The 136144-nt window shown below is 39.9% G+C and overlaps 12 protein-coding genes across 17 annotated transcripts; 6 read left to right on the top strand and 6 right to left on the bottom strand.

Annotated features, from left to right (window-relative positions):
• The first annotated feature begins 2363 nt into the window (after nucleotides 1–2363).
• fhl5 (four and a half LIM domains 5) lies at nucleotides 2364–4508 on the top strand. Its single transcript, XM_085390830.1, has 6 exons — nucleotides 2364–2437; nucleotides 2634–2813; nucleotides 2986–3160; nucleotides 3574–3743; nucleotides 3918–4104; nucleotides 4222–4508. The coding sequence occupies exons 2-6, from the start codon at nucleotides 2652–2654 to the stop codon at nucleotides 4371–4373; spliced, it is 846 nt and encodes a 281-aa protein (XP_085246956.1). The 5' UTR covers nucleotides 2364–2437; nucleotides 2634–2651; the 3' UTR covers nucleotides 4374–4508.
• An 828-nt stretch (nucleotides 4509–5336) lies between these two features.
• LOC146646847 (transforming growth factor-beta receptor-associated protein 1) lies at nucleotides 5337–12189 on the top strand. Its single transcript, XM_085392342.1, has 11 exons — nucleotides 5337–6161; nucleotides 6319–6513; nucleotides 6684–6838; nucleotides 7401–7483; nucleotides 8541–8882; nucleotides 9052–9109; nucleotides 9207–9350; nucleotides 10176–10310; nucleotides 10387–10528; nucleotides 10617–11038; nucleotides 11138–12189. The coding sequence occupies exons 1-11, from the start codon at nucleotides 5477–5479 to the stop codon at nucleotides 11279–11281; spliced, it is 2505 nt and encodes an 834-aa protein (XP_085248468.1). The 5' UTR covers nucleotides 5337–5476; the 3' UTR covers nucleotides 11282–12189.
• An 18079-nt stretch (nucleotides 12190–30268) lies between these two features.
• On the top strand, nucleotides 30269–34705 carry col10a1a (collagen, type X, alpha 1a). The gene is made up of 3 exons (XM_085391233.1): nucleotides 30269–30334; nucleotides 30686–30803; nucleotides 32584–34705. Exons 2-3 carry the CDS (start codon nucleotides 30701–30703, stop codon nucleotides 34422–34424), a joined length of 1944 nt encoding a protein of 647 aa, XP_085247359.1. The 5' UTR covers nucleotides 30269–30334; nucleotides 30686–30700; the 3' UTR covers nucleotides 34425–34705.
• Nucleotides 34706–38098: 3393 nt separating this feature from the next.
• Nucleotides 38099–41013, bottom strand: marcksb (myristoylated alanine-rich protein kinase C substrate b). The gene is made up of 2 exons (XM_085391941.1): nucleotides 40651–41013; nucleotides 38099–39609 (listed from the first exon to the last, which is right to left on the bottom strand). Exons 1-2 carry the CDS (start codon nucleotides 40744–40746, stop codon nucleotides 39049–39051), a joined length of 657 nt encoding a protein of 218 aa, XP_085248067.1. The 5' UTR covers nucleotides 40747–41013; the 3' UTR covers nucleotides 38099–39048.
• Nucleotides 41014–44866: 3853 nt separating this feature from the next.
• On the top strand, nucleotides 44867–65152 carry fyna (FYN proto-oncogene, Src family tyrosine kinase a). The gene is made up of 12 exons (XM_085390831.1): nucleotides 44867–45026; nucleotides 54027–54283; nucleotides 56614–56710; nucleotides 58602–58700; nucleotides 58924–59027; nucleotides 59220–59369; nucleotides 59494–59658; nucleotides 60228–60407; nucleotides 60843–60919; nucleotides 61303–61456; nucleotides 62856–62987; nucleotides 63569–65152. The coding sequence occupies exons 2-12, from the start codon at nucleotides 54037–54039 to the stop codon at nucleotides 63775–63777; spliced, it is 1614 nt and encodes a 537-aa protein (XP_085246957.1). The 5' UTR covers nucleotides 44867–45026; nucleotides 54027–54036; the 3' UTR covers nucleotides 63778–65152.
• A 488-nt stretch (nucleotides 65153–65640) lies between these two features.
• LOC146646843 (uncharacterized) lies at nucleotides 65641–70102 on the top strand. The gene is made up of 9 exons (XM_085390832.1): nucleotides 65641–66211; nucleotides 66282–66418; nucleotides 67048–67144; nucleotides 67269–67459; nucleotides 68102–68190; nucleotides 68271–68339; nucleotides 68762–68866; nucleotides 69584–69658; nucleotides 69750–70102. The coding sequence occupies exons 1-9, from the start codon at nucleotides 65832–65834 to the stop codon at nucleotides 69918–69920; spliced, it is 1314 nt and encodes a 437-aa protein (XP_085246958.1). The 5' UTR covers nucleotides 65641–65831; the 3' UTR covers nucleotides 69921–70102.
• A 1376-nt stretch (nucleotides 70103–71478) lies between these two features.
• On the top strand, nucleotides 71479–101880 carry LOC146646841 (uncharacterized). Of its 3 annotated transcripts, XM_085391473.1 has the most exons (50): nucleotides 71479–71944; nucleotides 73834–74040; nucleotides 74132–74215; nucleotides 74291–74395; nucleotides 74483–74638; nucleotides 74838–74981; nucleotides 75111–75254; nucleotides 75582–75725; nucleotides 75832–75951; nucleotides 76075–76194; nucleotides 76278–76322; nucleotides 76406–76453; nucleotides 76557–76583; nucleotides 77651–77758; nucleotides 77851–79580; nucleotides 79986–81081; nucleotides 84366–84425; nucleotides 84550–84702; nucleotides 84882–89678; nucleotides 90021–90110; nucleotides 90405–90470; nucleotides 90727–90774; nucleotides 91012–91053; nucleotides 91150–91197; nucleotides 91293–91361; nucleotides 91463–91510; nucleotides 91614–91658; nucleotides 91950–91988; nucleotides 92071–92139; nucleotides 92305–92352; nucleotides 92602–92652; nucleotides 92791–92835; nucleotides 93192–93230; nucleotides 93313–93375; nucleotides 93485–93532; nucleotides 94396–94485; nucleotides 94771–94836; nucleotides 95216–95260; nucleotides 95443–95493; nucleotides 95632–95676; nucleotides 96054–96086; nucleotides 96164–96211; nucleotides 96341–96400; nucleotides 96538–96582; nucleotides 97066–97113; nucleotides 98975–99022; nucleotides 99345–99386; nucleotides 99474–99518; nucleotides 99598–99633; nucleotides 99754–101880. In XM_085391473.1, the coding sequence occupies exons 1-50, from the start codon at nucleotides 71935–71937 to the stop codon at nucleotides 99837–99839; spliced, it is 10944 nt and encodes a 3647-aa protein (XP_085247599.1). In that variant the 5' UTR covers nucleotides 71479–71934; the 3' UTR covers nucleotides 99840–101880. The 3 variants fall into 3 exon arrangements, with proteins under 3 accessions (XP_085247599.1, XP_085247598.1, XP_085247597.1); XM_085391471.1 differs by lacking the exons at nucleotides 77651–77758; nucleotides 77851–79580; nucleotides 79986–81081 and adding an exon at nucleotides 97285–97326 and having other exon boundaries at nucleotides 71483–71944; XM_085391472.1 differs by lacking the exons at nucleotides 74838–74981; nucleotides 77651–77758; nucleotides 77851–79580; nucleotides 79986–81081 and adding an exon at nucleotides 97285–97326 and having other exon boundaries at nucleotides 71482–71944.
• Nucleotides 81900–83800, bottom strand: LOC146646842 (E3 SUMO-protein ligase ZBED1-like). The gene is made up of 2 exons (XM_085391474.1): nucleotides 82737–83800; nucleotides 81900–82572 (listed from the first exon to the last, which is right to left on the bottom strand). The coding sequence occupies exons 1-2, from the start codon at nucleotides 83798–83800 to the stop codon at nucleotides 81900–81902; spliced, it is 1737 nt and encodes a 578-aa protein (XP_085247600.1).
• Nucleotides 101881–103787: 1907 nt separating the features above from the next.
• Nucleotides 103788–104902, bottom strand: fabp7a (fatty acid binding protein 7, brain, a). Its single transcript, XM_085391475.1, has 4 exons — nucleotides 104769–104902; nucleotides 104479–104651; nucleotides 104274–104375; nucleotides 103788–104042 (listed from the first exon to the last, which is right to left on the bottom strand). Exons 1-4 carry the CDS (start codon nucleotides 104839–104841, stop codon nucleotides 103992–103994), a joined length of 399 nt encoding a protein of 132 aa, XP_085247601.1. The 5' UTR covers nucleotides 104842–104902; the 3' UTR covers nucleotides 103788–103991.
• Nucleotides 104903–106713: 1811 nt separating this feature from the next.
• usp40 (ubiquitin specific peptidase 40) lies at nucleotides 106714–121693 on the bottom strand. Of its 3 annotated transcripts, none has more exons than XM_085391511.1 (31): nucleotides 120963–121693; nucleotides 120795–120862; nucleotides 120585–120698; nucleotides 116938–117102; nucleotides 116681–116827; nucleotides 116378–116521; nucleotides 116162–116290; nucleotides 115002–115118; nucleotides 114788–114895; nucleotides 114485–114685; nucleotides 114185–114323; nucleotides 113888–113969; nucleotides 113531–113702; nucleotides 113369–113453; nucleotides 113213–113283; nucleotides 112727–113136; nucleotides 112491–112644; nucleotides 112341–112401; nucleotides 111575–111628; nucleotides 111250–111338; nucleotides 110996–111082; nucleotides 110883–110919; nucleotides 110695–110759; nucleotides 110101–110175; nucleotides 109792–110007; nucleotides 109589–109707; nucleotides 109405–109470; nucleotides 109043–109253; nucleotides 108807–108902; nucleotides 108637–108731; nucleotides 106714–108466 (listed from the first exon to the last, which is right to left on the bottom strand). In XM_085391511.1, exons 1-31 carry the CDS (start codon nucleotides 121156–121158, stop codon nucleotides 108364–108366), a joined length of 3876 nt encoding a protein of 1291 aa, XP_085247637.1. In that variant the 5' UTR covers nucleotides 121159–121693; the 3' UTR covers nucleotides 106714–108363. The 3 variants fall into 3 exon arrangements, with proteins under 3 accessions (XP_085247637.1, XP_085247639.1, XP_085247638.1); XM_085391513.1 differs by having other exon boundaries at nucleotides 109589–109683; XM_085391512.1 differs by having other exon boundaries at nucleotides 114185–114320.
• Nucleotides 121694–122157: 464 nt separating this feature from the next.
• Nucleotides 122158–129519, bottom strand: LOC146646838 (thrombospondin-type laminin G domain and EAR repeat-containing protein-like). The gene is made up of 13 exons (XM_085391378.1): nucleotides 129188–129519; nucleotides 127983–128206; nucleotides 127143–127489; nucleotides 126642–126732; nucleotides 126389–126545; nucleotides 126163–126294; nucleotides 126012–126082; nucleotides 125718–125876; nucleotides 125429–125630; nucleotides 125117–125349; nucleotides 123186–123364; nucleotides 122960–123061; nucleotides 122158–122773 (listed from the first exon to the last, which is right to left on the bottom strand). Exons 1-13 carry the CDS (start codon nucleotides 129270–129272, stop codon nucleotides 122620–122622), a joined length of 2136 nt encoding a protein of 711 aa, XP_085247504.1. The 5' UTR covers nucleotides 129273–129519; the 3' UTR covers nucleotides 122158–122619.
• A 1541-nt stretch (nucleotides 129520–131060) lies between these two features.
• Nucleotides 131061–134783, bottom strand: sumo3a (small ubiquitin like modifier 3a). 2 transcript variants are annotated; one of them, XM_085391374.1, is made up of 4 exons: nucleotides 134626–134783; nucleotides 133619–133747; nucleotides 133457–133528; nucleotides 131061–133318 (listed from the first exon to the last, which is right to left on the bottom strand). In XM_085391374.1, exons 1-4 carry the CDS (start codon nucleotides 134644–134646, stop codon nucleotides 133256–133258), a joined length of 285 nt encoding a protein of 94 aa, XP_085247500.1. In that variant the 5' UTR covers nucleotides 134647–134783; the 3' UTR covers nucleotides 131061–133255. The 2 variants fall into 2 exon arrangements, with proteins under 2 accessions (XP_085247500.1, XP_085247499.1); XM_085391373.1 differs by having other exon boundaries at nucleotides 133457–133747.
• Between the last annotated feature and the right edge of the window lie 1361 nt (nucleotides 134784–136144).

Genomic DNA, 136144 nt, shown 5'->3' with positions numbered 1-136144 from the left:
ATTGTGTTGAAAGCAGACTCTCCACATGGCAGAAAAGCACAGAGGCCTGCTCAAAGGGCAGCTTTCTGTGAGTCCACTTATTAACTACTGGGGCAGCTCCTCATCTCAATCTAATGGATCCCACTTATGCTGTCATCACCATGCCAACCAGCTGTCAGCTTTGGTGCAGTGAGGCTTTTGTGCTTCAGAGAGATGCAACTGTGTCGTGTTGATCTGTCTCAGTCTACAACAAGTCACCACCTCAAAGGAGCCACCAAAGTAAATGCTTCTCTTCTTCTCTGCGATCATTTGATTATTGTAAAGCCTGAATACATTAAGATAAGAGGACACCTGAGTCCAGGTCAAATAAAGGCCTATTTATTGGGGCTTGACAGGCCACATAAGAAATCTGTTGGCAGTTGCCCACTTGCTGACTTCAGAGGATTATGCGGGCAAAAAGGAATATGCAAGATCAGCAAGCTCTTTGCTTGGCAGAGTTGGCGCTGTCTGCTCTAGAAGTTAATAATCCAAGAGACAACAACCAGCACCTGCTTCCCATCAGATACAAATCAAAGCCACGATAATAAAATCACAACCATGCCTGCACAGATTATCAGATAGAGCTGCAATAAACAATAATCTCCGCTTTAATATCCAATGAATAACACTGGCGGTTGACATGCAATTTATTTCTCATGGTTTTCGTATTATGGCAACACACTCAGGGAGAGGAGTAAGAGTTTTTGTTTGGTGGAGAATATAGGTCACCTCCTCCCTGCCTGCGTGTCACATGACGACAGACATACAGAGAAGCAATGCAACAAAGATTAGAAGCTTTCGCAAGGCAGTGGCCGCACTGGTCCTACAGTTGGGTTGCTTGGTTTGTTTACATTTTGTGTGGCTTTTTGATTTGCAGCCACTGCTACTGTATGAAGAGCAGCGGGAGACAAGGATTCAATACAGTGATAACTTAATCCAGAGCACCAGACAATTTGGTGTAATCCAGTGGATCTGCTTAGAATTAAGAAGAACCTGAAGGATGCTATGACTTGAAATCAGAAATATATATACATATTTAAATGTATTACAAAAAACCTGCCTGAATTACTGACATGAAATTGTTATTTTGTGCTTAAAGCCTAACATAACACATATAGCGTAGGTAAAAAAAAAAAAATAGCATGGTGTTACATTATCCCTCAGAGGTTTGTAGATACCGCCTACATACACTGCAAAACCATGTACCAGCATCATCTGCTGATCCCAAAATGGATTTAGTACCAGAGTGTAATTCTAGATGAATTTCTTCACAAGGAGTGCTACTGGAGTTAATGTAGGGAGAAGACAAAGGGGAATAGAGTTCATCTACACAAAACTGCATTCCTGTCAGCCTCATCACTGTCACTGACCTTCCTGTGTGTGTGTGTGTGTGTGTGTGTGTGTGTGTGTGTGTGTGTGTGTGTGTGTGTGTGTGTGTGTGTGTGTGTGTGTGTGTGTGTGTGTGGGATTAAACCAGTGGGTCGGGCTGGTGGTCTTCCCAGGCTATTTTTATGAAGATGTCTGCTCCCCTGATCCTTTGGAAAACTGATCGGAGCATATGTTCCATGATTCAAATACAATTAGTCAACCGTCAATCAAAGACGTAGGTGAATTTAAATGTTTAAACGGGTAGGAAAGAACGAGAGGAGTAACAAGAGTATCGCTATTAGCAGGATGGTCACCATTTAAACTGTCATTACTGCTCCTCCTCTCTTATTTTGCTGGGGATGGATTGAAGGCCCACAAGCACGCAGCTTCACCCTTCTGAAGTGCTGCCAAGGTGCTCTCAATAGCCACTGAGAGGTCCTGGCAATATAGTTCAGTACCTGGCAGTCACAAAGCTGCTGGCACCTACTTCTCATAAGCCATCTGCAACTGCTTGTGTGTGTAGGAGGCACTGACAAAGGCCACAAGTGTGTCCAGACATGTTACAGCATCCAAATGACTAACTATCTCTGCTGTGGTACCACTGTCCAAGCTGATAATAGTGTGTAGAAAAGATTTAACATTTTCAAGCTCAAATCTTCTCTTTTAATGTACTGTCTGTATACATGTGAAACTGATTTGGAAGCCTTACATTATTTATATGGTGGTCAGTCATGTTTCCCAACAGTAATCTTCTTGTGCTAAAGTTGCAAATCTCTGCTTTTTTGCATTCGGGGGATGAGACAACAAAGAATAAATCAGTCCAAAGGCTTAGAGATCAGCACACCATCAACTCCCTTAAAAGGTGCAGAACGATGCAGTGAAATATGCCCATTCTCCCCGGAGATCACTGCTAATAAGAGGGCCTGTATTTATAGAAGAGCCCCCCTAGTGGATACCCCATAATCCTGCCTGACCCCTTTTCATCCCTGCCCCATCCCTGTGCCTCTGCAGTCTCTGGCTTCAGTCTCATCCTCACCCTGAATCAACTGAGGTAGAGAACTCTTTAATACAACACTGTTGTTTTTTTCCCCTTTAAATTATTTTTGAAAGAAGGGGAAATTGCTTGTCCTCTTTACTTGCTTGATGAGAAAGAGGATAAATTGCCTGGACTATTATTACTTTTCCCTATCTCTCCTGTTCTTCCTTATTGTTCATTTTTTTATCCTTCTGCTCTCTTTGACCTGCAGCTAAGAAAAGCAAATAAGATGCCCACCAGCGAGCGTTTAGACTGCCATTACTGCAAAGACTCCCTGCTGGGGAAGAAGTACATAATGAAAGATGACACGCAGTACTGCACTAAGTGCTACGAGAACTTGTTCGCTAACAACTGCGAGGCATGCTCCTTACCAATCGGCTGTAACTGCAAGGTAAGGAAGCAACAGTGTAGACAGTGAGAATAGTGTAGTGCGAGATGAGAATGTGAGGTTAGTGGTTTAAGTCTGTAGATGAGAAATGTGGAAGGATTTCAGTTTTAGAGCTGTTAAATGAACCATTAGCCTTACAGAACATCAATAATAATCACATGCAAAATATTTGCAGGATCTCTCCTATAAGGATCGTCACTGGCACGAGCAGTGCTTCAAGTGTGGCAAGTGCAGCCGCTCTCTAGTGGAAAAGGCCTTTGCCGCCAAGGATGATTTGTTGCTCTGCACTGAGTGCCATGCACAGGATTACTCCTCCAAGTGTACCACCTGCAAGAAAACCATCATGCCAGGTACATGCAGTGATGATGGTACTGGATAATGTCACCTGAAAGCTAGATCATAATATAGTGTTAAATATATATTCAGAGGTTATGGCTAAAATTTAAGGATAAGGCAGCAATGAATTGGTGAAACCTCTTAAAGTATCGACTTTGAAGCTACAATGAACAAAAAGATATGCCTGGGAAAATCTAAATTCAACAAGTTTTTATTACACACATTTATTACACACATGTATTTCTTATTGGGGAAAAAAAAGAGTTCAAAAGACTAGAATTTCTTCCTTTGCCTAAAATTCTTTCCAAGATTATTTCAGTTGCATCATCCCCTCCCTGCAGACAAAGCAGGCCAGCTTTGGGCCGCGGTGTGTTTCTGTCATAGAGGGACCATATGCTGACTAAGCTGCTCTCGTCCCGTGTGCCAGGTTCCCGCAAAATGGAATACAAGGGGAACAGCTGGCATGAGACCTGCTTCCTGTGTCACCGCTGCCAGCAGCCAATAGGAACCAAGTCCTTCATCCCTAAAGACACCGGTTACTTCTGTGTGGCCTGCTTCGAGAAGCAGTTTGCATACCAGTGCTCCGCTTGTAAGAAGGTAGGGTTACAGCTGAGTGGATTACGTGTATTGAGTGCTACAGTAAATCCCCCTGACTCTGGCATTTTTGTGTTAGTCACACTGCAGGGAGGAGAATAAAGAGAAGAAATGGGAATAGCACTGTATGTCTCTTTTTGCTAAGCGCTCTATTTCTCTTGCTTGTGCTTCTTCTAGGCCATCACAACAGGTGGGGTGACCTACCAAGAGAAGCCCTGGCACCGCGAGTGTTTTCTGTGCATTGGATGCAGAAAGCAGCTGTCAGGCCAGCGCTTCACCACCAGAGAAAATTACCCCTACTGCCTGGAGTGCTTCAGCAACCTATACGCAAAGAAGTGTGTGGGCTGCACCAAGCCCATTACTAGTGAGTTTTCATTCTACTCACATTTAAGCTTTTAAGTTTGTGTTGTCGAGGGAGTGTTAGCAACACAAGGTGATGATTTTACATTGACATAAATGCATGGCTCTCTGATGCATGCAGGTCTGGCAGGAGCCAAGTACATCTCCTTTGAGGAACGCCAGTGGCACAGTGAGTGTTTCACCTGCATGCAGTGCTCTGTGTCACTGGTGGGGCGTGGCTTCCTCACCCAGCGTGACAACATTTTGTGCACTGACTGCGGGAGGGACAAATGACCTTTACATGCCAGGATCACAGCTCTACCCAAATGACAACAACGCCTGCTGTCTGATAGAAATACTGTGGATCTACGAAAGTCTCGCACAAGAATGCCTTGCACATAAAAAGCCTTCAAGTGTCATTATTTTAGTGTGTTTGTTTTTTTTTTAAAAAGAAGACATTATCTCTTGTATGTCACTCACACACACCCACACACAGATTTTAAAGTTAATCTGGCATGTATGTTTTTCTTGATGACAAAGCAATCATTAGCTGTCTGATGCAGTTTATTGTACATCTGTTGTGCCTAGATATAAACGTATCCACACTAAAGAAACAATAAATGATGCATGATTTTTGGATTTGCCTCAGGTGAAATATGTCTTGCCATATAGATCTTTTTTAGTACTGCTTTTGTTCATCTCATCATAACTTAATCTGCTCCGGGCCTTTTGTATATTTAACTCAAATTCCATAGTGAGGACAGAGGGCACAAAGTTCACTGTAACAGATATAGCTGCGGTGGTAGGTTTTTTTTCCTGTTTTTATGACCACAGTGTCTTCTCTTAGTCATCCTTGGGGCAATCATCGCTATAAAACAATCGCCCTTGCTGTGTTTCTGTTGCCTCTTGACCTCATCACACCCATCTCACGGACATTGTAAACAAACTCAAACAAACCACGATCAGCAGATCGCTTCTGCTTGTCCATTATCCACTGACCAAAGTGACCGCTTCAGCCCTACGCGCATACCAAGAACACAAGAAGCCGTAACTGTGGCCACCTCAAAAATATCCATCTTCTTCACCATGAACTTGTAAAAGTTGGTTTTCTTGGTGAGGCTGTTGGATGAGTTGTGTAAGTGTCCTCACATGGCAGGATGAGCGGTAAAAAATGCTGACATAGATTTCCTGTCAGGATATAGTCACATGGGGGGAGTTGTAACTTTTTTACACTTCATAAACTTGTAGAGGAATTAGAGGAAGGTTGGACAACAGAGAGGTAGGAACATCTTACTGTGTTTAGCTTTGATTTAAGCATATATCAGTGACTTTTGAAAGAACTCCTTTTTCTTCTGCTTGAACTGCATCCCATTATTCAACATTAATACTTTTTTGCAATGGCTTTTAGTGCCTTCAGACAAGCTCACATATATGAAAAACGAGCAGTCTCGAAAGAGGACAAATCCTGCATCCAGTGCCTTGAGTGCTATGACCAAAATTTTTACATAGGGACTAAAGATGCAACAGTCCAACACCTCATTCTGACAAGCAGCACAAATGGAGACAAGAGCCCTGGCCTGACCAAAATCAGAGAAGGTAGGGCAAGAAAACTAGGCTCAAGCAACTCTGTAAATCAACTGAGGGCAGTCCCACTTTTCAACCATCTGCTGGTCCTGTGGGACCGGAGCGTTACTGCCCTCAACATGTTTTCCTTAGAGCCTGTTCCTGCTCTGAAGAAGATCCAGCATGTGTCTTTGTTTGAGGTGTGCGACTCATTGGTCGCATCGGAGGGGACGTGTGTGCAGATGGTGACGTCTTCCAGCCGCAGGAAAGTGCTCCGGATCCATGTGGTGGGAGTGGACAGGTGGGAGGTTGTAAAGGAAGTCTCTGTGCTCCAAGACCCTGTGGCCTTGGCGGTGGATGGTGCAACTCTGTGTCTTGCCACCAGTGACAGGTACCTCCTCTGTGATATTCAGACTGGCAGCTGTGAGGAGCTCTTTCCTCATAATCACAGCAGGCAGCATGTTATCGTTACCTCACTGGGAGAAGGAGAATTCCTCTTGAATGGGCCCGAATTTTTAGGTAAGAGCTGCCAAAATATCCAACAGGCTTTACATTCATGTGCCATTATGCTTAGCTTCTAAAACAGCTCATTTCATATCACTCATAAGTCATTAATCCATCTAGCCAGAGGATATTTATTTTGCCAAGATATCATTTCTCCATTCTCATCCCTCAGGCATGTTTGTGATGAAGACAGGGATATGCCAGCGCCCTCCCCTTCAGTGGCCTCAGGAGGTGCTGGCAGCCGGGGCATGTTTCCCTTACGTCCTAAGCCTGCAGCCCGAACTGTTGTCTGTTTACAGCATGTTGGATCAGCAACGCAAACAGACTGTGAGTCTCACTGGAGCAAGGGGTCTACTTTCCACTTCAGGTAAATCCAGCGACATCAGTTTCTCATCTGATCCAGGTCAGATTAATCGCAAAGAGCCTGCTTTTGTTTTTAAAAGACGTAGTCATGTTTGTCTCAGTTTGCTCAGATATAGTCAGTCGTTCTTGCGCCTTCTGAGAGTTTCTAAAAACCAAAAGCAAATGTCCCCTCAGATGGTGTGTTAGTGTTCACAGAGAGAGACATTTTCAGCCTGAGCCTGGTGCCATTCGAAGAGCAGATCCAGGCACTTGTAAGGCACCAAAGGGTTGAGGAGGCCTTATTGCTGCTGGAAGGGGCTCAAAGCCGTCATCCACTTGACTCATACAAGGTGAAACAGAATTTATAGGCACACTGAAGGATGCAAACTCACATCACACTGATTTTAAAATATAGCTTTGGCGTTATCAGGTAGCCTCCAAATCTTTTACTTTTGCTGCCTGCTTGTGTGCTGCTGTAGCTCCGGCTGCTTTGTACAATCATATTGACTTTCAGACTCATGCATTACAAACCCAACTAGCAATGCATAATATGGTTTGAATTTACCATTGATCAGACTGTCAAAGCATACACTTGTTACCTTACAGAGAGTATACGCAGGTATATTCGATATCGATGAATGCAACTGAAGGCAGCAGATGGCGTTTGACTTTTAGCGTAATCTGTGCCACATCTCAGCTTACAGGTTAAAGATGAAGAGGCTAATTAACACAATCATGAATCATAGACATTTCCCATTTTTCTGCTACTTGTTTTTCTTGAAGTGTAACATTTTAGCCTCAAGAGAGTCACAGTGTCTTCTGCCTCAGTTATTTCAGTTCACATATTGGTGCGTTAAATATGCTCATACAATATGTGCCTGGTTTAAAAATAAGACTATTTTCCCCTCGCAGGAGCTACAGAAGGCCATCACTTGCCTGGCTGGATTTGCTCATTTTTACCAGGAGGGTTTTTCCCAAGCCAAAGATCTATTCATGTGAGACCAAACTCCCTCTCCCATAACAAAACACTCCAAAATACATGCTAAATAAATCTCAGAACACTGCTTTAACCCTTTAAGACCTACCATAGAACCAAGTTCGCCAGAGCTTATATTATATTTTTACATGCTGTGGAGCCATTTTTGGGAGCATTTCAAGTTGCTATACATCAATACAACCATTATAGCCCAAACTTTAATAATATGTCTGCATTAGGTGCATAGTAATTACATAAATTGCAAAAAAGTGCAATAAACTACAAAAAAATTGAAAATCGTTTTTGTTTTTTTAACATATATTTCTAGTTAGAGAAATTTAAGAGGCTTATCCCTCAAAACTGTAAATACAAAAAAGTTACACAAACTAGTTTCCCACCACAGGAAATTTATTTTGAGTGTCTTCATAGTTTTATTTTTGAAATACACCAATTTTTATATACTGCAGGAAAAACGAAAATAAATATTATAGTGCAAATTTGCAAAATAACAGCATATGCATCAAAATAAACTATTTCCAGCAGTGCAATATGAGTCTTAAGCATCCCAGAAACGACACAGAAAGTCATAAAGTCAAACATAACTTTTTAAAACACATAACAAGTAAAACACAAGCTCATAAGGCCCCGATCGTAAAAAACTACATTTCCGCAAAATGACGTCACTTCCGGTTTCGGGCAGGTCATGCGGTCATGTGATAGTTCGCGCTGATGGACGTAGGAAGTGTTACAAACAGCTGATGGATCAGCGAAGCGTGTTTCTGGAATATCATGTTTTTGTTGCTGCAAGTGATTTTTATGCAGTTTTTGCAAAGCTATATGTGGAAGGAAACTGTGACCTAGGACAAGCTGATGGCATAAGATGTAAGTACAACTCCTCCAGTTTCATATGCAAAAAAAATTATTGCGCTAGCTTACTTGGTTGCAGAGCTACCGGGATTTAAAAATAGTTACGCAAAACAGAGCGTGCCCGCTCCGATCGGCTGTAAAGGGTTAAAGATGTGTACTTTCTGCTTCTTCCATATGTAAAAATGTATACTTATTACCCACTTGAACAGTAAAGGTGAGCTGGACCCGAGAGAAATCATCCGCCTCTACCCGGATATGTGTCTCAGCGAGGACTTTCAATCTCATCTTGATCAAATAAACAAGGGCAGAGATCTCCAGGTGCTCAAGAAGGAGGACAGAAACAAATTTCATCATTACCTGGCCTTCCTGGGAGATTTTCTCAGAGCAGTAAGGGGGACAGAGAGAGGCCTGAAGTGCAGTAAGGAAGTGGACAGCACCCTCCTGAGGCTGTATGTAGAAATGAACGATGATGAAAAACTCCAACAGCTTGTTGCTTTTCCCAGTAAGTGCAGTCTGGACCTCTGTGTCCCTGTTCTGGAGCAACACCACAGGTGAAAATGAATCATTATTAGTTATACAAATGATCTGAAATCACACCTATAAATCTGAATATTTTGCTTAGGACACAACCATGCTTTTGATTTTAGATTATTTATTTCAGATAATTTACTTTTTGAGAATCGTTTTGACTTCTTTTCTTTTTTTCTTTGTCTTTTACAGATTTTTTGCTTTAGGTTCCCTCTACGAAAGCCACGGGCTGCACACTGATGCAGTAAAGGTACACCCCCCCCCCCCCAATCCAAAAAAACATCACATATGTTCACACAAACTTGATGTATGAAAGCAGTGTATTTTAACTGGTTGTATTCTTCCAGACTTGGGTGAAGATTACAGATGGCTTGTGTAAAGATTCTTCCTGCTCAGATGTATATGGACACATCGTGGCGACTCTCAGTCAGCTCAGAGACAAAGACACCGTGTGGGCATTTGCAGATTGGACTTTACAAAGAAACCAAGAGGTGCCTTTTTCATTTTTCACACTCACTACCAAACTGCAGAGGGCAGAGTTGTACAATACAACTATGTATTGCAGACATAGAAAAGTGACAAATTAAAGGAAAATCTGAATTGCTTTGTCTGATTGGTGGAATGGCTTCTTCCAGGACGTTGATACCCTCATCTGCAGTAGAGTCACTCAATGGTTAAATACATATGAAACTGTCTGAATCACCTGCAGTGACCTTTAAGGTTTGGTAGTGCACTATCATCAAAACACCAAATGAGGGGTTATCTTTAGAAAGAATCATATTCCATCCCTCCATCAGAGTCTGAGAAATGCTAAATAAATAAATGGTAAAGTGCATTAAAGCTGCTAAAGTGATTCATGGTCCCACTCCCATGCTTTACTAAGAAACAGTGAGGTGTTTTTTTTTTCCTTTAATCTGTCTCTGGTCTACATAAACCATATACTGTATATGTGGACATCAACCAGTGATTTATGTACTCCTGTTTTGAAGCCTTGAGCTGATCATTTTGGCTGTCATCGTCTTGTTTTAAAGAAACTGAAGTTGATGACGGGTGTGGCAGATATGATTGAAAAACCAAGGGCCACTTTGTGCTCATATGGTAGCAATTTGTCAAACATAAAGTCAGTGGCAGAGCCAGAGGTTTTTTTATGTTTAAATTCTTGTTTTAAATGCCGATAAATCCCATAAGATTATTGGAATATAAATGTATCTGTGACTGTATACGTCAACAGCTCTAAATGGCACCACCTTTTTTGTAGAAATTGCCTTATAAACCAATTTGTAGTGATTAAATACATTTTACTTTATTTGATAAAGACAGGTGTGCAGATTTTCATCAAGCGCCCACCAGATGGTCAATTTGAAACACAAGATGTCCTCACATTCTTGGAGACGTTTCCACTGGCATTGATTTTCTATCTTGAGTACTTAATCCATGATTTAAATAGCGAGGTGGGTACACCAACAGCTCCTTAATCTAATAACCTAAATTAAATGCGCAGACATGATTGATGTAATCTGCCCCCAGGAAGAGAGCCATCACAACCGTCTGGCCCTGGCATATGTTACTCAGATGCTGCAAAAGGAAGATGAAAGAGTGAGGGTGACCAGAGGGAAGCTGCAGCAGCTGCTATGGGAGTCCAAATTCTATAACATCTCCACAGTGTATGGTGTGTGAATTAGTTTGCGTATTAAAATAAATCATTGTGGAATTAGCAGCAAGTTAAAGTAAACGTCATGATTTTTAACTCATTGCAGACAGAGTAAAGTCAACAACCCTACACCCAGAAAAGGCCATTCTCCTTGGTAGGTCTGGTGAACACTACCAAGCACTGCAGATGCTTGTACATGAGGAGAAAGACCTCCAGGCTGCGGAGGCCTACTGCTGCAGGGCAGCCCAGGACCAGGACTCACAATTCAGGGAGGTCCTCCTGCTCACTCTTCTCCAAATCTACCTGAGCTCCAAGGATCTCACAGGCGCAGCTGTGGATCTTCTTAACAGCCAACCTCATGTTTTTGCACTGGAGAAGGTACTCCAGCTCCTTCCTGAGTCCTGGTCTGTTCAACTGGTCTCTCAGTTTTTAGTCGTATCCCTCAGGGAAACCTTCCACCAGAGGCAGATGGTGAGATTGCAACAGGCTTTGGCCCAGGCGGAACTCCTGAGGCACAAGGTCACTTGGGTGAGTTTAATGATACAGTTCACATTTTTACTGCAGTGAACACTGAATTTCTCCTTTTTCTTTATGAGCCCTGTTGCACTTTTACTCTCTCGTCTGCAGATGCAGGTCTCAAAAACAAAGTTCAGAGTGGACAAGGAGCAGAAATGTAGAGTTTGCCAGAGAGAACTTACAGAACCACACTTTGTCCGTAACCTGCGAGGTGAGGTGGTGCACATAAGCTGCATGGGCTACTCTGCATTATAACAACAGACTTTTTTTTTCTCACTGGACTTTTAAGAATCTCATTCATTTTTTACATTTCTGCTTCCAACCTGATGATTGGTCTGATCATAGAGCCAGACTCTACCAGAATCAAAGTCAAGGACAACTTTGCTACTAAGATTTAAAAAAAAAATGTTTAAACAAAGGGATTCAAACTGGAAAAGAACAAGCAATGCAGTTTTTGCAGGCAACCATTTTTAGACAGATTGTAGACATCAAGAGCAATAAAGTCATTTGAGAAAAACCCTCAGGGGTGTATATTCACTGATCAGACAGTGGTATTTTACATGGAAACCACCTGTGGTCACCCTGATGACCAGAAGGAATATGGCCGTCCTCCACTGCTGTATATATACATCCCTGCCATCATGGTTTCCACTGTGTATATTTGTGTACACAGAGCTGGAAATAGACAGTCAACAACCGAGAGGCTGCACGTGAGAGACTTTTTTTATTCAGCACAAGCATTAATAAACGTTTATTACACCCTGAAATAGAAATCACAATTGCAGGTTTAAAACTGGAACGTAAACACTGTGGTCAAAGTTTTGAGTCACTTTAATTTAATAAACTAATTTTACGAGCAAGCAAATGACATGTCTGCACCATCTATAGAATATTTTTTCCCCAGCATCATTCCTGTATCATTAGAGAGCTTCCAAAAACTATCACACAAACTCCAGTGCGTCCACATGTACAGCATGGAAATCATCTGAACACTTAAACATATATCATTAAAGTCATAAAGTATTTGTCTGTTTGTGCTGTAATTTTGTCATTAAGGCTAACCATAGCAATTTCTTTATTCTGATGCATTTTGAGATAAGCGCTCAGGAGACGCCTAAAGCAGCAGCACTAACTCGGGCATGTGGTTGGACTGCTTAAGGTTTCAGCTGGAGCTGAGTGACTAATTGTAGTACAGATAAATGGGGAGGGGGGGGGGGGGGGGATTTCGTTGTTCTCACTGCAGGTCTTAAAGTTCATTTGATGTTCCACAATGTTGGTCTTAAGAAGCGTTTTGGGAGCGTAGCTAGGATTAAAGGCTACACGAATAATACACTTGACTTAAGCTTTAACTTGAAAAGTGTCACCCTGGATGGATATATTTAACTTCAGGCTCTTATAAAAATGACGTGACTCACAAGACCCCAAAAAACTGTATTTTTAACTTCTTGCTTTCATGTGGATGCAGGAAAATTGCCACATCTCCTCTATCGGCTCCTTATAATTTTAACAATCTACGCATTTAGTTTTATATCATAAGCAATCTTGGATGGACAGCTGAAAGATATGAGTGCTTGTTCCTCTCAGCTTATATAGACAGACAGGGAGGGCTGCTTCCATGTCATTGGCTGATCTTTGGGTTGTGCTGATGACCAGTAACCACTGGGTGGATCTGGGCCCGTGATTACGTCCACTTCTTTCCTTCTCACGGATATCCTCAGGGACCGTTAATGCTGTTTTGAGCACTTGTGGTGATGCTGTACCTCAAAAAATGTTTTTCCCACTTTGATTGTGTTGACCAATAGCCATAAGTAACCACAAGGTAAAAATACACAGGTACAAGTATGAATACGTCTTCTTCCACATAAACTAAGGCTGCAGAAAGAACATTTTGTGCATTAAAATGAGTTAAATTATTGTAATATTTCCAATTTGGTGCAAGCCTGGATCGTCCAGGATGGCACTGATGATCATTTTACATAAAAGAGGAATGGATTGGATGCAAACATCAGCAGTTATGGAGGAAAGAGTGGTAGGCATCCAGACGTTGGTCTCCCATTATAAATATCCATGTCACCACAAAGTCAGCACGAGAGAGGAAAACAGGAACATTTTCTGCTTTTGCTTTTCTAAATTTAAGGAGGAAAAGAACTGTCTGATGTCTGGATTTTTGCATGTAGCTGTGTACATTGTTTTGGACTTTTTCTCTCCAACACTGTTTTTAGCAAATTAAAAATATACTTGACATTGTTTTGCCCCCTTGCTATATGAGAATCCTATGTTAAGGTGACAAAAAAAACCCTTTAAAAAATGTCTGTCCTCACACACGAAGTTTGAGGTCACGCAAAAAATGTAGCATATGACATAAATATTAATCAGAAATGTTGAAACTGACAGTAATTAAAGAGATCGTTCTTCATAAACCATTTAAGAATTTGCGCAGACATACACAGGCCCATTTTCAGAAGTCGTCACGCCAAAAACTGCTGATTAAAGACGCAATAAATTCTGCTAGCGGAGCATCTGGTGCACCATTCTGTTTGAGTTTAATCATAGTCTCAATGTATCTCAAAAGAAGGGGAAACTGCCAAAGGTTTTCACACAACAATATCAACCACTCTGCACACCAACACAATTGTGCCTTAATGGGTACCATTTAATGAAACTGCCAGTTAAGGACCTGTGAGGCATCTCTGTCTCGACCTAGAGACTGATTTACTTACCCTCTGTCTCATTTGTGCAGCGGGGCCTCCCACTTTGTTCTTTTTTGGTAGGAGCCAAACTTTGCTGCTGTGTAACCTTGTAGGAGTATGAAATCCATCGTTTCAGAATAAAGTACTTTTTGGGGGGCGTTTTGATTATCCACTAGGCTGATGCTCCAGACACTCAACTAGCCAAACACATGATCAGTTTTAAGCTCTGCTAACATGACTAGAAAAGAGTTTAGCCTTTTATCGTGCTGAACTGCATTGCAGTTTGGCATTGGAACATAGGAGCATTACTTCTGCATTTATCTCTGTATGCCGTGATAAATGCTGATCTATTTATTTGATAAGTTCTGTATTTGCTTCCTAAGACTAATAATTTCTTTGAGTGATCTCGGTAGAAACTTACATAAATGACAATAAAAAGATTAAGCTGTTGTCTTAATACTAAATTAGTTACTTGTCCGCCCCTCACCCCAAACCAGTCATGGCAGTTGGCTGCCCTACGCTGAGCCTGGTTCTGCTGGGGGTCTCTTACTTTTAAGGGGTTTTTCCTTCCTACTGTTGCCAAGTGCTTGCTCATAGGGGGGTCTTCTGATTGCCGGGGATTTCTCTGTATTATAGTAGGGTTATACATTTACCTTACACTTTAAAGCGCCTTGAGGCAACTGAGCCCTTTGTCAGATTGGCCTCCTGTCTAGGGTGCACCCTGTCTCACACCCTATGAACCAAAATCAGAATACTTTATTAATCCCTGAGGAAATTATGTGGCCACAGTTGCTCCAAGACAGTAAGAACAGTAACTAAACTAAATTAAATAATACAATAAATAATACAACTAAATATATATGATTGAAATGGCAGCTGACAGGTTGATCCCTGAAGGATAAGTGGAATAAAATGGATGGATTGATGGAAACAACTGTTGTTGTAATATGTTGCTATATAATAAAAAGCTGAAATGAAGTGAATTGTTTATCCAGCTATCTATTTTCTTAATTACTTCAGTATTTAAGAAACTTAGTTGTTAATTACCTTAAAAGTTATGACGATATCTCTGTGTACTCCTCATTTTGGCAACACCTCTAAAAAGAGACTCTGTGGAACATTATATATTTAAAGTTATGAAAATTGCAGCAGGTACCTCACTTAACAAAGCCTCTGGGGAAAATGAATATACTGTGTTTCTCTATGTATCATGCATCATATTTATAGCCAAAACCACAAATTACTGTATCATGTCCCTTATGACGTATTTTTCAGGCTTGGTGGTTGACAAGAGACAAGGAGAATCTCAATTTGCAACCTTTTTGGTAGCAATAATGGTAAGGTAGCAGAAAACCTAAACGATTGCACTTAAAGTCCCATTTTAACCAGCAATACTAATTCTGTAGATATAGCTGAACAAGCATGGGAATAAACAGCCAAAGAGGATGATCAAAGCATAACTTTTTTTAACTCCTAAGGCAACACTCTCATTTTCATTGCGTGCTACCTTGGGGGTTTGGCAGAAAGCCACTGGGTTAAATGTGCAGGGGGGCCCACTGGAGACACTGAGAGCAGAGACAGTGACCACAAGCACCCACCCTGCCCTGCTGCTCCAAGGCATGGGTTATATGCATCATACTGTGTCATATAGAGAGTTTACAAGGTCCATGCTGTTTCTCTTTACCTCACTCAGCATTTAAGTATTTTTATAAGGGAGCTATGATATATCTCAATTTTGTTAATAACTTTCATAATAATCATGTTTGCTGCTAAACTCTGAGCTATTTGCCTCAAGATAATTAGTTTATCTAAGAACTAAATAAAAATATAAGCAACTGGTAAAGGGACTGCACCAATATTTTGCAGGGGTACAAAAATTGAGAGGGAACAGTGAGTTTATTATCATCATTATAATTATTATTTTAGGGAAAATGGGGAAGAACTGAATGTGTTTTATATATCAAACACCTGCATTCTGCATGCATACTTTTGAGTCCATAAGCAATTTAAGCTCACCCACTTTTATACGCCCACCATTAACTAAAGCAAACCACCATGTAAAATGTAAACAAATATTTTGTTCTTTATACAACCAGGTGATACAGAGCAAATATGCAGTACTATGTCTTGAACCATTCCTCATTTCTTCTTATTTTGTTTCCAATGACCATTTTCAGATGAATGTTTTTATTTTTTTTATTTGTTTCTTTTGTTGTTGTTGTTGTTTTCTTTTGTTTTTATTCCCATTTCTCTAGTTGAGTCTGAAAAATCCCAATGATGATATAGTTTGATAGACATAAAACAGTTTTTGCAGCAACAAGGTGATTCCAAAAGAGCTATTAGCCGAAAACTTATCTCAGCATTGAATGCAGTGTGACCTTAAAAAAATCTCAAGACACTGAACAGTGTCTGAAAGTCATCACTTAGAAATAGGCCTTTTCTTGACACGGGATGTGAGAGATACATCTGGCTTTTCAATTGATCCACCTACTGAAGCTTCATCAGAAATGGTCTGGAGAGTGGCTGTCAAGAAGCCATTTTTAATGAATGGAAAGAGGGTGAAAAGGCCGAGGTATTACAAATTTAATAAGAACTGGACTGAAAATCAGGGCGAAACAAGTCTTATGCAGTGACGAATTGAAATTTGACATTTTTGTTTCAAATTGTCATCGACATCTACGGATGAGGTCAGACACGTGCAATAGTGAGCGTCACAGCCATCTGTAAAACACAGTGGAGACTCTGTCATGGTTTAGCTCTGCATTCAGCCAGTTTCTTGACAGATAGATGGGAAAATTAATGCAGAAAAGGAGCATCAGGCTTTCTTCCACAATGTAAAACCGTGTGGAAAGCGTCTGATTGGCAACAGCTTCTACAGACAACGCTCCCAAGCACACTGCCAATGCAGTACAAACATACTTGGACAGAAAACACGCAGTGGAACATTATCAGTCAGGACTGGCCTCCCCAGGGCCTGGACCTCAATAATATGGAAGCACCGTGGGATTATCCTGACAGAAAACTGATAAGATCAAAAGAAGAGCTTGGAGATAAGTAATTCTCCAGAATTTCTTTAAGCTCTCGTTTTGGTCTCCACCAGCTGCTGAGGGGATGGTCTGGCTCTCATGGTGCAAACTGTCATTTCATGCATCAAAACTATTAATAATACTTTGAAGCCTTGCTTGTGGATATTGCTGCAAATAAAAATTAACATATAAACGAGTAAAACATTTGGTTAAACACTTCAGCAAATCAGTTTCATGGTCTGCTTTAAACTGCTTTGCCCCTATAACATAAATGTAAATCAACAAAGACAAGATAAAAACATAAAGATATCTTTCAATCCACCTTCCCACCCCACTTTCAAATAAACAGAAAGCCTTTTCAAACACTTCTTTCATTAACCTGAAGTCAGCCATAAATAGATCAATTCCGAAACAACTTAATTGGCATTAACTTAATGATGTGCACTTTGCGAGCCTAATGGCTCAATTTTGGATGAAGAATGAGAGTTGGGTTTGGAAAGTGTAAGCTGTTTGGCAGCTGCATGTGTTTACACTGCTCTTTTCTAATGAGAGAACTTCAGGTGGAGAGTTAAGTACTCAGCTCATGGGGTCAAGCTGTGCCCTTCCACCTGGTTTGTGGAATTTAGAAGCTCGTGTCTCACATCCAGGTCTATCAACTTTCATGTGTGGCCAGTTTGGCGCTCTGGGAACAGAGGCAAAAGGATCTGCTGAGTACTCTAAAAGCTGGCGAGAAACTGCAGTTTGGGCCAACTGCTTTATTGTTAAAAACTGAGTCATATAAATTAACTTTATCACATATAAGCTGAACAAGCTGGAGGTGATCAATTTAGTCCCACAAAAATGGCCTTTACTGTGTGAAAGAAACATAATTAAAGCCCTCAACAAAAGAGGGGACGTGCATACTGCACCAAATTAAAGATTTATCTGTGAGAGTGTGCCTTATGTGGTCTTTGACATTACTGATTACAGAGCACGTGCTACATCAAGTTACTGTTACTGTACCCTGGGAACGCTGAAACGTAAGGCCATACATAATTAGACAGTTAGCACCAATCCTCCCCTACATATAAACACTCCCTTCACCACAACAGATAGGCCAAGCAGTTAAAATTGTCCCAACAGCCCCAATATCGTCTCTTGGAGTCTGAAACACTCTGCCTGTGCTATCAAGGACTGAACTTACTGTAACCCACACAATAAAATCCCAAGGGGAGAATGAAATACAATACTCACCTCAAAAGAGCTCATTTAATCGACTGAAAAGTCTCCACAGCGCTACAGCAGAAAAAAAATCCAGTGACCTATCATAAACTTATATTTAGCAATCAAAGCTCCAATCAGAGCACTGACAAATTAGGGGTATATTGTACTTAAGCATAGAATTACAATTCTATTTCTACAGATCGAACATCTCCGCAGGCATCGAGAGAAGGTTATTTCAAAGCTTTCATTAAGTCTTTCACGACCCAATTCTCTGCTGATGTGAAACAGCACAAAATCTCTGCAGTTTGTGGTCGCATGCACCAACACATACCCATACTTGAGAGTATTTCAAGAGTGACCAAGCATCACTTTGCATCTAAAAAAACGCAAAGAATTCTCAAAGAGTACAACATGTACTCAGACAAAAAATAAATAAATAAATAAACGCACACATAAAAAGTGTTTTTTTAAATCATTAATTTGGGTTGTAGTGTCCAATTTTCCTTTTCATTTAGTTGTTAACGTGACGTTTTCAGCAAACAGTAGCTTCTATTGTGTTATCAAAGTCTGCTTATTGGTCTTGGAAAGCAATATGCTTTTTAAAATGTGGTATAAATCAGATAAATTTCAAATTTCACTTGAGCAGTTTTATTTCAGTCTAAAGCCAATGTGTTAAATAAAGATATTTTAAAAAAAAATATTACAGAAGTGCCAACTTTTCTACATAATAACTTCACCTTACACAGTCTGAAATTGAGACGAACGTTCTGGGATGTTTATTTGCCTAATTTTAAAACTCAGTAAAGACCAGGTGATTTTTTAAAAATAACGTACTATACTGACAAGTAAAACCTTTCTTTTTGCCATGATTTTATCTATTACTCCACATAATGCAAAAACTAACTGGAACACTATTAATTTGAATACCAGAAATGTATTTATCCCTAATTTTTTTAGATTAGGGATTTGATTTTCTCAAAAAAGCAAAGACGCTAAATTATCTTAACTAATGCCTTATTTCATCACTACATTTTTAGGTGAACTTTTTAAAAGGTTTGTAGATTTAGTTACTTGAGTATAACACTACTTAATTACTTCCTTCAGCTTTTTCTGGTCTATCGTCTGGTCATCGATGTCCTCTGTCAGTGATGGATTATTTGGTGAATGATGTATCCACTATAGCTTTCGGCATCTGCTCAAACTCCGTGGGTCCAGATGTAAATCAAAGAGCGGCCGTCATTGCGGGAAAAGCACAGTGAATCACAGCATCCTAAATAAAGCTCTCTAGCTTTCCTTTGTCTAAACACCAAAACCAACTTTCAGCTCTATAACATAACATTGTGTATGCTTAACATGTTGCTTAACGAAGCAACAAAACCATGGCAACAGCCACTATTATATGTATGAGTAAACCAGAGCGGGCTTGTTGTTAAAGCCCATAAAATCTAGGGTAGTGCATTTGCACGCTGTGTTTATAACCTGTGGCATAAACTGCTTTATATATTTTCAACCCTTTGTCTTGAAACTTTAGTGAATGTTAGATTAGACGAGAAAAAAGCCAAACTGGTCTGTGTTGTATCGTCTAAGCTTCCTTCTTATGGCTTATGTTGAGTCGCCTAATCTTACATAGAGCACATGCACAGAGTGCCAACTCTGATTAATAATTGAATTATGAATTAAAGACACTGCTTACATTATTACAAAGTAATAGATACATCTTTTTTTAAATCTCAAATCATGAATAAAACCAGAAACCGCCAACTTTTAAAAAGAATACTTTGTGTGAATGATGAACAAACTGAGTTTTCTGTAGTGGCTGTGATTTGAAAAAGCTGAGCACACCTTCCAGCTAGGACCTGATTTGAAAATATTTTTGACAAATAGTCTGTGCACCTCTGTATGACTACACATAACAGTCTCTTTTCTTTATCCCCAGGTGATTACTGACATTTAGAGTCTATCGCTGCATTTCATCACAGGGCAGAAATCCCAAAATGTCTGTGGAAGCACATTTCAGCTCTCCCGCTCTATCTGCACAAGCAGAAGGGAAAAAACAGATTTTCATAGTCTGCAGCTTAAGCTAAGCTCTCAGTTGGCGGCTGATGTCAAACTGGTGCAGACTGACAGACTGGAGCGACTGGGCAGCTTTTAATTCTCAAAAAAAACCCTGCTTATAATGTAAGGTTCTGGCACATTTCCGACCTTTAATTTGGAAGAGGGTGTTTCACAGTCATGAAACACTAAAGAGATAATGGCTAGTGAAAGTACAGCTTAGAGTAAATGCGTGTGTTGAGGTGTGGAATATAATTAGTCTAATTTCAATGAAGCAAACCGCTTGTCTGTGAGGTTACAGAGGGGATCAAACTCAACAGACGGGTTTCGCACTGTGATAAAGTGAAAGTGAAGGGCTTTGAAATAAGAACACAAACATGAAACCTATCTCATTTAGGCTTTTAATCTGTCATTTCAGCAAGGAAAAGAGCAAATGTATGCAATTTTTGCATGACAAGGCGACAAAAGAGGCCAATCCAGTCATGAGAAATGCAATGTAATCACCGATAACAGACGTTTTCCAGTCACTCATAAATCACCCCTCACTTTTATGTCAAACATATAATGTATTTAGGCATACTGAAGTTCAAACTGAGCATCAGGACGGGGAGGAAAGGTGATTTAAGTGACTTTGAATGCTGGATGGTTGGTGGTGCTAGACAGGCTGGTTTCTAGCAACTAATCTACTGGGATTTGACCATGCAACTATCTTAAGGGTTTACAGAGAATGGTCCACAGAAAGGAAAATATCCAGTGAGCTGCAGTTCTCAGGAAAAATGTTGATGGGAGAGATAAAAGGAGGGCGGCCACACTGCTTCAAGCTGACAGGAAGGCAGTAACTCAAATAACGACTTGTTACAACCAAGGTATGCAGAAGAGCATCTCTGAATGCAAAACAAAAGCATAATGGAGTTTCAGTGGTGTGAGTGGGGGATATATTGTTGGCAAACGATGAGCATTTAAACACCATGGTCTACCTGAGCATTGTTGCTGACCATGCCCATTCCTTTGTGACCAGTGTGGCATCTTCTGATGGCTGCTGGAGCCTGCCACAAAGCTCAAATCATCTCAGAGTGGGTTCTTGAATTTAACAATGAGCTCAGTGTGTTTAAATGGCCTCCACAGTCACAAGTTCTCAATTCAATAGAGCACCTTTGGGATGTGGTAGAATGTTCTCATTATGGTTGAGTAGCTGACAAATCGGCAACAACAGTGTGTGATACTATCATCATGAACCGAATGGCCAGCAGGGATTGACCTCAGTTGTTAAAAAGAATTCTGATTGTATAGAAGTCTACAGGAAAGTAACTGCATGGTCCCAGCTGTTAGTTTTAAGACTCCTTCAATACAGCATCATACGTAAATTATTGTGCCACTGAGAGCAAACCAGACAATAAAGCAGGACAGGCTTTATGGTGTGGCTCCTCGATGACTGACAAATCACTACCAAATGAGCGTGCAGTGGTCTCAGGTTGTCAGTCAAATCCACCACCCACCACCTACTCATGGCATCGAGTTGCAAAACATCAAAACGGTGAAGGCCAAAATGCCAAATTAAAGGCTTCAAAACAACAAGCCCAAGAAACAGATGATCTCATGATGCCTTTGTTCATCTTTTATGACGACATCACTCTTATCGACTTGTTTCCAGTTTCAACAAACGCTGTAAAAACTTGGAAAAAGCTGTTCACACTGTTGTTCTGCATCAGACAGACAACGACATCTAATAACTCCTGAGCACAGGAAAGTATTGAGCAGAAATACTGTTAGTTTTTAGGAGTTAGCAGTAAGGCCAGAAACACTGCACTAAATAAAATGCTAATATTACACTGTATATTATGCAAAAATGCAAAAGTTTACTAATCATTACTGGCATTAATTTATTTAGGATATGTTTAAAGTCTGTGCTTGAGCACAGCACAGATGCACACTGCGACTAGCTTTCTTTGGTGATCCTGTGAAATTAAGTACAGTATATACCAATATACCCCAAATTATTAGAAAGTAATCTGTGTTTATATAAATGCACAAATTGACCTTATAAAAACCAGTCAGATGGCTGAAAATAAAATAAACATTCACTGCCCGAGTACTTACCACCTAAAAATGGCCAGTTTTGGCACACTGAGTGACATGCACGTGGCAGCACAATCTGCTAGTGAGGGGGTTTTCCATTTACGGGAAAACATGTCTGATCAAATGTTCTATCCCTTTATTAGAAAGCCACTTGAGAAAGCTGTTGCCATCTAAATGCGACTGCAAGAGTTTCCAGACAGAGTCCACCTGTCTGTCTGGAATAAGATGGGTTTCAAACAGCAGCGGCAGCAACAACCACAGTTTTACTCAACCACATGCTGTTGCAAACCAGAAAGTGACTAGACCAATGTAAACACTGTAGCAGAAAAAGCGCAGCAGTATTAAGACTGTAATTCTCTCTTCCTTCACCACAGGACCTCAGACTTCCACATTTGGAGATTTTGTTTGAAATACAGAACCGTAAATAGCTGAGAAAAAGACAAATTGGAAAGTCTTTTAAGTCTTATGTGTCCCATTCAGCCGAGTTAGCAGTTCACCTTGTGCCACTTGACTGTCCAGCTCCAACTCACTGCCATAGAGGAAGACATATATTTACAGGGTTTAAGAGAAAAGCCCATAACCTTGGAAAATAGTATTTACAGTAGATGCATTATCCAGAAAAAAGATTATAGAAGAGATTAACAGAGGCTCTTTGTCGGGAAAGAAGGTCAGAAACCCAAAATAGTCATCAGGCCTGTCCTAGAAAGATTCTGCAGCAAGCTGTCATTGCAGTTAAAGCTATACATGCTGCAATTGAGGGAGAGAGCTGGAAGTGACATTATAATTATTACGTTAACAGGAAAGGAAAGTCTTACATGTGGATCGGGCCGGTTAACAGGTCTCCAGTCGTGGTCACTTAAGACAGCTGCAGTGTGCCTAAATTACAGAGCACAATGACTCACACTCTTTCTGTGTTTAAGACCACTTGGCTCTGCTCGCGAGGGGACAAGCCCTCACAGTGAACTCGACTCTCCAAAGCGAAACTGATGGTTCAACAAAATGACAAACTCCTTGTTCTGCTTTGCAATGCTGGATGTATTACTGGCTGTAGGAAAAATAAATCATCTAGACCCTCCAAGAAGATTATAAAATCCTGTTTCCTTAGCTTCAATCCGCTGGATGTCACAGAAGCTCGGCTACAAGTCCTCCCAGCAGGCACCTAAGGTTTAGTCACGCAAGTAAGAATTTTATGTACAAGCGCACAAAAAATGTTATATGCCTCTAAGTTCTAAGCGTGCATATTCCTTGTACAGCATCTTGAACTCCAAGTTACCTGCAAAGCATTTGGTGTTTCAACAGCTCATTTCATGTAAATTTGGGTCTAATAGCTCCTTTAAAGATGTACTAAACCATGTTTTTTGTCAGGAAAAAAAGTTTAAATTGCTTGTAATTTCACAGCATCATGCAGAACTGCAGACACGGGCACTACATCATACAATTCTGACTAAATGTGGACATTTAGTCAGAATTGTCTATTTTAGGCTACAAGTTCTCTTACAGTTTCACTACAGATTTGTTTTGTCTAAATGTCAGGGACGGTCTCACATGACCTGTGGTTAGGCAAGTTTAATGCACTATATTTTCCTTTATAGTAGGCGATCAAACGATACACTGAAGAAGAAATACCTCGGACCCTTGCTGTGTCAGACAGCTTTCCATTTCCACAGTCCCGGCCCATGTAAAGCTCTGGACAAACTCACTCAATACAAATGTTTTTGGATCCACCTTTGGCCCGTCTCTTCGAAATATTCTGCAAATATAAAGTCTGGTCCCAAAACCCCCTTAAACAAACACAATGAGACGCCAACTGCCAGCTTGTGTGTTCTCCTCCTGACTTATTCTGGGATATTCTTGTGTTTGTGGATTACCAACAACAAACTCCAAAACATCTGCAGCGAGCCATTCGTCTGAATAACTGTTTTTCAAATAGCCAGCCAACTGAATACTTTCACATTGGTTTTTTATGGCAACGCTTCAGATTTTTGGTCACGTCTGAGTTCAGTTTACAAACCAGCTGCATATTTGTCGTTTTTATAATATTTTGCAGAGGTTAGTGTGTGTCTTTCATTACTGGTTTTTATGATGTGTCAGTTTCCGTTTGGTGATTGGACTTTATTTTTTTCTTTTCCAATTACAAACAATAAAACTCAATAAAATAAACAAAGCACAATGACATAACTCGGATCCAATGCTGCACTGACTCAGAGCAACTAAGGGGGTGAAGCCGTTACAAAAGACTGTGTATAAAAAAACTGGAATAACCAGTTTAATAAGTTTGAGCCTACAGTACAAAACAATATAAAACTCATTTGCAAATCACTATCCAGTGTGCCCCCAGTCCTGGTCTCAAGCAAGGATAAATGGTGCTGCTGGCCAAGACGGTGATGGTGGAAACTATGCTACTGTTGGCCGAATACAGAGGAGGAGAAGAAGGGAAGGTATGTTGTAAGGCAGCATGAGGGAAGGAAAGGTAGGAGTATGTTAGTGAGAATAGAAACTTTAAATGTTGGGACGATAGAGCTGCCGGACAGAAGGAAAAGAGGAAGAACAGAAAACATTCAAGGATGTAGTGAAGGAACAGGAGAAGCTTGTGTGACAGAGGAGGATGCTGGGATAGGGTGAGATGGAAGCAGATGACCCGCTGTGGCGACCTCTAAAGGGAACAGTCGAATCCATCCATACATCACTCAGGTTCACCATGAGGCTGAAACCTATCCCTGCAGACACTGTGTCAGGTCAATACTTCATCACGAATCAACCAAACCAAATAACAAACTTAAACCTTATAAGGAGAAAACTCTGTGTGCACTATTATTTTTACTGCAACTATATTTTATAGAAAGTAGACAGCACACTATTGTTTGTTAGTGTTTTATAATGTGGACTCGTTCCCATTTAGACACAGTTAGGGTTACTGTTTCAGGCCCAGTCAAAGTATCAACCCACACAGGGTTCATCAGCCAGCAAAACAAACCTCAAAACCACAGCGATGGAGCCACGGCCCCGGCATTGTTCTGGACACGCTGTACATTAAACTCTAGCTAACTTCCTGTGGCTGTGTCTTTATATAAGGTTTGTGAATTGTGTGGGTGCTAACTCACAGGTTAGCCCCAACACTTATTTTGAGACAGACATGGCTCTTCCCAAATATAGTGTACAGAAACAACACGTGTCTTGTCTCTCCAGCGGTCATTATGGCGCAGTGCTAACAATCTGCTCCAGCAAGTGAGGTGACATTGTGTTGTGTAAACATGGTTCTTGGTTGTCACTCTGGATTTGAAGCACACAAAGTGTCATTCCCCCACCACACGTTCAACTCAGATGTGATTATGAACAGACAAGACAAATAAATAATAAATCCACCTCTGCTCCTCCTGCCTTTCACAAGCACTTTCCTACACACACACACATACACACACTCTAACAGATTCTCTTGCATTCACTGATACAGACGGTGAAACCCTAAATTTTCACAGGCACGATGTAGCGGATTAGTCATTATCCTTAAATACAGGACTCTGCCACCTATGCTTAAGCGCTGAAAATCCCATTAAGGTCGTTTTATTTCGCTTTGATATCTTTAAATGATCCCACAGTAAACAGATAGTCTCAGCAGTCTGTCCTCTGTTTCACCGTTTGTTTGTTTCAATCCCCCAAAAAACAACCTCATGATAAAAACGATAACGAGCAAAGATCGCCTCCTCGCTTGAGGACACAACAAGCATGTGAAAAATATCTGTATGTTCTTATGACCTTTTTACCTTTGAAGTAAATTGGGTGCCCTGTAGCACCCCATAAACTGTCTGGCTGAGTACTCATTCAATTAGTTTCTGGCTGCTGCACTTCTGAAGGCCTGATTTCCTCTGCAAAACTAAAGAAAGCTGCCCGAAAATGACAGCTGAGTCAGACCTTTCTATAAGTAAACATACAGCATACTGAACTATGGAAACAGAAGCAATCAAATCAAGTAGCATTCGACTCGCTTCACTGGCAATAAGCAAGTCCTCATTTTCAGAAGTGCGTCTAGCACCAGCTTCAACAGCCAGAACGGCGATACCTTCACAAGCAGGCAGTGAGCACAAATTTCAAACTATTTCCAACTTATCGGCTTAATTACACAGCAAATGTAGTGTGTTTACGGGGGTAAAACACCCTAAAGTCAAAAGAATTTACGTTAGATTACCATGCGGTGTCTGGCTGAGGAAAGCTTTCATGTTAACACGCAGCTACATGCGTTTACACCTGGCATCTGTCAAAGAACACCCAACAGGCGCTTTCTCATTCATCCCCCCAGTTTTTCTGCCTTTCTGGATTTCAAACTGGTGACCTCCCAGACACCAGCTCTCGTCTCTAAAGCTACCGCTGCCATTTTTCAGTTACTTTTACGCTTCCGGCACCATTTGGGTCCCTGTTTGTTTTCAGGACCCTATAATTTCCCCACCAATCACTCACATAGGCCCCTGTCAAGGCTGCCATTCATAAAGTTTAAAGTAGTTTTTAGTGGTCCGTGGAGTTTATTGAAACATTAAATTTGTATCCCAGCAGTGATGGTGTATCTTTAGCCTTTAACTCACGTGCTCGGCCCGGGCCCCCTTACATCAACCACCAATTATGTGCCTCTGCTGGGTGTGGGTTGAGCCTCGGCCAGAATGTCGAAGAAACCAAAAACATCGATTCCTAGGCAGTGGAGCGCACAGAAAGAGAAACAAAATGCGAAAAGCTTTCCCTCAAATACTGTTATCATTGCAGAGTACAGGCACAAACATCACCAGCATTGCCAGTAATGCTGTCCAGCTACTCTCTGAGGATTTTAGTGAAATCCACAGGCTGTTGTTAGATACGGATGAAGGCCTGAAGAACATGCAAGGCCTCAAAATGCCAGTTCATGTCCTCTGCAGAAGGGTCAGGCAAGAAACTTTGCCCTGTCATGGCTTCCCATGCTTGTTTTTATCCTTATTTCAGCCCATGTTTGTTTTGTGGGGCATATGAAGAATCTACAAAGAGTTATGCTCCAAAATAAGAGTTTCTGATTGGACACTAGCAGCAATAAAAAAAAAGTATATATGAATCCCTGTGTTATGCAATAAAAAAGCATTGACATATGACTCCATTAATAATCTGAAACTGCAAAGCTACTAACAAGAGTTGTGAGACAAATATAGTGAAATAAATACTGCAATAATTATTGGATAGTGAAGTACCAAAAAAGCAAATACTCAAGAAGTACCTCAAATGACTCCTTAAATGACTGCTGTCACTAAACTACATGAAAAACAGCCATAAAATCTGTGCGATCTTAAAACAAGGAGCGATTCAGCTTTCACTTGCTCCCAGTGACTTTGGGCGTGTGCATAATTAGCTGTTTTCTCTGTTTTCTAAATTCAGTAAAAAAAATATTTGATGTCACATATCAAGGGTACAAAGTGACACAAAACTGAAAGCATGTGTGTGTTTTACAGTGGGGGGCTCACAAGGAATATAAGCACGAAGCGACGTCACTACCTCAAGTTTGAAGGCCGTTAACCTAATTCCTAATGGTTATTACAATGAGGCTTGCCAGCCACATCAAGCTGCTGCGGCGAAGTAATGAGAAGAGCAGATAGAGCTCTGCCATGTACTTTTCACTGCCTTCAATTCAGCTGCTAGAAGGCACAAGGACACTGCGTCCTTCTCGAATAAGTGCAGTGGCGTGTTAAGAAAAGCAAAAAAAATATATGCTGCAAGGTTATAAACAACATCAAAATTGCACTGTCAATTCAAGTCTTCCTCAAGCCAAAATGAGCTCTGGTTCCAAAGCGCAGCATGAGCCTTCCTGTCGCTTCACATGCAAATGCATGATGGGAGTTTTTTTTCATGCATAAAGAGATGAATCATTGTTTTCAGAACAACAGACTAAAAACAGAGAGCCTCTTTCGCATTGGCTTTGCCTTGTTTGAAAAAACATAAACTGAAATGATCTGAACCTAAACATACAAAATCCTAACTCCACCCTCCTTTGCTCTGTTCTTTCATCTAAATCTGACTAAAGCCGGAAAGCCTCGGCCTCCTCCTAGGGCACAAGCATAAAGAGATTTTAAAATAATAGAGCATAACTTAAAAAAAAATACATAGAACAAAACTGGTGGCACACTGATGTGGCGTTGGTGTGGCATTCACCAGTAATTTCATCAAAATAGAAACCTTCTGCTGTATATTTGCAGGAGAAACCTGATTTTCCAAAGCTGATGAAGCAAGACTAAACATGCACATTCAAAAGGAAAACTTCCAGTAGTGATAACTGGCTTAAGTGCTCTGCTCCTTCCAACTGAGACACACTTCAAGTAAATGCAATGTAACTTCTCTCTATCATTTTACTGCCTCTGGTAGTCAGTCTACACCTTTGCCGCGAGCTATCACTCCCAACTCTTTCATGAGCAAAATTTCAAATATTTGAAAATGAAGATCGCAAATTATATTACGTTTTATTTGACAGCAAGAGTGAACTTAAACAATACTTGCCAAACGTGATTAAGTGATATGAGCCGGGTGAAGGTAGCACTTTGGAAAATTGCAGATAATTTGGTCTAATTTACTAAAAAGGGGGTTCCAACAACCCATGTTGTAGAATCTTTAATTATATATGTGGTGGAAGATGCCAGTCACGGTCACATGTAGTATAGACGCCTTATGTAGAAACATTTTGAAGCCCTCAATCACGCAGTTCATCATCATTTCTGCAAATATACACATGTTGTCAGCAGTATGTATATACATTATAAGAACACAGGAAGAACATGTGCCATAACTGGCTGCGCCATTCACCAAGGAGATTTTGGGATGGGCCGTGGACTACCCTACACATCGTTTATGGCTACTTGTGTGTTTGAGAACATGTGATTATTTGGGTGTATGCATTTCCTATGTGGCTGGGGTGAAACTGAGAAATTACAGTTGGAACATCTCAAAGTAAGCAACACAAGGTGGAGGGTGAGGGCGAGGGAGGATAATACTGGAGGACAGGAGTGAGGAAATACAACATTTTGACAGGAACTAGCTTTTATTGTAGGGATAGGACTGAAACCTCTGATGATGCACTGAGGCGGCCAAAAATAACAAGTGACCACAGGAGCATGGCCCCTTCTCTACAGCAGCGGTACCTCACTCCAGGGATAGGTGCTGTACCTCAGTAAAACCTGCCCTCTGGTGTTTAAACAGGAGTAGTGAACTCTAGTGTAGCAAACACTACTACACTAGAGTGCATTTACAAGACTGCACAGAAACAAGCCCAAATGCCTTTCCCAGTGGCTCTTTATATAGATTTATTAGCTGTTTTGAGGGTGAAACACATACAAAAATATCCAAGTTAAGAAAAAGTGTTCATCTTGAAATAGAGGCTGAAATGAAATCTACTTTGTCCTCTATTAGTCACATAACAAGCTGACCAAATAATAATACCCAGGAAATGTACTGAACTAAATATACGAATCTCTTAAATGACGCCTTCACATCAGTGAAAAAAATATTTTTAGTTCATTTCAGTCAAACTCCACAAAAGCTACTGTACCTTTCATGAAGGCAAGCTTTCCCCACCACTTCCCTTGTTTATGTTATCATGCAGGCATAGAGGTGTCCAGACAGACGGCACAGGTAAAGACAAGTTTCACCAGTCGGCTGGACAAGATGTAAATTTGGAGATGAGACATATAGTGCACTATACATCCTCAAAGCACGCTTTGTGAAGCTATACAGGTGCCGTTACAGACCTACAGTAGCTGTCTGTTTTGACTACCTTAAGATATTTTCATATTTAGAAAGAGGAATTTTAACATAAACATGTCCAGAGCAGATTTTTAAATGCCTCCTGTAAAATGCCATATGCATGTAACCAAGATGAAAATGAAAGGTGTCCTTGTTGCTCTCGTTGAGATTGTTTTTGTCCATTGCAAAAGTATACTTTTTTATTGTTTTATAGTTCAGGAGAAGACAGAAATAAGTGATAATCATGTGTCTGGATATTCAAGACATGGAGGAACCCTGATGTAACATGCCCGCTTTGGGCAGATCTTTCTGCTAATTACAGCCTAGCTGGAGGAGGGAGGTACTTGAGTGGTGGGGGCTTTTTTTTTTTTTTTTTAATGATGCGCAGGGTAGATATGGTATAAATACCCACATCATTGTACTGGAGGGCAGCATATCCTCAGTTGTGCTCCTACCCTAAGGATATACAGCAGCACCGGGAGCTCACTGGTGCTGAGGAGTTTGGTTCTTCTCGTTGGATGCTGGTATGTGAAATTTCCTCTCTATCTCTAGGGGAGTGCTGTCAACATCTAGGCTTTGTGTGGGCCTTCAGTCATTCCTGTGACTGGTTGGAGAAAAATAGAGCAACTTCTGCTGCCTTTTACCTTCATTTGTAATACATGAGCCTGAAGTGTGGAAATAGAAAATTGTGCTTTCTGTTCTTATTTGTTGTCTAGTATTGTTTCTGTAAGAAAGATTAAAGCATGTTCTTGTACCAGAAAAGTTTTCAGGCTCTCTAAAATTCACACTAATACAAACACTAAAGCTTGATGGCACTTTTTATACCTTGAAAACAGATGTACTGACTTTCTTCTTCTTCTCCTCCTCCATTGCAGGTTTGACCTTGCAAGATGGACATACGTGTAGCGACCATCCTCCTCCTTGTGGTGGCCTCTGCAGCAGCCCACGGAAAGGGTTACGTAGTGAGGAAGGTGATGCCTGTGAAGAGCCATGGTAAGAATACGCATCATTTCGCCCTGTGTTCAATCAGTTTGTGAGCTTCACGAACAGCCTATCAACTTTATGGGAGATCTTCTTCCATAAAGTTGGTCTTATTTGAGCAACACTGTATGGCAGGATTTCCTTACCTTCAGTGAGGGGGATAGCTATTTTGACCAATAGAGGTACCGTAAGCAGCCTGACAGATGATAGGCACAGCTGCACTTTACTTTGAAAGCTGAACTCCACCTTGCTCTGGGCCAGTGTTGCTCTCTGATTGGCTACAACAGGTTGCATGCCTCTCCAATGAGGCCGGAAATTGCAGGTTATTTGCACGAAGCAGAGCTTGCAGGTTTTTGTTTTCCTCTAAATCACCAGATTAAATCTCCCTCTGTAGTTTTTGTAGCATTTCCTGTATATTTGTATCCTTATATTCACCCAAAGCGCTAGCTCCGTAGTGCAGTGGTTTAAACATTCCCCAAACAAGCAAAAGATCCCTGGAGGAGATAAAAAAAATCCTGTTAAGAAGGGAATCGAACAGGCGGAGCTTTTCTCTGTGGCGACCCCTTATGACTAAGTGAGCCGAGTTATTCACATTAGCAACAGTTTTATTACTTTATTTTATTCTATTTTGCGCACGTTTCACAGGAAGGCACTTTAATTCTGTTTACAATCTGGCAGAGTTATTCGCTCTATTTGTTAAGCAAGCGATTTATTTAATTGTTAACATGAGTTACGTTTGATTTTCTTTTCTTTTTATTATTTTGCCAAACACAAAAAGAGAGGTTGTGTGTTTCCCAAACGCAGTGCAAAATGTGAAGTGTCGCTTTTGTGTCATCAGCTCATTGCTGTTTCTATTTGAGAAAGTAGCTGTTATGGGGTTATTTTTAGTTTCACACTGACAATTAAAGTCCAGTCACCCAGCAGTGTGGTTTGTTTGGGTGCGCCTGTTTAACGCAAAAGTAGAAACATCTGTTTGGCTTTATCCAAACTAAATCAGAATAAGCCAAGGAGTGAGCCTTTTACACTCAAACCCATGTGACCACATTAAGGCAGCAAATAAAAAAGAGCTCCCTCTTATTTTGCTTGAGTAGCTCCTAAACAAATCATAAGGCTCTCATTAAAATCTGAAACCTGTACTTTGTATTAAAAATAGTCATTCAGCAGGTTACATGCAGCCATATTTCTTTACGTTATGCTTTTTCTGTATTAAAATTAATTATTAGAATAATACTAAACATGCATCTGTTTATAAGGGGTTGCTTCAAAATAAAATATGCATGTAACATCTTATAATATCTGTACATCAATAGGTGAGTTGTATGTGGGCGTATCTCACAAGTTAGACCATTGCTTCATTAGAGTTAAACATGCCCCGCCTTCTGGATCAATTAGTCGATCATGTTTCAGCCATTTTAAAAAATGAAGAACATTATGTAGAGAGGTTTTCTTAAAAGCTAAAATTCAGCTCATATTTGATTGCTGAAAGTCATATTGCTTGTGAACGCTGCAAAACTGATGCACACTCAAACACACTAAGCACTGAGAGCTGGCCAGAACATCCATGACCCAGCACTTGTCCCTTGAATGGGATGCAGTCAGAGTTACTGAACATCCTAAACAGACCCTAATTTGAAATAAGTGGTTGAATTTTATGCACAGACTTAAGGTATCCTGAACATACACACAGAGATTTCTTTCACTTTGTTACTTTGTGTCCATTTTTGTTTTTTGTTTTTGTTTTTTTGTTGTTTGCTAATGGAACTAATGATGGTTTCTCTTTAACTCTTCACAGTGGTGTCAGTGGCAGGTGAGCCTGGTCCTCCAGGTGAGCCAGGCCCCGAGGGACCTTCTGGCCCTCCTGGCCCACCAGGTGAAAATGGTGTAGGCTATGCTGGACCTCAAGGACCTCCCGGATCCCCTGGATCTCCTGGCCGCTCCATTGCTGGTAAACCTGGATCTCCAGGTGGTCCTGGCAAACCTGGCAGGCCTGGAGACTCTGGTGAGAAGGGAGATACTGGAGCCACTGGCCCTCAAGGACCTAGGGGAGTCCCTGGATCACCAGGAAGCCCTGGACCTGCTGGCCTCTCTGCTACTGGCAAGCCTGGACCATCAGGTCTTCCTGGAGCAATGGGACCTAGAGGAGAGCCTGGTCTGAAAGGACATCCAGGTATCCCTGGACTGCCAGGTTCTAAGGGTGATAGAGGGGTGGGAGCACCTGGACCTCAGGGTGAGACAGGACCTGAAGGGCCTATGGGTCCACCTGGAGCTACAGGTTCATCTGGAGTTGGAAAGCCAGGAAAACCAGGTTCCCCAGGTGAGCCAGGAAAATCAGGTAGCCCAGGTAGCGATGGTGCCCCTGGTCCCATGGGACCTCAGGGACCTAAAGGACACACCGGTGCCCCAGGTGTTGGTATTCCAGGTAAACCAGGTGAGAATGGTGCCCCCGGTCTGCCTGGTCCAAGTGGCCCTAAAGGCAACCAGGGACCTACTGGATCCACTGGTGCCCCTGGAGTGCCTGGATATGGAAAGCCAGGTGCAAATGGAGAGAAAGGAGAAAGGGGAGCTACAGGTAGCACTGGTGCTACAGGCCCAAAGGGTGAGCAAGGTCCAACTGGATATACTGGTGCTACTGGTGCAACTGGCCCAACTGGTCCTACTGGACCTCAGGGTGAAAGAGGTTTCACAGGTGCACCTGGTGCTGTTGGCCCTAAAGGTGACACAGGAGCAACTGGTCCTCAGGGACCTAAGGGAAACAAGGGAGATCAGGGAGCACAGGGTTTCCAAGGTAAGCAGGGTTACCCAGGACCAGCTGGTCCTGCTGGGGCCAGAGGGGAAACTGGACCCACAGGTGAAAAAGGAAATGGAGGTGCCCCAGGTACCCCAGGAGCCCCAGGTATCCCAGGCCCTGCTGGACCCAAAGGTCATCCTGGTCGCCCAGGTGAGCAAGGTCCCTCTGGATCAGATGGTGCACCAGGTTCAAGAGGACCTACTGGGCCTCAAGGTCCCGCTGGTGCTCCAGGCCTCAAGGGACACCCAGGTCTCCCTGGTGCCCCTGGCCCCGCTGGTTTGGCTGCTAAGGGTCTCACTGGACCTGAGGGTCCTCCTGGTCAACCTGGTGAGCCCGGCTCTGATGGAGAACCTGGCCCAGCTGGCCCTCCTGGTCCCCCTGGCCCTCCAGGTGAGGTTGTATTTGAGAAGGGCAAGGGCATGGGTGTGAGCGAGATTATGGTGAAGTCCCCCATGTCTGCTTTCACTGCAGCTCTGACCACCCCCTACCCTCCTGCTGGCAGCCCCATTAAATTTGACCACATAGTGTATAATGCTGAGAATCACTATGACCCTGAGTCAGGCATTTTCACTTGCCAGGTTCCTGGAGTGTACTTCTTCTCTTATAGCATCCATGTCAATGGAGCTCATGCCCTGGTGGCTCTGTACAAGAATGGCCAGCCTGTTATGTTCACTTATGATGAGTACAACAAGGGTTTCCTTGACCAGATGTCTGGTAGTGCTGTCCTCTTGCTCGATGAGCAGGATACAGTTTACGTCCAGATCCCTGACGATGAGGCCAATGGCGTCTTTGCTGCAGAGAATGTCCACTGCTCTTTCTCTGGGTTCCTCATCGCTTCAACGTGATACGTTGATTCAGTAGTTTCCGAAAGCCAACCAACTAAATTTGCCATTTCTCAAACTAAACTCCCTGTTCGTTTTTCCTCAACCTAACAGACAGGCAGTTCACCATTTTTGAGAAATAGTTGCATCTCGACTTGAAAACTACAAGAAATAGGTGCTTAGAAGAAGGAAAACTAATTTATGAACACAGGTGATCAGGGGTGGGGTAAGCAATCCACAATGTTACCAGTGAGATTTTAATGGAGACAGCATGTGAAATTGAGATGTTAAACTGTGTTATGTCCTGACTTTTTCTTTTCCATTCTGTTCCTTTTACTGACTTCAACTGGTGACTCTTAATTTAGTGTTTGTCTGCTTTTGTTTGTTTTTATACAACCTTGTTTTTTTTTTCTTTCAGTTTTTTTGTTTGGGTTACCAATAATCTTATTAAAAGTACCCTAATACTTTTTTCTGTGCAACCTGTTGTACTAAATGTGACTTGAATATATTGTGAAATGGTAATGGTCAAATTGACCGTTATGACGAAATAAGTCACCAAAATGCTGTCATGGAAACACAAACTGTTTTAACAGCAACATCGTTGTATCCCTGGACATACATTGTGTCATGTAAACCATAATGACCAAAATAAATGATGTCTTAATGAATGTTCTGTATCAGAAGTTTTTTTTTTATTTAGCAGCTCATTTAATTTGAAAACTAAAAAAGAACTCAGTTAGAGGCACATAAAACAACACAAAAACTGCTTAAGAAGACACACAGTCATAAGAGTCAACTCACTTTGAGTATTTTGTGAGCACTGGTTGAGTTCTGTAAAAAAATAAAACCCTAATCCAATTTAGTTTTCCTGCAGATTCATAAATTAAAACAAGAAATCAAGTTATAATTGTGATCTGTGACAGGTTCAACACAAGATTAAGTTATTGTGAAAAAATACAAAAGTAATTTAATATAAATATTATTAATACTAAAGTTACCTAAGATGAAGCATCTTAAGTCAGCAACATGCATTCATCTACTTAATGGAAGCTTATTCCAGCTGACTACCACAGAAAGGCGGGGCGTACCATGGACAGGTATGCCCACAGAGACACAGGGATAAGATGAACAATCCACAGCGAGGCTCTAATCACCCAGCAGGTTCAAACCAAGCACTGGACTACCATGCCATTATTTGTTAGTAACAAGACGTTTTAATTTTAAGCACTCATATGGGTTTTGTAAGCAAAATTTTGGCTGACAAATGTGAAGTGGAAGTATCAGGTACTATAAAATGGATCTTCCTACCAACATTACTGTTGGACTTACTGTCCTCAGTGTAATGTAACTTATATAATTATATATAATGTACATAATGATGTATTTCTATTCATTTGTGGTCATTTTGTTAAATGTATCACCATAAATTGGTATCCTGTGCACAGTATTAACTACATGCAGCACTGTGCAAAAGCCGCCCCTCATTTCTCTATATTTTGCTGAGAAAATGGGAAATAGGTGCAGCAGACATGTGCAAACATACATGGATATACAGTTTATAAGGGGAAAACAGAGTTTGAACATTTCTAACAAGCTTAAAAGTCAATATATGGTATGACCACCTTTATTCTTCAACACAGTCTTAACTCTTAGGCAATAATAGTAATTATTATTATGTAAGACCAACCATTGCTAATTTAGTCTACCCTTGAAGTTGAGATTCTCTCACAAATTTGCCATTGATCATATCAATTTAACCAGCTTGTAGTCAGTATATGTGTTTAAAAAGTGCTTAAAATTCACACATACTTCAGTGCAGTACATGGTCCTAAACAGAGGCTAAAATAGATTAAATAAAAAATCTCTCTCCACATGATGGCTACCAGTTGCCTGCTTGGCAGCCAAAGTTTACAAAGGCTACTCTACCATGCAAGCCTCAATATGAGAGTGCTGAATATAGTTTGGGTGTGGAATGAGGGACAGGGATGGTCCTTTGGCAGGGAGGCAGCTGTTTGATCTCGCTTGGGGGAAAGAGCGTGACAGTGGTTAGGTGAGGGGCCCAAGGGAAAGAAAAGAGAGGAAGCTGGCTGAAGTAAACTGCTGGGGATTGCCATCTGAGGGTACTTCCATTTGGAGATGGCCTGTGGTTGTTGCAATGAGGTGGGACAGCGCAGATGGAGAGCTGCCTCTGGCTGACTCCACAAGCCGCACTCTAAAATTATCTGCTGAGACTACGAAGAATAATTTACTTTGATATATTTTTGTTAGTAGGTTCACCTTGTATGTCTATCTATACAGTTGTGCATCTGTTTGGAAAGAAAGAAGCAACGCAAAGAGGAACCAGATGTTCTTGAGTAGGATGCAGAGAGATGTGTGTATGGCAGCATGTGAGGAACACTGGGTGTTACAAGAAGCAGCACGTCTCTCAACAACCTGACCAAAATGGACAAGCAGTTTAAGAAGCAGAAATAGAAGTATTATGTGTAAAACACACTCTTTTTGCGGTGGCCAGAGCTACGGTGTCCAAGGTTAGAGTGGGTGCAAAGGAAATAGAGGGTTTGAAATGTGCACGGGTAGAGCTGTGTGCTGCCAAAAAAAACACCCTGCAGGAGTGTTTTGCTTTCTCCTCCACTCTTAAAAACATTCTGGTGTTTATGGGGTTTCATGGAAGGAATCTCGCACAGGCATCAATTCAGTCTATGCTGTTTGCGAAAGACACTAAACCTCCAGACGTCGTAAAAATGTTTGTTTCAAACACTATCATTTATGGTCCAAAACCAGAAACTGAGTTCGGATGTAACGCCACTGACCCTGAATCATGTGGCACAATTATGTTGTGTAGTTCCTTCATTGGTAAATCACTAAAAATACTATTGGGCAGCAATCATATCTCACTTTAGGTTCACTCCAGATTAAGTTTGTTTTAGGGAAAGAAATGTGCCTGTCTTAAACGCAACAAGGTCCTCAAAGGCCAACTTCACCAGCTAATTTATCATTACTTTTGCTCTAATTTAGTAAATGAGGTGACTATTTAAATAAGTGACCGTCGCCTCTTCATTACAAGGACTGCAGTTTTCTTCTAACATCTTGGAGTATTACCTCAAAGACTTTTGTCAAATTTAGTTTATGTTGATGTTGTGTAATGTATGTATGGTCGGAAGGGTAAGATGGCACTGGCAAAAGGTCAGCAGCCTTAACCTAATTTCCTTCGGGTCAACCTTCAGGATCAATAAAGTTTTATTGAACTGAGTTGAATTGAAAATCATTCCCCTCAAGGCTTCTAAAAGTAGGATAGGGGGCAGATCTAGACCCCTCTCCTGAGGAACTAGCTTACAGTTTGGATTTAGCAGACAAATACTTAGAATCCTAAATACAACTCATTGCATTAACAAAAAAGAAAAAAAAAAAAGCCTTCTGTATGTGTGAAATCTTTCAGTGCACCACACGATGGTGCTGTGAAACAAAGAATCTGTATATCTGTGGCTACAGCAGCCGACCTCAGCTCTGAATACCAGTCTAAACTCTCCCACTCCCTCTCCAGATTTATGATGGGTATTATAAAAGGGCAGCAGTGGTGTTTTTATGCTTTTTAAACATAAATAAAGGAGCTCAAGAGTGCCAATCCACATTTTGTTGCTTTATTCTTCAGCAGTACTCACATATAATAAACTGAACACCTTAATACCAGTTTGCAGATATTGTTACATTTCATGTTGAATAAGGTGAGTTTCATATACAAAACAAAAAGAGAAAAAAAACAAAAAAAAAACCCCAATGCTGTTTAAAGACAGTACCCCCAACCACAGATTTATGTGCTTTCTTGTGTAGATTTTTAGGTATTGTAGGCATTGTAGTCATCACAGCTTGATGCGAAACTTGCTTAAAACATCTCCCAATTTTATTCAATCTTACAAATGGTGAAAAAACAAGAAAACTTCATTTACAATGGGTAATCTGTTAAAAACTTCAGTCATTTAGGTACATCTCAGTCATAAAACCAGTAATATCAAAGTCTATACAACGTGCATTACTACAGAGTTTGGAAACAGTGGAATCTAATGGAAAGTGATGAGCACCTACTGTTTTAACAGTTGACTAAATCTAGTTCATTCAGGAATGGTTTGTGTTCACAGGAGTGTTGAGCTTCAAGAGTTGTAAACAACTGTGCACTGCAATGACAACATTTAAGACTTGGACTTTCCCTTTAAATACCACAATGTGTCAGATCTTGCAGACACAGCTTTAGCTGCTACATCCAATTGCCCAGCACCAAACACTTTTGATTAAATATGTGTCAAATTCAGCAACGTGTTGACAGTCACGGTTTCATGTAGAAAAAAAAAAAAAGAAAAAAAATAGGGGGAAAAAAAAAGTAAAAAATTCCCACTCACATTTGCACTCTCACACTCACCCATATCACAAATGCAAGCACCAATAAGCAGTGAGGAAGCAGCACACTCTCCATTACACCTCCTGTCCATCACTGCCAGGGACATTGCAGTTATGGATGAGATGGTTGCAGAGTAGTAAACAAACACTAAAGCAAAAAAAACAAAAACAAAAAAAATCCCTGGTTTTAGACAAAGTCCTCGCATTCCTTCAGATGGGCTACATTGTCTCCTTCATTCTGTTGTCTGGTTCAGCAGGATTACTCGGCGGCAGCAGCGGCTTCTGGACTGGCTGCCGTTTCTGGCTCAGTAGGTGAAGCTTCAGCTGGCTTTTCCTCTCCTGCGGTTTCCTCTGCCTTCCCCTCCTCGGCCTTTGGCTCCTCAGCTGCAGCTTCCTTGGCTTCCTCGCCGGCCTCATCTGGCTTGGCCTCTTCAGTAGGTGCCTCAGATGTCGCCTTCTCCCCTTCGGCTGGTTCTGCTGCTGCTCCCGCACCGTCCTCTGTCGCCTCTTCGGACTCTTTCTTGGTCTTCTTGAAAGAGAAGCCACTGAGCTTGAAGGACGGTTTCTTGAAAGAGAAACGCTTTTTCTTCTGCTTGCCATCCTCGCTAGTAGACGGAGTGCCTTCCTCAGGTTTGGCAGAAGCTTCTCCATTTGTGGCGGCAGGCTCCTTCTCTCCACTGGCTTCGGCACCCTCTACCTTTTCACCTTCTTCTTTTGGTGCCTCCTCAGTAGGAGTGCTTCCATTGGCCTGCACTTCGGCTTTGTTGACTTCCTCTGTAGCAGGAGAGGTATCCCCATTGGTCTTGGCATGGCCATTTTCCTGGAAGAAAACAGAATAAAAATGAAATTACTGAACATGCACTTATTTAAGTTCATTAGGTCAAACACATAAGTGTGTGCAGGGCTATCCCCTGCAAAGCCTGGTGTCCTGTGATATTTAATTATACTCACAGACTAGCAGTAACCAATAAGAAAAAGCTCCTTAAACTGCAACAACATCTGTTACCAGGAGAGTGACGACAGATCTGTGGCTTACAGCAGTAGGCTAGTTGCTTAGACGGTAGTACAACCGGGATCCACGAGGTGGCGTTCAGATTGAAGCCAGTGGAAACAACATAGGAATTCGCACCCCCCCCCCCCCCCACATCATCTCATCCCTTCCTTTAAATGCCCCGTGTAGTCCACCAATGTGCACCATTTTTAAAATTTTCATGCACTTAGCTCATCCTACTCTTTTCTGCTTTTTATAGTTTGCGGATTCTGCGGCCCGTGTCTGCAACAAAAAGAAGAAAGAAAAAAAAAACCGTGGCTCATTTCGTCAATCTGGCAACAAAGGCGTGGTACCGTTTTTTAAAATGGCCATGCCACATTGAGAGCGGCCACAAACCCCTGCTGCACACATTTCAACCAAATGAATAAGCACAGGCGCAATGTTTAGACACAGGAGCCGCAGAACAGCTGCGATTATTTTACAAACAATTTAAAAAGAAAACGATTTTTAAATAATTCTGCGATCATCACTCACTGGAATAGTTGTGCAGCAACATTCAGGCATTTTTTTTTGTAGGATGAATTAAAAAAAAATACATTTGTGTATCAATTTAAATGATTTCACTTAAAAGTTTTAATATATAGTTTAAATGCGTTAGAGAAAATAACCTGAAACTGTGCATTTGCCGGTGAAAAACGTGCAGGCCTACATGTGGCCACTTTCCCTGAAAGCCGGTGAGCGTGGAGATGCGCTACAGGGAACATTGAGCACACCATTGACGCAACACATTGCTAAATTGAGGCAAAATTCCGCGTGCGCAATTAAGATCTGAATCATTCTTTTCAACAACAAAAAAGCCCACAAAACTACCTGTCCGTTCGTTTTTGCTGCAACGGCTGCACCTTCTGCTGGCTGTTCCACGGCGGCTTCCTCTTTTCCAGCGGTTTTGGAGATTTGTGCTCCCATGCTTTTGTTCCAACAAAGGGACCCAACCGATGAAATGAATGAACAAAGACCGCAAGCTTCCTCCCCAGAAAAATCAAGTCAAAAGCCGACTCCCCCTTCTGCAACCGAGGAATCAGCACGGAATCACGATGACCACAAAGGGACGTGCGAGCGCTTGCACAAGGAAAAAGTAGCTAAGGTGCGAAAGACGCGAATTCTTTCGATTTTTTTTCCCCGAACGGAGTTCCTTAATGGAGAAATTGGCCCCGCCGCAAATGAGATGCGGAGTACAACGCCCAAGTCCGCTGATGAATGGGCAATGGGGCTATGACGACAAAGCCATCCGGTCTCCACCAATCAAAAGTCCGAAATCCCAAAGAGTGGGGAGGTCATGGAGTGGGGGGAGGGGGGGCACGGACAATAGGAGAGACACAACAACATGGCTTACAACTTGTTTTTTCTTTTCTTTTCTTTTCCCAGAAACTTGATGTTCCATGTTTTGCTTTATATTGAGCACAAGGTTTAGATTAGACATATCTGATGATTCTCCCCTGGAAAAGTGCAAAATATTTGCTTGCACATAAACATGGCCACTGATTTGCACTGAAAAACGTCTGTTCTCTGTACCGGTAAATATTTTGTTTTGTCTAATTTCTAAGTGCATGATAACGGCGATTGTGTGCAACACAGCAATCATGTATATTTTTTACATATGTGTAATATTTTATAGAAAACACGGCTTACACTTTAGCCTAATTTGGCTGCAACAAAGAGCCCTAAAACTGTTCATCACAGCTTGTAAATGAATGCAAGCCCTCCAAACAACAGTATGTTCTGAAGGCTGGGTTGACTAAGCATCACTCAGCTGGTCTCACCTTATGTCATCATGGCACCCTACTGACATACGCCCCACTCAGTAAACAGACATCCCCTGTTACTATAAGACCATGTGCCCAAAACTTCTCTTATCCCTCTTCTTGCATAATAGTGTCTTGTCTGCTCCTTGCAGCGGGAGCATCCCAGTGACCCAGATATAATGAGAGTTTATGGCTCTCTGCTGCTGTCTGCTCCAGCAGCCTGCAGTGCTCTAACTCCACCAGCAGCCACAAGTCTCCTCTCTCTGCTAGAGCTGCATGACCCACATCTCCATGGTTACTGTTAGTCCAAAATGGCTGCAAGGAAGAGGCAGTGCATTTGCTGAATAGGGCTTTAGAGATGGTGACTCTGGGAGGTGGAGAAGCAGGGTGAGAGTGGAGTGAAGACAGCCCGGCAAAGCACTCAGCAGTTTGTGGATTAGGGTGCCTTCTTTAACCCACCCTCAGCAGCCTAACTAGGCCACACTCATTGTTGTTATATTTTGATTAAATGCAAAGCTGTAGCATAATTATGATGAGCTGCCATAAATATGATAACATGGGGAGAAAGCATAAAGATGTTTGTTTAACTTTCATTCTTTTTAACAGGCCACATTTTTAAGTCAACATCTACATTTATCAGTATCACAGTTTATTGTGATCATTTGTTTGCTTTTGTCAAATTCATAGAGTAGTTACACTATCCTAGTTAAATAAAAATAAATACAAAATATAGAGTTTTAGTATAAAAGCACTTATTTCTTTTTATTGTTAATAGCCATGCTAAAACCCAAGGGAGTATACAGCTCACATACAGAACCATGAAGCATTTTAAGCTCATTTCCAGTAACAACTATTGCTATCCTGAGTTTTTTTTTTAATGAATATTTCTGGTCAGACACATATAACAGACAAAATGTGAGTTTCTTCATATCCTATTAAAGCTGAAGAGCTGAACCAATTAGCCAGCTGCCACAAAATATGGATGAAATTTGAAGTCTGTATAATTACGGCGAGCTGTTCTTTTGTTTTTTCTTTATTTTCTTAATTTTATTGTCTTTTATTTTTATTCATTTGGCAGTGGCAGGTTTGGTTTTTAGCTCCTGTCTTTATGTCAGAGTGTATATGAGCAAGTCATTATTTGTGACTACTGTGAATAAAAATGTTATCATTTTTTATAGATAGCTGATAAATACTAACAGCTGAAAAACTGAATGAATGTTAAGTGAATGGAGGAAATTTATGAAATTTATTTATGAAAATATCCAAATCATTTGTCATTAGTAAGAGTGACATGAGGGTGCTTATACATTGCTTACCTGGGCAAACGATGGTAACAGGATGAGGAGAAGGCAAGCAAATGGAGGCAGTTTTGTGCTCCTGCCAATGTTGTACTGGGAAATCCTGCGATCTGACTTTCATGTGGACGTTGCTTTGACATGTACTGCCCACCTTCTCTTCACAGCAGCAGCATTTCTTGATAGCAGTGCACCCACACAGTGGTTTGAAGGCTATGGAAAAGAGTTCAAAGTGTTGATTTGGCCTCCAAAATCCCCAGAAGTCCAGTCTGTAGTCAAGTTCACAGACCACAGGACAACTTCAGAGCTCTTGTGGATTCTGTACCTCAGCGGGTCAGGGCTTGAAAGCACAAGGGGACTTACACAGATGATTGATGGATGCACACTGAAACACTCTTACTTTAGTGCAGTACGCATGGAAACAAAAGTACTGTAACTTTATTGGACTTCCCTTCAAGTGCAATATTCAGTGTAACATTGTCACTGTGATCATTTTAAAACCTTTTATAGAAGTCATGTGATTGATTTAGACTATAGGTGTCAAACATAGGACCTGTTGGCCAGACCTGCCTTGGCAAAGGGCTGAACAGCACTTGTACTTAAAGAAAAGGGAGCATGGTGTATGTGTAGATAAAATTATTTAGGGGAATCGTTTTTCTGTTATCATCCACTTGGATTGTACAGATTGGATTGTATTTGGACAAGGAACTAAAAGGAATTTCACACATCTTGATTAGATTGTATATAAGGGTAAAACTTACGGCAGAGGTAGCCTGAAGATAGCCTGAAGTTTCACAACCCAGTGGATGAATATCTGATTTCCCAAAAAGCTCATTCTGTTCATCTGGACATACAGTTGTTTGTATGTGTGTGTTTTGGATGAATAAGTGTTTTAATCTGTCTTTTGTCTAGACCTAATTTCCATTTTTAGGTAGCGTACAGAATGTTTTTTCTTTCTGTTAAAAGGGAGTTTTCCTTCCCACTCTCGCCAAGTGCTTCCTCATAGAGTGTTGGGACTGAATGGGTTAACAAGTCTGAAACTGAAGGAATGCAAAGTAAATGGAGGTTAGAGGTCAGCATTGGGATTCATTACTAAAGCATAAGTGGTCAATTCTGAATGACTACTGTCTTCATTGCATGTTTAATTTTCACAAAACATTCCCAATCAATGCTGAAATTTTGCTGGTGTGTCATTATCGCAACAGAAGAGAAACACATTTTCATGTGTGTACTGTATACTCTCTGTCTGATATTCAGCAAAATAATAATAAAAAAATATCAACAATTATTTAAAATATTTTTAAGTCTTTCAAACAAAAAACTCATGCAAACTATATATAATTGTATTTATATAATATAATTGCACTGATCCCTTTAATTATTTCAATAAATAAAAACGCTACAGATGTGTTGAATTTCATTTTGCATCATATCTGTGCATCTGTGTTTTACTCGCACTAAAAGGCGAAAGAAGCTACTAAATAGAGCTCTACGTTACTTGAACAAAAACAGAGAATTTGCCAACCTTGCCCCGTTTTTCAGTCATACTCCAAAGAGGAGGAGGTGCCCGGCCACACATTGTAATCTCTCATTGGAGGAAAGCGGTGTCAGTCGAAGCTACTGGTCGGTGTGGATCCGCATCAAGCGTACGCAATAACATCTGCGTCAAGACAACCAGAGACAGACCCAACAATAAAACACCATATGCTGCCCAAAATAAAACCACCCTAGCAGTTTACTTTTCTAAATAAGTATTTTAGTGGCTTATTATTGTTTGAAAGCGATAAGAAGTAGTGGAACTACTAAATCTTGAAATACCTTGAATTAATTTTGGTTCCACAAACATGCCTTTTAGCGTTGCTTTCGTGCAATATCGATTTTTACAAAAAGCTTTGCCAACCAGGAGATTTATTTTGATAGTACTTGGCGGAAGCTGCAGTTTTACTGTGGTGAACTTGACCCCCTGCGCCTTCGTCATCATCCGTACACACGGCGGCGACAGGAGCTCCTGTATCGGCAGGGACGGGTCTCCCACCGCTATTCTCTGTCTGTGCGGAGGAAAAACACTGACAGAGAAGAAAGACGACCGCGAATTTCCTCCACGAAGCTCCCTCTGGAAACTCCGATGGATTAATTTGATTTTTCTGCGGTGAGCGCGCTTTTCTTTTTCTTCTGTTGAATTTCAATTGGTGCGCCAGCCTTGTCCCCTATTTTGCGCTGTGGAAAGCGAGTTGAATTCATCTCGAGAGGGAGAGAGGCAGAGAGAGCAGATGAGATAAATAACACATTTTGAGTGGCTGCAGTCACGCCAATCTTTACTCCGAGTCTTCCTCGGAGGGCTGGCTTTGTGTGGTTTGCGTAAACATTGCCCTCGTTGAGGAAAAGACTGGGAGAGCGGTGATGGTGACTGTGGATGATGTTTTGCAGTGATTCTGGAGAGGGGGCTCTTGTGTTGCAGCAGGGATGGATGCGCTGCAGAACAGAGCTGACCACTGAGGCCATGCACACACACACACCTAATAAACGCCAGGCTGGCCTTCGGACAGCCTCTTAATTGTTTAACTCCACAGGAATTATCATATGCTTTGAGTTAATTGCATTGCCACGCTGCTAAACATCCAATTAAAGCTGTTCCAGTCGGGTTATCTCATGTGTCTGGAGGTGCAGCCATCCATCTTGTGAGCAAACACTGGGGATGATATGTGTGAGCTAACCCCACTGTTACCCATGTGCAATAAGTTAGTCAGCAGTTATTGTTTTGGTTGTTAAATTGTTCAGTCAGCTCCCTGAAGGCCTGAGTTCAGCCTGCCTATGAATGAGTGCACAATTGGTGTGCATGGTATGTATTAAATTTGAATGAAAGGAGTTGGATGTTGTGCTTCGTGGACCGTGCACTTTTCCCCCTTCAGGCTCGCTCTCCCTTATACAGTTCAACCTGCTGGCGCATAATCTGCCAAACCTGAAATAAGTTATAAAGAAATGCAGATGCTTTTCAAAATAAGGCTCAGTTGATAACTTTAGTTTAAGACCATTTTGTTGGTTTTTAAGATTTTTGGAAGGTGTTGGTTTGTTTTGACATCTACTGTGATGATTATCATTGTAAAATTAATCTGTCAAGCAGCAGAAAATAAATTAGCACTTAACTGTAAAATCATCATTAAGCCACATTTGAAGATATTTTTCTAGTTTCTAAAATGTGAGCATTTTCCATTATTCTAAATATTTAGGAAGACTTTGTTGTTTGGGGGTCTGAAAAAAATCAGGTTTCATTGATGGAAATTGCAGTGGGTATATTTTTTTGTAGTCTGATGTTTTGGGCACTAAACTAATGAGAAGTGTAAAACAGCCACACATTTTTAGCATTTTTTTTTATTAATAATATAAATAAATCAAACAAGTTGCAATTTATTTCTTTTTTTTTGGGGGGGGGGGTTGCATCTGCTAATTGGCTTATCGTTGTAGATCTGCGTCCAGCACTTGTGCGCCATGTGGCTCGTGCCAGTGTTTTACACTTTCCATCAACTCAAGTGCGATTTTTAGTTCTGCCAGAAACCTTCCATCCTCCGTTCCTGTAAACCCACCTCATCATGATTTCCACTGGATTCTTGCATCGACCATTACCCTCCACTGGCACAAGATTTGGAAAGAATCATTTAAACCCTCAGTTCAGACTGTCAGGCAGAAGCAGCAAGAATCTGCTCTGGTATCTGGATAACACTTTTTTCCTGTTTGGAAAGTGTTCACCTAGTCTGCACTGGTCTCGCTGACTGAATAGACATACACAATGGGATCGGTGATTTAACAACATGACTCAAGAAGCTCAAGTATAGACACTGTGACACTAAAACACAGCTAGGCTTAAACCCACACGCACGTACTGTATGAATCTCAGCTGTGTGTTTTATAACTAGCTCTGTTCATTCAGCACACGAAGAATGCTTTGAAAGCTTTAACAGTGTTTCATTGTGCTCATAATCTTGTAGCAGAGTGAAAAGTGGCCATTGTCTCGTTGTTGATACACTGAATGAACTCGGTTGTCTGACACAAGCAAATGTTGTAACTATTCAGAGAATGGCAGCCATAAGGAGGAGATTGTCAGCGTTGTACCAAATCCAGCAAACATAACAGTGGGTTTCACGTGCATTCAAATGTCACACAGTTTTTCTTAAAAAGGAAAAAAAAGATCCTCTGTTGGTTCGTTGGTCTCGTCTTTGTTCCATGATCAGAACGTTGAATTATGGAGTTGAATAAGGTCACAGTGAGTGCGATGCCAGTGGGAGGCATGTGGGAAGTTTGACCTTGTTTTGTGCCTTGTCAGTGATCTGAGTGTAAAAGGACCCCCACACTTCAACTTAAACAGGATACCTTTTAAGAAGATGTGTTGAATTGCAAAATAGACTGAGGAAAGACTGTATTCTGGAGGGATTTGTTAGTTCGTAGAGGTTAAATTATCACAACATTGCCAGATGTAATGCTCAATTGACCATAATTTCCACAGTTTATTAGTCAAAGCCACGTTTCAATTTGTTTTTCTAAGCTGAAATAATATCTTGTAAACTTGTTACCATTAGGTTCACATGTAGCAATTACTCTGCAGACTTGTATGATTATTTTATATTGTAGCATTAAGACTTTATTGATCTCCAGAGAGTGAGAGATTAATAAGGTTACAGCATTTTAAGGAAAATCTAAAAACATAAAAATTACTTAAAATGATGAAATGATTGAAGGACTTGCTGAAGTCAGTCAGTTGCACGTAATGTTACATACTTTCCCTGAGCTCAAAGTTATGCACAGATAGATACATATTTCATAATCTTGTAACACTTAGGAAATCGTCAGATGTTCCCTTTTTAGAAGCTGCAGATGTTACACTCATTCTTACGTAATTCTTAATAAAATAATTGTTGCTGTTTAGGGAATTTCAGTCTTTTTCTTTTTTTTTTAGTCTTACACATCCAATTATCTTTTTTGTTCTTGCTCGTAACACAAATCAGACTGCAGATATATTTGTTTTTCAGGCCTGACTGAGTCTCTCCTGGTAAATCCATCAGTTAGTCTGTGCGACCCTGACATGTCTGTCCTTTTAATATAGTATATTGATTGCAGCTTTACTCCAAATGACCCACTATCTCATTATGGCCTCCAGCGCTATGACTGTTGTTATGGATGATTAACACTCGAGCTTGTGCGGCATCAAAATAAAGGCTTTCATTTGGGTAAATTAATTTCCAGTTGAGCCGAGTGGTTGTGACAGATAAAGTAAAGCTGACCCCGTTGCTGTGTGTTCGGTACCCATTCAAAAAAAAACTGCTTGTTCAGTGGTGCATTTGATAAAATAGTGTGAAAGCCGATAGTTACTAAAAACAGGTTGTGGATTTACCTGTGGTGGTAGGCGTGATGGAAGTCACTGCAGAGGGTGTCCTGCAGCGATATTCACAGATATTCCTAAATTTCCTCACATTTTTTGATGTTTCAGTTTACATATGTTCCATGAACACCTCATTTATGGTCAGCTTCTTTAAAAAAAAAAAAAAAAACCTCAACATTTTAACACAGATTTTGTGAAAATTAAACCAAAAACACCAACAGCAGAAAACTGCAATTTATTGTCCACTTGAGGCTTGCTCTAAAAGGAGTTGGTTTCAGTCCAATTTACAGCTGATGGTAAATGGTAAGTAGCAAAAACGTTTTAACACGTTTTTGGTGAAAAACTTGAGGCCTCTCACCTTTTCCTTCTCTTTGGCTTTTGAATTAACTCTTACAGCACATTGCAATCTTGTCCCCGAAGGACCCTCCTGATCACGCCATTGTCACTCTCTCTACAGCAAGCTGCTCATTTGGGTCTGAAAATAGCGTGATGATTGCTATTGCAGAGGCTGAGGTGGTCATGCAATACCCAGGCTGTGCCATGAAAGGGAACAAGCCCCGAGGCTTTGACGCCATCATCTGCTGGTTTGGTGTGGGGGGTTTGAGTAGACTTGCGTGTGTCTGTGTCCATCTCCACCATGATGAAATGCAGCGAGAGCACCAATCTAAAACTTATGTTGTGATCTCATACGTAGTGTTGACTCATGTGTAACCGGAGAGCAGAAATGTATCTATGATGAACGCTCGTGAAACTCTTATTAAATTACCGTGTAAATGTGAAAAGCTGCTGATTCACCGACTCATCTAAAGGATTCTTTATCTTGTAAATATGAGATTATTAATTGGAATCGCAACACAGACATGATTTAATGTTTACAAATACACACTGTGCAATAAAAAGACCACACAGGGAACATGTATGAATACTATATTAAGGCAAAATGTTATAGATTCTGTGCAGCTGAATGGTAAATGTATGCTAAAGCTACAGTAGTCCCTAGTCTTTTTAACTTGAAGAGCAAGATTTTCATAATCCCCACAGGCAGCACAACGACATGAGATTTCCCCTCATTTACTCTGATCCCTGCAGGAGTGGAGGCAGTGCTATTTCAATCACTTGAGTTGAAGAGAAAATCCACCAGAAATCAGACTTTACCTGCTCAGTTAATATATTCTGGTGCTACGTTAGTCTTATTAACGCCACGTTTAGAGGTTTTTGTATCGACGGGGAAGGTGAGTAAAGAAATGCAGTAACTATGGGAAGTTAACATTCGTGGCCTTGATATTGTTTTTCTCTCTGTTGTGTATTCATAAGAATTTATTTTTATTTTCAATGCCTGACTACCTCAGGTCACCTCTGTCATTCGCGTGGACTTCGGGCACGGTCTTGTTAAATACAGTCATGTGATAGTTCCAAGTTCTAAAACGAAGTACCCTCATGATTCAGTAGTTTGTAGTAGAACAACCTTTAGAAGTTATAACTTGAAGCAGACGTTTTCTGTATGACTCACTTTCTTACATCATTGCGGTGGAATTTTTGCTCAATTTTCTTTTCAAAGATGGTTCAGTTCATTGAGGTTTTTAGACATTTGTTTATGCTCTGCTGCCTTAAGGTCCCACCACGGCATTTCAGTCAGACTGAGGTCTGGACTTCGACTGGGCCGTTACAACACTTTAACCCAAATGGCCAAGCTTTAGCTGTCAGACAGATGGCCTCACATTTAACTTTAGAATACTTTCATATGCAGAGAAGTTCATGGTCGAGTCAGTGACTGCAAGGTGCCCAGGTCCTCTGGCTGCAAAACAAGCCCAAATCACTCCCCCTCCCCCACCGTGCTTGACAGTTGGTGTTTGTGCTGGTACGCCTCGTATCTCCAAACATGGCTCTGTGTGTTATAGCCAAACATCTCTACTGTCCTTTAGACAGATGAGGCCACTTCTGTTTTAGACATTTTGTAGTTTGTTCAGATTCAACTTTGCAAACGTAAGCTGTGCTGTCATGTCCTTTTTAGAGAGAAGAGGCTTTTTCCTGGCAACCCTTCCAAACAAGCCATACTCATTCAGTCTTTTTCTAACTTTACAGTCATGAACTTTAATATTTAATAGCTAACTGAGGCCTGCAGAGTTTTTTGGGGTTTTTTTGCAGTTTCTCCGACCATTGAAGAGTCTGACCTTGGGCTGAATTTACTGGGACGTCCACTGTGGCATTGCATTACCCACACACCTGAATGCTTCAGTTATATGGACAAAACGTTTTCACATAACTGTACATTCATAGCTTTCCTGGCCAAATAAATACTGTAATGTCCCAAGCCGAGTGACAGTACTGGATATGTGGTTTTCTTTGTTTTTGTTTTTTTATTTTAAATTATTTGAATTGGACTGAAATCACGACGTGTCCCAGTCCTCCTTTTTTCTTTCTCCATACAATTTTGAGCCCTGATGAATTCACACTCATCGCCACCCAGTGTTAACTTGGTTTGGAGGCCGTCTTTGGTTACTGTCAGCTGTCCCGATACTAATGAAATCACTGCAACATGTTGAAAAGACACGTTTTGAACTCAACTGTGGAAAATCAATTCATTCTGCTGTGTTTGTAGTACTGCTGCTTCTTCTCCTCAGTGAATTGTTAGAGCGGATCCCCTTTTTGTTTTATATCAGTTCTCAGATGTCGATTAAAAAGTCAGAAAATACCCATCACAACATCCTGAAGTCTTCATTTACTTGCTTTGTCCAGCAAAAAAAGATAAAACAAACAACAAAATAGGGCTGCCACGATTAGTCGACTAGTCACGATTATGTCGACTATTAAAATCGTCGACGACTAATTTAATAGTCGACGCATCGTTTGAAGCTTTGTAAGATCACAAAGGACGCAGGAATGAGTAGTAGGATTTAAGAGTGTAATAACGGACTGAAACAGAAGATGGCAGCACTGCATGTACAAGGATGCCAGCTGCCGTTAAACCCCGAAGAAGAAGAAGCTGTGTCCCAGAATTCATAGCGCAGCCCAGCGCAGTTGTCAACAATGGCGGCAGCTAGTTAGTTTTAACTTTACTCTTATTATTCTTTCTTGGTCACAAAATAAACGTTTAACATATTTTCAGGCGAGAATGTAGCTGTGTAAACCTCAAATATCTGCTCAGTTTATCAAGACACCACATATTTTCAAAAGCGCTCCGACGTTTTCGGAGACGTCTGTTACCCACTAGCTCGTTAGCTAGGCGGGGGCAAGGCTAACTAGAGCCGTGAGAACACCGGACTCCCGGCAAATCGTTTTCAAACCCACCGCCGTCTTTCGCTAGTCAGGTTAAACATATATAAGTCACTTAGATAACTTAAAAATGTTATTGTTTGGCTTTCTTTAGTATTTTATTTGTTCCTGAGTAAATCGGTTTGGCTGAGATTAAAGTTATAGTTTTTGCACAGCTAAAACTGTCAAGCAGACAGCTGATTATCAGAAGTGTGAGACGCTGGAGAATATACTCCGGTGTCCTGTTATATTTTAGAAAGCAAGGAGTTTATTAAACTTCACCGAAACAATCTGCAAATTTCATTAAAAATTAATAAACTACCATATTGTCTTTATTTTTAGTTAGCACAAACACTTCAAGCTGTAAGCTAATGATAGTTATATAAGACCAGATGCTGCTGGTGCAATAAGCTGTACGCTGTACGTCCAATGGATGATGATCTGATTAGTCGACTAATCGCAAAAATAATCGGTGACTAGTCGACTATCAAAATAATCGTTTGTGGCAGCCCTACAGCAAAACCAAGTGTGGAAGCACTGAAAAGTCCACGTATTCGCTTTGAATATTGCTTCATTGCCATATTGCCATTCATATATAGGATTTTTACATTTAAATATATCAGCTGTACTTTAGAGCAACGTGCTGTAAATACCAGAAGATTGGAGATATAAATATAGATGTCAAAACAGATTATTTTATATCTGAAGGATTATTGGAGACGCAACAGCAGCCGTGCTTCTTGTATTTCTGTCTGCGGTCTCTGCTTCGGTCAGAGCTTATACTGTAATGCTGCTGGGCTCGTTTCTTCTTCTGCGTATTTTATGGGGTTTTATTGGCAGTAATGAATCACAGTGATGTCGGTCTCTCTGCAGCAGTTACGTCCTTTTGTTACTTAAGCAAACTGGAGCTAAGCTGTATAGTGTGGCAATAATGAAATCCTGTATACAGAAGGAAAACTCAGTTTTTGGTGTCAGAGTCCCTCTTGGTACTTTTTCCATGCAGGCAACACAGCAAGGATTTTTCTTGTCGAATGAATGAATGAATGAATACAATTTTATGCAGCAGAATTCGTTTTTCTAGCTGGTTAATCATCAGATGTAACGTGATCTTTCAGAGAAATCTGACCTCAGACTTAGCTTCTTCTGGACAAAACTGCTCTCTCTGAAGTATAATAGATAAGCATTGATGGGTTTACAACAACTTGCACTTGAAAACCACTTTTGGTGTTTTGCAACTTTGCAACAACAATAATCATTTCAAGATTTTGACACTGCACCATCATGTGACCTCTTCTCAAAGAGGGCATTATTTCCCGTTCATCTGATACGTTCATGCATTTTCTCCTCATCTACATATAGTGCTTGACTTGTTACATTCTGCAGCATTTTCTCCCACTGTGCAGCAAGTGACACATCTGTTTGCACTTTTTGCCTGTGCAGGCATTAAAGTTTCTTGCTAGTAAATGTAAAACAGGCCTGAAGGGTTTGATCTTATACTGTGTAGCTTTGCTTGTAAGCATTAAGCACCAGTCCTTCAAAAACAAGCCTGTGGTTCCTGCTTGTTTTCTGCTTGGAAAATAGTTTCCTTAGAAAGACGTGCTTATTTTCCAATATTAGCAACATTACCTGCTGTATAAAGGCAGATTGTGCTTTTTGGGGGGTTATACAGCTGGGGTAAAGAGCACTGGGATGATTTCCCTTGTCCTCGATCTGTTGCAGTGTTGACTTTTGTTCCGAACACCACCTCTCTCCATTCACCGACACTGTAAACAAGTATGTTTCCAATTAGCTGCCTCTGAAGTCAGCTGCCTGCTTATGCCATTGAAAGACAGCGCTGCTGCCGGGGCCCTCTTCTTAGACATGCTGAACCGGTTTCACGAGCTTCCAGGGCTTAAAGGGGGGGTTGGGGAGTGGGACACGGCGAGCCAAAATGTTCATTAACTTAACTGGGTCTGCAAAGACGGTAAGGCTCTTTTTAATTGACAAAGCAGAAAGCAGGCTGTGTCCCTCATTTCAAAAACTGGTTTATCTTTGCTTTAGTGAGGACAAATGTTCCATCAGCGCGCGTGTGCGTGGCTCCTTGTAAAGCAAACAAAAATAAAGTAAATGCTCTCTTGTGAAGTCAGTGGCTCGGTGTAGACTCTTCTCCTCAGTGTGGTCATGCAATCAGATGGAAAAGTAAACTGTGATAAGTAGGGCCATTAAATTGTTTTACGGCCAGTTTAACTGGATATTCTCAGCATAAAGCATTAATGCGAGCGTACATATGCAGCGGTCATATTTACCGAGCACATACAGCTGTGGTGCATTGTGTTCCTCCATTTAATTAGTAATGCATCTTTTAAAGCGTCGTGTTTAATTTCAGCCTAATTGAAAGATTTTTCAGAAGACTCTGTGGAGCTCTCAAAGGAAGCTCTGAAATAATGGGAATATTGAATCATAATTTCCCCAGTGGAGATGGCTTTTGAGCTATTATTTTACCTAAGTGCTAATTCCATCTCGCTCTCTTTCTCTCTCCACCCACAGACAGTAGAGAATGGGCTGTGTCCAATGTAAGGATAAAGAAGCAGCAAAACTCACTGATGACCGGGAGACCAGCCTTTCGCACAACTCGGGCTACCGCTATGGGTCCGACCCCACTCCGCAGCACTACCCCAGCTTTGGGGTCACCACCATTCCCAACTACAACAACTTCCACAGCGCAGCCTCGCAGGGAGTCACTGTGTTCGGAGGAGTCCACACGTCCTCGCAGTCTGGGACCCTGCGATCTCGGGGAGGCACAGGTAATATTAGACTGTGAATGAATGTGAGCTACTTTACATGTCTTAAAAATATTTGTCACCTTTTAAAGGGCTAATGTGCATAAAAACTGCAAATAAACGGAACATTTGCATAATTTGAACCTGAAAAATACATCCATCCATCCATCCATTCGCGTCCGCTTATCCTGGAGGAAGCCGGAGTACCCGGAGAGAACCCACGCAAACACGGGGAGAACATGCAAACTCCTCACAGAAAGACCCCGGCCTGATGGTGGAATTGAACTCAGGACCTTCTTGCTGTGCGGCAACAGTGCTAACCACCGTGCCACCGTGCTGCCCTGAAAAATACATGAATAGAAAATATCACATTTTAAAAATGATATGAATTTGGTTGCCCGGAATAAATTCACTGAGTACCCTGTTGGAAGATAAACTTACACGCTGTTAAGTAATGGGTCAAATTACAAATAAAATGTCTAATTTAAACTGTCTAAAAATGTCTCTGAAGGCTGCTAGCTGCCGGGTAGGATGGATCCATTCTTTCATGTTGTTGTGTGCTTACAGAGCCAGGTGGCTTTATGAGTTAGTGTTGTTTTCTCGTCAGCTCAAAGCAGTCTGGCTATTCTCCTCTGACCTCTGGCATCATCAAGACATTTTCACCCCGAGAACTGACACTCACTGTATATTTTCTCTTTTCCGGGCCATTCTCTGCAAACCCTAGAGATGGTTGTGTGGGGAAAATCCCATCAGGTCAGCTGTTTCTGAAACACTGTGACCAGCCCATCTGGCGCCAACCACCTTTAAGTATTCAAAGTCACTTAAAGTCAAAGTCACTTAAATGACCCTTCAGTTTGAACTTCAGCAGGTCATCTTGACCATGCGTACAGGCCTAAATGCACAGACTTACTGCCAAGTGACTGGCTGATTATAGATTTGCATTAACAAGTGTATGGCCTGTGAATATAGATGTTTAACAAAAAAAACAGCTTATGTTGGCTTGTCAGCTTTCTGTTCTCAGAATTACAGGCTCAACTTAAATAACGGGTGAAGTTCGTGGCTTGTGTGCCATTTACTAAATGAATAAGTGAGCCTTCTCTTGTGTGTAGTAGAGCCTCAAAATGAATAGAAATGCCCTAAATTATGACCAGTTCTCTGTGAAGAACAATGACAGAGAGCAGACTTTTTGCTGAAGAGCGCTTCAAATGGGGAGAAATAAGCTTTACACTCTTTTGCTCGAAATTTGAAAGCTTCGTATCATCAGATTTATAAATCGCCACCATCCTTGCTTTGATGTCTGTGACGTACTTTGAACCCTTTTTGCGGTTGAATAAAACCAACATCTTTGAAATTGCCGTCGCCAGCTCGCATGAACAAGAAACTACTCTAAGAGGGGGAATGAGAAATAAAATGCATGTCTAATTTGTACAGTGAAGACTTGAGGCGTAAGAAACTGAAACTATAACAGATGTAGAGCCGAAACTTGATCTGATCTGCAATGACCTCAACGGACAGTGTGCAGATTTGGTCGACATTAGGATTGCAGCTTGGAGGATTTAGATCAAATCAGAAAATGAACACTTACAGTTTTAGGCTTATTAACAGATACTGGCAGATTTTTGATTGGCTTCCCTCATCTAGACCATGATAGCACCAAGTAGTATCTATATTTGCTCGTTAGGTCTGCAGTTTTATGTTAGTTAAGTAGGCATCACAAGTCAGTTAATAACAAAAGTTGTTTTTGTGAAATCTTTTTTACCCCATCAACTTTTTTTTATTATATTTTTTGCCTTTTTAGAGTCTAAGTGCTCCTTTCTTGTTAAACTGAGATCATACAGCTGTCATTAAGGTATCAGGACATAAATCCAAATCAGTTAGTGGCAAAGAGTTTGCTTCTGTAAGCTAAGCTTTGTGTCACACCTGTAGCAATTAGCTTTTTAATATGAATGTTTTACTTTATTTGAAAAAATAAAATGTCCCACACAAGTCCTTAAAAGTAAAACATCACCATAAATCACAAACTGCGCTGAAACATCTCAAGAGTCTCCAAATTGTTGCTTTTATTTAAAATTTCTATAAGCGAAAAACTCCCACAATTCTTTTTAAGTTAGCGCTGCTAGTGAGATGTTTGGAAAGATAAAAGAGTAGAAATTTGTTTTGTTTCTAAGGTGAAAATAATGCAGCAGATGGGGTGTAAAGAATAAACAAAGAAGGCAGTAATATTTATTGCCGTTACATAAGCCCCATGTGTTAGACAGATGAACGAACCCTACAGTAAAAATGGAATGAAAAACCCACCGCCATAATATTTCAGCCACATAACCGCCACATGCAACATTTTTGTTTTGCGGCAGGGGTGACTCTCTTTGTGGCCCTTTATGATTATGAAGCCAGGACCGAGGATGACCTCAGCTTCAGAAAAGGGGAGAGGTTCCAGATCCTCAACAGCACGTAAGTGTGAAAACATCTGCATGACAGCACCAAAAGGGTGGTGGTTGTGTTTTCCTTCTCTGGTCCGGCTGTAACAAACGTTACACCGGCACCAATCTGACAGACTTAACCGGGTCTGTGAGGTTCTTGGATTCTCCTCACTTTTTGTGTAACTACAGTGATTTGTGTTGCTTTATCGCATCTTTATAGGAGAATTAAACAGTCAGACCATACTTGCGGGCTGTGCGTGGGCGTTTCCCATGGTAAATGCTGACTGACATCTGAGAGCCTCTGTTCTGTCTCCCTGTCATTTTGTGTTTTCTCTTTCGCTGAATCCAAACCAAGCATTTCCCCTAAATCCAACCAGTTATCTCAGCTACTCATGACAGTCAAACTTCAGTCCCTAACTCCAAACGGAATGGGAGGTCCTGCTGGAAACATACACTCACCAGCCACTTCATTAGGTGCACCTTCAGAACTGCCTTAATTCATTGTGACATAGATTCATCAAAGTGCTGCAGAGACTTTGGTCCATATTGACATGACAGCACGACACAGTTCTTGCAGATTTGTTGGCTGCACATCCATGATGTGAATTTCCTGTTATACCACATCCCAAAGGTGCTATATTGGACTGAGATGTGGTGACCGTGGAGGCCATTTGAGTACAGTGAACTCGTGTTCGAGAGCCAGTTTGAGGTAATATGAGCTTTGTGACACCAGACATTATCCTGCTAAAAGCAGCATGTCAAATATGGCGCTTAAACAATGCGCATTTAGTGTTTAGGAGCCCACCACTAACCTAAAGTAGATCCGCGTTGTTTACACCAGATGTCTGTCCCTTCTCTTCTGACCTCTGGCATCAACAAGGCATTTTCCCGTTCAAACCATTCTCTGTAAATCCTGGTTGTGCGGGAAACTGACACCAACAACCATGCCTCGTTCAGCGTCACTTAAATCCCCTTTCCTCCCCATTCTGATGCTCAGTTTGAGCATCAACAGGTCGTCAAGACCACGTCTACATGCCTAAATGCACCGAGTTGCTGCAACGTGATTCGCTGATTAAATATGTGTGATAGAAAGCAGTTGAAAGGTGTATCTAATAAAGTGGCAACGAGTGTAATTCTTTTTTTAAACCAGGAAATGGTCTATAACAAAGGGGAACCAACAAGCTATTGCTAGAACATTTACATATAAATAATATATATTTGCACAAGGTTGGAGGTGATTCCCACTGGATATTATTTGGGATATAAGAAGCGCATTTGTAAATGGCCTGTATTTATATAGCGCTTTACTAGTCCTTAAGGACCCCAAAGCGCTTTACATATCCAGTCATCTACCCATTCACACACAGGTGATGGCAAGCTACAGTGTAGCCACAGCCACCCTGGGGCGCACTGACAGAGGCGAGGCTGCCGGACACTGGCGCCACCGGGCCCTCTGACCACCATCAGTAGGCAACGGGTGAAGTGTCTTGCCCAAGGACACAACGACCGAGACTGTCCAAGCCGGGGCTCGAACCGGCAACCTTCCGATTACAAGGCGAACTCCCAACTCTTGAGCCACGATCGCCCCGTGGCGACAAATGAGCAGACTGTCCGAACGTTGTCCTGAAAATTATAAAGCACTCAAATCATAGTTGCGAATGAAGAGCTTCAGCTGTAGTCAAATTTATGAATTCAAAAACTGAGTTTATAATTTTAATTTCAGAATGGTTAAATCACATAAGGGTGGTCATGCACGGGGGTCTCTACATTACAACTGCTTTGTCTTAGATTTGCACTAAAACAACAGCATTCAGAGTATTAAGAAGAGTGCGTTTATTTCCTTAAATGTAGTGCATCCACTCTGTTTACACGATGAGTAAATGGTGATCTAGCTCTGTTAAATCCACCCTCTCATTTTTCAGCGAGGGAGACTGGTGGGAGGCTCGTTCTCTCACTACAGGTGGAACTGGATACATTCCCAGCAATTACGTAGCTCCTGTGGACTCCATCCAAGCCGAGGAGTGAGTGAAACTTTTTCATTTGAGCACACGCTCTCACACACAGCCTCCACGGGTCTCCGAGGCACGGCAGCTTCATCACCAGAGAGCATAAATATTTCAGAAGTCAGCTCATTGCCTTTGTTAGATGTGACATGGTTGCACGCACAGTACAAATAGAATATTTAGGAAAGCACTGAAAACAAATTTCCCACATCTTTTTTTCCATTTCTCCTCCTTCCTTCAGCTGGTATTTTGGTAAATTGGGTCGAAAGGACGCAGAGAGGCAACTGCTCTCCAACAGCAACGCCAGAGGCACTTTCCTGATCCGTGAGAGCGAAACAACTAAAGGTACTCAAAACGAGATGGTGACTGTTTGAACGCTTTTAAACTTTAGGAAAACTGACAGGTGTTTGTACATAAGTAAAGGAGCACATTAAAGTGAAAGTAAGTAGAAGCAAATTATTTATGGATAAACCTAGAATAAGCCGTCAGACTAAAGATTGAATAACTTAAAATAACATCACAACCAATCTGTTCTAGGAGCCTACTCTCTCTCCATCCAGGACTGGGATGACGTGAAGGGAGATCACGTTAAACACTATAAAATCCGCAAACTGGATAATGGAGGCTACTACATCACCACCAGAGCCCAGTTTGAGACACTCCAGCAGCTAGTGCAGCACTACTCGGGTGAGACTCTGCTGCTCAGTGTGTACAAAAACATCTTAATGGTATATTGTGTGTGGGATTTTTTTTCTTCTTCTTTTACACTTCCACATTTCTCATGTGACCCCAAATTGCACGGTCATTTCAGCCAGGGCTGCAGGCCTGTGCTGCAGACTGATCGTGCCGTGCCACAAAGGCATGCCTCGTCTGACCGACCTGTCTGTCAAAACCAAAGACGTGTGGGAGATCCCGCGGGAGTCGCTGCAGCTTATTAAACGCCTCGGCAATGGCCAGTTCGGAGAAGTCTGGATGGGTGTGTATCTTATTCCTCAAATTCCAAAAATTCCATTTTGACTAGAATGCCATTTTTGAACTTGTTGTGATTTCTGAGTGGATTTAAGATTTTGGGGAGGGCTTGGGTTGTTGAACCCTGGGAAAAACAAAAGCAAGTTATTAGAATATTTCTAGCTTTATCTAATTCATCAGCATTAAAATAACATTTTGATTCATTTCTCCCATTAAAAAAAAAAATGTATCCATCTGTGCACGCTCTTAACCGCTTAACCAAATCAGGTTAACGGGGAAGCTTGGAGTCTGTCCCAGCTGTGACTGGGTGATAGGCAGTGTGCACTCTTGGTACAGAGAGAGACAGCCAATGCATGTATTTGGACTGTTGGAGCTCCTGAAGCAAACCCAGAAAATACATGCAAACCTCAGTTTTAATTACAATCTGTTATGTCATACTCTGATACACTTAATGCAACTTTCAGGGAGTATTTGTTTCTAGTTATGTGTTCTACAGATTAAGTTAAAAGAAGCATGGCCTGTTCGTTTTTTCTTTTAATTAGACTGAATGTCACATTTTGGGGTTTTTCTTCTCAGGTACGTGGAATGGCACCACCAAGGTGGCAGTGAAGACTCTTAAGCCCGGCACGATGTCACCTGAGTCCTTCCTGGAGGAAGCTCAGATAATGAAGAAGCTCCGACACGATAAGCTGGTGCAGCTCTATGCTGTGGTGTCCGAGGAACCCATCTATATAGTCACAGAGTACATGAGCAAAGGTAGAGGCTGTTTTAACAGTGTCATCATTGCATACATGCATTCATGCATGCACCTAAATAATGTTGCATTATATATATATATATATATATATATATATATATATATATATATATATATATATATATATATATATATATATATATAAAAAAACGATCTATCTGCATAGGATGTAGAGTATGTCTCCCAGTTTGCTGTATAGCAAATGAAGTTTATTTCACATTGTGACTGTTGGGCAGGATGCATTTGCGATGGAAAAACATATTTTCAGTTACCACAGCAATACCTAACAAACATCTCACTAAGATGTAACATTCTAGGCAGAAATCCCAGAACTGATGCAACATTAGCACAACGTGATGCTTGTAATGATGTGGCAGCCGAAGAAAACAAAAGCCTGATATCCTGACTGTATTTTTTTTTTCTTATCTTTTCAGGGAGTTTGCTTGATTTCCTGAAGGACGGCGAAGGTCGAGGCCTCAAACTGCCAAATCTAGTGGACATGGCGGCTCAGGTGTGAAAATCTTGATGCTCAGAAAACATGTTCCCAGGGAAGGATGTTTCCTTTAAGAGCTTAACTGACTTTAATCATCTCCAACTGTTCCCAGTTTAGTCATTTAATCTCAGCACTGCTCATTTAAAGTCTTTTGTTTTGGTGATTTCCCAATTTTTCACACACTTTGCACAAATTCCACGTGATTCATGTTGTTTACTGAGAAAGTAAATGTATATAAAGCAAATCTGTGGGCTTTCAGTTTAGAGAGATGCTTCACTTTTGCTGTCCCACTTTTTTAGGGTGATAACATTTGTGTAAATCTTGCTTAGCACAGATTTAATGACCTTGAAGCTATACATTGAGATGATGTTCAGTAGGAAAAAAACCCCTCAATTTCCCAGGTGGCGGCGGGCATGGCTTATATCGAGAGGATGAACTACATCCACAGAGACCTAAGATCTGCCAACATCCTAGTCGGAGACAGCCTGGTGTGCAAGATTGCAGACTTTGGTCTGGCTAGACTCATCGAGGACAACGAATACACAGCAAGACAAGGTAGGCTTCACTCCAACACATTTTCATGAATCCATTGCTAATGCCTTCCTGCTTGTTTAAACCACAAATGAATTAAAATGACGTTGCAACAACACACAGTACAGAAACTGCAACATAGGTTCCAAACTTCAAAACTGAAAAAACTTCCTGTCCCTGTAAATGTAGAATTTATTGTATTTGTGCGTACTTTCAAAGATGAGCAGCAGATTTTGTGTCAGAATTGAGTAATAATTCAGTCACTTTTGAAAATGCTGACATAGTACACACACCTGTGATCTATGTGCTGATGAACTAAGATGAGATCTATGGATCACCTGGTGTGAGTACACACTTAAACTTTCTTTGTGTTTATGTTGCTTAGACATTGTAATAAAGACAATATATGACTACAGACCGTGCTTGAGAAATGTCTGTTCAGTAGCAAAGTTGTCCAGTGGTGGTTTTCTACTAGATTTCTTATGTTTCAGTGAGTCAGGTCAATTATTGACTACTACTGGGAAAAAGATTAGAAGCTTGCACATGTTTTGTCTAACTCTGTTTCTGTAGGATTCATTAAGTTCCCTGTAAACTGCCATCAGAGGAAAAATGTTGGTGGCTTGGCAAAAGGGCTTATTCCATCCAGTTTCACACACGAACACACACACATTTGTGTTTCTGTAACTTCAGAGGACATTGCTTTAACCAAAATGAATTTCATGGATACAAAACTTAAACTTTCCTGATGTTGACCCCTGACCTCTTCACCTTAAAATGCTGTTACTGACAGACTCATGTCACAACATGAGCACTTAGAGCATGCTGCTTTTCTTTTTGAGCAAGAATTTGTCTTGATGGAACCACTGGAAAGCGGATGCACGTGTGGTTAGCGCAAAGACAACCAAAGATGTGTTTATACAGGGGTACGGTGCTGGACTTGAGACCTCTTAAAAGGGCACTTGTTTTACACGAAAATATGCCGCTGCGATTATTGTTTGAAGGATGACGAGGAAGCAGCCAAAACCTGATTCACTCCAGTGTTGTTTCCCCCCTGAGTCAGACGTGAACCACACCAGGAGGACTTCAAGCTCTGTTAGTCACTCTGTCAACATGTTCAGTCACTCATTTGGTAGAAATGAAATGTTTACTTGCTCGACTCGGGCCAAGTGCAAACTGACACGGAGATGGATAATGGAATGGTTCTGTTATTTCCCTGGTGGGATGTAATGATGTCCTTATGTGCCTGCACTAATCAAATCAGTGAAGGGAAAAAAATCAGTACAGTGAAGACTGACCTACTTTAGTCTAGGTTTTGGTGGAAGCCGCTGCTGTGTATCTTTGTGTATATCTGGAGGGATGCAGAAGCAAAATAATAAAAGTTTGAGACTGTTTGTGAAATTAATATCACCTGAATTTATTTTAGGTGCGAAGTTTCCCATAAAGTGGACCGCTCCTGAGGCTGCCCTCTACGGGAAATTCACCATCAAGTCAGACGTGTGGTCATTTGGTATCCTGCTGACAGAGCTGGTGACCAAGGGCAGAGTGCCCTATCCAGGTGAGAGTGCTGAGCTTGAGGGTTATGTAATCACCTCTCAAAACCAATCAAACGGCTGCATTCAGTTAATGCAGGCTGTGACACGAGACTTTGCATGATTTAAAAGGAAAAAAAGCAGTAGTTAGTTGCATAATGCATTATACATAGAAATGTTCCAAGCTAATGAATGTGAATTGTTCCAGTTTCACTGACATTATAATTCCATTTTAACCTTTATATAAGCTGTCTAGTGTCTATGCGATGATTGCTGCGATGTTTTCAGTTTCCAGTGTAAGGCTTAAGGCGACACCACTTCTATGCAAAGCACTATTTCTTCAGTTCAGATCAAAACGGAAGGCTCTTTCCCGCCTTGACTGTTCACATTTTTATGCTAATCGACTATTACCCCCATCTTAATGTCACATTGCAACCAATAGTAGGTGCAGGAAGTCATCTACTAATCTGTTCCACGATACTGAAACTCAAAAGCAAAGTCTAGAGTAATGCAACTTATGGAAACGGCACAGAAAGACTGCTTACAAACTTGGTGATTTGATGGCAGCACAGCCCTAAACTCTCACTCTATGTGCACCTTTGTTCAGGCATGAACAACCGTGAGGTGCTGGAGCAAGTGGAGCGAGGCTACCGGATGCCGTGCCCCCAGGACTGCCCCTCGTCCCTGCATGAGCTAATGCTACAGTGCTGGAAGAAAGACCCAGAGGAGAGGCCCACCTTTGAGTACTTGCAAGCCTTTTTGGAGGACTACTTCACTGCCACTGAGCCTCAGTATCAGCCAGGGGATAACCTCTGAGCGCCGCGGCCCTCGTCTCATGTCGTTTCACCAAAATTCCACCAGAGGGAGCCAGACACCACGCGTTCTTTCTCATTCTGCGGCTCTAATGGTTTTAAAAGCTGGCAGACTCGCTTTCCAACCTTCAGACGTCATACAAACAGGACAGAGGGGTGCAAACACAGCAACGTGACTATCAGAATTAGAAGTGACTGTCATGGATGAACGACATGAGTTCTGTTGCGTAACGTGTATGTAATGTAAATACAAATTGCTTGTTTACTTATTATCTTTTTTCTGTTTTGTATTCCTTTTGATAATTTGGAAATGTGTGATTTTTTTTTTTTCTTCTTTTTTTCCATTTTTAAATGTAAGGTTACATTTGTTATGGCTCATAGAGAAGTGTGTGAGGCTCACAAGCTGGTTACAGATGTAGGAATAATAATTGTTGGGAATAGTTAGACACTGTGGACCAAAGTGTATCTGAAAATTAGTTTTTTTCCTTTTTCTGGGAGTCCACTGACTTTTTTCTTCTTTTTTCTTTTTTTATAAGGTTACTGTAACAATACTTTTCTCCTCTTCTCAAGGACTTTAGATGTACTATAACACCTGTTCTTGCCTTTTCTTGTTTAGTAATATTCTTATAATGTAAGGGAATGCCTTCATGCTTTACACACACTAACTCAGTGCATCATGGGCTCTTCCTCCCAAAACTGTATGCCATCTGCACTAATATTGTGCATTCATTGCATTCCAGCTTCTGCCAGTGATCTTTTTTTTAGGACTGGCTTAAAGTGACTTTTAAGTTGAGCTTTACGTAATTCAAATGAGGACGGAACTCCTCTCTAACTGCAATCTTCGTTCAGCTGACTGCTTAGTATACTGACAGTATTTTTAAATGTATGTTGCAGATGGCAGCAGGCTGTGTAAGACTTCCACACTGTCTTTATGCTTCAACAGCCAAACAAACTGCCACTTACATGATATGAATGAAGGATGTGTACCTGTGTTTGTCCCTCCATAATGTGTATTTGAATATAACAGTTTGTGAGACCAAATACCTTTTAATTTCATTTTAAGAACATTTCAGCCAGTTAAGAGACGCGAATAATTGATTATTTCCAGGCATTAGGCTTTGGATAGCATTTCATCTTCCTTTACTATCAATCTCCTCTCACTCTTGGTGTGTAATCACATGACAATGTGCCATTTATGTGTATTTATGTTGCTCTCCACGGGTGTAAAAGTCAGCAGAAACTTTTGTATCACTCCGTTTGCCCTGAGTTTAGTAGGTATTCAAAACTTTTGGTCTCTATTTATTGTCTCTGTCTGTTCTGCGTGCACAGCTGTTTTTGAAATAAAGAATCCTGCCATTACGACGCACTATTTAACACTGTTTGTGAAGCTCGTCTGACTGCTCCCATTCTCAAGAAATTTCAGGTTCTCAGCAACAGGCGTGGTGAATAAGCAGACATGACTATTGAAAATGACAGAGTACAAATGAGCCTGTGGTTTTGTTTTTTTTCCCTCGGGGTGAATTTCACGCAGATGACAAGGCTGAATATGCAAATCATCGGATACATGTATGCCCTGAAGCCAAATATCAATCAGATGCATAACCTAAGCCTGTTTTATCCCACGCTTTGTTTTTTTGTTTTTTTTAAAGTTCTAATGTGGACTGCTTATAAAAAAACAGTTTCACAATTTTAAAAAAGAGTTTAAAAACAACTAAATTCCTTACTCATGCAGGCTTTCCTGTCCAATCTGGCACAGGCATACAGACTGCATTCTTGGCTCTGATTGGACGCGCAAAGGCGTGAGATATTTGCATATAGTAGGTTCCAGTGCAAGTCTGTGCATCCACAGGAGTCCTGAAACCAGACTTTTAACAGGAGGGTGATGCCTCTCTCTGGTACTTAACCATAGACATGTTTATGAGCATGAACTTTCGTGTTGTTGTTTTTAATACCTGCAAGTAAATTAAGCTCGATCTATTGATTTTAACACAAGGAAATGTTTGTTTTACACATCATCTAATTTGATGTGGTACAGGATGTGTCTCAAGCTGAGATAAAATGGAGAAATCTGGAAAGGAGCCAAAGCTAGAAAATAGCTTTCAACTTATGAACGCTGGAGTAAGAGAAAATGAAATGGATCGACCGAGATGCTGCATGAATGCAGATTATTTCTACCGAAGCCCAAACAGATGCAGAGAAATGAATCAAGAGTTTTGCGAGCAGAAACTTCATTTTATGCAGCATGTGGAGATGATCCAACCCAGAGTACCAGAAGATGGAAGAGAAATATCTTCCAGGATGAATCTACATCATCAGTCTTCTGATGACTGCTTTTCTCAAGGAGCGATGCCGAATGGCACAAAAAGAGAGTGCGGCTGCTGGGAATGTGGAGCAAAGCGTTGTGGAACAACTGAGCCTGCAAATGGAAACACAGCGAGGTAACCATGTTACACTTTTAGGGAGTAAAATACCAGCACACATTTGATTAGTTAAAGCATTCATTTTCAGAGGGGAGGATGAATGCGACGCTCAACCTCAGAGTGATTTAGAAGAGGAACTCGAGGCTCCTTTGCCGCTGAAAGATGACAACGAGTGGCAACACTGTACTCCCTTTTTACTTCCCCACCACGACGTGCATAGCTGCGGTAAGGAAAGCAGTTCTGTGATCTGTTGTGATTCTTTTATTTGTGTAATTAGATAAAAGAAACCTTGAAAGAGGCTGTGAATACTCTGTATGTTTGTAATACATATAGCTATGACACACCTGTAGGGTAACACTTCATAATGTGGCCTGCGACTAAGAGCACTGTTCCCCTGTAATGAAATGGAGTTTTAACGTATTTAATTTGAAATTACCAACATATACTTAAAGGTAAGTACACTAGAATAAGGGGCTAGCAAGTATGCTGTACTTCGGGGCATGTGGCTGTATTATGGAATGACTTAACCTTGCCTAACTTCTGAGTACTTTACAGGAAAGGTGTCAAACTTTATGCAGTAAGTAATTTTAAGTACAATGCAGGTAAAGTAAAGCAATTGAAAAATAGAAAAAACAGAAAAATGTAAAAGAAGTTTTAAATATTAGGATGAAACCTGTTGTGAATTTAAGGGTTGTGATTAGTATTTACTGTTTGAGGTAAAGAAAAAAGATGCTTATTTACTCTTGATTTTGAAAAAACTGCTTTTACTGAAACACTTTCAACAGACACTCCCATAGAAATGTTTAAACTGTACACAATGACCTTCGTCATATTATGAACTTAATACTCTGCAGGAGAATGGCTGTGTAATCTCAACCGATACCATCCTCAGTCACGTCACCTCTCTGCTCCTTTCCAGCACTGGACACCTCGGAATCAACCCCAAAATGGGTAAACACAGCTGACGATGTATTCAGAAAACAACATTTTTTACATGTATGGTATATTGATAAAGGTTGGCAAGATTATGTGAAAGATGTTGGTCTTCGTATATTTTTCTTTCTTGCTGCTTCAGGCTCCAGTTTCATGACCACTTTAAGAATAACATCATGGGAAGTGTCTCAGTTAACGTCCCTCACTTCTCACTTCCCACTGTGGAGGATGTTTCACGGGTCAGCATGCTGAATGTGGGCTCAGCAGGAGCAGAGGAGTCCGCTTCACATCCACACGGGAAAAGGAAGGGCATCCGTTTGCCCGATGAGTGCCGTGAGTCACTTTTTTTGGCACTTTATTGTCTCTGTAACAAGGAATGCACATTTAAGTGTTAACGGAACAGATTAATTAGTATCTTAGAGACATTTCGTCGCTAGCGCAGAAACTATCTACTTAGCACGTAAACTGAAGTAATATTTATTTGTATTGTCTTTATAGATTCACATTTAAAATAAAAAGCAAGCTCAAAATATTGTAAGAAAGCTAGCTTTAGGCTATATTTTTGATTAATTTTTCAAATTTATAATATAGGAATGAGTTACTTAGAATAATGATGAAGATATTTTTGCTGACCACATTTTTTATATACATTTTTTTTTTGTTTATTTTTAGAAATCGGTGACCCAAACCCAGTGGTAGCTTAATTATTTTCTCAAAATGTAATTTGATACCAAAGGCAGTCAGGATAAAGGTACTTCACCTATCTGATCATTTTTATTTGCTGCTGTTTCTTCTTTTTTGAAACGTTTTAAGTCACAGTTTGGCTTTGAACACTTGCACTAAATGAAGCATCAACAGCCAAACCAGTATGTAACAGTATAGCAGAAAATACAAGTACGCTTATATTAAGCTGACACTGAACATAAAGCTTTAAGATTCTGATTGTTTGGGTTTTATTATCTTGCCTCTTCTCAGGAAACGTTTTCATCACTTACTCTTCGGACGTGTCCTCAGAGATGGTCCCCTTTGTGGATTTCCTCACAAAGCAAGGTTTTCGACCAGCTGTAAGTTTCCACCCTGTGTACACTATCATTCTGTAATATCATTAAACACTTTGCTCACAGCACTAACCTAAATTTCACAGATTGACTTATATGACAGCTCCATTAGATGTATGGACGTCAACAAGTGGACAGACAGTTACCTTAAAGATGTAAGTAATTATGAGAACTGTGTGCGAAGTTATATTGTTACCATAAATTGCTGCAAGTATCTCTACAAGTCTACCTTTTTAATACTCCTTACTAGGCTACACTATTATTTGCACAGGTCTTGTAACATATGTTTTTCTATCTTATTTTTAAACTATGATTCTAGCTTGATAGTCAGTCTGCTTTCTGTTAGTGTTTATGTAGTTATGTGGTTGTGTGAGCTCCGGAGAATCTCAGATTCCCCCTGGGATTAATAAAGTACCCATCATCAAGATCAGCAAGTGTGTTACCCTCTATAACAGATAAAATGATATTTCATATTCCATGTTTTTGCTGTATCTGTGTTTATTTCAAGTTACTTTTGTATGAACACTGTCTTTTTATTCAGTGTCTGAAATTTCTGTCTGTTTTTTTTTTTTAACAGCCGTTAACCCTTATTATTATCGCCATCAGTCCAAAGTACAAGGAGGATATTGAAGGACCTGCAGTTGACAGCCATGGTCTACACACCAGATATATCCACTCAATAGTGAGGATAAATCAGCAATGGAGGAAATACTCAAATACTGTATTTTAGCAGAGGAGTTAATTCTACACTGAATTAGAAAATGCTATTAAAATATTAGAGTTGTGATACTGCGCAAAAGTCTTGAGCCACCCTTAAATTATTTCATTTAATTTCTTTAGAGGGCCTTGAGCAATAATTCTCCAGGCTTTCTGAATGGCTTTTTTCTTTGGACATTCAAGCATAAAAATGCATTTAACTTGAAGGATGAACCAGCGTTATGTCTACACACGACAGAGAGCTTAGCAAAGAAACAATTTAAAATTGTATCTTTAGACACTTTGTTACAAACACTATGTCAAAACATAAGGACTAGGCTTAAAAACAGATCTATAGCAGACTCAAGGATTTATAATCCTTATATACATTTTAAAAAAAAAACGTTTTCACGTTTCAATGAATTGCTGCAGCAATTTCCAGTCGTCCTAGCAAAATATAAATAAATGGAGCTGACTCCAGACTTTTTCCACAGTATTGTTATTTAGAAGTGTTCAGTATGTAAAAGAACATTTATTCATTTTTTTCTTAACAGTAAGTTTTATGATTAAGTTCTTCATTCCTTTAATGTTTATTAATGTTTATGAACACAAAAAAATAATGTCATATTTCTTTACATAAATAATATGCAATAATGCTGACAGGTAAACTTAGAGTATTTTATTGTATATTTAATTTTGCCAGATGCAGAATGAGTTCATCCAGCAGGGGAGCTTGAATTTTAGATTCATCCCGGTTCTCTTCCTTTGTGCATCCCAGGTCAGAAAACATTTCCCATATTTATCCCTTTGCATTTATCTTATCTTTATTATATATATTTTTTTTTAAAAACTGTGGAAAATCTCGACAGAAACATGTCCCAAGCTGGCTCCAGAATACTCGCGTGTACCGCTGGCCGCAGGACACTGAGGATTTGTTACTGCGACTGCTGAGGGAGGAGAGATACGTGGCTCCTCCTGTACCTGTGGAGCTCAGCTTATTCATCAGGCCTGTTACCATGAGCGACGCAGCTACACTGTAAACAAACAAACTGGTGTTCGGGCATGTGTCTGGGTTTAATGTTTCTGCTTTAAAAGCTACATTTTGCAGTAAGTTTATTTTACAAATCCACAGTTTGATCCAGTTTAAGTTGAGATATAAGCTCATGTTCCAAGTTCTATTTTATGTTAAGTGCTGTTTTTCAGATGACTCAATAAAGTTTTTTCCATGTATTTAGACACATTTCTCTGGTACATTTACTATGTAAACATACGCAGAATATATTATATAATAACTCTGAATGGCATTCCTACCAATGGTGTGGCTTATTTGCACAGGTGTCACCTTTTGGAGGTATTGGCCTGTGGGAGACTTTCTTGGAACCACCCACATACTTGTAAATGTCCAGATTACCTTCTCTCTCTTTGCAGCATCCCCCCCCTCCCCCTCCTTCTCATTATTCACTCCACAGCAGTGTTTGCTAATCACAGTGTTATACACAGCGCTTTTGTTGCTATTATTTTTAATATTTTCATGGTTGTTTATCATGAAAGCAATGTTCTTAGTTTAGCATCAGGATTAAGAGGGTGGCCTTTTTGTTGTTGTTGTGGTTTGGATTGGATTGCTCTTTTTACTGTGTGAAACTATCTAACTTTAATGAAATTATATTAAGACTGGCCAAACCGACCAATCTAAAATATATTTGAATAAAACAGAACAGACTTTATCCAGAACTTTGGGGTGCAAATCAGTCACCCTCCATCACTTTAGCTGCTACTCAGGTTTTTCAGATGTCCAATGTCAGTGGGATTTTCATTGTGGTGGTTTTTTCTCAGATGGAAAACATACTTAAAGTCATATCAATCATTTTGTCAGTATTTTATACAAAATGTCAATGCTAGCAGAGACCACTGAATTTAAGTAACTACCGATGATTAATTTATTATGTTCATGTGAAAAAAAACCAATACTGGAAATAGGAATTTTAAATAAGAAATGAACTTTAAGCTCTGTTGCCTTGAAGACACAAACCATGGATCCCGCGTTGCAGGTATTAAAATGAATTAAAATAAAAACCTGAACAACTGGAAGAAGCAGTTATGGAAAAGATTTAGGCCACCGGGGGGGAAAGAATTCTGACTTCTTTTTTCTTTCGATGGCCCTAATCCTTTTCCATAAGCAGTTGCAGTTTTGGCTCCTGTTAACTTTTGTCAAACCAGGATCAGGCTACATTTATCCATGATTCCTATTAATGACCTCTTGCAGAAAAACATGCACTTATGGACCTTTTTATGGACTTTTTTTTAATCAACTAGTACTAGTTCTGAAATTACTCAAAAGAAGCTGTTTTAACCTAACTTGAAGGTAGAAGGGGGGGATTTGAAGGTAGTTTTCATCTGAATTGCCATTAATCGTGGGCCTGTGATTTGTTTTTAGTGGACAGAGTGCTGCAGCAGCCAGTAGGGGTGCTCAATTCAGCCAGCTGATCTTGCACACCCTTGAACGTCCAAAAAAGGTCTGCCAGAGCGGCTGGTGAGCAGAGCTCCAGCTAAGAATAACCTGTATTTTCTGGGCGGATAGAGTTACCTTGCAGCCTTCCTGCTCTCTGCACTGGCCTATACCCATGTGAGCCCCCAGAAACACTGGGTGAGATATTGTGCATTTCCCCTCACCCTGCCCAGCCCTGTGCTTAGCTTGGCTGATTCTTCCCCTGTGTCGCTTTACTTTGCCCCACTGTCCCCAGACCCCCTTTTTTAATGCTGCCTCACAGGCAGCTCCAAATTCCCCAACATATGTAGGCTTTCAATTCATGCTTAATTTTCCATTTTCTACTTTTTAAAACCTTGGACAAGTTCCACCTGTGGATGTTATGGGTAAGAAGACAAGGCTGTGACGGTCCAAGTGACAATGGAATAATTTACCACCTGGGACACTTTTTTTTTTCCTGAGAAAGTGGATTCAAACTGGATTTACTGGAGCCGTCACCAGTTAATTCTTCATGAGGAGGCTTTGTCTCCAATTTAAAGTATCCTACCTGAGATAGTCTACACGTCACAATGGCTGAAGGTAGGGTTGTTACACCTGGGTCTTCAAGCACAACTGTTCAAATAAAACCTTTACTACAGCACAAAAATCCACAGTAATAAATTCTGCATAACAAATAAACGGCAGTGTTTTGATAAGTTGTGTCCTCTGACGATGATGTGTCGAAAGTTGGTTGCTATAAATATAAGCTATCAAGTCACCAGAGTATTCGCATTGCTCTCCTGTGACAGACTGCAGCTGCAGCTGACCTCAGCCAGGGTGGTAGACCTCAAGCACGTCAAAAGGAATATACATAAATAAATAAAAGTGTGAAAAAACACCTGCAAGTCCTGCATTCACAGTACTGTGTAAATGTAAGACACTCTTAGATCATGCTTAAATGTGCAAAAGTGGTGTTAGTGGAGGAAAAAAATCGTCTTCGTCTGATATATTAATGCAGAAGACTGCTGCTACTGATCCACCAGTGTCTATAAAGAGCATTTCCTTGTGACACTGTAGACCTGCTTTTCACTTATATATGTACAGTTTCTTATTGCAGTCAGCAAGTTTAGACAAGTGTTCCCTATTCTGTATGCCTTTGTGCTACTCTTTGAATCGTTAGCCGTTATTTTAAAGGCATCAAAAGCACTGTAGAAAGCTGATAACAATAAATAACCTGTAAAGCTTTATAATGCGCTCCAGCACATAGTCTTTTCTTATGAAGTGTATAGTGCATATTGGCTACTCTGTAAACAAAGCCAATGCTCATAATTACTTAATGTTATTACTTCAGTTATCACCAGTTTTAAAAAGCACATTTTAAGATCGAATGTTTTTGGGTTTAGGGTTTTTTAACAGCGAGTGAACTTGTGTTTTCACAAAAAATGTAATAACACGATAGTTACTTAGAAAAATTGCACAGCTCTAAACGATGCTGTTGATTGAAGAGTTGAGTTTGCGTTTGAGAGGTTTTTTCCCCCCGTGTCCTACACGCTAGAAGCAAGTGGTCATGCATCGAACATTTTCAGAGTTCATTCAACTTGGACCTTGAGTGAAGGTCTCCCTGACGCCTGACATTACAGTAAATCAGTACAGATAATCTTACACTCTGTGCACAGCATTTAATGATGATAACACTGTTACTAAATGCTGCCTTGGGCATTTTTCACTGTGCTAAGCCAGTCTAAAGTGTGTCAGTACATTTGGAAAATGTCACTGCTAAAATTGGAGTGCCCTATCACACCATGACTTTTCTGATGACGTTTAACATTTCCGATTAATATAAATAATAAGGAAATAAAGAGACAGTATAGGGTCATGGTAAAGATGAAAAATTATATATATACAACTAATAATGCACTATGTGCGCAAAATGTCTTCCTGTCAGGGTTTGTCTTCATTGTGTAGATGATAAGACTTGAAAGGTTTAAGAAAATGGGCTTTTATTAAGACGCCAGGGCAAAATCATTGTTACGATAGTGAAATTACTGAAAGAGGGCGATAATATGACCGAAAAAGACTTACGCAACAATTGACAGATCTGATAAAACATACATAGTTTGCACACTTTGTAACAGAGGAACAAAACACGGAGAAACACTTTCACTGTTGTTAGGAGACATACAGAGATTTCACAGCTAAAAGTGTAATGTCAGCTCCTTCTGGTGGACAAACTATGCAAGTGTGCAAGTTCTTGCTACCAATCACTCATTATAGACAACAATAAATATGTGTACAAGCAGACATTTAATTGTTTTATCAGTTCTGATCCATATAGGTTTTGCACATGATCTGCAGTGGATATTTATAAAGAACTGAAACCCTTGTGGTTACTTTAGCAGTGCAAGAATATCAAACATTACAAGCACAAGAACAAAAGCAGAAAGAATTTGTCAGACTAACTTTTGTCTATTTATGTCTTCCACATATAGTAGCCAAATCAGCCTCCCACGCTGCAGCCACTGGGTCCAGTGACGGAGCAGCAGCGCCACAGACGAGCTCTCTCAGATCCAAAGGTCTGGGGCTGCTCAACAAGGTGAAAATGTCTGTTGAGCTGCTGATTGCCCTTGCTGCTCTCCTGTCCTGGCTGGTTGTAGGTGTGGTGATGTTTGACTTTGTTGAGTACAAAGCAGTCCCCGGTAAGCCACAAAATCTAAAAGTGTATGTCCCCAAGTCTTTTAAGCCATCAGTTATGCAGAATCTGACCAACATGTTTGCTATCATCGTTAGACATCCAGCAGATCATAACGGACCCTGTCCAGGCCGTGAACGACGCCACTGATGAGTTATCCAGTCTGCTCAATAAGTTTCAAGGTAGTGGGGAATTTATCTTGGCACAGTTTTTATTTGTGTAAGCTCTCTAATGCATGACTTGCTGTACTTTTGCAGAATGCGCACCGGATTTAAGTGACCCCATGTCAGCTGCCAGATACGCAGCCGAGGAAATATCAGAAGCAAAAGATGGGTTTGTTCGATATTTGTCAGATGAAGAAGGTATGACCGCTCACTCCTACCAACACAAGCAAAAAAACAAAAACAAAGACTGCTTAATAAGTACAGAATAATCTTCTGAAACCACAGGGAACTTCTACCTCAGCTACATTGACCCTGTGGTCATTGGTAGACAAGCTTTCCATTCAACGAATGACTTCATAGGTGGAGCACTGGGTTCCTTCAGGGACACACTGTGTGCTGTTGTGGATACATCACTGGAAACCATAGAAGATATTAAAAAAGGTATGTAATTTATACTTGAATCCTTTTTCTACTCAAGACTGTTTTTCTCTTGTTTCACATACAGTTAATGAATGAATAAATCTGTCTTTTTTTTAAATACTTGAACTAAACTTTAACTCCCTTGCTGGTTTGTAACATTATTAATTAATGCAGAATGTACTTACAAATGCACTTACTTTTCTATTTCTTTTCCATTCAGGAAAAACTGATCTTGGCTATATTGACCCTGTAATGATAGGCAGAGGTGTCTTTAATGCTACTAATGAGTTCATGTGTGGAGTGGCGAGCTACATCCAGGATGTGCTCTGTTCCATACTGGACACTACACTGAATGTAGTGAAAGGTATTTGCGCTCTCTCGTTTAACCCATAACCTCTTAAAAACAACATAAAAGAATATCTATCTAACACAATTTAGAGAGTTTGCTTTGCGTACTTTCTGTCCGTATTCATTTCCTGTTTGTGTTTCTCAGGAACCGTCGACATTAGCTTCATGGACCCTGTGGTAATAGGAAGAAATATATTCCACGTCACAAATGACACAGTGAGTGGAATATTTGGCTACATCCAGGACGTGCTCTGTGCCATCGTAGACATGATACTGGATGTATTCAAAGGTATTCAGTGCCTCCATATTGTCTCATTTGTGATGTTTGTGGCTTAATATTTACAGTACATCTTATATTCTGTATATACTGCTTATGCATTTTACAGACTTTATTAGGAATGTATTTTTAGATCAACAGTAATTCTTTTTAGCTTGTTATGGATGTTGTCCACTAAACAAAAACTTATATAACTTATCTAACTTTGACAATGCATGCTTTTATAAGGAAAATGTTGGCCTTAAACACATTTTTCTAATGTCTGTGTAACTGTCAAGTACATGTATGTTTAATGAAGTACTTTACTGCACCTTTGACCTGAGTGTGTGTTGTCCTCAGGAACCACTGACATTAGCTTCATTGACCCCGTGGTTATTGGCAGAAATGCCTTCAGTGTTACTAATGACTTTGTGAGTGGACTATTTGGCTACATCCAGGGCGTGCTCTGCGCAGTCTTGGATGTCATACTGGACACGCTAAAAGGTACACAGTCTGCCAAGACATCACCTGATACAATGCACACACTGCAGGTTTCCCAGACTTCACGAAGGATTGTTTTATTTTCTCTATTATTTTCTCTGTTGGTTAGATATCCAGCATACCTTGGGATTTAGCCCCGTGTCAGTTTTTAAGTCAGCAGTAGAAATCACCAAAGAGCAGACAAACCTGCTTGCGAGCTACATCTCCTCAACACTGATTGGTGAACAAGGTCTGTTTTAGCCTACGTCATTATCAGAAAATTGGTTACATGTTATCCTTACGGCAGCTAAGCTGATTTTCTAAATAAAGACAAAGCAGCTTTTATTCACTGTCTGGTGTTTTTCATTTTCAGGAATCATGCCTGAAGTGTCCATTGACCCAATGAAAGTTGTTGAAGATGCTGTGTCAGAGCTCACAGACAAGAAGGATTTGCTCTTAGCTTACATGTCAAGCATGATTGTTGGTGATCAGGGTATGGCTATTAGTATTAGATGTTCAGTACTATTAATTAGGAAATATTAAAAATCCATCTGCTAAATATTTTCTATGTTTCAGGGGAACCTGTCACCACCCCAGGTGTAAATGTAGTAACAGAAAAAGGTTTCTGCTTTAATCCACTCAGAAATATTCTGATAAACATTTATGATTGGCAGGTTTTCACAAAATGTCTTTGTTTCTTTTAGATGAAGCTGTACCTTCCCCATCTGATATCAATTTAGTAAGAAGGAAAGGTAATGACAGTATTTCTTCTGTTTTCCATTGCAGTAATACAGAAAAGGAAATATTACATTTAAAAAAAAGAAGCTAAGTGTCTTTTTCCATGTGTTAATACAGGGAAATTTCTGCCTCCATTTGAAAAAGGTAAGAAAATATCTTCGTTAAAGACATTTAAAATGTGCTTTTAAACTTGCGCAATGTGTGTTGCAAGCAACTAGACTGCATAGATTTTTTGATTTTTGTTTGTTTCTTGCATGTTTGTACAGACTTGTGTTTTTCAAGGGACATTATTCAATCTGTTTTCAAGTCTGCCTCATGGTATGCCTTACTGTTCAGTGTAACCCTGAAGATCTATGAAACTGCGTGCCACTGTGTTTGAAAAATACTCGATTTGTACTCATTACATTATAGCATGGACAAACATGCATCATATCTGTTCTTCATTCTGTTATTCTAATTGTCATTAAGCTGCTACATTGTTATGGATTGGTTTACTTCATTCCTCCCTTTCTTTGTCACACTGACCATTTGTTGTAATATTTTACAGAACTTCGCAGTGATATGTCTTGACTCAGTCATCATGTTTTTCTGTGTAACATTGTGCATGACCATGTGTGTCCTTCAGACTTGCATTCCTTTGTTGCTCTTTCTCGCATTTTTTGTGCCACTGACTGGTTGCCTCCTGTTTTTGACCATTTACACTGTTGTCATATGTATATCCTTGGATATACTTTTTACCTGTGCATGTAACTATTAAACACACCACATGTTGCAAAGATAGCATTCACAATACTTTTACACTGTATTTACCATTGTAGCCAGTTTTGATACATCATGTTCCTTTGGTCCTGTGGTTTTATATAAACGATTTGATCCAGCCAGCTCCTTCATTAAGATCATCACGGCACTGTAGCCTAATTTGATCAAGTACTCTGCTGTAATGAGTGGCTAAACATATAGCTCAGCTGCAGTTTGTACCAGCTACTTCAGGAAGTTACAAGGCATTTAAAAAACACTTTAAAAGAAGCTAAATAGAAAAGAAACGAGATATAAAATAATTCCTGCTTCAATTTATGAAGCAATTTTAAAAATCCACTAACTGCAATCTGTGGTGTATTCATGCTGTAATGTTGCTATGATTTTGCACCATTAAAATCACCCTATAAAGAAATGAAGATCACATAAGAGGGATGATAAGGTTCGTAATACAGTTACAGAGATCATGCGTGCTGCCAAAGATGAAGCTGCTCCTGCTGCAGAGATAAAAGAAGACTCCGAGATGGCACCCACTGAAGCAGATGTGACAGAGGAAGATGATGGTATTTACATGATTTTTGTTTCTTTCTTTTTTTTTAAGTCACATTAATTAAGTTAAAAACAGACACTAAATTTATTGCTATCACATCACTAGCAAGACACACTGAAGAACCAGAACTGAGACCATCACTGAAGGAGGAGGAAAAGCTTGATGATGACACCAAGGAGGAGGAAGAGGAAATTGGAGAGGGTGATGATGACGAAGTTCAAATAAAGGATAATGCAGAACAATTAATAAAAGAAAAAGAGAATAAAGAGGTGATAGAAGGAGGAGGTGATGGTAGAGGTGAAGACCAAGAAAAGAGAGACACAAAGACAGATGAATTTGCGATAATTGTAAATGATGAAGTGATACAGCACAAAGGGGTGGTAGAAGATGAAGAGGTGCAGGAGACAAAAACCAAAGACATTTTGGTAGAAGATGATGAGGAGAGCAAAACTGAAGAAACTATTGTGGATAAACATGAGAAAACAAAAACTGAAGACATTTTTGACCAGGCCAGAACTGACGATGCTTCAGTAGAACATGAGGAGGTAGAAGAAGAGGCCAAAACTGAAGATGATTTGGCAAAACATGAGGAGGAAGAAGAGGAAGCCAAAACTGAAGATTATTTGGCAAAACATGAGGAGGAAGAAGAAGCCAAAACTGAAGATTATTTGGTAGACCATGAGGAGGAAGAAGAGGAAGCCAAAACTGAGGATTATTTAATAGAGCATGAGGAAGAAGAGGAAGCCAAAACTGAAGATTATTTGGTAGAACATGAGGAGGAAGAAGAGGAAGAAGCCAAAACTGGAGATTATTTAATAGAGCAGGAGGAGGAAGAAGAGGCCAAAACTGAGGATGATTTGGTAGAACATGAGGAGGAAGAAGAAGAAGCCAAAACTGGAGATGATTTGGCAGAACATGAGGAAGAGGAAGAAGAACCCAAAACTGAAGATTATTTGGTAGAACATGAGGAGGAAGAAGAGGAAGCCAAAACTGGAGATTATTTAATAGAGCATGAGGAGGAAGAGGAAGCCAAAACTGAAGATGATTTGGTAGAACATGAGGAGGAAGAAGAAGAAGCCAAAACTGGAGATTATTTAATAGAGCATGAGGAGGAGGAGGAAGAAGCCAAAACTGAAGATGATTTGGTAGAACATGAGGAAGAGGAAGAAGCCAAAACTGAAGATGATTTGGTAGAACATGAGGAAGAGGAAGAAGAACCCAAAACTGAAGATTATTTGGTAGAATATGAGGAGGAAGAAGAGGAAGCCAAAACTGGAGATTATTTAATAGAGCATGAGGAGGAGGAAGAAGAAGCCAAAACTGAAGATGATTTGGTAGAACATGAGGAGGAAGAAGAAGAAGCCAAAACTGGAGATTATTTAATAGAGCATGAGGAGGAGGAAGAAGAAGCCAAAACTGAAGATGATTTGGTAGAACATGAGGAAGAGGAAGAAGCCAAAACTGAAGATGATTTGGTAGAACATGAGGAAGAGGAAGAAGAACCCAAAACTGAAGATTATTTGGTAGAACATGAGGAGGAAGAAGAGGAAGCCAAAACTGGAGATTATTTAATAGAGCATGAGGAGGAGGAAGAAGAAGCCAAAACTGGAGATTATTTAATAGAGCATGAGGAGGAGGAAGAAGAAGCCAAAACTGGAGATTATTTAATAGAGCATGAGGAGGAGGAAGAAGAAGCCAAAACTGAAGATGATTTGGTAGAACATGAGGAGGAAGAAGAAGAAGCCAAAACTGGAGATTATTTAATAGAGCATGAGGAGGAGGAAGAAGAAGCCAAAACTGAAGATGATTTGGTAGAACATGAGGAAGAGGAAGAAGCCAAAACTGAAGATGATTTGGTAGAACATGAGGAAGAGGAAGAAGCCAAAACTGAAGATTATTTGGTAGAATATGAGGAAGAGGAAGAAGCCAAAACTGGAGATTATTTAATAGAGCATGAGGAGGAGGAAGAAGAAGCCAAAACTGAAGATGATTTGGTAGAACATGAGGAAGAGGAAGAAGCCAAAACTGAAGATGATTTGGTAGAACATGAGGAAGAGGAAGAAGCCAAAACTGAAGATTATTTGGTAGAATATGAGGAAGAGGAAGAAGCCAAAACTGGAGATTATTTAATAGAGCATGAGGAGGAGGAAGAAGAAGCCAAAACTGAAGATGATTTGGTAGAACATGAGGAAGAGGAAGAAGCCAAAACTGAAGATGATTTGGTAGAATATGAGGAAGAGGAAGAAGCCAAAACTGGAGATTATTTAATAGAGCATGAGGAGGAGGAAGAAGAAGCCAAAACTGAAGATGATTTGGTAGAACATGAGGAAGAGGAAGAAGCCAAAACTGAAGATGATTTGGTAGAACATGAGGAAGAGGAAGAAGCCAAAACTGAAGATGATTTGGTAGAACATGAGGAAGAGGAAGAAGCCAAAACTGAAGATTATTTGGTAGAATATGAGGAAGAGGAAGAAGCCAAAACTGGAGATTATTTAATAGAGCATGAGGAGGAGGAAGAAGAAGCCAAAACTGAAGATGATTTGGTAGAACATGAGGAAGAGGAAGAAGCCAAAACTGAGGATGATTTGGTAGAACATGAGGAAGAGGAAGAAGCCAAAACTGAAGATTATTTGGTAGAATATGAGGAAGAAGAAGAAGAAGCCAAAACTGAGGATGATTTGGTAGAACATGAGGAAGAGGATGAAGCCAAAACTGAAGATTATTTGGTAGAATATGAGGAAGAGGAAGAAGAAGCCAAAACTGAGGATGATTTGGTAGAACATGAGGAAGAGGAATCCAAGACTCGTGATATTTTGGCAGGATATGAAGAGGAAGATAGTGAGCTTCCCAGTATTTTGGTAGAAGCTGAGACGGAGGCAGAGGAAATTAAAACTGAATACATTTTTGAAGATCAAGAAGAGACTAAAATCAGAGACGAGGAGGAGGAGGAAGAGGAGGAGAAAAATGAAGACGTAGTAGAATATGAGGATAGTGGGGAGAAGGGGCCAGAAGAACCTATTGTAGTAGAACAGGAAGAGACCAACACTGAAGAGCCATCAATGACACACCTTAAAATACTGTTATCTGAGAAAATCAGTAATGACAGCGCTGTACCTGAATCTGCTGATGGTGAGGAGGAAGAGAAAGAAACTTTTTTTCCTGTTTACGAGGAGGATAAATACTCCAACATCCTTGATGATCATGATGAAAATAACAACAACAGCGAAAGCAGAAAGACTGAACCTAAACGAAAGAGGAAGGCCGATGTTACCCTTGAGAGATTTGGAGGACTCAAATTGTCTCACAAAGCAGAAGGCCACAACAAATATGAAAAAGGTACTAAACTCTTCCCCTCACATATTTGTCATCATGTTTTTCATTATGAGGCTATGAAAATACATGATGCATGTATTAAGTAATGTTGTGTTTTATGTGGAATGGCAGTGTTAATTTACATGCTCTTTGAATAGTTGGTAATGACAGGACTAAAGTTATTCAGACCTAACATGTAATGTGCTGAATGATTCATTTAACTTTTTTTTAATTTTTAATGTTTAATATTTTATGTCACAGTTTTTCTTCTTTGGGCTAAAAATGTGTGAATGTTTTTTCTAACTTTTTGAAACATCAAGTATTGGAAGAGTATTTTATGCCACATATTTTTCTTTTTATAATTGTCTTAGAAAATCACTATTAGTAGTATTACTAATGAAGATATGGTAATAATAGATATTTAAAAATACACCATAAACATACCCAATGTTACATACCATATATATTTAAAAAAAAAAAAAAAAAAGTATTTGGCACAAATTTGTAATTTGTCTGCAATTATTTGAAAAATACCCTGCCTGCAATTACATTTGTTCAACTTTATATTTAAGCTTGTAACAGATATTTAAGCCAATATAAGTAACATAATGAAGTAAATGCAGAATAAACACAAAGAATGTATGCTTAAATTCAAAGAGATTTTTAATAGTCATTGTCAATCTAACACAGATTCTCTCCTAACAATAGAAATATAAATAACAAAATGTAACACTTTAATGCTGAATTTCAAAAGGGTGCACAAAAGTCAATATTTAAAACACAAAAAGACAGCTGAAAACCCAGAGTGGTGAACATTATTCTCTCCAAAGCAGCAATTTGGCTTAGTCCTTTACACTCAGCCAGTTATTGAGGCAGACTATTTTGTTGACATCATCTGAAGACAAAGAAGCACTCCTCTTTTGAATGATGTGACCTGAGAGTGAGAATAATCTCTCACAAGGCACTGTGGTTGCAGGGGTTGACAGGTATTTGCATGCAATAGGTGCCAGCCTGGCATGTGCTCCTTCTCTCTTTAACCACCACTGTAGTGGACACTCCTCTATGTCTATTTTGGGCTCTGCTTTGTACCGATCCAGACAGCGATCTATAGAGTCTTCCTCTTCCTCTGAATCTGAATCTGAAGAACCCAGCAAGCAGATGGCGATCTTTCTCTTTTTTGGTGATGGTTCCTCTGTTGTCTGAGCAGATGGTTGGTGTGCATGCGTCTCTGCCATCACAAGGTCATGTAATGAAGCCCACACCTCTCTTCTTTCATCTTTGGAAACACACTTAAGGTCTTTAAACCTGGGATCAAGGGCAGTAGCGATCTTCAGCCATGTCAGATTGATGCTGTCCCTCCGCTGAGCTAGGTCTGTGGTAAAAACCTTCTTAAACCTCAAAACGTAGACTGGGTCATCATCTGAGAGCTCCATAACCCTGAACAAATAACACAAGGCTGGCAACACCACGGAGCAGGAGACATACTGCTTCCCCCCCAGCAGTTCGGTCACATATCTGCAATAGAAAGAACAAAAGTTGTAAACAAGCCTATATTTTTATATTAATCACACAGAGACAAACTCACAGAGGTGGAGGGGGAGAACATACCTGAAGACGGAGCTAGAACACAGAACACAAAGGTAGACGCCCACACACACATGATAAACAAAATGATTTACCTGCAAGGTTCAAGTAGTTCCTCCAGCTTTTGCAGTATGTCAAACTCCTGGTCGGTCAACATAGTCACCATGCTGTTTTGCTGAGCCAGGATGGTGGTCAGCACAGATTTGTTTCTCTGGATCCGCTTGATCATCTCTAGGGTGGAATTCCATCTTGTTGGAACGTCCCGAACAAGTGGTTCTGTTTTTTGTCCATGTGCAACTTGCTGTTCCTTTAATTCCTGAGCGTTCGCTGGACTCTGCTTAAAATGTCCAACAACCTTGCGACATTTGGCCAGAACCCTTTCAAATTCACTGTCGTTAAGAGAAACTGTGATCGTTCTTTGCAGAATGTGGGCCGTGCAGGGCATGTGTTCAAATGGAAGTAGTCTGGCGGCTGCAACCATGTTACGAGCACTGTCGGTGCCAAACGTGGTTAACTTGTCCTTAATTTTCCATTCATTTGCAACACTCAGAAAATGGTCAGCACACGCCTCAGCACACTGTCGCTCTTCAGTTTTACTCACTGTTAGTGCAAACGATTGTAGTGTCCAGTCGTTATCAATAAAATGCGCCGTGACGCCAGAGTAGTTATCGTTGTTCACCGAAGTCCAGCGATCTCCTGTGAGAGCGACATTCCTTACTTGCACAAGCTTGCTGGACCGCTGAGCCCTCTGGTCCTCATACAAAGTGTGCAGTCTCGACACGATGGTTCCTCTCGAGGGAAGATTATAACGCACGTCTCCTGATGCAACGCGAATGACTTCTCTCAGTCCATCATCTTCTACTATGCTAACTGGTCGGCAGTTTTTAGCTATCCAAACAACCAAAGAATTGGTTAGCTTTTCACTCACATGTTTTGTTATCCGTCCACGAGCACCATAATCCTGAGGCGTAGATTGGCAAGATCCCGTAGAGGTGGATTCTGGGTGTTTTGCTCTCAGGTGATAGCACAGAGACGAATTGCTTCTGTGGTACCTGAATTCAGCTTTGCAAATTGTGCACGTTACTTTCGTTTTGTCCAACAAGCCGTTAGGCAACTTCTTAAAGTAAAACTTCCCCCCCAAAAGCCCGTCCTTATCCATTGTTGCGTGTTTGCTTATAATAGCGTGGTAACACTTCTTCTTCGTCTAATTATTTCCGGCAGGCAAAACGCCAGAATAGCACAATGCTGCCCCCTCCTTCAGAGCTGCCGATGAGTTAAAAGGTCTTGTATTACAGGGGGAAACTGCATTATTATTTTTTTTAACGCGTTAAACATTTCACATTAATCTCAAAAAATTAACTCGTTAATTTTGACAGCACTAATATGTACAGGTAATCTTCTGTATATGAGCATATGTCCTAGAGTGGGTTTCATTAAGATCCCATAGAAGTATTTTGTGTGCCCAATCAATTTTCAGGCAGACACACAGTGATAAAGTTGTACATTTCCAAAACATCAGGCTGATTACTTTTAACAGTATGACGACGATATTGTGGCGTGTTTGTAATCATAGTTTTTTTTAACACTGTGATGCTTCTAGTGCTTTTGCAAGCATGATTATTTGTCATGTTAACTGTATTACAAGTCCAGAAATTAATTATTGTATGCTGAATATTTTTGAATATTTCTGTATGCTGTATTTCTGTATATCTAATATACTTTAGTTCTGAAAGAAGCAAAGGAAAGACATGCAATAGAAGAAGTTAAAGATGGCATTATTAAAGGTACATTTTTTGAAACTGTGCATGTCTTTGATTTTTCTCAGCTTATTTTTTTCTAATATTAAATTGTAAATATTTGTGCCAATTTGCCACGGATAATCTTGTGAGGATGCATTGCTGCTTACAGATCTCAAAGCTGCAGCCCCTGTGATGGAGAAGAAAAAAGATAAGGAAGCCAAAGAGTTTGAAACAGTAGCAATAAAACCAAAAGAAGTAAAACTAAAGGAGAAGCCCGAAGTTGACACAAAACCTCTTAAACTGAAAGAAAAGAAGCCCAAAGGTAATAACGTTATATTTTGAAATTACAAAATACTGTTCAGAAGTATAAATAGACTTACAAAATATGAAAAATAAATACAAAATATATACAACCAGTACAAATGTATACCAGTAACTTCTCCACACAAATGATATTCCCTACAGAATATATTAAACTGACACCTAAATTGTTGCTTTTAGAAGAAGAGCCAGTAAAGAAGCTGCTCAGAAAAGATGTAAAAGAACTGCCCAAAGAAAAGAAAAAAGATGTCAAACCTAAAGATGAGAGGGAAGTGAAAGAACCTCCCAAAGGAAAGGACGAGGCGAAAAAACCAATTCACGCAGAGGTCAAAGCAACAAAACCACCTAAGAAGGAAACAGATCTCAAGAAGATTTCCAAAGAAAGGAAGAGGGTAATGAAACCAGCGACAGAAGAGGAACAAGTCAAAAAACCTCCAAAAGAAGAAAAGGAAATCAAGAAAACACCTAAAAAAGAGAAAGAATTAATTAAAGCTACCAGAGAAGTTAAAGAGGAAAAGGAACCAATAAGACAAATAAAGGAACTCAAGAAATCACCCAAAGAAGATAAAAAGATCAGAATACTAGAAAAAATAGAGACAGAAGTAACCCAACATCCTAAAGATGAGAAGAAACCACCTACAGTAAAGACAGAACTTAAGAAACTTCCTGAACAAGACAAAGACTTGAAGAAATCTCCCAAAGAAGAGAAGGAGAGAAAACGTCTTAAAGAAGAGGAAAAATCTCCCAAACAAGAGAAAAAAGTTAAGAAACCTGTCAAAGAAGAGAAGAAAGAGGAGAAACCTCTTAAAGAAGAGAAACCTGAGAAGGAACATCTCAGAAAAGAGAAGGACAAGAAGAAACCTCTCAAAAAAGAGAAGGAAGAGAAGAAACCTCTTAAAGAAGAAAAGGAAGAGAAGAAACCTCTCAAAAGGGAGAAGGAAGAGAAGAAACCTCTTAAGGAAGAGAAACCTGAGAAGGAACATCTCAGAAAAGAGAAGGAAGAGAAGAAACCTCTTAAGGAAGAAAAAGAAGAGAAGAAACCTCTCAAAAAAGAGAAGAAAGAGGACAAACCTCTCAAAAAGGAGGAGAAACCTCTCAAAGAAGAAAAGGAAGAGAAGAAAACTCCCAAAAAAGAGAAGGAAGAGAAGAAACCTCTTAAGGAAGAGAAACATGAGAAGGAACATCTTAAAAAAGAGAAGGAAAAGAAGAAACCTCTTAAGGAAGAAAAGGAAGATAAGAAACCTCTTAAGGAAGAGAAACATGAGAAGGAACATCTCAGAAAAGAGAAGGAAAAGAAGAAACCTCTTAAGGAAGAAATGGAAGAGAAGAAACCTCTTAAGGAAGAGAAACCTGAGAAGGAACATCTCAGAAAAGAGAAGGAAGAGAAGAAACCTCTTAAAGAAGAAAAGGAAGATAAGAAACCTCTTAAGGAAGAGAAACATGAGAAGGAACATCTCAGAAAAGAGAAGGAAGAGAAGAAACCTCTTGAAGGAGAAAAGGAAGATAAGAAACATCTTAAGGAAGAGAAACATGAGAAGGAACATCTCAGAAAAGAGAAGGAAGAGAAGAAACCTCTTAAGGAAGAAAAGGAAGACAAGAAACCTCTCAAAAGGGAGAAGGAAGAGAAGAAACCTCTTAAAGAAGAGAAACCTGAGAAGGAACATCTCAGAAAAGAGAAAGAAGAGAAGAAACATCTTAAGGAAGAAAAGGACGAGACGAAACCTCTCAAAAAAGAGGAGAAACCTCTCAAAGAAGAAAAGGAAGAGAAGAAACCTCTTAAGGAAGAGAAACCTGAGAAGGAACATCTCAGAAAAGAGAAGGAAGAGGAGAAACCTCTTAAGGAAGAGAAACCTGAGAAGAAACCTATCAGAACAGAGAAGGAAGAGAAGAAACATCGCAGAAAAGAGAAGGAAGAGAAGAAACCTCTTAAGGAAGAAAAGGAAGAGACAAAACCTCTCAAAAAAGAGAAGAAAGAGGACAAACCTCTCAAAAAGGAAGAGACAAAACCTCTCAAAAAAGAGAAGAAAGAGGACAAACCTCTCAAAAAGGAAGAGAAGAAACCTCTCAAAAAAGAGAAGGAAGAGGAGAAACTTCTTAAGGAAGAAAAGGAAGAGAAGAAACCTCCCAAAAAAGAGAAGGAAGAGAAGAAACCTCTTAAGGAAGAGAAACCTGAGAAGGAACATCTCAGAAAAGAGAAGGAAGAGAAGAAACCTCTTAAGGAAGAGAAACCTGAGAAGGAACATCTCAGAAAAGAGAAGGAAGAGAAGAAACCTCTTAAGGAAGAGAAACCTGAGAAGGAACATCTCAGAAAAGAGAAGGAAGAGAAGAAACCTCTTAAGGAAGAGAAACCCGAGAAGGAACCTCTCAGAAAAGAGAAGGAAGAGAAGAAACCTCTTAAGGAAGAGAAACCCGAGAAGGAACCTCTCAGAAAAGAGAAGGAAGAGAAGAAACCTCTCAAGGAAGAGAAACCTGAGAAGGAACATCTCAAAAAGGAGAAGGAAGAGAAGAAACCTCTTAAGGAAGAGAAACCCGAGAAGGCACCTCTCAGAAAAGAGAAGGAAGAGAAGAAACCTCTTAAAGAACAGAAACCTGAGAAGGAACATCTTGAAAAAGAGAAGGAAGAGAAGAAACATCTTAAGGAAGAAAAGGAAGAGAAGAAACCTCTCAGAAAAGAGAAGGAAGAGAAGAAACCTCTTAAGGAAGAAAAGGAAGAGAAGAAACCTCTTAAAGAAGAGAAACTTGAGAAGGAACATCTTAAAAAAGAGAAGGAAGAGAAGAAGCCTCTTAAGGAAGAAAAGGAAGAGAAGAAACCTCTCATAAAAGAGAAGGAAGAGAAGAGACCTCTTAAAGAAGAAAAGGAAGAGAAGAAACCTCTTAAAGAAGAGAAACCTGAGAAGGAACATCTTAAAAAAGAGAAGAAGCCTCTTAAGGAAGAAAATGAAGAGAAGAAACCTCTTAAAGAAGAAAAGGGAGAGAAGAAACCTCTCAAAGAAGAGAAACCTGAGAAGGAACATCTTAAAAAAGAGAAGGAAGAGAAGAAACCTCTTAAGGAAGAAAAGGAAGAGAAGAAACCTCTCAGAAAAGAGAAGGAAGAGAAGGAACCTCTTAAAGAAGAAAAGGACGAGACGAAACCTCTCAAAAGGGAGAAGGAAGAGAAGAAACCTCTTAAAGAAGAGAAACCTGAGAAGGAACATCTTAAAAAAGAGAAGGAAGAGAAGAAACCTCTTAAGGAAGAAAAGGAAGAGAAGAAACCTCTCAGAAAAGAGAAGGAAGAGAAGAAACCTCTTAAAGAAGAAAAGGACGAGACGAAACCACTCAAAAGGGAGAAGGAAGAGAAGAAACCTCTTAAGGAAGAGAAACCTGAGAAGAAACCTCTCAGAAAAGAGAAGGAAGAGAAGAAACCTCTTAAAGAAGAGAAACCTGAGAAGGAACATCTTAAAAAAGAGAAGGAAGAGAAGAAACCTCTTAAGGAAGAAAAGGACGAGACGAAACCTCTCAGAAAAGAGAAGGAAGAGAAGAAACATCTTAAAGAAGAAAAGGAAGAGAAGAAACCTCTCAAAGAAGAGAAACCTGAGAAGGAACATCTCAGAAAAGAGAAGGAAGAGAAGAAACCTCTCAAAGAAGAAAAGGAAGAGAAGAAACCTCTCAGAAAAGAGACGGAAGAGAAGAAACCTCTCAGAAAAGAGAAGGAAGATAAGAAACCTCTTAAGGAAGACAAACCTGAGATAGAACATCTTAAAAAAGAGAAGGAAGAGAAGAAACCTCCTAAGGAAGAAGAAAAGAAGAAACCTTTAATAAAACCCATTGAAGAAAAAGAAATTAGCCATCCTTCAAAAGAGAAGAAACTACCTGAGAAAGGAGTCACGAGACTGCCCAAAGACATTAAGAAACCATTCAAAGAGGACAAGGAACCTCCTAAAGAAGCGATAGAAATTGGGAAATCTCCTAAAGAAGAAAAAGTAGAGGTTCCTCCCAAAAAAGAGAAAGAAGTGACGAAACCCTCTAAGGCTAAAACACCACATATAGAGGAGAAAAAAGTCACCCACCCTCCAAAAGTAGAAAAAGGGGAAAAGGAACCACCGCTAAAAGAAGAAGAGACAAAAACTCTTAAAGAAGAGAAAGAAGTTAAGAAATCTAAGGAAGTACCTTCCGAAGATGAGACGGAGAAGAAACAACCAAGAGAAGAGAAACATTTCAAAGAACAAAAGAAATCCCTTAAAGATGAGAAAGCAGAGAAAAAATTACACAAAGAAAAGGCAGTCTTAAAAACATCTAAGGAAGAGATGGTTGAGAAAGTAGAGAAGGAGGTGAAGACCACAGAACCAAAAGAAGTAACAAAACCTCCAAAGGAAAAGAAAGAAGTGAAAAAACCCTCAAAGGATGACAAAGAAGAAATAAAACCATCCATGGAGGAGAAAGAAATTAAACCTATAAGAGAACAAAAGGAAAAAGAAGTTAAGGAACAATCTAAAGATGAGGTTCCATCCAAGGAAGCAAGGGGAGAAATACTTCATCCAAGGAAAGAAAAGGAATCAAGAAAGCCTTTGAAAGAAACAAAAGATCAAGAAAAACCACCCAAAGATGCTGAGCAAGTAAAGAAGATTTCAGAAGAGCCAGAAAAGATCATCAAAGAGAAGAAACCAACAGCAGAAATTTCTAAAGAGGTGAAAGAGGACATAAAGAAAGAGAGACCTTCTAAAGAAAGGGCAGTACCAAAGGAGTCAGCAAAGGAAAAACAAGTAGTTAAAGAACCAACAAAACCTTCTAGAGAGGATGAAAAAGAACCAAAGAAGCCTATCAAAGAAGAAAGAGAACTGAAGAAGCTCCCCAAAGAACCTGTCGAAAAGAAACCTTCCAAAGAAAAGAAAGAGGAGATTCACAAAATAGAAAAAGTTAAAAAGCCTTCCAAAGAGGAGAAAGAAATCAAGACTCCCAAAGAAGACAAAGAACCTGTGAAAAAAAGAATCACAAAGACAGGTACATGCACAGTACAGAGGTTTTATTTTCATAATGTAAAGATCCACAACACTATTTCCTCTGATTGGCTGCCCCTCAGAAACAAAAGATTTGAACAGTGAGAAAGAGGATATTAAGGATATCATGTCTCTATCGAAGAAAAAGAAAAAACTCATTTGACTCATTACAGTAAATATCTTTAAAACGTTGTTTGTTCTTTTGGATGAATGTTGTTGACCCGTAAGAAGAATAGTGATGTATAGTTTTCATAACAATATAATATTTAGATGCATTTATTTTGTGGGGAATATAATTAATCCGTTTTCTAAAAATGTTTAAAGCAGCTTTTCCTTTTTACTTTAGAGCCCAAAAAGCCTGTAAGAGGAATTAAAATTGTCAAGAAGGAGGTTGCATCTGTTCTTAAGAAGGAACATCTCAATGTTACAAAAGCAGGTGAGACTATGCTGGACTATTGGTTAATATATGTAAGGCATGAATCACCGCATTTTCTTGTTTTCTCTGCAATGTGTAAGTTAAAGCTATTCTGAGGGAGATATAATGCCTCATTGATTTTTCAAGTCATTCAAGAAATACATTTAAGCATGTTCTAATTCGTACTTTGTTTGCTGACACTGACAGTGTAATGCCTAATGAGAAAAGATTTTCATGCGGAATATAAAAAAATTAAAAGAAAGTGTTAATGCATAAGCAACAATCTTTAGAAATCGATGTCTTATTTTCCACTAGAAGCAGCTCCGAAGGAGCCTAAGAAGGAGCCAACGCTAAAAGTAAAGCCTACACCTGTAAAACCAGGTAAGGTAAATATGATGATGGAGTTGAAAATTGAACTCAAACAACGTGCCAAATCTAAACATATTTTCATATTAGAGCATAAAGGTAGCACTAGTAAATAAAAGAGGTAATGCTGCTAAGCTATTACAGTCTCTGCAGCACTTTACTGATATTTTATTTGTCTGTTGCTCAGTTTAATAAATTATATGGAGCAGTATACTTAATTACTAGCAAATTACATATTCTTATCAATTCCTGTGTTATTTTCTGTTTTTAGATGCTGAGGTTACAAAAGAAAGAGTAAAACGAGCTCCTTCAGAGAAGGGTAAATATACTTACCTTTATGACAGTGTCAAGACTTAAAGGCAGAAGAGTCACAGGTCTATGGAATTAAGTGGACACTACTACTGACACCTGCTAACTCTTATGGAGAATGTTCCTGTGCATCCGTTTTATGAATATCACTAACGATTACGTTCCAGATGTTTTAAAATCTGAACTGTAAAAATAACCAATCAAAGCCAGAGTTATGGTAAGTTTATGCACTTGTGTTGTGTCACAGAAGCACCAAAGAAAAAGGCTAAAGCACATCCTGCAAAGAAAGGTAATGTTCACATATTACATTGATAATCTTCTGATCACCAAAAGATAAAATGATTGCATTATCCTGCTGTTAAAAAAATGTATTTTTCATATACAGAAGCTGTTGCTCCAAAAGAAAAGCCCAAACCAGCGATCTTGGCTAAAGGTAGGTGTGGTGCATATTTTGATGCACAAAGAAACACCAACTTAACTATACAGGCTGCATGCAAATCTCACAAATAGTTGTTTTTTTCTTGACAGAACAACAAGGTACTGCTAGAAATGCCTCACTGGTGAAAGAGAGGGTTAAAATTGTGCCTATGAAGAAAGGTAATCTACTTTTATTTTATGTTACACTGATTTCAGATTTTTGCATCCCACTGTTCCTAATGATATTCTCCGTAACCTGATGTCTGTTCTTTGTTCATCAGTGGTCAAGATGCCAAAAGAGAAAGTCAGAGCTGTCTCTGCAAAGACAAGTACGTACAGTATATCATGTCAATGTCAAAGATCAAAATTTTAATAACATGAAAGAGGTCTGGATGTCATACTGAGCATCACGTTCTGTGTTTTTAACATCAGCTGAGGTTTCAAAACAGAAGCTCAAACCAGTTGTAACCAAGAAAGGTAAGAAACAGTTATCATTGAGTTTCAGTATTGTCCTGTCTTTCTCCCCTGAGCCTGGTCCTGCTGGATATTTCATCCTCTTAAAAGCAAGTTTTTCCTTCCCACTGTCGCCAAAGCACTTGCTAATAGGGGGTCATCGGATTGTTAGGGTTTGTTTTCTTTGTATTATTGTTGGGTCTTTACCTTACAGTATAAAGCACTCTGATCCAGCTGTTATTGTGATTTGGGGCTGTATTAATTAAACTGAACTGAATTATTGTGTAGCGCTGAACCTAAAATTTCTTTACTTAGAGCCAGCTCCAGTTAAGACAAAACCAGCCCCAGCTAAAGGTAAGCTGATGCTAACCTTTCCTTTAAATAGTTTTTGAAAGTAATCAAGCTTTTGATTTTCACACTCTTTTCTCTGTCACAGAGGCAGAAGCACCACACAAAAATGTTACTCTAACAAAGGAGAGGGTGAAGGTGGTGCCACTGAAGAAAGGTGCATCTCTTTGTTTAAGCAGCTGTTCTTGTGTGATTACCACCATGCACTGTTATTATGTTGTTGTTGTTGTTGTTGTTGTTTTTATATATATATTTTTACAATTATTGAATACTTTCTGAATGTTTCCAAACATAACCTGCCAACTTTTTTCCTCTCTGTTAGTGCCTGTAACTCCGAAAGTAAGAGCCAAACCAGAACCAACCAAAAAAGGTAAAAATAGTGACTGAACATTTTACTAGTCAAATAGTATCTACCAATACTAATACTAATTCCAATACATAGATTTAGAACTTAACAATGTTTTTGAATGTGAAGTTTTTGTATTTCTATGCACGTTTTTGTATTTTTTTTTATACAGCATCATAGTTTGGAATAATCACCTGTGACTGTAATAATAGAAACCAGATTATTGTCCTCTGCAGTAAACTGGACCTTATGTTTTCTGTTGCTATTGTTTAGAAGCTGAGGTTCTTAAGAAGAAGAAAGCTGAGCCAGTGACTCCCAAAAAAGGTATCCTTTTAGCTTTTCACCTCTTTCACAGGTCTTATTTTTCTTTTAATTATCTAACAGGTAGAACAGCAGTATTTCAGTGGTTTCTCACCTTTTTATAAATATAATTCAAGTTAATTGTAGCATTTATTATTCTAGCAGCTGTTACCAAGACAAAACCATCACCTGCTGAAAAGAAGAAAGGTATACAGCAGAATCGTGTGTTGTTTTGCTGTAGAAACATCACACGCAGCACTGTGCTGATATTAATTCGGTCATGTTCAACCCACGTCACATCACGACTGATTCGCTGACATGTAGCTGCTGACGATATGCTTCGCTGACACATGATAATGACCCAACTAAAAATGCTCAAAGTATCATAATCTGCTTTTATTTTGCTTAAATTATTATGTTACCGCTGAGTTTTGTCCTTTTCAAGTTGGTCATTTTCATGTTTCAGCATTCTTCAATACATGCTTGATTGACAAACTAAGTATGAATGCTGTGTCACAGTGTCTTATTTTCTGCAAGACTGAACCTAAAATTTCTTTACTTAGAGCCAGCTCCCATTAAGACAAAACCAACCCCAGCTAAAGGTAAGAGCAGACTTAACTTTGTTAATCATAATTTTAAAATGTACTCAGGCTTTTGATTTTCATACTCATTTATCTTTGACAGAAGCACCACACAAAAATGTTACTCTAACAAAGGAGAAGGTGAAGGTGGTGCCACTGAAGAAAGGTGCATCTCTTTGTTTAAGCAGCTGTTCTTGTGTGTTTTTATACCAACTTTCTAAGTTCAGAATACTTTCTCAATGTTTCCAAACTCAAACATTTTTCCCCTCTGTTAGTGCCTTTGACACTGAAAGAGAGAGTTAAACCAGAACCAACCAAAAAAGGTAGAAACAGTCATATATGAGAACATTTTGTATTCAATTTTAATTATTTATCTACAGTACTGTGCAAAGGTGTTAAGCCGCCACTCATTTCTATATATTTTGCTTCCAAAGAACCAGACTATTATGGAACTTTTTTTAAGTCCTGTGTCTTTTCCCCTCACCCCCAACCGGTCAAAGGGGATGACCCTTTGACCGGTCCAGCTGAGCCTGGTTCTGCTGGAGGTTTCTTCCTGTTAAAAGGGTTTTTTTCTTTCCCACTGTCACGAAAGTGCTTGCTCATAGGGGGTCATCTGATTGTTGGGGTTTTCTCTGTTTTCTCTGTATCATTGTTGGGTCTTTACCTTACAATATAAAGAGCCTTGACACAACTGTGGTTGTGATTTGGCGCTATATGAATAAGTACATTGAATTGAATAAAAAGGCACCTTACTCAACTTAACTCCAGGGTTGACTCAATGTTACGGCTACACATATCAGACAATTTGGCAAATTATCTTTAGATCCTTTGCTTTCGATCAACCAGAACACCCGTATAGGTGCTGGAAACTTTATTAATGGTCTGGTGTAAAAACAAATCATTTGTTCTAATTTTTTTAGTTAAATCTACAAAGAAAAAAGTTAAAAAAATAAAAAATAAAAGCACAGTACTCTAGATTTTAACAGTCAGACTTTAAACAGCATTTTATTGTCTTTAAAACAGTTTTTGGTTGTTGTTTTGGATGACTGATGTGGACCTGTAAGAAAAATTCATTAGCATTAGCTGTACTCACACAGAAGGAAACCTACATTGAGCCTAAAAGGGAAATGGACTTATAGGCTTTATTTGTTTTGTGGAGGATAAAAATGTTTCCTTTTCACTTCAGATGCCAAAAAGCCTGTAAGAGGAATTAAAATTGTCAAGAAGGAGGTTGCATCTGTTCTTAAAAAGGAACAGCTCGATGTTACAAAAGCAGGTGAGACTATGCTGGAATACTGTTTAATGTAAGGCATGAGACACCACATTGTCTCGTTTTCTCTGCAATGTGTAAGTTAATGGTTGACGATATAGTGTCTCATTGATTTTTCAAGTCATTCAAGAAATACATTTAAGCATGTTCTAATACACACTTTGTTTGCTGACACTGACAATGTAATGCCGAATGAGCCTAAAGACTTTCATGAGGGATATAAAAAAATCAAAATAAAATTTTAATTCATAAGCAACAATCTTTAGAAATCAATGTCTTATTTTCCACCAGAAGCAGCTCCCAAGGAACCTAAGAAGGAGCCAACGCTAAAAGTAAAGCCTACACCTGTAAAACCAGGTAAGGTAAATATGATGATGGAGTTGAAATCAATGCCCAAAATCTAATAAAAGTCAATATAAAGAGCCTTGATGCATCTGTGGTTGTGATTTGGTGCTATATGAATAAATAAACTGAATTGAATAAAAAGGCATTGTGGCTTCACATAACAGACAACTTGGCAAAACATCTCTAAATCCTTTGCTTTTGATCAACCAGGAGACCTGTAGAGGTGCTGGAAACTTTATTACTAGTCTGTTGTAAATTAAATCATATCCTCTACAAAAAGTGCGAAAAATAACACAGCACAGTATCTAGATTTTAACAGTCAGACTTTTAATAACATGAAAGAGAATTTGAATTTTATACTGAACATGAGGTTCTGTGTTTTTAACATCAGCTGAGGTTTCAAAACAGAAGCTCAAGCCAGTTCCAATCAAGAAAGGTAAGAAATAGTTATCATTGAGTTTCATTGTGTCTCTGTAACACTGAACCTAAAATTTCTTTACTTAGAACAAGTTACAGCTAAGCCAAAAATGTGTTCAAGCTTTTGATTTTCACACAATTTTCTCTGTCACACAAAAATATTTTTCTGAATGTGAAGTTCTGTTGCTATTATTTGTTTAGAAGCTGAGGTTCTTAAGAAGAAGAAAGCTGAGCCAGTGACTCCCAAAAAAGGTATCCTTTTAGCTTTTCACCTCTTTCACAGGTCTTATTTTTCCTTTAATTATCTAACATGTATAACAGCAGTATTTCAGTGGTTTCTCACCTTTTTATAAATATAATTCAAGTTAATTGGAGCATTTATTATTCTAGCAGCTGTTACCAAGACAAAACCATCACCTGCTGAAAAGAAGAAAGGTATACAGCAGAATCGTGTGTTGTTTTGCTGTAGAAACATCACACGCAGCACTGTGCTGATATTAATTCAGTCATGTTCAACCCACGTCACATCACGACTGATTCGCTGACATGTAGCTGCTTCGCTGCCATGTGATAATGACCCAAGTAAAAATGCTCAAAGTACCATAATCTGCTTTTATTTTGATTAAGTTATTATGTTACTGCTGAGTTTTGTCCTTTTCAAGTTGGTCATTTTCATGTTTCAGCATTCCTCAATACATGATTAATCAATAGATTGAGTTTATGCACTGTGTTGCTTTAGTTTTGCAATTAGCTATCAGTGATAACAGTCATCACTCTTCTCATATGACCTCTTTTCTTCCCTTTCTCTTTAGAAGCTGAGGCTAAACCAGTTCCTGCTAAGAAAGGTGAATTGCTTACAATCCATGGTTATTATTTATTAAAGTGAATTATTATTAACACTTTCATGCTTTTTTTTTATCAGAGCCAGAGGTTACAAAGGAAAAACTGAAACCAGCTCTTGAAAAGAAAGGTATATGTTTGATTTAAACTCTTTAAATAGTCACATATTCTATTTCTGTTATAGATCATACACACTCTATACTGTTTAAGTAGTTCTTTAAAAAAAAAGTTGAAAATGTTATTTTTCCCTGTTTTACAGCTCCTAAAGCAGAGGTCGAAGCAAAGAAGGAAAAGATTAAATCCCTTCTAAAGACAAAAGGTAGACTGCCATTGTCATCTGCATGTAGATGCTTTTTATTATGTAGTACCATTAGAAAACTATCACAAAATAATGATAATGGTTTAGATAAACACTGATTATCTTTACATATCATACCTTTTTGTTTTATTACTCAGAGCCAAAAGTACCAGAGGTAAAAGCAAAACCAGCTGTAAAAAAAGGTAATTTATAAAACTCTTTGGTGTTATGGGCAACAAGTAGAATCATTGTTTTGTTCTTTAAAGACTGAGCAAAGACTTATCTAGGAATCCTCTATAGAAGAAATCTACCAGTGGATTAGATTTAATGTGCAAAAACAGATCGTTGGCTCTATCGCAGCCACATGGACCCCCGAATACTCCACAAAGTCAGAAGCAAACCAAAGAAAAGTAATTTCTACTAAGGAAAAGGAATGTTTTGTATAATTAAAATTACATAATAGGCCTATTTCATATCTGAAAAGATGACAAAACAAACTAAAAATGTGTTCTGGCTGTTTGTAGAATGGACTAAATCAGTAATTTAAAAAAATAATTGAAGCTTTCACACTGCAGAAAGTGGTTTGAGCTGCTATAAGTATTGTTTAAAAGTAAGCTAATTGTGGCTTCTGCAGTAAAATTCTTCAGGTTGATTGCTAAAATCTGACCAAAGTTGTTCTTTTACAGAACTGGAAACACCTAAAGAAAAGGCCAGGCCTGCTGCAGTAAAGAAAGGTACAGTGCAAAGTTTTACACTTTATTTATGACACTGTGGGTACAGGGCTTTACGGCTACGTGTAATGTCAGGATACTGTCACAAATTTGAGATTTTCCGATGTCTTAAATACACTAAAATACTTCCAACTGTATGATTTATCGATTGCATTTTTGTCCCTGATGGCACAGCCATGTTGAGGGAAAAGACCAAACCAGCCCACGTGAAGAAAGGTACATGTGGTGCTTCAGTGCAGGCAGCACTTCATACTTCATGTAACCATCAGTGGTAATCTGATTACAACATGAAGGCCCCTCTAAATGTAGATAAGTAACTTAGAGGGGAAACAGCTAGTTTGCTTATAAAAATTAAGTAACCGTTAAACACGCTGCTGCTGATAGTTGAGAAGATTTTCTTGCTGGGTGTGAAATAGTCAACCAGACATCTAAGTAAAGAGCTTCAAATGAAAATCCTAAATTAGCAAAGATTATAGGCAACTGAATGGCCAGCAAGGAAATGATCTCAAAGTTATTTAATCTGCCATCAATAAAATATTTATAGGTTGATGTAAAAAAAAAAAAAAAAAGCTTCACAGTAATTTTTACACAAAGCATGCATGCAGGTAATTAGCACAAATCTGAGAATGTACTGCCACTTTCTAATAAGGCCTCATACATAAAGGATTTGTAGGTTGTAACTACTAACTTAATCATGAATAAATATTTTCTAAATAATTTCTTTAAAAATGATTTATGAGCTATGCTTGGAGAACACAGAGTCTGAGAAATCTGGCTGTTGATGTATTTCGTTATAATTCTGTTATGACAGTTGACAAAACGTTATCAAAATCTGTAGTTAAACTATAAAACCAAGCAGATTTTCATCTATATCACACGTGGCTCTTTTTTTTTATTAATTGCGAATTTAAAAAGCCACGTTTTCACAACCTAGCGCTCCCAAGTTGTTGTTGTTGTTGTTTTAAATATATGCTGTCACCAGACCAACAGACACTTTATTAGATACACTTTGCCAGTACCATATTAAGCTCCACTTAAGTGCAGCCCCAGACTCAGTAAGGTGCTGGAAACACTCCTCAAAGATTTTGGTTGACGTGTTAGCATAACAGTTGCTGCAGTTTTGTCAGCTGTACATCAATGATTTAAATCTCCCATTCCACTACATCCTGAAAGTTGTTTATTGGATTGAGATCTGGTGGTTATGGTGGCCGTTTGAGTACAGTGAACTCATTGTCAAGATCTGAGCTTTGTAACATGGCAAGTTGACCTGCTGGAAGTAGCAGACGGTGGGCAGATGGGCAGACGGTGGTCATAAAGAGATGGACATGGTCAGTAACAATACTTAGGTAGGCTGTGCCATTTAGGCAATGTCCAGTTGGTACTAAAGTGAAAATATCTCCAATACGATTACACAAGCAGCAGCCCATTCTTCTCCATTCTGGTCCTGGTTTGAACTCCAGAAGGTTATCTGCCTATATGTCTAAATTGCTGCCTTGTGATTGGATGATTAGATATTTGCTTTAATGAGCAGCTGGACGGATGTACCTAATGAAGTGAGAGTGTATATACCAAGCAGTAGCACATTATAAATCTTAAAGGTTACTTTATTAGAAAGTGGTTCTTCATTTAACATTTTTCTCTGAGCTTACTGGGCATCACTTTTCATTCTGCGCATTTGCTTTTCATAAGCGTTTTTAAGTCATTCAGTTGCATTACAACTGCAAAAAAAGAGCCCTCTACCCTTTACTGAAATTTTCAAATCACTTATTTTAAAGCTTCACCTTTTTCTTCCCTCCAGTAATTTTTATGCATAAATGTTGTGTATTTCATGCCTGTTTGTGTTTGCTTCACATTTGTGAAACAGAGCCTCGTGTTTTAAAAGAAAAGATAAAGCCCATTGCAACAAAGAAAGGTATGCAGTCAGCTTGGAGAAACTAAAATAAATGTAGAACACGCAGTCACTATTACTGAGTTGAAACTGCTGTTTGATTAATTAGTGAACAGGGTGAAAATAATCCGCGACTATCTTAATATTCAGATGTTTCTCAAGCGAAATATGTTTACACAAAATTCACAAACATTTTCCTTTTAAAAAAGAAAAATGTTGTGTTTTCTTTTTGAGAGAAAACACATTTAAATTATTCATGTAATAATAAATTTTTATGTCAAATACATTCAAATTAAACACTTGAGAAAAAGTGTTTGACTTTTTTATGTCTTGCTGCCTTTTACAGAGGACAGGGTTCTCAAAGAGATACAAGAGCCTGCAAAGAAAGGTTTGTTTGTGACGCCCTTCATTTCTGAGTATTCAAAAAAAAAAACTACATTATAGCTTTTATTGACTGTATGCAAAACGTTTGCAGGAAAAACTGCTGAGAAGAAAGCTGATAAGGAGGAGAAAGTTAAAGGTATCACGTTGATCCTGTAATTTAGAGTCATATAACACTTTATTGATTTGTAGTTAACATTATGTTCATATTTTAACAGTGGAGCCGTCTCTATCGGACAGCTTTCTCATGGAAGGTACGTGCAGATTTTTAGAACAAAATGTTGCAGAGCGCGCAAATTTCAGGCACTTTTCTCTCCAAATGCTAAAGGAAAGGGAAGGAACATACTGTTCTTCGCTGTTTTACCTCTTTACAGATGAGCTGCCCTACTTCCAGTGTTTCTTTGTGGATGAGGACGAGGCCCAGTTTCCGTTTTACGCCTTCTCGCCGCTGCAGATTTGACACGTCAGTCTGTGGTCTGACATTTACAATTTAGTCAAATTACCGATAAGGACGAGGTCACTTCACACCCTGTACTGTTGAAACACGGGTGATGCTGTTCGCCTTCAGCAGAAATCTCTGCACAGCAGAAGACGACAGGTTATGAGATGGACCGTTATTTTTCTCTTTCCAGAATTGGTTGAGCTCTCATACCAAATACATGCAGTCAGTGTCATTCCTTTTCTTTTCTTTTCTTTTTTTAATATTTTTTTAAGTAATAATTTCTTTTGCATATTTTAAATAGAGCAATTTACTATTTCACTTCTATGGATTCAAAGCCTTTAATATATTTACAGCTTACTTTATTTTCTCATAAAAGGTCCAGAAAATGGTGCAGTATTTTTAAAGTAGCTACAAAGTGTAGAGTAGTTTACACTGTGAGGTTAACAGGGTACAAAACTGCCACAGTTGCTACTCCAAGACAGACCTTCTTAGCCCACATTTACTTGAACAGTGGTTTGCGTTGTAATTGTACATCTCTGTGGCGTCTTTCTTGATCATGTTGCTCATCCCACCCTTTATAGCACTTGTTCATGATTCATTCTCAGTTTCCTATTGTTCTTCCCAAATGGAGACACAACAGATATCATATCATTACTGAATGACTTTTTTACCTTTTATTTTTGTTTTATGCATCAAAAGGAATGACCATGCACTGTATATGAGAGCTCCCAATCTTGCTACCTGAAACATTTAAAGTCTTATCAAACTGTACCATCTGGATATCTGCACCAGCTCCTCGTTATTATATTGGTGCTAGTAAGAGGCATTGCCTAAAATCTCAGAATGAGGATTGAGTTCAGTTTTTGTTCCTTTCAATCTATCAAAAACATCAGCAAATCAAGCGTCAGATTTATTCTGCAAATTCCTTGATTGACCAAAATCACACTGTAGCTGACTTTGGTCACTGCTGTTGCACTGTGTGCACACAGTAGAAGCTAACGTACTGTAGAAACCTATAGAGCAGGTTCCTTTAAACAAGAATGCAATCAATATTGCCTAAATATGCTATGGCAACATTAAGATAATATTAATGACAACTGTATAATGATATCTCAGATTCATGCTGCTAAAATGCAGCATAATACAAACAGGATTTCTGTTATCTGAATATCCTTTACTTGATAATGTCTGATGAACACAAAAGCAATGTTGGCTGAGTCTAATGTCAAATTTTACATTGTTGATTGCACCGGCACACCGTGTGATCACATTATAAGTCGCTGCAGAAGGTGTCACATGTTTGGACAGGTGATCTCAGATGTAAAACATTTCTCAGTCTGCTTTTAGCAGCTACGTATGGCTACATTGTTGCATTTGCTCCATATGTTGCACAGAGAGCAGTTTTTACATCCTGTGTCGCTAATCCTGAAGCTTATATATAAATCTGCTTATCTTTTAAAATGATACCAGTGCACACTTTGTCAGTCTAGGAATAATGAAAGCTCACACTCTGCAGCTCTCAGTGAGCTCAGAGTTTAATAGCGATTCATGAACTGATGAAGTTTTGGACACTTTTTACAAAACAATTTTGATTATTGTCATTATTATTATTTATGGTACCAAAAGATAAATAAACTTGTTTAAACTGTATATTAATGACTCACGTTTACCAGGTGAACATGTGCAATACTTAGATCAGCGATCAAAGCGCATTATGTTAGTCTAATAGTCTTTTAATGGAGTATGCATGATGTGTGTGCCTTTGTTTTATGCTCTTATATTTTTATGTGGTTTCCTAATAGCGCGAACACTTGAAGACAGGAATCAGTGAATTTGATGATGTGTGCCAGTGTCACTGTATGGTGTCGCTGACATCATACACACTGTGTTAAAATGCTCTTGATGTAAATAGTTAAATATACAGAAAAACTGATTGTTTTATCCCTGATTCATTATTCCTGAAGCGGCTCTTCATCTTCAGTAAAAACCACAATGTGTATCATTTGTCACTTAATCCCTTGCGAATAGAACAATTAGGCATTAAAACATAGCAATGCAAGTGTTTTGACTTTTCTTTAAGCATACCAACATTTCTAACACAAAAATGGGCTGACGTCGTTTTTATACTGTATACTTTATGTTTAATGCATGAAGTTTTTTTGTAACTATCTAAATGAAAGTATTTCAGTATTTCACCTCAAATCGAGATAAGTATAAAGAAAGGTGTCTGTTGTGCAGTAGGGGTCATCTCTGGGAGCAATTTTATTTTTTCCTGTAAGAAACTAGGAGTCATTTCAGGATCGGGCAACTGTATCTGACATGTAGGAGAGAAAGGAAAGGTCCAGAAAAACAACCAAGCAGAGATCAAATTCACCGGGAGACTAAACGCACGAGCAATGAAAAGCATTAGCGAGACGGGACATCGTGGTGTTTCTTTTCATTGTTGTGCTGCTGATACTCACATGTACTTCCCTGTTAAACCCACTGATCCCGGCGTGATGAATTCCCTGCAGGACTGACCATGTGATTTCAGAGAGTTGATGGCAAAACATTGTCATCCGGCTAATCCCCAACCTAACCTCTAACCTGATTATAGACGTTTTTAGCATCAGCAGTAAAGAAAAAGTGTAGTTTTAAGCCATTTGCATAAAACAAGTGTTAATCTACTTAAACTTATTAATAAAAACTGACTTTTCACCTGAATTTCAATGATTATTAATATTAAATGTAGTGAAATTTGATTAAAACCCATTAATACAAGGCTAACCTTTATGTTATTAAGCCTCACAAATTATATTTATTACTTCAGGGTCTTGCCTGTGTTCTCAATGGTAGCTACACTCCTGATCAGTGTGTTTAAGTTAAAGATTGTAGCAGTTAGACAACTGAACCAAAGAGGATATACAGTAGATGGTCAGGTCTTTATACTCTATTTCCCTAATAAGGCCAGGGAGGGGTTACTACAGGTCAGCTTACACCACTGACACAGATTCCTCACTAAGAGGAAACTCCCGCTGCTCTCCCAGAGTACAGCAAACACTGCAGACAGAAGACGCTTAACTATTATCTGTCTTTGTTTCTGCTACACAGAATGCGATAATCTCCCTTTTCTATGTGATTATGCCACTGTGAAATATTGAGAAAGTAACTCCCCGTGAGCTTGTCTTCTCACTGCATGCAGCCTAAATGCTTTTCAGTGTTGTATAACTGGAGCATAAAGACAGACTTTAAATCAATTCATCTGGCCACTGCTAAATGAGTTCCACTCCAGTTACCACAGCTTCTTTGTGTTACGGCCTATTCAAAGGTGGCCAGAAACTGAACAGCGTGTGTGTTGAGATGAGAAGAATGGCCACATGTAGTCAGTGTTCAGTAGGCTGGACACAGCACAGAGCTGAAAAAGGGAGGCTTTAGCATCTTAAAATGTAGGAACTAAAACAGTGTTAAATAATATTTATATTAGAGATATAAAAACCCACAGCTGGACAAAGGTTTGCTGGCAAACTCTAACACTAGAGTGACTATTGCATCCAAACTGTCTACATCCTGCGTGGTGTCCTGTCTTATCATCACACCAGTGGCAGCATTTAGTCACGGTTGGTCCGCACAGCATCGAATGATGCTTCTACGTAATGACACCACAACTTTAACCGGATTATCTTGAGACGAGTGACATCACCACCCCCACCCTCCCCCTAGCTTCTCGCCATCTCTGACCATCTGGGGGTTACTAAAGGGCATTCACACAGCAATTTCAATGGTCAGACTGGCCGCTGGTGCTGCATGGTCGGCTCCAGCCTGCACAGTCACCCTGCAGCTGTCACCTGTAACAGACTCTGACGGGGACTGTTCCCACGATTGAAGCAGACATATATGAGCAGAAATGTGGAATTGCATTCAAAGGAAAAATGCCGTAAATAAAAGTGAGTAGTCTGTCCTGTTTCTGATGAACCTTTGAGACATTGAGAAAGTTTAGCCCAGAAGTTTATTTTCCCTTTTGTTGAGGCCTTCACAAAAGATCTTACAAAATATTTATCTCATGTTCAAACAAGTGCAAATCACAGCAAAATGTCAAAACACTTTTTTTACTTAAAAAATAAGAATAATAATAAGGAAAACAACATTTCCTGATAGCTGGAATGATTTGCTCTTTCAAGTAGATGTTGAAAATTAGGCTTTCTCATACGTGCGGACAGCCTGGACTCCTTCAAAGGTTAACGTCTGGAGGCAGAAGAAAAAAGAAAATCTGTTTTAGACAGACTGGCAGTTAACATTAGCACCTGATTATTCAGCAAGTATTTCAGTCTGTTGCAGTCATATGTTATGAGTTGCTGCATATATGCAAAGACAAGGTGAGGCTGGTTTACAAATAAACCAGCCTCCCTGCAGAACAAGATGCTTTCAAAGGCCTCTTAAAAACTGATGTAATCCCAGCAGAACAGGCGGTCTTACCATCACCATCTTCCCATCCTTGATTTCTCTGACAAACTTGGTCTCTTTGCCATCCCACTTCTGCACATGCACAAATTTATCTCCATCCATGGAGAAGGTCGACTACGAGCAGAAAAAAAAGAACCTTTTTTTATTTTTATTTTTTATTTCGGACCAGCAGAAGGAAATCATCAGTGATCACACCCTCAAGTTTTACATATCTTACTTTGACATGCCGGTCATCAGGCGTGGTCTCATCAAACTCCTCTCCCAGCTTGGCAGAGAGCTCAGTGTTCCTGAAGGTGCTCTGAGTTTTCACCACCACCTTGTCTCCATCCTGGCTGATCACTACAGTTGGTTTGGTGACATTACCCACTTGTCTCGTGGCAAAGCCAACGCCTGTCAAAAAAAAGTTTAAATAAAGTAAAAGTTTAAAATAAAAGTTTAAATATTTAATAAATGTAAAAAAAAAAAAAAAAATCACGGTAACTGTACAACAGGCGTTTTTTTGCTCACCGAGTGCCTTCATGTAGTCATCAAAGTTCTGGCTGTCGACCAGTTTCCATGTAGCGCAGAAAGCCTCAGCCATTTTTGCAGATGTTGTTGGTCCACTTCTGTGTCACACTGTCAGAGTGTCTCTTATTTCCGTGGATTAAATCCTGGAGCCGCAGAAGCGGGCCCGCCCCTCTTACGAATACGATAACGGAGAGTGGTTACGTAAGCAGTGGCGCGAAATCCTGATTGGATCTTCCCGAACACTTGAAGACTGTGATTGGTCAAAATGGAACGCGCTCTTAATCAGAATCAGAATCAGAATCAGAATGGGTTTATTGCCAGATGTTGAGGTTTACAACATTAGGAAATTGCTGCGGTGCTTCAGTGCAGACAATAAGAATTAAAGTGCTATGTAGAAAGAAAGATATGTGCATGAGATATACATGAGATATATACATGAGAATAAGAATTATGAGTGCTACGTAGAAAGATATATATACATGAGTGCAGGTGGTGATCAGTGCCAAACATATATACATGAGAGTAAGAGTTATGAGTGCTACGTAGAAAGATATATACATGAGTGCAGGTGGTGATCAGTGCCAGACATGAAATGATGCAGTGACACAGCGTAGGGTCATGTGTTAGTGGCGGGGACAGTCATGTGGTTATTGTTCATGTGTCCAACAGCAGAGGGGAAGAAACTGTTCTTGTGGCGAGAGGTTCTGGTGCGAATGGACCGGAGCCTCCTGCCTGAGGGGAGCAGGTCAAACAGACTGTGTCCAGGGTGAGAAGGGTCAGCTGAGATCCGGGCTGCACGCCGCAGAGTCCTGGAGGTGTACAGGTCCTGCAGAGATGGGAGTCTGCAGCCAATCACCTTCTCAGCAGATGTCTCGGTGTTAAAGGTGGGACGCTCAAAAAATCTTGGAAGGGCGGCAGGGTTGTCACAGCGGGTAGTTTAGCTAATATAGCGGATTTTTACATAAACTACAAAGAGATTTGAACCAGGGACTCTCGGATGTTGAAATATATATAAATATAATAATTTCCCATTTCAGCTGCTCCCTTTTGTCATAGCAGATCATCTACCTCCATCCCTATCCTCCTTTATCATACAAACCCTCTTTATAGTCTGCTTCCTCTGTCCAGAATATGCACTATTTATGTAAATATGTCGTAAAATGTGAGAACATGTAGAAAAATGACCGGCATCAGCGGTTTTGTAGTAAACTGTGAATGAGTACTTTGGTTGTTGTTCATATCTGTCTTTTTGTGCCTAGCGGCTGAGGCTGCAGGTATTTAAATACCTCAACTTTTTAGATTTTGGTTTATAACTAAATTTAGTTTAAAAACAATTAGACATAATCTCCCACAGCCTGTGGTGATGATGACCCTGCAATAGCTACTTGTTGTAAAAGTCACAGGATCCTCAAAGCACTAGGGTTTATCCTTTGTTATCCCACTGGATAAATCCATAGGAACTATTCTGCAGGACACAGACCTACAGTGTAAAGCATGGACGTAGCATCCAGATCGGAAAAATGAAGCTAATGTCAATGTACCTTAAACCTGCCCTTCTATCTGAAGGGCACCAGATGGTGATAGATTTGCTTGTAAAAAGACTTTCGGTCCTATAGAAGTTTTTGGGAAACCAGCTTTCTGACTTAACGTCTGTAAACACTTTCCCGCTAATTTTATCAAGTCTGTCACTCATTTTGGGACATAATGGATAAAAACCAAAGTGGATTTAATAAATATTATTTATACCATGTTTCAAAAATGGAGAATTATCTGGTTAATCCTAATTAATTAGTAGGAAATCCTAATTATACTCAGTGGCCCTTTAATGTTTGCGCCAGATGTAAGATTTACTAAATATTTTTAGAAAAGGAATCCATAAGAATCAGTTTTAAACTAACAGATTACTGATGTAATAGTAGTTATTTGTCATTAACATGACTGGTAATTATGATTGTATACCTTTATTGTTCATAAAATACTTTCTGCAAATACAGTCCGACATGAGTACAAACAGTTGTCCACTCTTACAATACAGTAGATCAGTCCTTATCAATGACACCAAAGATGTAATCATTAACACTAGTAAACGATACCACATTATACAAAAAGAAGTCCATCTATTGCTGAGTATATTGTAGAACAGTTTTATTATCTGCTTCAAATAATTTCTTTTAAAAAAAAGAACAAAAACATTTCTACTTGAAAAATCTTGGCACCGGTCAAGGCCAGATTAATGAACGAAGCAGCTTAAAAAAATCTTTTGTGTGAAAATTAAATCCCCATCATATTTCATTCAACAATGTAATTATTTGTCGCTTCTTTCAAATAACTTATCTAAAGAGTCATTTTATAAATTCCCTGAAGTTCACAAATATTGCAAGCAACTAAAACAATTAATGTTCCACAAAGACGCTTCATGGGTCTTTACTTCTACACACTCAAGAAGAACAGTTCAGCAGTATGTGTTTCTGCTCTATACAGCTAATCTGAATGTGAAATAAAAAGGTAAAAGGAAGATCATCCTACTTTAATCTTCACCTACAAAAGTCTGGATAATGTTTCAAATATTATTTATTTTCCCATTATACTTAATTAGATGCATCATGTCACACTCAGTGTTAAGGGCACAGAGTCAAAACTTTTACCAATGCGTTATTGCCTAAATACTTAATGGTACTTTACAGCAATGGAGGAAATAAAACGAAATAAAACTATGAAAACCAGAAAAAGAAATGACAGGGCAGAAGAGGTAGAGAGAGAGAGAGGCAGCGTGAGGTAGGGAGGACAGAGCAGCACTAAGGCTTCTCCACATTAAGGCCTGTCTCTCCTCTCCTTTATCAACCTAAAATCAATACAGCGGCTGATCCAGAGAAACATTTTTGCTCGTGCTGCACAGTGACAGGTTAGTTATAAAAAGTAGTCACTTTCTATACAACAAGTTCCCTATTAAAGAACATTAGAACATATTGAAGGCAATTGCCTACTGCACTGGCTGGTCACTCAGAACAATTTATTGAAGAATACCAGAATATTGATCACTGGCATGTGGCTTGGGTATAAATTTTGACCTGTACTGGCTGTACTGGCTCATAATTAACAGGAGTTCCAGTAAGCACATGTGTCAGTTCATAATTGCCAGTCCTGAGTGGACAAAACACTCAACAATTTGCCTTTGAGAAACCAAGAGTGTCAGAATATAAAATATGATCCGCACACCAAAAAACAAACAACAGAAAGCAGACTGATTTATCATATTTTGAAAGTCTGTAGAGGGAGGAATCAAGACAAATATGGATAATCCATTCAAAACAGAAATGTTGCATAGGAACGATGCAAATCAAAGTCAGTTATAACAAAACAGCAAATCAAAGTGCCAAAAATAAATTCCTTCTCTTTGTCCGTCAGAAAGTTGAAAAGTAGGAAGCGGTTTAGGGTTTGATTTAAGAGATTTGTGGAGAAAGTCAGTATGCAAACAGTACTCGAAAAACAAATTGCACAAGACTGATGTCAGATGTCCGAATTGCAATGTGGCATCTCACAGTGTGTGCATGTAGTATCACAGTTCATTGTGATCTATACAAATGGAAGAAGGACGCTATCTGAATTCCCCAACACTGATTGAGAGTGCCACCTCTGGTTTCCTGGATTTGGTCTGTCCAGCTTTCTTAAGTGATTCACCAGCGCCTGCAGCCTGCCCTCTGAAAGTAAGCAAGAGTCACAAATAACATAAAACATAACAAACACCAATGGACACAGTCTTTATGGATTGCATCATTGCTGTAAAATGACTGAGTGAAAACACTAATATTAATTTCTCATTAAATAAGAAGCATTTTCCCTGCTGTTACATGTATCCAAGGGCTCTCACCCTTTCCTGCGTTCCTCAGCCTCCTCTCTGAGCCTCTGCTGGCCCTGCTCGTCTTCCAGAGTGATAAAGTTCCTGTTGTTGTCAATCAAAAGATTCTGAAAAAAGTATGGAAAACAGACTGAGTGTCTCTGAAACCAAAGCAGAACAGAGTTTATTAAACAGGCATTTACCTTGACGCCAATTGTGTCACCATCTTTGAGGTGGAACGGTGTTCCCAGGAGTGATTCTGTTTTTTTCTTCTTCTTCTTTTTGGAGACCTGTTGGGTCTAAGAGTTAAAGACAAACTACTTAGTGAAGGCCAAATCTAATTTCATGCACAAAATAGTGCATGCAAGAGAGTGCAAGTATATACAGTATCACCCCCAACCAGGTTCCTACTCAAGAACCTTCCCTCATCTAATCGTACCCAGTTGGAGATTTCCTCCCAGATGTGTTTGTCTGGCTGGTGTTTGGCCAACAGCAGAGAGTCTGGAGAGAGGCCATAGCGTGCAGCCAGACAAGTGCGTAAAGAGCGAGGCGAGGAATCGTGGGTCGCATTCCAAACCAGTTCCTCTGAAGGGTAGTAAGACCTCTCTCCTGGTATTCCCATTTTAACATAGAGCAGCACGTCTTTTGGCCTTGTGAATAGGAAACAGTTAAAGAAGGAAAATTATTTTAAAAAGTTACTAAAAAACAAAAATGTGCGCAATAGACACACTTCATAATGAATTATTTAGATATTACATTGGGTTAGGTTTTGTAAGAAAAGAGCTGTAACACAATACTTACCCAAGATCTTCCTCTTTCAGTAGTGTCTGCACACAAAGGTCTGCACCACTGGTCAGCTTCATCTTCCTGAAGAAGGAGAAACCAAAAGGATAATAAGAAGGAATCACTCAGTGACCTTCATCTGTCAATAACAAAAAACAATCCTCTGACCATTAATGTACGAATGAGAGCACAGCATTCAGACCTGAGTGTGGCTTGCGGTCCTCTGAGGATTCGGGCTAGCTTCCGTCCCTCCAGCTGCCAAACACGCATGAATCCAGTGGTGGGCACACACACTTCCTGAAGGGCAGGCAGCGTCAAAACCTAAAAGCAAAGTGAGCATGTATTTCATCTGAAAATAGCTAACTATAAGAGACAGTCAGCACATACACAACCAAAACAGTTCACCTGAGTTTTGAGGTCCTCCAGAGTGGCCTCATCTGATATCTCTATCTGCCCCACACGTCTGAGCTCTGCAGCGTTTCCATTACATAAAGGAGGTAACTGATTGTGTGTTGTTCCTGCAGGCATCTGCCCGTCAGCAGGCCCGTTCTCTGTGTGATTAAAATCTCTTTCCATGTTTTTTGGATGCCAGTACAGCCATATAGATATCTTTAGGAAACCCTGATGGAAAAAACAAGACATAAAAATGCTAAAGCACTACATAAAGCTATAACACATCATTAATCCACAATTACATTCAAAACACTGAAGTACCTTCGAAGGCAAATTTCCTTCTGTGACAACTAATGTCTCTCCATTGCTGATTTTCAGCTCTGACAGAGAAGCATCCTGAGAATCAAAGGCCATAAAGATTTATTAGTCATGTGCACTGGAACATATGTGGGTAACTTCTACTGAGTAGATGATATCAGAGTAATAATGAAACTATTTTACTGTCACTTAAACTAATTGCAACATTTAAACAGTGAATTAATTAAGAAATTGTCTTCTTCTTGGTGCTCTACCTATCTCTAGCATCTTTCTCTGTCACACCAACCCCCTGCATTTGGATGGTTGACCTCAAGTATTTAAAATATGTGCATATTCACTGTTAAACATGTCTCCCTTTCATTCACACGCATGTATTCTCCATCTTGCTTCTACTAACTTCCATTCCTCTTCTATCTAGTGCATGTCTCCACCTGACCAGTTCCCTACCCTCACTACAGATCACAATGTTATCTGCAAACATCACAGACCGTGGAGACTTCCTGTCCACCATCATCACAAATAAGAATTAGTCAATTAACAAAAGGTAAGCAGTATTGTATTGTATTGACTTATTACAATAGTTCTCCACTTATTTACCTCATCCATAAGTGGCTCTCCGACCTCTTCACACCAATCAAGCCTCCTCAAGTGCCAACATGTGCCTAAAAACACATTTATAAATAAGGAGATCATCTTTGTGAGAAGGAATGCCAAATTCACAAATGCTGAGGCTAAAGCAAATGCAAACATACATTAGGAAAACCAAAGTAAAAAAAGTGTTTTACCATCAAGTCCAACTGCGTCCAGCATTGTTTTTAGACACTGCAAAGAAAATATTACACATTTTTATTCAGTGCAGAAAAATTTATGAGCATGATGTGCAGTTTTATTTCCTTACCTCTTTAACAGTGATAGTCTTCTCCACAATTATGTCCATCTCCATGCCAGCAGAGGGAGCTGCACCCACAGTAAAGTGCAAGAAAAGCTGCAAAGCAAAGTGTAAATTTCTAAACTTCAAACAAGCTTTTTAAATGTGCCATGATTTGTTTTTGTCGTTTTAAATTGCAGGTCTTGATTAAAGGTTCTGCAACTTTGTTCAGTGCAGCTGCAAGTAAAAGAGACGTCATTGAAGACTTCAAATAAAAGACACACCTGCGATGCCTTGGGGCTAGTACCCGGACAGAGAGTCAGTGTGGTCATGAGTCGCACCCCTGCATCCCGAACGCTCGACTCTTCACACACTGTCAGGCAAACGAGAATAGGACGACACAAGTGCGATTCATAAACGTGTTTTAAGATTTCAAAGGCACATGAAGAGAAGAAAATTAAAAGCAGGGGGGAGTACCGCTTCAACTTTTTAATAAGGGAAAACTGTAAAGGAAAGCAAATCTAAATATTTTGGCAAAATGAGGGGGATTTCCAACTCTAAGTGATCTGCACTATTAAAATTACCCTGAGGTAACAAATGACACAGTACCTGGAGGAAGGAGTTTCCCTGTGCAGTCAGACTGCCTCAAACAGTACTCTGCACCTGGTCAGTAAAGCAGGAAAAATGGCCAGCTTAGGAGCGTACATTTAAAAACCTTACACAAAAATACACTCTGTAGCTGCCTGAATAGAAACTTGGAGGAAAAAAACATGTGTTACGTTTTGTGTACTAAAAAAAAAAACCAAAAAAAAAAAAAAACCAGCAGCTCTAACTCAGCTATATGTAATATATCCAACATTAATGCTAATAATTACACCTGTGCTTTTCCTGCTTTGAAAAAAATCCCAAAACTTGTCTGTTGGTTACATAGCTGGTAAATTAAAGATATAAAAAGGTAAAAATAAAAAAAAAAACACAACAACAACAACAACATAAAAACCTGTGTTAAGTTTCTAACTGTGTAACAAAAAGACTCGATTTGACTTCAAAGTGCCACTACATAGGATAATAACAGCATCAGGTGCAATGACTCCAGACATGCTCGCAAAAGTATGTGCCCAGTTTGAATATTGTATGGACATTTGCCATGACTCTGGACGGGCACATATTGAGCACTTGTAAACATAAGTTTTGTATCTAAAACTATATTCAGGCATGTATTTTACAGGTTCCTGCAAACTTCTAACTCCATTACTTTTAACAAAAATATGGCTATTTGAAATTTGAGCATTCTTTTTGATAAACCCTGTACTTTTAATATGAAGTATTGATGTGCTTGTGTAGTGCTGCAGTTTTCCATAAGTATGCATCTTGCCTGGGGTTTGATCCCCTAACTGCAGCTCCTCTATGGCCCTCAGTTTCACCTCAGACAGCAGCTGTGGGAAACAAAAATCAAGTAATTTTAGATATCTCTTAAATAAAAAGATATAAAGGAAGTAGAGAGAGCCACAAACAAACTACTGACCATATTTCCTGTGGCTGGAACCTTGATTTTCTTAAAATTCTCCTCTTCCTTGTTCCCTTCACCTCCTTTCGCAATAGGCCGGAACTCCACCTGGAGCCAGCGGCAGTCAGACGGTGTAGTCACAGTGACAACATCTCCATTTCGAGTGAAGATGCTAAAGACAGTTGGGAAGAAGGTTTTAAAACAAACACATAAAGAAAACCTCCATAATGCTTAGCACATGATAGGAAACTTACCTGCTGTCAAATGACTGTGGCTCCAGCACCAACAGTGCATCTCCATCTTTCAGCGACAGCTCCTTCAGTGTCCGCTGCATGTCGTCAGGGGGGAAAACTCTCCATCCACTTGACCCTCCACCTTCTCCTGCCTCCTCTTCCCTTTTTTTGCCTCCCTTATGTTCTTGGCACAGCAGGCTTTCTTTAGGTTCCCCGAGTGAGTCCCTCACCTCCCCAAGAGTCACACCACCAGCAAACCCTCTTGCCTCCCTCTTGAGCCCTGGACCACCATTTTCAAAACCTTTTCTGTTCTCCTCACTCTCCACATCTTCCTCCACCTCTTTATCCACATCATCACCTAAAAAGGGACGCACCACAGTCAGCAGGACAGGCTCCCACTCAGCCCCAGTCAAGACAGATGCACCACACACCTGAAAAGATCATAAAAACATTTTAGATGCCAGTTATCGACCAACAAAGCAGGTGATGAATCATGCCTCTCCTCACCTCTCTGCCATTCCACACAAACAGCTCTGTGTTTGTGCAGATGCCTGCACTGTACAGGGAAACACTGTCATCTGTACAGAACGAAAACAGAGTGTAGTTACAAAATAAATAAATCACTACCTTCTATCTATTTAAGCCTTTATTTAAGGTTCTAACCTGTGAGTGTACTGTAGAGGTGTAAACCTGCTGGAAGACTCTTGGCCACAGTCAGAGCCATATCTCCCTCCCAGAATTCCTGCATCTAAACAAACAATTTATTGTTATTGTCACCTTCAGGACCTCAACATAGAACAGCTGTTGATTTCAGAGGTACAATACCTGATAGATAGCTAATCGCAGGTCTCCCACAGTCTTTCTACGGTCAAAACTCAGAGCAGTGCTGCCGCTTGGTTTGTTCCTGACTGGTTGCAGAGCTCCATTTTCTAGCCTATAAGAGGGAGCCAGGTGCAGACGCAGCTCCAGTGTGTTATTAGTGGCTTCAAACTCTTCACTGCAACAAAAGCAAAGAAACTCCTATGAATAACTTGCATAAGTAGCTCAGATTTCTCATTTTTTCTATTTGTTGTTTGGTTTAAATTTAAGATACAGCTGGACTGTCATGATTGTGAGTCAGATACTAAACAGCTTCAGGTGAACTGATGAGAGCATCATGTATAAATTTATTCATTTCTATACCGCATCTGCTGTAGTCTGATATTCTCCTCCTGAGCCATCTGGATGAGGTGAGAAGGAACTTTATATTGGGGATTGTTTAGAGCTGGAAAAGAAAGTATAAAACAATTAGCTAGTCTTTTTATTATGACTTTTATTACTACTTGTATCTAGTCATTTAGATTAAATCAACAATTAACTGATCCTTATATTAACAAGAACCCTCTGAACTCTAACTTCACCTCTCCCCTATTTCCTTCCCTTGTCGAACTAAGCGGATATAATCTTTCCATTACAAATGCAAAATATGGTATTCATTACCTTCACTGGGCCTGTGCAGCTGTGTTTTTCTGTAAAACAGCATGTAGGCGCTCTCTTTGCCCTGGAACTGCTTCTCTATGTCCGACTCCCTGATGGAGGTCACAGTTGAGTCATTGAGGTCAAACCAGTGGCTACCCTGCTGACAGACAGGAGGATGCTCCGTGAGAAAACAGGCATCAAAGTAATCACAAGATGTCTACCAGGAATCTGAAGAAAAACAAACTTGAGGCTTCAAAAGACTTGAGACTGGACTGTAATTTAAACCCTGCATTCCTGATACAAAGCTTGTTGCTTTAGTACCTCTGGTTCCGGTTCTGGCTTCTGGTTTAGTGAAAGCTGTGGCTCAGAAGCTCCCGAGACTGGAGCTGGTGAAGGATCAGAGTTTGAGGTAAGCTCTGCGGGGCTGGGGAGCTCAGTCGCTGGGCTTGGTGGGTTTGCCTTAAGCGCCACTCGAGTGCCATTGGACACCATCATGAAAACATCATTGTGCGACTGCAGGAACTAAATTATAAAAGACCAAGCATTGCAACAGGATTCAGGATTTGCATGCACACAAAATGACATAAGCTTAGTTACATAGTCAAAACCTGAAACTAATGATACCTTGCAAATGGGTCCATACTGTTTTCTGAACTTTTTGTTCCATGATGAACCAATCTTATCCAAGAGTTTCTGGCCCAACTGGTCCAGCAGGACACTCTTTGATGACTCCTAGTGGACAGCAAAGACACAGCATTTTATTCATTATTCATCAGCATCTCAATGCTGGTCAAAACTCAAAAAATGAAAATGAGAATTACGATTTTTCATGCAGTACCTGGGCAATAATAGTGGTGACGATGGACAAAGGGTCATCTTCATGAAGTTTTGGCTCCAACACTTCCTTAAACTCCACTTTAGCTTTCTTTTGAGTTTTAGGTTTGCAGTCTTCCTCCTGACAATGAGAAGCTTTTCTTAATTTGCTGATAATAGTACACAAAGAAAATCAATGTGTATCATATTCTAAAATATTATTCCAAGTACGGGCGGTTAGTATACTGTCAGTGGAAAAAGAAAGTACACCCTGATCTCCAGATCTTAAAATTAGGCAACCTGAGATGAATAATAACATGTGACATGTTATCGGTGTCATTATTAAGAGGGTAAGTAGCAGCAAGGTCCTCATAATCAAATGCACCTGATTAAATGATTACAGAAATGTAACCACCTCTATAAAAGCAGAAGTTTTGACAATTGGTGCCTAAACAATTTCCAGACAATCTGAAACCCATAATTCTACAGTGAGAAAGATTATTCTCGAGTGGAAAACATTCAAAACAGCTGCCTTCCCAGGAATGGACACCCCAGCAAACTTACCTCAGGGTCAGACCCTGCAATGCTCAGAGAAACTGCAGAAAACCCAAGAGTTACATCTCAGACTCTAAAGACCTCAGTTAGTGTGCTAAATGCTTAAGCTCATCCCAGTAGAATTTAAAAAAAGACTGAGCAAGTACAGCTTGTTTTGGAAGGGTTGCCAAGAAAAAGACGCTTGATTCTAAAAAGAACAACACAGGTTAGGTTTGCAAAAATGCATTTGAACAAAAGAAAGAAATCAAAGTGTTGCAATGACCCTGTCAAAATACAGACCTCAACCTGACTGAAATGTTGTGATAGGATTTCAAGAGAGCTGTGCCATAATGACTGCCAACATGAGTGGGCCAAAATTCCTCCACAATGATGTGAGAGACTGATAAAGTCAATTGCTTCTAAATGTTGTTCTACAAGCCACTGAATCATGGGGTGTACTTAGTATGCATTTTGGCTTACTTGCTGTTAAATAAATAATGACACATTAATAATATATCATGTGTTGCTGTTCATCTGAGGTTGTTACCGCAGACTTGTTAAGGACCAGATCATTTTGATCATGTTCTGATATGTAAAAACCTTTGAATTAACAGAGGGTGTACTTTCTTTTGGCTCATCTCTTTTTCTCACCGGTGGCTCCCATCGACCAAGTTTATCCACATCCTTGATGTAAACATGGTAGTGGCCACCATAGCAGCCACCCTTATGGATGATGACAGAGAAGAGCTCATAGGAGTAATCAGAGTCATCTCCATCAGCCTGTGGGAGGGGGGAAATATAACAGTAAAAGCCATTTTAATGCAGCAAAGTGTGTTTCATAAGCTAAATTTTAAATTTCCCAAGTACCTGTTCACAAAAGGGTCGTAGGTTGATGGTGAGGGGGAAGCTGTAACGTCCTGTTTCCTTGTATCGCTCGCATTTAGCAAAGTCAAAGCTGAATCTCAGTAAAGACATAGTCATGAATGGAGGGAGTTTCCTTAGTTTAGCAGACTGGATAATAAGAATGGTGAGAAAGAACAAATTACATATTGTTAATGTAAATAAAGTGGAAGAAATCATTGTAATGTCGAGCATGGTAAAAAAGTACAAATGTTTACTGCATTGTATTCTTCACTGCTGTATTTACGCTGTCTGAAAATTGGCACTGACCTTGGCAGCAGTGACCAGTCTGTCACACTGTGCACAGCGGTATAGGTTATTGCCCTCAAACAGCTCTTCTGCCACAAACATGTTCCACAAAGCGTCTTCCAGACTAGGCAGACCACAAACACACACTGTCAGGTCCAGGAAGTCCTCCTGAAGAAGACAAACAAATTAGGTTCATTGATTATTGTTCTCTTTGCATTTAAGACGCATTTTATTGCATCGTGTTCTGTAATGTCACGAGTTTGGGTTTGCACACACACCTGTCTCTGGCTGACATTTCCACACTCCTTGCAGACGATACTGTTGACAATGGTTCCATGGTAGAGACGGTGAATAAATGTACTGCCACTGGTGCCCACAAGAGAGTGCTCCAATGCACTGAACAAAATCCTGTTCAGCTCCTGCACATCATGCTGATTTGTTCCCTTAAAAAAACAACAACAACGTGACAACAGAAAAAGAATCAATTTAGGAACAAACAAAAAAAATGTGCCACAGATCCAATACTACCTATAAATAAATAAATAAGATTCAATCCAGCCTTAGTAAAAACTCTTAGCAGATTCAGTGTTTACATTTCTGCCCCCTGCCTTATATATTTATTACATTTACTTGTATTATTGTTGATGCTAATTTATTTTTTTCAATATAATGTGGCACAAGTAACCCTGGGTTTTTGTGAGATGATGCTGAGAAATGAAAAGAAAAACAATGGGATGCTTGCTCATTAAGTTTTAAGGCAATCTGTTTCATGTCGTTTTCAACACAACATAAATACGTTGCTTGTCTCTGCAGCGTCCTCAGCTGTAATGCTACTCTGCTGCAGACAGTGACCAGTGCTGTAAACACTAATATCACAAGTTTCTATGTAAAAACTATGGATGACATCATTTCTAAATTATTTCTGCATTATGGTTTGTAAATTGAAAAAAAATACCAAAACATCAGTGACAATAAAAGAATAATAATGTTAATTTATATGTCTGTTGGACCCTACAGGTACATTTAAATCTTTAAGACTTCAAAATATACAGTATATTTTAAACTGCACTAAAACTGTAGTAAGTAAGGACGATAGCAAGTCACTCTTTATTTTAAATCAGTAAATAACACACAGCAACTTATTTGTTCCAACATTTTTACCCGAATACGCGAATGATCTCTCCAGCACGTCATATTTCAAAGGTTTTAGAGCACTGCTTCAAGTTTAAACATATCACAGAATGTACAGTTTTCACTTGAACGTGTGGTTTGCATGCCCTGTGGCAAATTCTGTTTCTTTCTGTTCTTTCTTATTGTATTAATTTTGCTTGTAGGCAGCTGAACAGGCTCCAGACAAAATGGAATTCCAGTCTTGGGCTGATAAAAGTTAGTGTGTCTAAAATCTAGTTTCTGTTAACTGTCACATGTACACAGAATTAGATTGGTAGGTCCACAAAAGTGGAAAAACAAGAGGCAAAGTTGAATCTGAGGACAGCGAAGCTACAGCACAGACTGAGTTTTCTATGTATTAAATCTGAGTATTTCTATGGAGGCAAATGGTGGTGTTTATATTGTCCAATTATGAAATATTGATGTAAGATTATCCTTAAATTTGCAATTGATTCTGGAGTTTAACTTCAGTAAGTATTTCCTATCAGACTGATGTCAGACAGCTAGCTGCCCAGCAACTACAGACAGGGTTAGGGTTAAGTAAAATCTGCATTCAATTAAGATCCACAGCTTCCCTTCCAGTAAATATATACCACTTTATTAGGTACATGTTTTTAGTACCAGGTTGGACCTAGTTTTGCCTTAAGAACTGCCTTAATTCTTCACTCCACTGATTCAACGAGTTGCTAGAAATATTCCTAATTCCTAACAATTAGGTAGTAAATAAACAACACTATAACAGATGTTTTTAGCTGATTAGAAGATCCTTTTGAGATCACATAACTACTTTTATTGTTTGCATGGGTGATGCCCGGAAACTTTCGTTATATTCTCAAACAGGCCTTTGGTTCCTTGTTAAGTTTCCCTGTTCCATGTACTCGTGGTGGTTCCAGGTAGGATTTATGTAAACAAAGAGGTAACTATGTGCCATGAGCTACGTAAATGTGGATTGTGTAATTATGGACAGACACTACCTGACTAAACTAATAACCCACAGCTACAGGGAGTCCAGAATTATTAGGCAAATGAGTATTTTGTCCACATCATCCTCTTCATGCATGTTGTCTTACTCCAAGCTGTATAGGCTCGAAAGCCTACTACCAATTAAGCATATTAGGTGATGTGCATCTCTGCCAAGATGCCACTTGCCACCAGTTTGGCCATATTTCAGAGCTGCAACATCACTGGAGTGCCCAAAAGCACAAGGTGTGCAATACTCAGAGACATGGCCAAGGTAAGAAAGGCTGAAAGACGACCACCACTGAACAAGACACACAAGCTGAAACGTCAAGACTGGGCCAAGAAATATCTCAAGACTGGTTTTTCTAAGGTTTTATGGACTGATGAAATGAGAGTGAGTCTTGATGGGCCAGATGGATGGGCCCGTGGCTGGATTGGTAAAGGGCAGAGAGCTCCAGTCCGACTCAGACGCCAGCAAGGTGGAGGTGGAGTACTGGTTTGGGCTGGTATCATCAAAGAAGAGCTTGTGGGGCCTTTTCGGGTTGAGGATGGAGTCAAGCTCAACTCCCAGTCCTACTGCCAGTTTCTGGAAGACACCTTCTTCAAGCAGTGGTACAGGAAGAAGTCTGCATCCTTCAAGAAAAACATGATTTTCATGCAGGACAATGCTCCATCACACGCGTCCAAGTACTCCACAGCGTGGCTGGCAAGAAAGGGTATAAAAGAAGAAAAACTAATGACATGGCCACCTTGTTCACCTGAGCTCAACCCCATTGAGAACCTGTGGTCCATCATCAAATGTGAGATTTACAAGGAGGGAAAACAGTACACCTCTCTGAACAGTGTCTGGGAGGCTGTGGCTGCTGCTGCACGCAATGTTGATGGTGAACAGATCAAAACACTGACAGAATCCATGGATGGCAGGCTTTTGAGAGTCCTTGCAAAGAAAGGTGGCTATATTGGTCGCTGATTTGTTTTTGTTTTTGAATGTGGAGATGTTATATTGGTTTCACTGGTAAAACAAAAATAATTGAAATGGGTATATATTTGTTTTTTGTTAAGTTGCCTAATAATTATGCACAGTAATAGTCACCTGCACACACAGATATCCCCCTAAAATAGCTAAAACTAAAAACTACTTCCAAAAACATTCAGCTTTGATATTAATGAGTTTTTTGGGTTCATTGAGAACATGGTTGTTGTTCAATAATAAAATTATTCCTCAGAAATACAACTTGCCTAATAATTCTGCACTCCCTGTAGTTATCATGTCTTTACTGACTGTACCAAGTAATAAGTATGAAAAACAGCCCACTTCCTGTAACTGTAGAGACACTGAAGAAGAATTTTGGATCAAAGAAAAAAAAAACTGTGCCAAAGCATTCTTTTGTCAGTTTATATGTTTTGATGACTCATTGTCCTGGTGCATCAACCAACATCTCCTGAGATCATGCACCGCCCTATCCTGACAGTCTCCTGTAAAAGGTATTGATCTACCATTGTTTCCTCAACTTACTGCAAGGCATCCGGGCCTTGAAGTAGCACAGCAGCCCCAAACAATGAGTCCCAGAAATGTGTTGGAAAAACACATCTTGCCTCGACTGTGAGGAATCATTCAGTGTGTTCAATAAAGACGTGAAAAGTACAAGCTTTGGTCTGTTATAGGTTTACTCTCTTACAACTGTGGTTGCCTGTTCTCTAGTAATTGACATTACTGGTGGGTAAATCCATCACTTAGACATGTAAATCAAGCCTCGCTTTCTCCTCCTCCATGAAGCAAATAAAGTGCACATACCTCACTGCTGTTCCAGCCAAAGCTGTCAGTAAGGCCAGCAGTGGAAGCACTCTGCTGGTCCACTAGCAACAGATGGGCAAAGAGCCTCTGAAGCTCCAATGGGATCACTCTGACCTGAGGAGAAGGAGAGCAAACCTCATTAACTTTTAAAAAAAAAAAAAAAAAAAGACCCATGGAGACTGCACCTACATTAACCATGCATACACATACTTTAGCCTCTGGTTTGTCTTTGTCTTCCAGGGATCCTAATTCGTCTGGCACCAAACTGAACAGCTCCTCTGCAAACACACACCACAAAACAAATATGTTAAACAAACTATGTTAAATTGTCCCCTTATTATTATGAGCTGTACTGGAGGGAGGATCACTTGTCCTCACCTCTGAACTCGGGGGTGAAGAGCAGGGTCTGGAGCAGAGAGTTCAGATAGCAGGTCCCTCCCTGGTTTTTGATGCCGCACAGATTGCTTCTTCCTCGACGTGGAGGTGGCTCATCTCCCATCTTTGAAACTCTTCCCTTGGAGGAAGTCGAAGAGAAGCCATCCTCTTCCTCCTCCTCAAATAGATTCCCAAACATGCTGCGTTAGGGGGTTTGTGTGGTTATTATTCCGTTGTGTCTCGCTTATGCTGGGGTTCAGCCTTGCAGTAAAGCGTGTGTTAGCACTCCGACGTGCCCTCTTGCTATCTCATCTTGGTTTTGCCGAGTTCTCTGTTGACAATGGCCGGACTGACTCTGAAGTAAGAAGACTTTACGGGACTAAACATTGCGACTAGTACCGGATGAAATTTGCAGCCGTTTGGGTAGCTCAGCACGCTAGCAAAGCACCGACACCAACGAGCAGCTGACAGCTCAGCGAAAATTGAAAAGAAAAAAAAAATCACACAGTCGGGAACTGTGTCACAACGACTGGGAAAACAACGTCGCCTTAATGAAACTCTAACAGTTTTTATTATTGAACTTTTACACAGCATCCCTACCAAAATAAGCCATTTCTTCTTCTGTTTGTCGTAAAGCAGAAAACAAACGAAACGTAAATAAAAATACCGTCGTTGAACAGTGAGCAGCCATGTTTCTTCCTGACCGAGAATGAAATGATGCATTATGGTTCTTGTAGTACCAAGCTTGGTTAATGCGCACACAACAGTGAAAGTAACTGAAGCTCTTTTCCATAATTAACCAGTTTAATTTCTGCGATTTTATGTAATTTTATGATACAGGTATGGATAAAGCCCACGTTTCATATCTACGTTTTGATTATAGCAAAATAATTTTGTGTAAAAACTACAATTCCGGCAAGTCTATGCTTTGAGGTTAAGCATGTATTATGTGATTTGTAGTCTTTTATAGACCAACATCTTGTGAGTGTCAGAGCTCAATGGGTAATTATTTGTCTAAGGAAAACTGTACCAAATAAATGATTAGCTACAAAAAAAACTTCAATAAATCATCATTCAAATATTAAACATTATCTGTTGGTATAAACAACTCTTATTCCATACATAAACACAATAATTATAGTTTATTTAAATTTCAATAATTTACTATCACTTTTCATATACAATTCATGCAGCCAGAGGCAAAATATAACAACAAACAATACACTTTTCTATTTAAGAAAACATATTACAGTTAGTAAACAAAATAATATTAAATCACAATGCTCTTACAGAGAGAGAGAGTATATAGAAATTTGTATTAAGTTTTGTCACACGATACACACAAATATATATTAAAAACAGACTTTCTTTGGTCCATGTGATTTTTTTTTGTCTTAAAATGAGGTACATCAGTGGTTAACATATCACTGTGTGGAGGGTGACTGTATGCAGGGCTGATCACTGCAAAGGTACCCCAGCCAACACCCTGAGGGAATTTCTGAGCAGACAATAATTTAAAAAGTCAATAAAATTTCAATAATTAATGTAACCATTAAATGACCTTTTTAAATGACCTTTTGCAAATTATTTTCATACATGATAGATTGTGTACAATTACACAGATGCAGGACACAAAGCCACACTTTTTTTGTTTGTTTGTCTAGTAGGTTTTCAGCATGAACACTTTGGAGAGCGGTGCCTTGGCACTGGAGTAGATTAAATATGATTCTCCTTTAGCGCTGAAAAATTCCCAGTCACTGCACCCGATCGTTGGCAGCCAATGAACAGGAACGAATCCTTCATATCCCTGCCACCTAAAAGCAAAACAGAAAAGATGAATCCCATTAGTGCAGTATTTCCATCTGCTCTCACGGTAAGATAATAAATCAATATTAGAATTGTGTGTGTGTGATGTTTGAGATGGTTTCAAGGCGGATACCAAAAGGCAATAAGGTGGACTTATTTCACATTGGGAGGGGTGCTGTTGACAAGTTGAATACCTGTAGAGAATGCTGTTGAGAGAGTAGGATTCTCCATTGAAGGAGTTAGCAACAACCAGAAAATATTCCTGCCCAAGGCTGAAGAACTCCCAATCCACTGCACTGGAAAGAAAGAGGAAGGTATGTGGAGATAATGAACAGATAAAATGACAGCAGACGCATCAAGAAAATGTTTCTGAGCGTGTGTACACCTGGTAAGTATTATCTGGTGATTGAACATCTATACCTGTAGGTGACAATGTCCTGGAAGCGGACAAACAGCTGTGCACTCATGTCCAGTTCATAGATAGTGGAGTTAATGGTGTACTGACTCGGTCCATTACCATGGAGTCTGTGTCCATTGGCAACAACCAAAAAAACTCTGCTGTCAATCTGGAACATTTCCCAGTCTGTGGCACAGAACGTCTAAAAGAAACAATCAATAAATCAAATACTTTAGCCTTCAAATGGGAAACTCGTGGCACACAGAAGTTAAGTAAGTTGCATATTGCTGCTGATGAGAAGAGTTCTGCTGCTATTATATTTTACAGTGCTAGATGAAACTGCTGATACATGCAGGATCCAGTTTCAGCCAAAACAGATGGCCTCGCATTTGTGGCTACAATACTTTGGTATACAGAGGAGTTACCCAGACCTTCTGGCTGCAAAACAAGCCCAAATCATCCCTCCTCAACCACTGTGCTTGACAGCTGCTATGAGGTGTTTGTGCTGATAACCTGTGTCTGATTTTGTGCACTATGGTCAGATATCTGCACTTTGGTCTCATCTTTCCAACGGATATTCTTCAAGAGATCTTGTGGTTTGTTCAAATGCGACTTTGCAAACTTAATCCGTGATGCCATGTTATTTTTTAAGAGAAGAGTCTTTCCTAGCAACGTTTCCACTCAAGCCATACTTGTTCAGTCTTTTTCTAGTTGTGCTGTGTCTGAATCAGAAATGTAACTCTTGGGTTGTTTTTTTTTTTATTTCTCTGAACAATGCACAGTCTTGCTCCAATGCTCCAATCTCGGGGTGAACTTGTTGGGACATTCTTTTGACATCCACTGGACAGCTTAAAATATGACTTGGACTTTTCATTTACTTTGTTCCAGGAAATATTATAAGCCATTAAAAATGGCTCACCCCATGATAGATTTATCCAAGCCAGAGTCACGAAGACATTACCTATGGCGCGCCATCCAAAACTGAAGATACTTAAGGAGGCGTGCCGATGCTTTTGGATTTACGACTCTCTATAATTAAAGCATATGCCAATAAACAAAAAAAGCAAAGATATATGGTCCACCTTTTCTCTGAAGACATGTCAAGCCTTTCATCAGTTTGTAGATAGATGGTTCATTAAATGTGAGCATTTTCAGAGTGAACTTGTCCTTCTTTTAATTCAACGTAAATGAAAGATCTGGATAGGTGAGATCCAAATTGATAATATTAAATGTAGCCAATGGGCTAAAATTATTTTGAGCTAACAGACTCACTTTGCCTCTGTGAAATCAAAGAGCCAACATGACTAAAATTATGTGATAAATATGTTTTCTGCCCCATTTTCTTTATTATTTCAGTTAATTAATTACCAGCAGCCCTGAGGTGTTCATGTACATCCTCACATCTCGCATGGGGCGTTCCCCTTAATTACACAATTCCTCCTGTTTTCTCTCGAGACTATTAATGTGTCAACACTCTCACATCAGATGTGGTTTGATTCAAATATACCATTCACTATCAGTAACACGTCAAAGCACCGTTATCGCTCAAGCAAATCATAGCAAACCACATACTCTATTTTTTAAGGTAGTTTTTCATAATCATCAGATACAGATCTCATCAGGAGAAACCAAAGCCCAAATGGTCAGAAGATGACTTCCTGCCATGGAGTGGAAACCATGCCGTCCTCAAACCCACTCAGAGTTTTGAGGGGTTTGTAGCGAAGCAGCAAACAGCTGATAGGAAAATATTTTTAGTCTATTTGAGCTACTTTCAGTGCGCCCCAGGGTGGCTGTGGCTACAATGTAGCTTGCCATCACCAGTGTGTGAATGTGTGTTTGAATGGGTAGATGACTGGTTGTGTAGAGTGCTTTGGGGTCCTTAGGGACTAGTAAAAGCGCTATATAAATGCAGCCCATTTACCATTTACCATTTTACATTATTCTTATCACAAACCTTAATTTTCTGGAACACCTGGAAGTTTCCATTCACCCAAACGTAGATGACGGAGTCTAAAGAAGTGGTCACGCCATCAAAAGCATTGGCGACCACCAGGAAATAGTAAGGTCCGACAGTGAAGAACTCCCAGTCGTACGCCCCTGAAGTCTGGAGCATCTGGTGGACCTCAAAAGACTTTGATAATCTGTTCCACCTGTATATCACACTGTCTATAGTGTGATTCTTGTCACCTAAAAGCCAAACAAGCAAAAGATGCCATGCCAGACACTGTGGAAGTTAACGGGTAGTATAGGTATATATTTATATTACCTTGTCTATGATTAGCGACAGCAAGATATGTATGTCCATCTATATTAAATGCCTCCCAGTCTCGGGCACAGTGCGTCTGCAGAGTCTGGAACTGCACAAATCTTTTTCTCCTTTTGCTCCACTTGTAAATCACAGAAAAGTCCGCCTGTGAGTCTTTGTTAAATCGCCTGTCTCCCCCAGAATTAGACACCACCAGATATATCTACATTAAAAACAACAAAAGAGAAAGAGTATAGGTTTAAAGCTTTTAGTAGGATTAAAGTGTGATTTTTCCACTAACTTGTCACACCTTATTGCCCATGCTGAAATGCCTCCAAGCCAGGGCTCCGTTGGTGCTGATATTCTGATAGAGTTGGAAACCTGTTTTAGTCCAGAGATACACAGCAGAGCCAGATGCCGACCGATGAGCCATAGCAGCCATCAGACCCATACCAGGTACCTGGAACAGCTGGAGATTGGATTTTTTTTTCACAGCGGGTTTATGTACAGGAAATCCCAAATGAAAGTGAAACAAAAGTATCAGACAATAAAGTATCAGACAATAAGACCTAAGTAAGTTTCACAGCAAATGGTGGATAAATACCTCTATGTCGTGGGTCTCTGAGCTGGTGGTGAGCACCTGATGTTCCAGCACATAGTCCAGCCTTTTGCGATCTGTGTTAATGAAAATGAATGGTTTATGTGATTTTATTTCATAGAAACAAGAACAGAAACAGTGTTAGTTGGAGTCTCACCTTCTAACACAGTGATCCAAACTGTACCGTCACAGAGGTAGAGGCCCTTTTTGAGGGGATTAAACCACAGCTGGCCCTGTAGCTGCTCCGAGCATGACTTCTCCAAGCCCACAGACACTCTAGCTTCAGTTTCTGACATATTAAAAACCAGAAAGCAATCAAAGAGGCAAGCAAACATGCAATGTCTTATTTATACTGAGTAAAAATACATGCATATGCAAATTACCATAGGTATTCCCATGTCTATCATCTTCTGCTCCTGTGGCTGGCAGGTCTAAAAACAGTGGTGGTACTGACAGAGCTGCTAGCTGGGGGTCAGAAGAGGGGCAGATCTGATGGGTAGCATCTGAACCTGGCACCAAAACCAGCTGTCGCAGTAGACCCTGGATATGTGGTCACAGAAGAGGTAATCATTTCCGAGTTCATGGCATATCCTTTACAAATCTTATTATAGTCTGAAATAAAGAAAGGCATCTTACTGAAAACAAGCCCTTCCACAGCCCCCGACTACCAATGTGGAATCTGGATCCCTGAATGTTGAGGTCTGAAGGGAAAGGCCTGGAGGGAATGCTGTTTGCCATAAAAGATATACATAATTATTTCTAATAGGTGGAGTAAGTTGTTTTTCTTCTGTAAATGAACTAAATTCTCTATAATTAAAGTAGTTCACTCTGTTCTTCTCATTCTAGGACTCAGTGTGAGACATGAACTGTATTACATGTACAAGTGCTGTGTGGGTGTTGATATTCCTCCTTTCGGCGTGCCAGAGGGAATTTCCACTAAAAAACCATCTATCACACACTGTCAGGCTACTGTGATATGGCTGCAGGGCATACGCAGATTTTGAGCAGGACCATTTTATTGTGGTGAAGGATCTACTGCGCCTCAAGGCAAAATCGGAGGGAACAGAGTAAAGTGGGAAACAGACGTATCCACCCAGAGAACAGAGAAGAGAAAGAGGGGAGAGAAACTGAGCTTACATTTCCACTGGTGAGCTGCAATCCACTGTGAGCTTCACGTGATGACTACCAATGGCTAAAACAAGAGTGTGCCACTGGCTGTCAGCCAGCTGGGTGCCTCGAAACACCCAGTGCTCTACAACCCCTCTGTGACCTTTATAAAGGAAGTGCAGACGCTTTCCCGAGAATTTAAGTCCAAGAATGAGGCGCCCATCACTTTTGACTCTTGTCTTCTGACTGTGTTGCTCTTCTCCGGTGATACTTGACTCTTTATTGCTTTTCAAGCTGCTGCCTCCATCGTTCTCCTCTTTGTTCTGATCCACTGGTCGTCCTTTCGGCCCCATCAGAGAAAACACATATTCATTCCCCTGTTTGGAAAAACAAGAAGGAAGCCCAGACACACTGAATTTGGCAGCGGACGATGCTAACAAAGTGCATACGCTTTTTAATCAAGAATGGAGTTTTTTAGGTGATGGGTAATGAACTATGTTGCAATTTGAAACACTAAATTGCACTAGAAGAACAGACTTGCATGTAAGTTTAATTGCAAATAAATCAATAGGCAGTAAATATGAGCAATACCGACATCTGTGTCAAGTTTAGCAGCGTATGCATTCATCTTTCTGTCAGGTTTAATATGACACTGTAACAGGAATTTCTGTCAAATCTATTCTGTGTTTTGGGTTTGCAGAGACACAGTCTTTCTATTTATGTAACACACAACATCTCCTCAAGCAAAGCAGGGTGGAGTGGTGGCATCTATTATTTTACTTAAGTAATCAACTGTTATTACTTGCAACATATTCCTATTTTCACACCCCTGCAGTCATTAGTACCGAGGCGTTTCAGTCAGATGCTCACCTTGGGTGCACTGTCGGAGACTTTTAATGTCAGAACGATGGAGAATTCCTTGGGGAAGAGGTCACAGTTCACCAGAATCTGGGAGGAGGGAAAGCTCAGTGCGGTATCAGGGCTTGAGAAATGAATCCCCCTCACCCCGCCGGCCTGCTTCATGTGCACCCCCGGCACAAGTTTGGATGGGTCCCTCTCAAGGACAAAAGATAGAAGATCCAGGGGAAGCGAACCTGAACAAAATATGCAAATAAAGACTATGGCAGTGAGTTTTATGGCCAAACTTTAAACTTCCTCGTGTTGCGAAAGTAACACTGCAGAATTCCTGGGATGATTAATGGGTTAGAAAAGAATAAAAGCTGAAAGTTTTTAAAGTGGATTTAAACAAAATCGCTCTCAGGCTGCAGTAGAAGTAATCTATTCACCGTACTTCACACTTTCACTCAACTTCAGTACATTAGAATAATTTAATAACTTTAGGTTTTGCAATGAAAAGTGTGATTTGATGCTTTATTGTAAAAAAAAAAAAAAGAAGAAAGAAAAATACCTAAGAGCATATAAAGTTTGAGCTGAAATGATTAGTGCACCAGCAGGATTACTTACTCTATATACCTTAAGTGCTGAGTGTGGTAGAGCATCTTCAAAACCAGAGGTTTGTTTTAAAGGGACACGAGTCAAAAAGGTCAGGATCCACAGGAAACTAATAAATTCCTCAATGTCCCAGTACTACTGCCACCACCACACCCTGGAGTGTGAGAAACAGCCCTAGGTAGTGGTGGGGTTTTATGAGACTTCAGTGGGTTTGTTATTTAATTATTTTTTTTAAAAAGATACTCTTTCCTAAGCAACGATAACAGAAAAATAATAATACTCCCACACTGATGAGACATCACGTAAACATGCGCTGTGTACGTCCTAATATTTCAATGTGTACGGGATTGTTGTGGAATCCCAACCACACCCAATGTCTGTACTTGTTTATGGATGTTCATTTAGGTTAAAGTGGCATGCACGTCCACACAGAGAAGCACTCCTACTGTACTGTAGGCAGATGCAGACAGCTGGAATTACCAAAAAGTATTTTAGCTAGAGGGGCTTCCTGGGTTTTAGATGAAACAGTAAGCCATTCGCTGTATAATAATTAACTAAACATTACATGTGCTGAACTCAGCTGAGACTGGAAGAGATAAAATAGAATAAAAATTGAATAATACCTGTACATTGCCTCCATGTTTCTGTGGCTGTCTCAGTTACTCTTAACCCCAGGAGAAGGAACGGCATAAATATCAGCGTTGACATTGCAGAAAATCGGTTTGTTTCAGTTTCCAGTTGGTAGGAATGTCTCCATACTGAAGGTATTTCTTTGCCTATCCTAAATGACAACACACACCAGAAAGCTGTGTACACTTCATATTGAGCCTGCTAAGAATTCCAGCTCCAAACAAAAAAATGTCTATGAAGAAATTCGGGTGACAATCATTAAAGTCACACTGGTAACCTAAGATTGATGTTAGGAGTAGGAAGTCCCAGAGCATCCGCGCTTGGAGAGATCCATTCATAAGTGTGGAAAAACCTGCACCTGCAGCTCCTTTTAAACTCTGGACTCATGCAAATCACTAAGCACCCTGTCAGTCATCCACACTCAACCACAAATCTGATGACACAGACCTGCCAGAGGGGTGAGCTGCACCCCTTTGTTAATGTATACGTGTACGCTCACAGACAAGCAGACAGGCACAATATCTGAATGTGATCACATGAAAAATGATTGATTAAAGGGCTTTTTTTATTGTTATTATTAAAAGGCAATCAAAAGAAAACAACAACACTTGCACGAGCTTTGGTCAAGCAGTGCATCCAAGCCGAGCTTTTACTATATTAGTTGTGATCGCACTTTAGTGTATGTTCAGGACATCTAGATGCTTCCTGAAAGCTCTGCAAGTATTGAAAAAGTAATTATGTTTCAAGATAGTAAAGCTAAATAGTATGCTGAACCACATATATGTTTTGAATTAGCAAAATAGTATTAACATAAGCAAAGACTGTAATGGAGAAAGTACTAAGAGCAGCTTGGTCAGATAGTTTTTGCAATTAATACATATTTGCATGTATGTCAACCTGGGTGGGCCAAGTCAGTCACAGTGGAGTACCTGAAAGTGTACAGTCTCCTACAGAGGATGTTCAGTGCCACTCAAACTCGACATTCATTGATTTCCTCAAGTCTGTTTAATCTTATTTTGATGGTCACCAGGTGCTCATGAGGAACAGCGGCATGTCTGCTTGTGTCAGATCTCTCAGAACCATCCGGCACATTTACAAGGCAAATGACACAAGGCAAATGACACAGTCTTTCTTCTTCCACCCACATTAAGATTATGGACGCCACAAATATCAAGGATGCAAAATACATACCAGTATATTTTCCTTTATCCATTCATCAATCTCTCTTACTGCCAGGAACAGCAGTTACACCCCTGAACCCGTTTAGATGAAGAAAAGCAGATGCAGATTGTCCACCGGTGCCTGATTTTCCTTATTCCTGGTTTGACTCATCGGCCGCTATGATTAATCTTATCACTGTTCCGGTTATACTGAATGCAAGTATTCACACAGACTATCAGATGAGATGCCACGTTCTAAATTTGGACCTGGGTAATAAAGACGATGGTGAAGTTTTAGATGATAATCAGTGTTTGTCCTTTTTTAACTCATTTATCTAAATTTAGTCATCTTTTGTCTACTACATGAAGAAGTGTGCTTGAGGACCACTTCAGAACCTCATTTTCTGAAACACACTTCAGCTAAGTTTACGGTTTTTCCCACTACTTTCATGTTTTTATGAAAGCAAAGCTTTAGCAAACCCAAGACATGGTATTGGTATGGACCAGTGGTGCCACCTAATGGTTACTTTTGCACATTAGAAAGCAGGTTTTCGGTGCTTTTGGATCCTTAGCTCCCATCTGTGTGCATCTGGGTACCCAAATTTTACCCCTCCCTTCCCTGGAGACAGAAAAGGGGCTTTAAGTTATGTTCTTTAAAACAAACAGATTAGCTGGTCAAACACAAAAACAAAAACTTGACATCAAATCTGAGTACCAAACTATATTTATTGTATACAGTAGTAAAAGACCACAAATAATGTACAAATCAGTAGAGAAAACATAACATGACAAGACCTGGTCCCCGTTCTTCGTACTTTACAGTTTAGCTCAGCTGACCTTTGTCCAGCTCACTGGGTTCTTGAAATGCGAGCGGAAGGCTGCTTGTTGGCATCGTAAAGTGTGCTCTTACTTTGTGTGACGAAAGCTGGAATCATGATTGCTGACTGGCTTGTGCAGATGCATGTCGCACAAACACTCAACATTTCTCTGTGCAATACAATATTGACAGATGCTTACTGATGGCTGTGCAAGGAAATAAGGTTTCATTTCTCAGTACTGGCACCAACTCTTAACTATTCATATAAAAGATGAAAAACATTTACTGTAGTAGCTGAAAGTGTTCAGACAGTTTTTAAAGCACGTATTAAAACCTACATTTTGTTGCAGTGTGTTTTTAACTTTGAAAGGTGCAACCTTTTCTAATAACTTGAATCCAACTAACTTCAAAAAAGCTGGGTTTTTCTTTTCAGGATTTGAGCTTAATGAACCGTGGCTGAACTGGGGGGAGGAAAGGGGGAAAAAAGAAATCCTAGCTCATTTCAGACTATTTACATTCAAAGATAATTTGGTTACCCACATACGAAGAACGGGGCCCTGTAGGTACAGAACACTTGTCTCCCAAACTCCAATGGCTGACCTCCTGATATGAAACGAACTGCATGCTTCACTCTCCAGAATGTAAAAATAGTGAAAGACGCTCATCACCACTTGAAAGACTGCCACTGTAACAACACACAAGCAGACAGCATCTCAGCAGCTGGCACAGTAGTGAAAAGTGTCATTGGTGTCTTTTAGCAAAGACAGTCCAACTTTTGCTGGATACCCTTGCTCAAACTTGAACCTGCTCCTCTTCAAAGCACATCTAAAACTCAGTGTTCCCGTTGGCCTACTTGTGCTAGGGCAATACAGGGGATGAGACACCTGACCTAAAAAAAAACAAAAAACATTCAGGAACCTTTCAGTTATTCCCACTCACAGTCCACCCTCTACAACAAGCAGACCTGCTTTTGAGATCATCACAAGGACCGGTCACTAGCCCACTTTGGAAAAAACAGAACCAAAAAGAAAAATGTTATGTATTTTGCACCAAGAGATTCTTTACACAATCAAACGCCGACCAGCTTACACCGTGGATGCACTTCTGTGATATAGATGAATTCTTTCCCCTGAAACAAGCATTTCTGCATAAGCATATATCCATCTGTACCGCAGACACCCACAGTCACTCACTGAGTAGCCATCTAAGAGGAAGCAAACACTGATGCAATATAAATGCCTTTAAATGTGACAGTTTTCACCTTGAAGTTGGCTTTTTAAAGAGAAGCACGTCAAATATGAAGCAGACGTTCTGTTTTTGGAGTATTGGTCCAAGTCCCACAACATTTATCTAACACCCATTCTGATACTGCTGTACAGGAGGGGGAAAAAAATGTCGACCATATGCCCCATGGGTGTTAATGTTTAAAATAACAGACGAAAAAACTAAAATTAACATTTACAAAAGAAAAGAAACATTGCAGAAGCACCTAAAATGCAAAGAATTAAAATTCATTTAACAAAACAAAAACAAACAAAAAAACGAGTCACCATTCAGACAACAAACACACAGAAAAGCAATGTGAAATGGGAAGCATGTGTGTATTATGTTCAGATAGTGCTTCCACTTCAAACCATTTTTATGCCCACTGACAGTGACCCCTGGACAAAACACTTGCAGAGCCTCGCATTCAACCCTGATGGATGAAAACAGTGACAAACTACTGGATACTAAGCTTTCACTGCACAGTGAACCAAAAGCAGTGACAAACCAGGAACAGCTGTGATGAGTTGTTGGTCCAATCACAGCCAGCGGTGCCAGAAGGAAATCTGTGTCCTGATTGGCCAGCAGAGAGACTGTTGACACACAAAAGTTCAGTCCTGACTGAGACAGCACATAAACAGCCAACGAGGCCCCCCGCCAACACCTGACGAAAACCATGACAGACATCTTTAAACTGAAAGAATAATAATAATAATAATAATAATAATAATAATAATATGAGGGGAGTGGTGGGGAAGGGATGGACAGTGAGATGGTTGAGGGCGTTGTCTGAGGGTGGCCGTCAATGAGGTGGGTAGGGCTTAGCAATGGCCGCCTGTCTGCTGCTGGAAAACATCTATGGTGTCTTCATCTTCCATTTCCAGCTGAGAAAAAGATGTTCCATATATTAATTATTTTACAGTATTGCAAACATATTCAATTTATTTAGGGGACAAGTGCGCTGTAATCTTAAAGAAACTGAATGTGTTTCAATAATGGTTACAAGTGCATAATAATCATACCTGTGCAGGCGTATCCGTCTCATTGATCGGCTGGCCATCAAACCTGAACCTGATCTGCCTTATTGAGAGACCCTGCAGATGAAGATGCCGCCTTTCCGTTAAAAGAACAGCAAAGTTAAGTGTGCATGTAATCATGCTGCTTAAGAACTTACAGCAGCTTACCTGTCGTTCACAGTATGCCTTCATTAGTTTACTGAGAGGTGTGTGCCTTTTTATTTTAAACTGAACCACCGACCCATCCTGCCCTGCAACCTTGAGGTTGATGTGGTCATTCTCAGTCTTTACTCCTTCCTGTAGAAACACAATGGTTTAACACTTGATAAACAAATGGATTAGCAACCACAGTAATGGATAGTACGTATACGTTTTCTTTAAAGCGACATCCACAATACTGTTAGCCTTGCTAGCTCAGACATACAGAAAGTAAACTAATAGGTATATAATCCCACAATTTTAACAGCCGTGTCACAAAACACAGATGTGACTTGTGTTGAATTACTGCCATACTATTCAGTTGATGCTTTGATTAAAACAAAACGTACATTGGAGCTCAATAACACAGACATGCTACCATATGCGTTCACACAAGGCACTCACAGGCGCTAACGTTAGCATCATTAGCTCCGGGCTAGGCTCAGAACCACTGGCGAGTTTAGCTACCGGCTAACGCTGCTAGCAGTTTTGTTATGAAGTATTGTGGTACAACAAGCAGCACAACGAAAAAATTAAAACAAATAAAATAAAAACTACCAGAATACCATAGTCACATCAGTTTTTAAGGCGGTGCGTCACCTCCATTTGCGCTCTTCTGCCACTGCTGCAGTTGCGGCATTTGCGGCGTTGCGGACATAGCGTGGTCCCGTTTCGACAAAGAAAAAAATCCGCAAATAACAATCATGGTGTAATTGACATTCCTGCTCCCAACCTTTTAGACCCCAATTAGCGGGACAACATCCCTCCCAAACTCACCTACAGTGAGCTGTGTGAGCGCATATAGACGCACATATGAATGTGCGGGTACTCATTCATTTGCGAAACAAACACTGCGCCGATTTAGAGAAACGTGCAAACCAGGCCATTTTTAGATTGCACATATAAGCGACGGTTTCGCAGGAGCTCGCCTCAGCCATCATAACAAGCAAGCAGTTATATAAACCTCTATATATTACCTTTGGCTTTTCCTCTGACATCTCGGCAGGATTTCGCGTTGCAGTTTACAGAATAATCTGCTAGTTCGGCTTTATTTGTCTTTCTGCCGCTTTCTGTCCTCTCCTCTGCCCTGCTAACGGGTGCGCGCTTCAGACCGTTGCTGCAAATAAGCCATTGGCCCTTAAAACACCACGTGGTTGCCAAATCGCGGGAGCGCGCGTCTATGCAAAAAAAACTCGATCACGCGAGGAATCTATATGAAAATCTCTTATTGTGCGCACAAATTAAACCAAATAACGAGCCACCTGTAAGTGGTAGCTATTGAAGTTCTGTAGTTTAATTTCCATTCATTTAAAATGTTTTGTTTCCATCTTAGTTTAGTTTAGACCAGACTTCAGAATTGGTTAAGCTCTTTAATGTTTAAATATCCTAGTGTATTATTATTGTCATTTTTAATAATACTTTGACTCTTTTAATTTAATTATATGTTTTAAGAAGTTCAGAAATACAGTAGTGGTCAGAAGTTCTTATACACTCATTATGGGCATGAAAGTCATGATAATTTGGGGCTTTTAATAATTTCTTTGAACTGTTCTTTTTCCAGTCAGGAATGATTAATTTACAGTATGTATCAATCTGATGCACAACTTTGAATTTATTTGGGATTTTCTTCAATCCACACAGGGTCAAAAGCAGAAATACAGACTCAAATATAGACATCAAATCACTTAATTCCCTTAATAAGTGCTATTCAATGTTCTACAATATCTATCAGTTTAACAAGGTGAAGGCCTGTTTACTTTTTGTTAGTGATCATGTTTGAATGCAACTGGTAGTTTCTTCTTTCCAAAAGGTGAGCAGACATCATATTAAACCCTATGGATTAAGAATGTAACTTGTGTTCATATGTGTGAAGGCAGCAAGTGAAGACTATTAGCAATATAGTGTATACACTTGAGCCTGTATGTGTACTTTTGACACTGCGTGGATTAGATAAAATCCAAAATAATACTGATGATGCCATAGCCCTGACACTACACACTGCCCTGTCACACCTGGAGAAGAGAGACACGTATGTGAGAATGCTGTTTGTAGATTACAGCTCAGCATTCAATACCATCGTTCCCTCGAAGCTGGACAGGAAACTGCAGGATCTAGGACTGAGCAGCTCCCTCTGCAGCTGGATCCTTAGCTTCCTGTCTGACAGACGCCAAGTGGTCAGACTGGGCAGCATCACCTCATCCCCCATCACACTGAACACTGGTGCTCCACAGGGGTGTGTACTGAGCCCTCTCCTATACTCACTCTACACCTACGACTGCACAGCCACTAACAGCTCCAACATCATTGTGAAGTTTGCGGACGACACTACAGTGGTGGGTCTTATCACCAATGGTGATGAGACGGCTTACAGGGAGGAGGTCAGCGCCCTGACCCACTGGTGTCAAGACAACCATCTCACCCTCAACGTCGCAAAGACAAAGGAGTTGATAGTGGACTTCCGGAGGTGCAGAGAAGTACACACCCCCATCACCATCA

This window comes from Rhamphochromis longiceps, linkage group LG19 (assembly GCF_057381845.1).
Source record: "Rhamphochromis longiceps isolate RC_006_pf linkage group LG19, R_longiceps_female_GT1.1, whole genome shotgun sequence".
Lineage (NCBI taxonomy): Eukaryota > Metazoa > Chordata > Actinopteri > Cichliformes > Cichlidae > Rhamphochromis > Rhamphochromis longiceps.
The sequence above is the reverse complement of the archived record's forward strand: the minus strand, read 5'-3'. Positions and strand labels throughout refer to the sequence as shown.

Excerpts from the sequence above, each read along its gene's own strand:
- fhl5 (XM_085390830.1), top strand. The coding sequence starts at position 2,652 with ATGCCCACCAGCGAGCGTTTAGACTGCCATTACTGCAAAGACTCCCTG. Across the intron at positions 2,814-2,985 it reads CAATCGGCTGTAACTGCAAG|GATCTCTCCTATAAGGATCG; the intron begins GTAAGGAAGCAA and ends AAATATTTGCAG. Across the intron at positions 3,161-3,573 it reads CAAGAAAACCATCATGCCAG|GTTCCCGCAAAATGGAATAC; the intron begins GTACATGCAGTG and ends CCCGTGTGCCAG.
- LOC146646847 (XM_085392342.1), top strand. The coding sequence starts at position 5,477 with ATGGCTTTTAGTGCCTTCAGACAAGCTCACATATATGAAAAACGAGCA. Across the intron at positions 8,883-9,051 it reads GTTCTGGAGCAACACCACAG|ATTTTTTGCTTTAGGTTCCC; the intron begins GTGAAAATGAAT and ends TGTCTTTTACAG. Across the intron at positions 11,039-11,137 it reads TGAGGCACAAGGTCACTTGG|ATGCAGGTCTCAAAAACAAA; the intron begins GTGAGTTTAATG and ends TCTCGTCTGCAG.
- col10a1a (XM_085391233.1), top strand. The coding sequence starts at position 30,701 with ATGGACATACGTGTAGCGACCATCCTCCTCCTTGTGGTGGCCTCTGCA. Across the intron at positions 30,804-32,583 it reads GATGCCTGTGAAGAGCCATG|TGGTGTCAGTGGCAGGTGAG; the intron begins GTAAGAATACGC and ends AACTCTTCACAG.
- marcksb (XM_085391941.1), bottom strand. The coding sequence starts at position 40,746 with ATGGGAGCACAAATCTCCAAAACCGCTGGAAAAGAGGAAGCCGCCGTG. Across the intron at positions 39,610-40,650 it reads CAGCAAAAACGAACGGACAG|GAAAATGGCCATGCCAAGAC; the intron begins GTAGTTTTGTGG and ends GTTTTCTTCCAG.
- fyna (XM_085390831.1), top strand. The coding sequence starts at position 54,037 with ATGGGCTGTGTCCAATGTAAGGATAAAGAAGCAGCAAAACTCACTGAT. Across the intron at positions 54,284-56,613 it reads GCGATCTCGGGGAGGCACAG|GGGTGACTCTCTTTGTGGCC; the intron begins GTAATATTAGAC and ends GTTTTGCGGCAG. Across the intron at positions 58,701-58,923 it reads GACTCCATCCAAGCCGAGGA|CTGGTATTTTGGTAAATTGG; the intron begins GTGAGTGAAACT and ends TCCTTCCTTCAG.
- LOC146646843 (XM_085390832.1), top strand. The coding sequence starts at position 65,832 with ATGGAGAAATCTGGAAAGGAGCCAAAGCTAGAAAATAGCTTTCAACTT. Across the intron at positions 67,460-68,101 it reads CCGTTTGCCCGATGAGTGCC|GAAACGTTTTCATCACTTAC; the intron begins GTGAGTCACTTT and ends GCCTCTTCTCAG. Across the intron at positions 68,340-68,761 it reads CAGACAGTTACCTTAAAGAT|CCGTTAACCCTTATTATTAT; the intron begins GTAAGTAATTAT and ends TTTTTTTAACAG.
- LOC146646841 (XM_085391473.1), top strand. Across the intron at positions 75,255-75,581 it reads GATACTGGATGTATTCAAAG|GAACCACTGACATTAGCTTC; the intron begins GTATTCAGTGCC and ends TGTTGTCCTCAG. Across the intron at positions 92,836-93,191 it reads ACCTGCTGAAAAGAAGAAAG|AGCCAGCTCCCATTAAGACA; the intron begins GTATACAGCAGA and ends TTCTTTACTTAG.
- LOC146646842 (XM_085391474.1), bottom strand. The coding sequence starts at position 83,800 with ATGGATAAGGACGGGCTTTTGGGGGGGAAGTTTTACTTTAAGAAGTTG. Across the intron at positions 82,573-82,736 it reads GAACTACTTGAACCTTGCAG|ATATGTGACCGAACTGCTGG; the intron begins GTAAATCATTTT and ends TTTCTATTGCAG.
- fabp7a (XM_085391475.1), bottom strand. The coding sequence starts at position 104,841 with ATGGCTGAGGCTTTCTGCGCTACATGGAAACTGGTCGACAGCCAGAAC. Across the intron at positions 104,652-104,768 it reads TGACTACATGAAGGCACTCG|GCGTTGGCTTTGCCACGAGA; the intron begins GTGAGCAAAAAA and ends TTTTTTTGACAG. Across the intron at positions 104,376-104,478 it reads CTGATGACCGGCATGTCAAA|TCGACCTTCTCCATGGATGG; the intron begins GTAAGATATGTA and ends TTCTGCTCGTAG.
- usp40 (XM_085391511.1), bottom strand. The coding sequence starts at position 121,158 with ATGTTTGGGAATCTATTTGAGGAGGAGGAAGAGGATGGCTTCTCTTCG. Across the intron at positions 114,686-114,787 it reads AGTATGGACCCATTTGCAAG|TTCCTGCAGTCGCACAATGA; the intron begins GTATCATTAGTT and ends TTTATAATTTAG. Across the intron at positions 110,920-110,995 it reads AGACTATCACTGTTAAAGAG|TGTCTAAAAACAATGCTGGA; the intron begins GTAAGGAAATAA and ends TTTTCTTTGCAG.
- LOC146646838 (XM_085391378.1), bottom strand. The coding sequence starts at position 129,272 with ATGTCAACGCTGATATTTATGCCGTTCCTTCTCCTGGGGTTAAGAGTA. Across the intron at positions 128,207-129,187 it reads AACATGGAGGCAATGTACAG|GTTCGCTTCCCCTGGATCTT; the intron begins GTATTATTCAAT and ends TATTTTGTTCAG. Across the intron at positions 123,062-123,185 it reads CAGGACATTGTCACCTACAG|TGCAGTGGATTGGGAGTTCT; the intron begins GTATAGATGTTC and ends CTTTCTTTCCAG.
- sumo3a (XM_085391373.1), bottom strand. The coding sequence starts at position 134,646 with ATGTCAGAGGAAAAGCCAAAG. Across the intron at positions 133,748-134,625 it reads TGTCAGAGGAAAAGCCAAAG|GAAGGAGTAAAGACTGAGAA; the intron begins GTAATATATAGA and ends GTGTTTCTACAG. Across the intron at positions 133,319-133,456 it reads AGACGGATACGCCTGCACAG|CTGGAAATGGAAGATGAAGA; the intron begins GTATGATTATTA and ends TCTTTTTCTCAG.